At 45.5% G+C, this 144179-nt stretch overlaps 3 protein-coding genes and 1 long non-coding RNA gene across 5 annotated transcripts in view; 2 read left to right on the top strand and 2 right to left on the bottom strand.

The window, feature by feature from the left end:
* The first annotated feature begins 9190 nt into the window (after positions 1-9190).
* LOC307223677 lies at positions 9191-29476 on the top strand. The gene is made up of 3 exons (XR_013842187.1): positions 9191-9408; positions 25210-25505; positions 29010-29476. It is a non-coding gene; the product is annotated as an uncharacterized lncRNA (long non-coding RNA).
* A 22110-nt stretch (positions 29477-51586) lies between these two features.
* Positions 51587-76883, top strand: BEND4 (BEN domain containing 4; the record flags this gene model as incomplete). The annotated part of the gene is given in 10 exon segments (XM_079989761.1): positions 51587-51610; positions 51612-51805; positions 51807-51874; positions 51877-51917; positions 51919-52006; positions 52009-52074; positions 65643-66206; positions 67788-67879; positions 71294-71534; positions 75927-76883. Coding segments are annotated over 10 exon segments (1596 nt in total). The 3' UTR covers positions 76145-76883.
* A 14922-nt stretch (positions 76884-91805) lies between these two features.
* On the bottom strand, positions 91806-126055 carry SLC30A9 (solute carrier family 30 member 9). The gene is made up of 18 exons (XM_079989757.1): positions 125768-126055; positions 121507-121680; positions 115101-115148; positions 114267-114366; positions 112973-113065; positions 111996-112078; positions 110329-110387; positions 109236-109303; positions 108326-108428; positions 105990-106045; positions 104020-104155; positions 103329-103368; positions 102376-102447; positions 101922-102029; positions 99022-99187; positions 98661-98790; positions 97169-97282; positions 91806-95535 (listed from the first exon to the last, which is right to left on the bottom strand). The coding sequence occupies exons 1-18, from the start codon at positions 125883-125885 to the stop codon at positions 95491-95493; spliced, it is 1713 nt and encodes a 570-aa protein (XP_079845883.1). The 5' UTR covers positions 125886-126055; the 3' UTR covers positions 91806-95490.
* A 4406-nt stretch (positions 126056-130461) lies between these two features.
* TMEM33 (transmembrane protein 33) overlaps positions 130462-144179 on the bottom strand; it is a 17322-nt gene continuing 3604 nt past the window's right edge. Inside the window, exons 1-7 of one of the 2 annotated variants that reach the window (XM_079989855.1) lie at positions 143389-143458; positions 142864-142958; positions 141677-141864; positions 139362-139429; positions 138658-138791; positions 136799-136882; positions 130462-135583 (exon numbers count right to left, since the gene is read on the bottom strand). In XM_079989855.1, the coding sequence (XP_079845981.1) occupies positions 135454-135583; positions 136799-136882; positions 138658-138791; positions 139362-139429; positions 141677-141864; positions 142864-142925 (666 nt within the window). In that variant the 5' untranslated portion in view covers positions 142926-142958; positions 143389-143458 and the 3' untranslated portion in view covers positions 130462-135453. Of the gene's footprint in view, positions 135584-136798; positions 136883-138657; positions 138792-139361; positions 139430-141676; positions 141865-142863; positions 142959-143388; positions 143459-144179 lie in introns of those variants that run through there. The other variant, XM_079989854.1, reaches the window with a different exon arrangement.

Raw genomic sequence — 144179 nt, 5'->3', positions numbered from 1 at the left:
CTGGATGAGATCTTCACGTCTCGCAGCTTGAAGAAGTCACACAATATCCTGAGAGATCCCACCCATCCTGCTCACAACCTCTTTGAACTGTTGCCTTCGGGCAGAAGATATAGGACAATGAAAACACGAACCACACGCCTTCTGAATAGTTTCTATCCAAGAGCTCTGATTGCACTAAACAATGATCTCCGGGCCAGTTGTAAGAAATAGCAAGCAGTGAGTAGTAAGGAATGAGATAGGTTTTAGGTTATGCTATGCTTCTAATAGGTTGTGTTATATTCTGGATTATGTATGTTTTAATAGATTATGTTTGAATAGCATGAGAGTGTTGGAGATACGTGCAAATGTGTATGTGAATCCGGTCTTGGGTGTTTGATTTTCGTTGTTGTGTATACTGTGTATATACGGACAATGACAATAAATTTATCTAAATCTAAATCAAATGCAGGGAGGGGGAGGGGGAACTGGACTCCAAAAAGAGAATATGCTTAGGGTAATTATTAATAGCCAGTATCAACACTTAAAATACTCAGTAGATGTCATTACCGTGTGATAAGGAAGCACTTCCTTAATAACAGCCTTCAGTAAAATAAATTATGTGTATAATCAAACCATAGTTAAGCAGTTTGAAATGGCCTTAATTTCGGTGGGATGACTTGGCACATGGAAAGTATCTCCCCCGTCAGAATTAATGGCATTTAGCAATGCTTAACATTGTGTGTTCTGGGCAGCTATGCTGACCTTGGTCTGGGTGGCACTATTCATACTGCCTTCACTCCTGGTTTGGGAGGTAAATAGGGCTTACTTCCAGGAAACTGAGTTGCTCTCCTGTTTACTCTGCACCCAGTGCCCTCCCACAGCTGCATTTGAGAAGCGTTGTCCATACAACATTAGCCACAACCCTTATTTATCCTGCATCCATCCGGTCGCTTCTTAGGAAACACTGTGTTTTACTGCATTTCCCTTGAAAACTAGCTTTGATCAGAACTGAGAAGAAGAATGACCTAGACTAGGTACACAGTAGTGCTTAAAAGGCCACGAGGCCATTTCCTTCCCTCTGTCTTTCCAAGTCGCTTGCTTTGACGTCGCTACGAACTCCAGAGAGGCATTACCTGACTTGTTTCGCTGCACTAAAGTCCTCTTCAGTGAAACTGTCACCTGCACATGTGCAGCAGCTGTCTCAGATGCACATAAATGTGGCTTCTGTTTTCAAATCAGATGGAAACTGGCTGGAGGGAAAACAAGTCAATTAGCAGTATCCGTTGTGGCTAACGCCGTGTGTACTTGCCTTCAAACACCAGTAGTGGGACTACACAGGAGCCAGAGTAAATTGCATACCCTCCAACATATCTCCGATGAAAATAAAAAGGTAAAGGTACCCCTGCCCGTATGGGCCAGTCTTGCCAGACTCTAGGGTTGTGCGCTCATCTCACTCTAGAGGCCGGGAGCCAGCGCTGTCCGCAGACACTTCCGGGTCACGTGGCCAGCGTGACGAAGCTGCTCCGGCGAACCGGCACCAGAGCAGCACATGGAACGCCATTTACCTTCCCGCTAGAAAGCGGTACCTATTTATCTACTTGCACTTAATTGTGCTTTCGAACTGCTAGGTGGGCAGGAGCTGGGACCAGACGACGGGAGCTCACCCTGCCACGGGGATTCGAACCGCCGACCATGCGATCGGCAAGTCCTAGGCGCTGAGGTTTTACCCACAGCGCCACCCGCGTCCCACCCGATGAAAATAGGGACGTCCTATTCCATTTGTGGGTTGTGAAACACAAGAGCAGTCAAGTACAACATTCCTAGAGTGAACATGTTTACACATGGGGAGGAATGTTTGTACAGCCAGCAGGTAAACTTCCTGTTTCCTTCTGGGCTGGGACAGACTTCCTCTGCATGTGACTACAGGTGGGCGTGCTCTCACCTGTGCAGGTAACAACAAAAGCATAGGACTGGCCGCCATCTGTCTCTCTTAGACTACATGCATCGAAGAAGCAACATCTGCTTAGCCAAAGTTGCTGTCTTCCAGCCAAGAGAGGACAGAGGGACTGTCTCCTTATGAGATAGTTTCCAGGTGTATGTTACTTTTCTAAGATAAGTCTGCTTCTGTGATCGAATTGTGAACAGAATGTGAGTAAACTCTTTTTATGCTTTTATAGAAGACTGTGTCGTGTCTTATCTTTTATGAGGGAATAAGGGGGAAATACCAGAACAGTTATTATAGAGGCTTTAGCGAGCCTGAGCAAACACATCCGCTGTGAGTTTAAAAAGGGGGGTGTTACTCTGCTAAATTGTGAACTTGTTAACACAAGTTGGAAAGGCTATAATCAATCAATATATCCTCTCCTGCATCCCTGAACATTCCCACACCATTGTTGTTATTGTTATTGTTATTGTTATTGTTATTGTTATTGTTATTGTTATTGTTATTGTTATTGTTATTGTTATTGTTATTGTTATACCCTGCCCATCTGACTGGGTTGCCCCAGCCACTCAGGGCAGCTTCCAACATATATAAAAACAGAATTAAACATTGAACATTAAAAAAGCTTCCCTACACAGGGCTGCCTTCAGAAGTCTTCTAAAGGTTGTATAGTTACTTATCTCCTGCGATTGGGAGTCGCATAGCTCCGTTACCCTTTCTCCAGTGAAAATAGGGACATCTAAAGTAAAAGCTGGACATTCTGGGATCAAATCAGAAACCGGGACAGCTTCTGTAAAACCAGGACTCTTCCTGGAAAATCGGGGCACTTGGAGAGTTTCAAATGGTAATATAACACAGCCTTAACTGCATTTTAAGTTGGCCATGTACAGTGGTACCTCAGCTTACAGACGCTTCAGGTTACAGACTCCACTAACCCAGAAATAGTACCTCAGGTTAAGAACTTTGCTTCAGGATGAGAACAGAAATCGTGTAGCGGCAGCGGGAGGCCCCATTAGCTAAAGTGGTGCTTCAGGTTAAGAACAGTTTCAGGTTAAGAACTGATCTCCAGAATGAATTAAGTTCTTAACCCGAGATACCACTGTACCGGCCTTTTTTCCCCAGCCAGAGCTCACCAGAACTGAGTTCCGGCACCTCTCAGGTGGGTGCCATTGCCATTCTAAGAGAATGAGTGAGTTCATGGTGAGTTCCGGCACCTCTTTTTGTAGAAAAAGAGCACTGGTCATGTGTACTCAGCCTTAGTTGCACCCCACCATTGCCCAGTTGCTTCATTTTAATCCCCACCTGGATTTCTTAAAGAGCTTTCACTGTAGAAATACCTGGGTGCTGTAGATACCTTACAATCCATGAGGGTATTTTTTTACTGCCCACGTCCTCCTGACTTTCCATTCAAAGCCTTATAGCCTTTTCCATTCAAAGAGAAGTTTAATCACTGCTAGGCAGGGGCTCATTGATTAAAAATGTCACAAGTGATGAGAATGTAAAAGATTGCTTCCACGCTTGATGAATTACACATGCAAGTTCGCATACGCTGCAAAATGAATAAAAAATGAAATGAATTAGAATCTTCTGATGAAATGAACAAGCCCATATTTGCATGCAAAATTTATTAGGTGGAGGAGATGTGCTTCCTTTTAGGAGAAACAGCATGTGCAAATCTTAGAATTTACTAAAACGACCTGCACTTATCGCTCATTAGAGCATACCGTCTGTACTGTTGATGTGTGCAAACAATTCCAACGTGTTTTGAGAAAATGAAACTGCTCTGGCAGCTTCAATGAGATATTAGTACATCTTTTAAATGCGTTGATCTCACCTTTGCAGCATAGCTGGTAAAAAGGATTCTTTGGGGTAATTGAGTTATTAGCTCCTGCTCACAGCTCAAGCATACATATGGGGTTCTGCAAGGATGCACACCAGGTCTAAAAAGTTTCAGGGAAGCATTAGGGTTCTTTCAGATTCTTATGGGGTGGGGAGGGCAATAGCTCAGTCAGCATTAGAACATACGTTTTGTATGGAACACGTTCATACCATGAAATTCCAGAAAGCTGCTGTCCACCGGTGTAAAGGTGTGGTCTGGCTTGGTTTGGCAGTGTTCTAAATTGGCTAGGGCGCACTCTGCACATGCTTTAGAAAAATACCTGCTCTCAACCAATCCCCCATCCTGCCATATGCAACGCTCATGGGGCACCGTGGCTGCCACTTGGGTAGGTCATCAAACTCTTACCCCTTTGTTCCAGCCCATTGGCAGGCAGTGCTAAGGATTATTTCCTTGCCCCGGGGCTGTGGCAACCCATGCTACACCACTGTGCTGTTGCGTATGTGTGTTTGACGGTGTATAATATATGATGAACCCACATGGCTGCCTGAATTTTTGGCCTCTCCCTGGGAGTGTTGCTGTGGACTTTCTTTGGGGCATGGCCAGGGGTGGTGTTCAATGATGAGCTCCTGTCCTTCAAAACCTACTCCTAAACCACTGCCAGGAAGAGCAGGTGGAAGAGAGGAAAATGCTAAGCCCTCCCTCATTCATGCTTCTCTCCCTGAAGCTGCTGCATTTTCTTCTGGTTAAGGTCCAATACTAGAAACGGCAAACAGTAGGAAAAAGAAATGCAGCTGGAGAAAGTGTTCTGTGCTGCACAATAAGTTCCCCCACCCCTGATATTAAAAGTCCCATGTTCTACTGACTGAGCTATGTTGTGTAGGAAACCTGCACGGCTCACTTTCTGCCACTTGCGTCATGCCACGAAAATGTCTACCTTGCCCTAGAATAAAACTGCTTGAACTTGGCTTCAGTGAAACTTAAAAGCTATCTCACTGTTTTTATGTACAGTGGTACCTCGGGTTACAAATGCTTCAGGTTACATACGCTTCAGGTTACAGACTCCGCTAACCCAGAAATAGTACCTCGGGTTAAGAACTTTGCTTCAGGTTGAGAACAGAAATCATGCTCCGGCGGCGCGGTGGCAGCGGGAGGCCCCATTAGCTAAAGTGGTGCTTCAGGTTAAGAACAGATTCAGGTTAAGTACAGACCTCCGGAACGAATTAAGTACTTAACCTGAGGTACCACTGTATTATGGCAGATTTCACCCATTCCGCAAATGGGCCAGCACAGCCACCTGCTTTTTTGACAGGTTTCAAGTGGAATCTAATGGTGCCCTCTAGAGGAACAGAAGTCGTATTGATTTCTTATTGACAATGAGAATAATGGCTATCACTTAATTTCTAATCTGAATTAGGAACATAAATCCTGTTTTGGCTGTTTGCTTTGCAACGAGGAATCCTCCTCTTCGTTCCCCGAAGCGCCTGTTCAAGAGCCAGAATGTTTTGTCTTCAGCGACATACCTGCTGTTTTGAAAACACCTTAGTTTTGAAAATTATCCTGCCCCAGTGATTGCTCTGCATGTTGAACTAGTTGTGCTGGTGAGGACAATGTTTTTAATGTTCTTCACAAACTAAGGCATGAAGTAGAGTTGCCCGCTGGTTCTTGTTGCTTTTACTGCCAAAAGTGCAAAATTACTTTTAACCTTTTTAAATAACAATTAATGTCATGGTCTTTCAAACACAACCATGGTGAGAAAATGCCCAAACCAAACACTCCCAAAGGAAAACATTGTAAGCATTCCCAGTACTTCAATAGGGCTTTTAAGTAAAAAAAAAGTTGGATACTGTTTCCCCAGTGTTGTGCAGTGATTCACATACACCAATAATAGCAGGAGACAGCTGTCTCCTAACGCAAGCATAAAAACATCACATTGCCATCTTCAGTGGGGCTGGAGGCAAAATGCCCCAGAATTAGATAAAGAATGTAGCTGACCAGGGGTGCCAATATTGGGGGGGGGGCAGGTAAGCCATTTAAATGCCAATACCCATCAACATTGGAAGCCCTCAAATATTTTATTTAGGGGGGCCAGGTCACCCCCATCGTTTAGCCCGGACACTGAGATCCAGCGCCAAGGGCCTTCTGGCGGTTCCCTCATTGCGAGAAGTCAGGTTACAGGGAACCAGACAGAGGGCCTTCTCGGTAGTGGCACCCACCCTTCAGATGTGAAGGAAATAAGTAGCTATCTTATCTTTAAAAGACATCTAAAGGCAGCCCTGTTTAGGGAACTTTTTAATATTTAATGCTGTATTGTTTTTAACACTCGATTGGAAGCCGCCCAGAGTGGCTGGGGAAACTCAGCCAGATGGGCGGGGTATAAATAATAAATTGTTGTTGTTGTTGTTGTTGTTGTTGTTGTTGTTGTTGTTGTTACTAAGATTTTGGCTGCTATGTAACTGGCTCTCCGTATCTCATTTCCACAATCCCAACAGATAACTGTTGTTGGCGTCCATCTGTCTCAGGAGACAATGGAAGAGTATGCCTTTGGGGGGATGAAGTCAAACTGTTGGAAGGTTGCAGTGCCTGCTGTGGCTGTTGAGACCGATATGGGAGAGACATGTTTTTCTGCAGCTGGGGCAAATGAAGGTGTCCGGTTGTACTGGTGCATGTGTCCCAGCAGTCGTTCCTCCTCCGGTCAATGCTATGGATGCACATCTGATGGGAAGTCTTGCTTCTACACATGACTCTGGCTAAACCATTTTAACCTGTTCTTAGTGCTTGGTTGACCACATCTACGGATGAATGCTATATATTAACCACTAGTAATAGTTTAAGTCTTGCTATATCAATCACTAGTAATAGTTTAACAGGGAGGTTTTCACGCCTGTCCAATTCTGTGTTCCCTTTCCCAGCCTTTGGTCTATTGATGATTGCTGCCTGTGTGCAACCCTTGTATTGTATTTGTGTTAACCAATCAGCAACAAGCACATATGTTGCAATGCTGTAATATTCAATAAAAGGGACTCCCCGAGACATGCTCGGGAGATGCCTCCCATATGACACTTGTCATTTGTCTGTCGTTTATTTCAACCCAACATCTGGTGACCCCGACTATCTCCTGGCACTGCAGTCATCTACAAGGGATTCTCACAGGGCGAAGTCAATGTTGTCAGCCTTCATGTCCCTTTGCATATATCTTTGTAGCAGAGTTGGTCTGCCAATGGGCCTAGTGCTTGAAGACAGCTCCCCATAACAGCATATCCTTGGGGACCCTGCCATCTTCCATTCTACTGACATGACCGAGCCAGGGCATAGACGTCGCTGAGACAGGAGTGCAAACATGCTAGGATTGTGGGGTTAGGAGAGCACATCTTTGTTCGAAACTCCATCCTCCTATGTGGTACAGTGGTACCTCGGGTTACATACGCTTCAGGTTACAGACTCCACTAACCCAGAAATAGTACCTCAGGTTAAGAACTTTGCTTCAGGATGAGAACAGAAATCGTGCTCTGGCGGCGCGGCAGCAGCAGGAGGCCCCATTAGCTAAAGTGGTGCTTCAGGTTAAGAACAGTTTCAGGTTAAGTACAGACCTCCAGAATGAATTAAGTACTTAACCCGAGGTACCACTGTACCCAAAATCTTCCCTGCAGATAGCTGCCAAAGAAACAAGAGAAAAGCTATCCTAGGGAAAGTGGCCCTCTCTGTCCGACCATTTTGAAAATATAATAGGCATTTGTCTTTTTTTGTTTAATTCATGATATTTGTCCAGAATTCTCCGATGCTTTTGCTAACATCTGCTTATGTATATCAATTTTATTTTCCCGAAAACCAACCACAACTTAATTTTTCTTGGTTATCTTCCTTTTGTCTGTATTTACTTCCTGTGCTCATTGCAATATTTAATTCGCAATCTTCTCTTGTGTGTTTACTTTTCTTTAATAGTTTTATACAGTTTTAAGAATACAGGCCTATGAATAGATGGCAGAAAGCAATGCAGGGAAGGGGAGACAAATCTGCAACTATAATGCAATCTAAATAAATGCTGTATCCTGCCATATGGAACTATATTATTAATAAGCGTGCAAAGGAGACCCAGCCCTTCAAGCAATTAGCATTTGTATTGCATCCAGGAGGTTTACCATTTTTTTAAAAAAATAGATAATTGCTCTTCTGGTTTTAATTCTGCCACGTACTCCAATCCAGACATTGTTAAATACTTGGTATAAACTGCCAATCAAAAAGTTAAAATGTTGCTTGGTTCGTAGGCAGGCAGGTTCCTCTGTAGAAAGTTGCTCATATCAAGGGAGACCAGTGTGAAAATCAGTCACTCACACAGATCATCACTTGGAATAGAAGGATTTAGAAAACAGAATTTGGGACCCCCGGTTTAGTTAGATGGATTCCAGTTCTCTTTTCCCTCACATAAAAAGGAGCTTTATAGCTACAAATGAAGAAAATGCAGAGGGCAGGGGAAGTACCAATCAAAAAAAAAAAAAAAAAAAGGTTGCCTTTATCCATCCATCCCTTCTCCAGTGCTTTCCTGAAAAATCTCTTCAGAACTTCATGAGCTTTAATATGATATGGAACATGATGGACACAGCAGCATATAAAACAAACTGCATAGTATCCCCAGCTAACATTTCATCTATTGCAATCACCTATCCTTAAAATGGGACGTGGGTGGCGCTATGGGTTAAACCACAGAGCCTAGGACTTGCCGATCAGAAGGTCGGTGGTTCGAATCCCCGCGACAGTGTGAGCTCCCATTCCTCGGTCCCTGCTCCTGCCAACCTAGCAGTTCGAAAGCATGTCAAAGTGCAAGTAGATAAATAGGGACCGCTCCGGCGGGAAGGTAAATGGCGTTTCCGTGTGCTGCTCTGGTTCGCCAGAAGCGGCTTAGCCATGCTGGCCACATGACCCGGAAGCTGTATGCCGGCTCCCTCGGCCAATAAAGCGAGATGAGCGCCGCAACCCCAGAGTCGGCCATGACTGGACCTAATGGTCAGGGGTCCCTTTACCTTTACCTTATCCTTAAAATACTCCCCAACTTTCTACTTTCTATTCTGAGTGAAACCCTTCTCTTCTAAACACGTTATTTAACAGAGTTGGCCTTTGTGAGCGTTGACAAAAGGTGCATCCAATAGACAACGCATGGTTTTTAATTTGACTGCAACCTGCCACAGAATATCCCAGCATGCAATGTCCTTGTTCAGTGTTGCTGCCAGTCAGCCATGCCTTCCTCTTCCGGAATACTCCATTCCACAACCACCCCAACTGTCAATCAACATTCCGTGACCATGGAAACATGCTCATTCCTCATTGGAGTATTTGAGGGGAGAAGAGGTTCTCTTCATTCCGCTCGCCCAAGATTTTTGGTACTTCTGCAAATTTAAGATTCCCCTGAGCATGTTGATACGTCCCTCATTGTCCATAGGCAGTCCAATTTTGTCTACGTAGGAATAGGTGCTCAGGGAATGCATCCACTATTTATACATAGCATGATTTTGTCTCTAGGAGAGAAAAAAAGTGTGCTGTATCAACATTCATGTGTCATTCTTTGCAGGAGTGTGGCAAGGTAGTCTGAAGGTTAAAAAGAAAAAAATCTGCAAAAAACCTGATTTTCTAATGAATCCAGAATCTTGGGTGCACAGTGAGTACAGAGTCCATTTGAAAATCAATCTTCAAGAGACCAAAAGGGGGGAAAGGTTTCCTAGCCAAACATTTGTGCTGTTAGAAATGTCTCTTTTTGCAGAAAGCCAGAGTCAGATGTGTAGCTCGATGGCAAGGAGAAGGGGGATATTAGGCGATCTTCTTTCATGTATTTGTATAGGCTGCTTTTCAGAAATCCTGTTTTGATTAAAGCAAATACAGATGACTTGTCATAGAATATACTTTTAATAGAACAAATAAGGAGGTGAGAATCAACAGCATTTACCCACATAAAAATACTCTGTGAATGTTTCCCGTTCCCTGCAAGCATCGCCTATGCATAGAAATTTGATTTGTAATAGAATTGCTTAAATTAAGCCTTGATTTCAAGCAGATAGCATAAGAGGAAAGAGACTAGTCCGAGCTGCTAAAAAAAAAGTGGTGTCTATTTAAATTTTAGCGATCTCACACTGTCTTGGGAGAAATCAAACGATATTGACTTTTTCTCTCTTACATGTTGCACAGAGACTCACTATGCACAGGCATATATTAGCCTCTTCAGGGTTTATTCATGTATGATATGCAGACAGTGTGCCCTGAATAACTGAGACTGTTAGCAGCATGGCTACACTACAGCCTTTTAGCATTTTAACAGTCGTGTCCTCTCCCCGTGAAATCTTCCTATTGTAGTTCTTCTTTGAGGGACGACAGACAGTTCGTAGCACTGTCTGCAAGATTATTTGGGGGAAGCAAAGACACAAAACTGATATGGGTTCATAGCTGAGATATGATCTAGCGATGCTTTCACAAAAACAGGTTTGTGGATAATCAGAGTGCCAATTACTCCCCCCCCCCCATAAGGACCCAACCATATGATATTGTTGCACACCAGCCCAGTCTCCACAGGGGTTCCTGGCATGCTTTGCCCTGGGTTTGTATTTCCTTTTAGAAAAGGAGGCACAGCGGAGACTGTAGTGTCTTTATGATCATAGAATTGTAGAGTCAAGGGTCAACGAGTCCAATGCCCTCCAGTGCAGGAATCTCAGCTAAAGCATGCATGACAGATGGACATCCAACCTCTGCTTAAAAACCTCCAGAGAAGGAGAGTCCGCAACCTACTGAGGGAGACTGTTCCACTGTCGATCAGGTCTTACTTTCTGATGTTTAGTCAGAATCTCCTTTCTTGAAGTCTGAAGCCATCTTCCACATGATAGCCCTTTGGGCATCATTCAGCAGTGCCCAATGGGCCTTTAAAACAAAAAGAAAAAGCAGCTCAGAGGCTCTGTTCAAGTACATACAGTGGTACCTCGGGTTACATACATTTCAGGTTACTGACGCTTCAGGTTACAGACTCTGCTAACCCAGAAATAGTACCTCAGGTTAAGAACTTAGCTTCAGGATGAGAACAGAAATTGCACGGTGGCAGCAGGAGGCCCCATTAGCTAAAGTGGTGCTTCAGGTTAAGAACAGTTTCAGGTTAAGAAAAGACCTCCGGAACGAATTAAGTACTTAACCCGAGGTACCACTGTATTGCCAGTCCAGACAGGATCTGCACCAATTTCCTTCTGAAAATTGTCCCTGCTGCAATTTCTCCCCAAATTTGCTGACCATCAACTGCACCCTCAGGGACAAGAGTCAGGGGGGTGCTCCTCAACAGGAAATTGGTGCAAGACCTCAACCTAGACAAGGAGCATGTTTCTGGATTGGGATCCTGCAGTTGATTTTTCTTAAGAATAAATGGAGCCAGTTAAGACAGTTTTTTAATAAACATCAATCATGCAACATGCAGTTTGCCCCTAAGACATTAAAGAAAAGCCAGAAGATTGTTAAGAAGGGGAAACCACAATCTCCTTGTGGTGGCTTGCTTGTGGTTCCTGGGACATCTGCTCCTGAAATGTCATTAGCCCCATGATTTGGCAAGGCTGTCAAATTCTTCATACTTGGTGTGGGACAGATTTCCCCTCATAAAACTTAGAGCTCTCTGGTCTAACCACTTGGTTCAGAGGTAGCCAACATGTTGCTCTCCAGGTTTGCAGGACCATAACTCCCATGAGCCCGATCTAGCATAGCCAATGAGCAGGGAAGATGGGATTTGTAGTTCAGCAACGACTAAGTTGCCCCTCACTTAGTTCAGCCTCTGGCCTGACCGTTCATGCTTTGTTGTAAGATTACTGTAAACTGCTTTGAGAGGTTACCTACATCTGAATAGTAATATATAAATGTTTGCTTGCTTGGAAAAGGACCACTCCCCTTCCAATAGCTGCTTGTCCATCGGCTGTGGGGCGGACTGCAGGGCCTGCTCCCTTCCAGGGCCTTTTCCAACTGGCCCAGGGGAAGTGGCCCAGGCCCTTATTTGGAACAAACTTTTGGGGAAATGTGGGAAGTGTTCTGCCATTGCTTCTCTGTTCCAGGTGGTTAATGTGCTTTAAAATGTCCTCAAGCAGTCGGTGGCAATTTAAATTTTTATTTCTTTTTTTCCTTTTTCCTTTGTTGGGGGTGGGTGGGTGGGATGGATATTTGGTTGGGGATTAATTTTAGTATAATTGTTCTGTTCCTTTTGTTGTTGTTGTTTTATTGGTTCTGTATAGTTTGTGTTTTGTTTTTAAGGGGCGGGATCAGGGCTCCCTGGGAGTGGGGCCCCAGCCAACATGATGGCTGGGACAAGTTCCACAGGGGGGGGGAAGCACTGGGACATCCGATCTCCGTGATCATGGGCAGGAGGCGGAGTTATGCTAAGACCAGACCATGTCATTACCGAGGAGGCAGGTTTCGTCGTTGTTTGAAGACTATCCCTGCCTCCGGGTCTGGCCTTGACCGGATGGATACTGGAATCAACAGGGGAAACCCACATGACCTGAAGGTGTTGCTGTGTAATGCCAGGTCAATGATGAATACCACTGCCATCCACGACGTGATTGTGGATGGAGGATTTGACCTGGCATGTGTGACAGAGACCTGGTTGGAGGAAGCAGATGGGCCTGTCCTTGCCGCTGCTTGCCCACCAGGTTTCTCTTATGCACAACAACCCAGGTCATGTGGGCGGGGAGAGGGGGTTGCAGTGATTTTTTGGAAGTCACTAGCTTGCACCAGGCGTCCTACTGAGAAGATCCAGTTTTCTGAGTGCATATTCTGGAAGTTGGGCAATAGGGGCCGTACAGGATTCCTTTTGGTATACTGACCTCCCCACTGCACCAAGGATTCCCTGTCCGAGCTGCTTCAGGTCGTGGCAGATTTTCTCCTGGAGACAGCTAGTTTGGTTGTCCTATGTGATTTTAACATCCATGCCAACACGACCTTACAAGGGGCTGCTCAGGACTTCGTGGAAAGCATGGCCTCCATGGGGCTGTCCCTGAATAAGTTTGGCCCAACTCATAGTCATGGACATGCCTTAGACCTGGTGTTCACCTCTAGTGATGTGGGTGATCTGACACTAAGTAAAAGTGAAACAAAAGAAGTGCCATGGTCAAATCACTTCCTGGTGCAACTGGACTTCTCCGCGACCCTTCCCCTCTGCAGGGAGGTGGGGCCAATTCGGATGGTCCGCTCCCGCCACTTAATGGATCCAAATGGTTTCCAAAGAGTGGTAGGGGATGCTTTATCCCATGTTGATGGCCTTTCAGCGGATTCCCTGGTGGCCCGCTGGAATGCGGAGTTAACCAGGGCTATCGACTGCCTGGCTCCGAAGCGGCCTCTCCGATTGCATGGAGCCCAGACAGACCCGTGGTTTTCTTCGGAGCTGAGGGCGATGAAACAATCGCTGAGACGGCTAGAGCGTCGGTGGCAGAAAACTCACTCCGAATCTGACCAGACACAGGTTAGAGCTCAACGTTGAGCCTACCAAGTGGCGATAGCGACGGCGAAGAAGCCTTTCTTCACCGCCTCTATTGCATCTGCAAAAAATAGTAGCAGGAGACTCTTTCAGGTGGTTCGTAATTTAACGGAACCACCTTTACCACCGGGGCCTTGTAAAGACCCTAAGATCTCCTGCAACGATTTTGCAAAGTTTTTTGCAGATAAAGTCGCTCAGATTCAGAAGGAGGTAGACTCCACCGTGGGAGCAGGGCTGGGGTGGGAGAGTACTAGAGCTCTGTCTGGTCAAGTTGCATGGAATCAATTTCAATCCGTTACCCCCGAGGATGTGGACAGGCTGCTTGGACGCGTGAAACCAACCACCTGTCTCCTTGATCCTTGCCCATCCTGGCTAATAAAAGCAAGCTGGGAAGGGCTGGGCGATGGGCTCTGCGGGGTGGTGAATGCTTCCCTCTGTGAGGGAACATTCCCAGATCCGCTCAAAGAGGCGGTCATTAAACCGCTTCTTAAATAACCATCTTTAGACCCGGCCAGTATGGCCACTATCGCCCAGTCTCAAATCTTCCATTCTTGGGCAAGGTGATTGAGCGCGTGGTTGCTGAACAACTCCAGGCATGCCTGGAGGATGCGGACCATTTGGATCCCTTCCAGTCGGGATTCAGGCCTCATCATGGGACTGAAACTGCCTTGGTCGCGCTGGTTGATGATCTCTGGCGAGCTAGGGACAAAGGTGAGAGTTGTTTCCTGGTTCTGCTGGATCTCTCAGCGGCCTTTGATACAATCGACCATAACATTTAGAGGGGCTGGGAGCTGGGGGCACTGTTATACAGTGGTTTTGCTCCTTCCTCCTGGGCCGTGTTCAGAAAGTGGTGGTGGGGATGAGTGTTCAGACCCCTGGGCCCTCACTTGTGGGGTGCCTCAGGGTTCTGTCCTCTCCTCCATGCTTTTTAACATCTATATGAAGCCGCTGGGAGAGATCATCAGGGGGTTTGGACTGGGTGTCCATCAATATGCAGATGATACCCAGCTCTACTTCTCTTTCAAATCAGAACCAGTGATGGCGGTGAAGGTCCTGTGTGGGTGCCTGGAGGCGGTTGGAGGATGGATGGCGGCTAATGGATTGAAGTTGAATCCTGACAAGACAGAAGTACTGTTTTGGGGGGACAGGGGGCGGGCTCATGTGGAGGACTCCCTGGTCCTGAATAGGGTAACTGTGCCCCTGAAGGACCAGGTGTGCAGCCTGGGAGTCATTTTGGACTCACAGCTGTCCATGGAGGCGCAGGTCAATTCTGTATCCAGGGCAGCTGTCTACCAACTCCACCTGGTACGCAGGCTGAGACCCTACCTGCCCGCGGATTGTCTCGCCAGAGTGGTGCATGCTCTAGTTATCTCCCGCTTGGACTACTGCAATGCGCTCTACATGGGGCTACCTTTGAAGGTAACTCGGAAACTACAACTAATCCAGAATGTGGCAGCTAGACTGGTGACATAACACTAGTCTTGAAAGACCTACATTGGCTCCCAGTACGTTTCCGAGTACAATTCAAAGTGCTGGTGTTGACCTTTAAAGCCCTAAACGGCCTCGGCCCAGTATACCTGAAGGAGCGTCTTCACCCCCATCGTTCTGCCCGGACGCAGAGGGCCTTTTCGGTAGTGGCACCCGCCCTGTGGAACGCCATCCCACCAGATATCAAAGAGAAAAACAACTACCAGACTTTTAGAAGACATCTGAAGGCAACCCTGTTTAGGGAAGCTTTTAATGTTTAATAGGTTATTGTATTTTAATATTCTGTTGGAAGCCGTCCAGAGTGGCTGGGGAAACCCAGCCAGATGGGCAGGGTATAAATTAATTATTATTATTATTATTATTATTATTATTATTATTATTATTGTTATTAGGTGAACCCATGGTTCTGACTTGGTATAAGGCACCTTACTATGTTCCTAAATCCAGGGTTTTACAAAATCTAACTGGACCACTGCACACACAAGTGTCAGTTTAATGAACTGGGCCTCCCATTTAATGAGCTTCCAAGTTGGGAGCACCCATGTATCTGCCATGATGCTCCTTTTTCTAAGCCACCATATTTATGCAAATCTCAGTGGCCACAATGGGGGCATCGGTTCCTACCAGCTGTGACCCTGGTGACCTGGAATAATATTGGGGGCAGTAGTGTGGAAGCTACTGGGTACACAAACCAGCCCCAGTTCCAATGTCTAGCAGGCTCTAGGCTGAAATTAGTATGAATGTGTGAATACTTGTCATTTTCCCCCCTTCAAAATTTGACAGCTAGAGATGAGAAGAGGTTATTTTTGCATCACTCTTCCCAACAATGGATGCGGCTGCCTTTTCTCCTCCCGTAATGCAGTGTTTTCTTTGGTGAGAGAGTTGATTTCCAGTCACTCTCTTTCGGCCAAGGTGAATGCTCAGAGATAAGGGTCGCCTGATTCCCCTTTTTTGTGCATAGGGAAAACTCTTGTGCAAGAGTGAGCTGCTGGGGGAAATTCATTCACATCAGGAGAGTAAATCCTGTGGCAATTGGCATGGTAAGTGGTTAAAATGAATATGGACCCATTGCCTGCTAATAGCACGTCAACCTTGTAGATGAAAGTGGCTTAGAAGTACTGTACTGATAAAACGGTCCTTGCACATTTCAAAATATTAGCTACATCCAGCTAAAAAGGGCAGGGAGGAGGGGGTGAGAAACGAAACCCACTGCACCTATCTATTGTGTATGCTAGACTAGATTTGTTCTGATAGATTGGGTTCCCTTTCCATAACTCTTTGCCTGGTTTAATATGCATGACAGAGAGAATGCGTCTCTGCACCAACATTGCAAAGATAACCTTGAAGAGTATAAATGAATGCACGTATTGATGGAGCAATTTGTGTTTTTATTGATTTCTTACTGCGTCTCACTGAATTCTTAGTACGAAGACTAGGCAATGGCGATTTTGCTATCAGGGATGTGCACAATAATATTTTCTTTCACAGGTTTTTAACAGCCTTAGAGAATGTACTTTTTCTATTAAATTAAACCAAAAACCTGACAGACACTCTCTGATATAAAATGCATGATGCCAAATGTGGAAACAGTAAAAATTCATCAGTAGATAGGAACCCAGAGAGCATCAAGTGGCAGCTTTGGAACATACTAAGGACCCTATTCCAATTAAAGATGTATTTCTTTTGCAGGAATTTAGAGTTACTGTCACAAATTTTGGTATGTTTCCCATATCGACAATAATAATAATAATAATTTATTATCTGTACCCCGCCCATCTGGCTGGGTTTCCCCAGCCACTCTGGGCGGCTTCCATGGAAACCAAAAATACACTAAAATATCACACATTAAAAACTTCCCTGAACAGGGCTGCCTTAAGATGTCTTCTGAATGTCAGGTAGTTATTTATCGCTTTGGCATCTGATGGGAGGGTGTTCCAAGGGCGGGCGCCACTACCGAGAAGGCCCTCTGCCTGGTTCCCTGTAGCTTTGCTTCTCGCAATGAGGGAACCACCAGAAGGCCCTCGGCGCTGGACCTCAGCGTCCGGGCAGAACGATGGGGGTGGAGACGCTCCTTCAGGTATACTGGACCAAGGCCTAGTATTGTCAGTGCTGATAGGCCATAGTTTTCCAGGATTTCAGACAGGAAACCTCTCCCAGCCCTAACTGGAAATGACTCTGCATGCAAAGCACAGAGCTGTGGCCCTTCCTATAACAGTATTTCTCAGCTTTGGGTCTCTAGCTGTTGTTGGACAACAGCTCCCAACATCCCTGACCACTGTCCCTGCCAGCTAGGGATAATGGGACTTGGCTGTGTGCCCAACCAAAAGCCAAGTAATAGCCCCATAGATTCCACCCAGTGACAGCTTGATAGCTGCATAGAAAAACCAGATAACTAACATAAACAGCTAAGAGGTTGGGTCTTTAGTGTTAAGACCAATATATGTTATATTGTTTGCTAAGAAAATTATGTGTCTATAGTTATTTCTGTGTGTAATTTGGTATCTGTGTTGTTGTTTTCTTTTTTCTTGTTGTATCAATAAAAAATCATTTTTTAAAAAAAGAATTTCCCAGTAGTCTGGTTTTCTGGGGTTAGATGTTCTCAGCATTTAGTTCGTATGCAGGCAACTCCCCATTTACACAGGGGTTATGTTCCGAGGCGCCGTGCACATCAGTGAAATCGCGTATATTTGAAACATCATTGAAAAAGCCTGCCAACGTCCCGCCTGTGCCCCTTTCCACCCGTTTTTGTGACTTTTTGTGATGTTTTTATGTCACTTCCAGGTCAGCAACGCGCGCATGACATCATAAGCACGCGCCGCCGCGTGAGGGCCAACCAAAGTTCTTGAGCTTTTTTTAGCATTTTACCCCAGGATTTATACTACCACGAGGCCGGATTAAATCAACCAGTGATGAATCAGCGAATAAATGTGGAAAACTGCTGGCTTGGCAAATGAAAAAAAGACAGAAACTCAACACTATCACAAACTTGGAAGTAGAAGGAAAAAATATACAGGATCCAGTGGAGATTAGAAAATGCTTTCAGAGGTATTTTAAACAACTATATACACAGGAAATCCAAAAACAAATGGACATTGATCATTTTTTAAAAATAAATGGATTACAAAAAATCTCTCAAGAAAATAAACTAATGTTGAATTACAAAATAACGGAGCAAGAGATGGAAGGTGCCATTCAGAATATGCAATTGGGTAAATCTCCAGGACATGATGGTTTGACTTCAAGATACTACAGATCATTGAAAGAATTGATAATACAGCCATTAAAGGAAGTGTGTAACAAAATATTGGAAGGGAAAAGGGCACCAGAGTCGTGGAAGGAAGCTTATATTACACTTATACCGAAAACAGAGTCTGAGAAGACACAGCTTAAGAACTACCGCCCCATATCTTTGCTTAATGTGGATTACAAAATTTTTGCAGATATTTTGGCCAAAAGATTAAAAAAGGTACTAGTAGAAGAAATTCATAAAGATCAAGCGGGCTTTCTCCTGGGCAGACATTTGTCTGACAACACAAGGAACATAATTAACATTTTAGAAAAGTTACAAGTGAACATTAACACTAAAGCAGTTTTGATATTTGTGGACGCGGAGAAAGCCTTTGACAATATTTCTTGGAGTTTTATGAAGAAAAACATACAGGGGATGGGGGCCGGTCAAGGGTTCGAAAACGGTATAGGTGCAATTTATTCAGAACAAAAGGCTAAATTAATTGTGAACAACGTAGTGACGGAAGAATTTAAGATAGAGAAAGGAAGACGACAAGGTTGCCCAATCTCTCCATTGCTTTTTATATCGGTCCTGGAGGTGCTCTTAAATATGATTAGAAGGGACCAGACAGTTAAAGGTATACAAGTTGGAGCCAAACAGTACAAACTGAAAGCATTTGCTGATGATTTGGTTTTGACATTACAGGAGCCAGAATCCAGTACCAAAAAAGTATTGGAATTAATTCAAGAATTTGGCCAGGTAGCGGGCTTTAAGTTGAATAAGTTAAAAACTAAGGTTTTAGAGAAAAATCTAACAGTGACTGAGGGAGAGAGATTTCAGAAGGAGACAGGATTAACACTGGTTAAGAAAGTGAAATACCTAGGGGTTAATATGACTGCTAAGAATGTGAACCTATTTAAGGATAACTATGAAAAATGTTGGATGGAAGTGAAAAAGGATTTAGAAATATGGTCAAATTTGAAGTTATCATTGCTAGGCCGAATTGCTGCGATAAAGATGAATGTATTGCCAAGGATGTTGTTTTTGTTTCAAACATTGCAAATTTTGGATAAAATGGAGTGTTTCAAGAAGTGGCAGAGAGATATTTCTAGATTTGTCTGGCAGGGCAAGAAGCCTCAAATAAAATTTAAGATATTAACTGATGTTAAAGAAAGAGGTGGATTTGCCCTGCCGGACTTAAAACTTTATTATGAATCAGCCGCATTTTGCTGGCTGAGAGAATGGATGCTTCTTGAGAACATTGACGTGTTGGATTTAGAGGTTTCAACAATGTTTTTGGGTGGCATGCATATTTGTGGTATGATAAGGTCAAAGCACATAAAGCGTTTAAAAACCATATTGTCAGAAAAGCACTGTTTAATGTTTGGATAAGATATAAGGACTTGCTTGAAAATAAAACCCCAAGGTGGCTGTCACCAATGGAAGCGAAAGCTCAGAAAAAGCTCAATATGGAGGCCAAATGGCCGAAATATTGGGAAATTTTGGAACAAGAGGGAGACAGACTAAAATTGCAGAGTTTTGAAAAGTTAAAAAATAGAGTGCGAGATTGGCTTCATTATTACCAGATAATGGAGGCATATAATTTGGACAAAAAAATTGGCTTCCAGGTGGAAAAATCAAAATTGGAAACAGAACTGCTAGATCCTAAAATTAAGAATTTATCAAGAATGTACAACTTGCTGTTGAAATGGAATACTCAGGATGAAACGGTGAAATCTGTTATGATTAAATGGGCACAAGACGTTGGACATAATATTATGATGGCTGACTGGGAACAGTTATGGACCACAAGTATGAAATTCACGGCATGTAATGCCTTAAGAGAGAATATAATGAAAATGATATACAGGTGGTACATGACACCAGTCAAGCTTGCAAAAATCTATCATCTGCCCGATAATAAATGTTGGAAATGTAAAGAGACTGAAGGTACATTCTTTCACCTTTTGTGGACGTGCCCAAGGATTAAGACCTTCTGGGAGATGATCTATAATGAAATGAAAAAGGTATTTAAATATACCTTTCTGAAGAAACCAGAGGCCTTTCTCCTGGGCATGGTCGGCCAATTGGTGCCAAAGAAGGACAGAACTTTCTTTATGTATGCTACAACAGCAGCAAGAATACTTATTGCAAAGTATTGGAAGACACAAGATTTACCCACCCGGGAAGAATGGCAGATGAGGGTGATGGACTATATGGAACTGGCGGAAATGTCTGGCAGAATCTGAGACCAGGGAGAAGAGTCGGTGGAGGAAGATTGGAAGAAATGTAAAGACTATCTACAGAAACATTGTAAAATTAGTGAATGTTAGAAGGATGTTGGAATGAAGTTATGTGGTTTTAGCAGAAATGTTATAAGGGTTTAGGGGAAAAAAGACTGTTAATTGGTGAAAGGAGGGAAAGTAAAGTTACATTATATTAAGATAAATTACAGAACAAAAAGTGGAAAAGACTATTTACAGAAACACTGTAAAATTAATATCTCTTAGAAGGATGTTGGAACAATATTATATGATTTTAGCAGGAAGGATATAAAGGATTTGGGAATAACTGATTGTTAATTGGTGAAAGGAGGAAAAGTAAAGCTACATTATATTAAGACAATTTACAGGACAAAAATTTTAAAAGAGGGAAAGGATTTGCTGAAATAGATAATAGACCTAGAATACAAAAAAGGGAGGTGTGAAGAGGTCAAGGAAATAAGCTAATGAAAGACTGGTAATGAGGAGATCTGATGCATTTTCTTTTTTGCGTTTTTGTTTTTGCTTAATGGGTTTTATTTCTCTGTGTTTTTTTTCTCTCTTTTTTATATTGTGGTGTGTTGTTTTCTTTTTGTTTAATGTGGTATGCTTATTTTTTCTTTCTGTAATTGTTGAAACTTTAATAAATATTATTTTTAAAAAAATATCAACCAGTGACCAGCAAGCCGGATTAGGCCCCTGAAACGGACTTTGGACATGCCTGATCTAGTAGAAGAGGATACTGAATGACAAGTTTCTTTGTAAGTCAACGCCTTAGCTGGCCAGTTAAGCACCCTCAGCAGCAGCTCAACGGATGAGCTAGGCTACAATAGCTACAAGAACAACAAGCCAAAGGGAGGCTGGAAGCTGGAGATGCAATAACATGTTTGCTCTGTGCTGGACTTTTTGGGCTCCCCTGGAAACCTAAAGGGGAAGCAAGATCTATGAGAGGGTCAGTGTCATGAGCTCCTCCATCCAATGCTCAGGTTGTATATATGTGTAAATAAAGCAATATATCCTAAAAGCACTACGGTCTCTGCTGACCTTCATTCCAAGGAAACCAAACCTGAGGTAAGCACTTGAAACCCATAGAGCAGGCATGGCCAAACTCAGACCTCCAGATGTTTTGGGACTACAATTCCCATCATCCCTGACCACTGGTCCTGTTAGCTAGGGATGATGGGAGTTGTAGTCCCAAAAACATCTGGAGGGCCAAGTTTGGCCCTGCCTGCCGTAGAGTCTCTCACCATGCAGAGATTGAGGTGGCATTTAACAGTATCTACAGTTCTGTCGGGACGGGGGGTGGCGCTGTAGGTTAAACCACAGAGCCTAGGACTTGCCGATCAGAAGGTCAGCGGTTCGAATCCCTGTGAGGGAGTGAGCTCCCGTTGCTCGGTCCCTGCTCCTGCCAACCTAGCAGTTTGAAAGTATGTCAAAGTGCAAGTAGATAAATAGGTACCACTCTGGCGGGAAGATAAACGGCATTTCTGTGCGCTGCTCTGGTTCACCAGAAGTGGCTTAGTCATGCTGGCCACATGACCTGGAAGCTGTATGCTGGCTCCCTCGGCCAATAAAGCGAGATGAGCACCGCAATCCCAGAGTCGGTCACGACTGAACCTAATAGTCAGGGGTCCCTTTACTTTACCTTTACAGTTCTGTCTGAGAAACAACTGGAGCCAATGATTTAATATGTTTCCAGAAGCCCAACCTTATGAATAATGAACTTGTGATCCATGCTGAAAACAGTATTATATTATAGCTAGAGTCACACAGATACTTTGGCCACAAGACATGTTTCACTATCAGGCTGGGAGAGTGATTTGCTTGTTTGTTTCTGTGTACCGACTGCAGAATTTAGAGGTGTTTCATCCCATTTGAGGGTACCTTCATCATGTAACTGGTTTTGTTGTTTTGGGGCATTCAATATGGAAATGGCCTTGTTGCAATTACTATAATGATCTAGCAACCTCTCCCTTGTATTTCGAGTTTTGAGCCAGCAGAGGAACCATAAAGCAATGTGATTAACTCTGATTGTAAAACGCCCTCCACATAACAAAGATATAAATTATTGGCTCTCTTAACAACTGCAAATCACTCTTATCTAGCAGCATTACAATGTATTTGCCTGCAGTTTGACTTTTGTGGGCTATTATCCGCCTGACCTTGTGTGTGCAACACCAGTGCTATGTTCCTTCTTCTAGCGCTCAAAAAACATGCGTTCTTCCATTGCTAGTCGGATCATGAATGCTTTTGCCTGCTAACTGCCTGCTCCTGAGAATCTTGATCAGTTAACAGGTGTTAAAATAAGTTACATGCGCGTAATGGAACAGAGGAAACTACTTTCAGTAACAAGGTTTTTGCTGAAACAGGCCCCATTGCTATAAGGTGGGCCAATATTTTTATACCCATATTACAGATAGAAAACTGAGGTTGTCAAAGGGCACCAACACCCACTTATCCACTTGCCTTCAGCAGGACTTACATTTGAATAGACTTGCATAGGGGTGCACTGCTACCCTATTGGCTGCTAGATTGCATTCCTGCACACACTCACTTGGGAGAAAGTCATATTTAAGGCAATGGGGCTTCCCTCTGAGCTAGCATGTAGAGCAGTGGTGGCCAAACTCAGCCCTCACGATATTTTGGGACTACAATTCCCATCATCCCTGACCACTGGTTCTGTTAGCTAGGGGTGATGGGAGTTGTAATCTCAAAACATCTGGAGTTTGGCCACCACTGATGTAGAGGATTGCCCTGGCAGCTGACATTTTAAACCTTGTTAATGGTCATGACCACAGTAAGACTTGCTCCCAAGTAAACATGAACAGGACTGAGGTGTTGGTTAACCTGTGACAGTGGCAAGTTTCAAAGAAAAGGGACTTTCTCAGTGTCTTAAAGGGCAATCCTTTGCCTGTCTACTCAGAAGTTATAAGCCGACCCAAATATAAGCTGAGGCACCTAATTTTACCACAAAAAACTGGGAAAACTTATTGACTCGTGTATAAGGCGGCTCACCACACCACAAACCTGGTGGTGGCGGCAGTGGCGGAGGAAGAAGAAGCAGCCCGAAAGGACCCTCACTCAAGTATAAGCCGAGGCAGACTTTTTCAGCATTAAAAAGGTGCTGAAAAGGTCAGCTTATACTCGAGTCTACATGGTAAATGCCACTATGTTCTTTGGGACTTACTCCTATGTAAGCGTGCATAGGATTGTAGCTTTAGCCAATATGCTACACCAGGCCTCAATGTAATACAAGAGAAAGTCAAAGTGACGTTGAGGCTGGCACGAGGTATAATATCAAGCATAAAGACCATATTACAGTGGTAAGTAGTGAATCTTGAAACTCTTATTGGCTTTTTATGGCTATCACTTATGTGGTCTGCAGCTTAGAATTATTTTTCTGCTGCACTTTAACAAAGTGATTTGTATGATGAAGGGCTTTTACATCAGTGGAGGAGGAGAAATGGCAGAACTCTTAACTGGGATAGGGTTATATTCAGCTGGAAGCTTACCAGCTGTACTGAGAGTACAGTAGAAATTAAGACCACCTCAGAGCTAAAATTATGTAGTTTATGTTCATGCAAACTTACTCTTGCATACCACCCCAATCTCCAGGTGGTACAAGATTATAGAAATTCTGGACATGCTTACCCAGGGTTTATGATTCCTTTTGGAAATGAGGCACTGCAGGGAGTGTGGTGTCTTTATGATATATCGTTTATTTACACATACAGACAGCCTGAGCCTACAATGGAGGGGTTCACAGCATTAAACACCCCCAAGAGGGTCTTACTTCTCCCATAACCGCAGTCCTGGATCTCAGCAAATATCAGGCATGGCTCTGACTCTCTCCCTTCCCAGCATGCTACTTTTGCATCCAGCTTCTAGCCCACTTAACTCAATTCTGGTCTTTTGTCTTTCTAAATCACAGACCATTGAGGAGGGAAGGCTTACCCATTGGTCCTCTGGCACAAAGCCACTCCTTTTGTTCCCTTAACGACCCATATTTAACAGGCTATTACCAGGCTGACTTGGCTATTCCAGAAATTTAATCTGTGCTGGAACCAGGAATTAGAAGTAGAGCTCAGGCATACAGCCTACCTCCCCCCAAAAACTCACAACACTATGAACAGTACAGTCTGAAGCACATCTGCTCAGAAATAAATCCCAGTGGCTTTAACAGCCAAGCAAGTCTGCCTAGGATTGCAGCCTCATTTAGCGCCCTGTATTCTTCCTGGCGCGGGTGGCACTGTGGGTTAAACCACAGAGCCTAGGACTTGCCAATCAGAAGGTCGCGGTTCAAATCACCCGACGGGGTGAGCTCCCATTGCTCGGTCCCTGCTCCTGCCAACCTAGCAGTTCGAAAGCACGTCAAAGTGCAAGTAGATAAATAGGTACCGCTCCGGCGGGAAGGTAAACGGCGTTTCCGTGCGCTGCTCTGGTTCGCCAGAAGCAGCTTAGTCATGCTGGCCACATGACCCGGAAGCTGTACACCGGCTCCCTCGGCCAATAAAGAGAGATGAGTGCCACAACCCCCGAGTCAGCCACGACTGGACCTAATGGTCAGGGGTCCCTTTACCTTTACATTTATTCTTCCTGGCACTCAGACCGTGTCCCTTAATTCCTTGATTCCCTGGGCTGCATTCTACAGGCAATTGTGCAAGGTACAGGGCTTTTACAAGCATGAGAGAGGAAGCTTACACTAGGTATCCTCATCAGTATGAGTTAAACTTGAAAAGGAAGATTCAGGTAGGTAGCCATGTTGGTCTGATCTGACGCAGTCAAAATATATCAAAAAAATTAAAAAAAAGGTCCAGTAGCACCTTAGAGACCAACTAAGTTTGTTCTTGGTATAAGCTTTCGTGTGCATGCACACTTCTTCTGAAGAACTTAGTTAATCTCTAAGGTTCTACTGGACAATTTTTTTTTATTTTTTGAAAAGGAAGAGTTCACCACTGGTTTTGAAAAACAGCTAAACTAAGTTCTTGTTCCCAGGGGATGGTTGTGCTTCAATTTGCTCCAGCCAGAGAGCTGGCCAGTCTCCATGGGATGGGTGGCTTCTCCTGCCTCCTCTAACAGCCGTCTGTGTTTGTTATTTTCCTTTGGCTTCTTTGGGAACCTGCTACAGAGGACACAAAGCTGTGTGTCCATTGCTTTATTCACCTCAATGGAGGCGAGAGATCAGTACACTAATCTGATCATGAATATCAGAGGATGAACCTCACGGGTGTCGCTGGCAGACTCTCATCAATTTTAGCGGCTGCAAATTGCATCCAGAGGGAATATTTACGGTATGTTATTTAATTATACTTATATCCTTATAATTATACTTATATGTGGAAGAGCAGGGAGCCAGCGTGGTGTAGTGGTTAAGAGCGATGGACTTGTAATCTGGTGAACCGGGTTCACTTCCCCGCTCCTCCACATGCAGCTGCTGGGTGACCTTGGGCCAGTCACACTTCTCTGAAGTCTCTCAGCCCCACTCACCTCACAGAGTGTTTGTTGTGGGGAAGGAAGGGAAAGGAGAATGTTGGCTGCTTTGAGACTCCTTCAGGTAGTGAGAAAGCGGGATATCAAATCCAAACTCTTCTCTTCTTCTTCTTCCTGCCTTTTAGATAATTTTGATACATCCAAGGAAGTTTAGGAATTGAAGTCTGTTGAGGGAGCCACGTTCCCTAGTCTCCCACCCATGCTACAGTTCCAGGATGTCTTGTGGAGAGAGAATAGCTGCTAAACCATGCTTAGTTTGCACATGAGCCCATAGAAACATTCCCTGTCACTTATTGGGTCCATACCAGAAAGAAGCAATATAATATAATAGGTTGTGGTGTGTGCTTGGTTACAGACAGTGTAGGCTGGCTCCTTTGATTGCCCCACCAACCTTAGTTTGCTCTCCGATTAACCCCCCACCTGCTGCTTTCTTACTTATAAGCAGTCAGGGACTGGTTCTGCCTGTCATTGTTTCTGGCTTAATCTACTGTTGGCCTGCCTGGCTTCTGACCTACCAGCAGCAGCCACCATTTGTGTAGCACCCAAAACACTTTCTCCGCTTTGCACACATGCCTAGTGGCCCAAAAAGGTTGGCAACCCTGCACTGGATCCACAGGAAAGGAAATGTGGGTGACAAACAGATGCAGCTTGGACTCTTAACAGGCATAGCTAAAATGTGGCTCCATGAGAGCAACGGGTGGTGTGCCAACAAATTTTCACTCAGAGTAGACAAAATTGAAATGAATGGAGCTAAGTTAGTCATCTTCATTCATTTCAGTGGGTCTTTTCAGAGCAGGACTACCCTGTGTTAGCCTTTCTTCTAACGCATACCATGCCAAACTTCACCCTAGCCAGCATTTTTAAAAAACCCAACATTTCAGAGGCAATGAATGACCCAGTAGATCCATTTTCAAGGACGTTTCCCGACTATCAATTTTCCCCCACCTTGGTATCGCATCAGAAATGCCAAAGAAATAGAATTGCTGATGATCAAGCCAGACAGCAGCAATCAATCTCCATACACTGGTTTGCATAGCATTTTCAGATATTTTCAAACTGAGCCGTCTGGTTTAAATTCTTGGCAAAATCACAATAATAAGAGTACTTAGTGTTTGTATAGCACATTTCAAATGCTGCAAGTGCTTTGCTCACATTATATCTGAGTAATCCTGACAGCAGTCCTGTAAGGTAGGCTACTGTTGTTGCTATCTCTGTTAGGTAACTGGGGGGCAGGAAAGGACAGGAGGAGTCTACAGTGTCGTCAGTTGTGCAGGATGGTCATTTAACAACATGCATGCATGCACTGTTGGGATGCAGCCAAGGGATCGGGGGCAACTGGCAGACCCCCAGCTGGCTCCCACCCACCGGCCGGTGTACCAGGCGATCTGCAGTCCTTGGTGCAGCATCAGCGACTCCAGCTTCCGAAGCTAGAGCACGCTACTCAGCAGAGTAAACACTACGCAACAGAAGTGGCAGGGAGAGGCTGTGATGAGCATATTTACAAGCAGTTTATTCAGCATACATCGGGACAAGAGGTAAACATGTCTTCTCTCCTTCGGGTCCAAGCAAGCAAGCACCCAAATGGGTGGGACGCGGGTGGTGCTGTGGGTTAAGCCACAGACTCGCCGATCAGAAGGTTGGCGGTTCAAATCCCCGCGACGGGGTGAGCTCCCGTTGCTCGGTCCTAGCTTCTGCCAACCTAGCAGTTCAAAAGCACATCAAAGTGCAAGTAGATAAATAGGTACCGCTCCGGCGGGAAGGTAAATGGCGTTTCCATGCGCTGCTCTGGTTCGCCAGAAGCGGCTTAGTCATGCTGGCCACATGACCTGGAAGCTGTACCCTGGCTTCCTCGGCCAATAAAGTGAGATGAGCGCTGCAACCCCAGAGTTGGTCATGACTGGACCTAATGGTCAGGGGTCCCTTTACCTTTTTATACACAAACGGAAGTTCCCAACAAGCTGTGCTGGGGTGTAAACAGGCATGTGACACACAACAGTCGTGCCTGTACTTAAGGTGGAATGGAATATCCTAACATGCACAACCCCTTCCCCAAACCCATGGGGATTGAGGCTAGGCATGAATGCTCCCCTTATGCTGATCATTAATTCTAGAACTGGAGATCAGCACATAGGCATGAGCTCACAACCACAGGGGCTTGGTATTTGGGCTGAAGTGAAGCAACCTGCCACTAAAGGGCAGCGGCAGAAGATATGCCCGCGCTGCCCAGGGCGGGCATGCTCCCAAGGGGTGCGTGGCATGGAGGGTGCCTGTGCTGGACCTGTGGGTTACCCGAGAGATGAGGTCCAAGTCCGGTCCATGGTCAAAGGTGTGACATGGAGGCAGTCCGTAGTAGCTGAAGCTGGGTGCAGGGCACCGAGTTGGGTGTAGTCAGGAATAGGCATGCAAGCAGGGAGCCAGGGCGGGTCAGGAGCTCCGGCAAGAAAGCAACACAGGGTTCAGGCAGGAACTAGCAACCAACAATGTTGCTCCCGCTACTTGGGACTGAGGCTGGCCGGCTTTTATCTGCCCTGAGGCATAAGGCAGCCCCGATCCTCTGGTGACTTGCCTCTCCTGGCCTGGAGGCAAGCACTCCTCCTGTGGGAACTTAGTTCCCTCCGCCTCTCTGCCCTGAGCCTCTGCAGCTCAGGAGAGGCTGGAAGGTTACCGGACCCAGAGGCAACCTCAGCTTCCTCTGACGGGGCTGAGAGTGGAGCACCTGCAGGTAATGGGTCCTCCATCACCTCAGGAGCCAGAGCAGACTCAGCTGATGCCCTCACCTGAGAACCCAGCACAGGTGAGGACCCTTCAGGCTCATGCCCCAGTCCCGGCTCAGCTGGTTATGGAGGCGGGGAAACCTGTGCAGGCTGGGATTCCTCAGGTTCAGCCTCCGAGTCCAAATCCCAGGCCATCACACTGCCCTCCCAGGCGCGGGATAGGCACTTGGGTGCCTGGAGTGGCGTGTGTGCCCTGCAGCCGGGAGCAAGGTGAGCCAACCATGGGGTGGAGAGAGCCACCAATAGTGGACATTCAATGCCCTGCCCACCCGCAACTCCCAAGCCTCCCCCAGGCTGTCAAAACGAAGGGGGAAGGGAGGGAATGCCACCACCAAAGCGCCGCAGCTCCTGCCCCGTACCCAAATGGCTCAGAGTAGGCTTGGGAGTCGCGGGTGGGCGGCGTGCCGAATGTCACCCCACTCAGTGAGGGCACCCAGGGCGGTCCGCCCACCCCACCCTCCTTTCCTATGCCCCTGCTGAAGGGCTGTCTATGGACCTCCAAACCTTTCTGATTCCCTTTTTCCTCCATAGGATTCCTTATGGTGCAAGGTAGACTGCAGGATGCAGTGGAGGGGAAAGAACTCTGGTGTGCAATTGGAGCTCCGCTTCTTCTTCTTCCGCCAGATTCCCTGCAAGAAGATGAAAGGAGAGGGAGAGATGTCTCAGCAGCAAGTTCCTCGCAAAAATACAGTATAAAAAGAGCCTGTGCATTGCGCAATGGCGCGCATGTTGTTTTCGGGGGTGCAGTGGCATTTTGCATCTTGAGACTTTGAGCAAGTGTGAGGCAGAGCTTGCAGGACAGCTGTGCGTTGACACTGTTTGTGTTCCCAGGGATTGCAGTTTTCGTTCTGTTTGTTGGCCTTTCGCATAGCCAAGGCAGAAAAGGGGTGTTGGATAACTTGTCAAAGAAACTCTGAATAAAATATCTCATTTATGGCCACTGAGACACATCAGCTGAACATCACATCATGAGTTATTCATCGTCTTTTGCCAGGCCTGAATACTGTACATCCACACTGAGGTGTGTTTAAGTTTACGCAGTTGTGTGCACTGGCCCTTTGAGGACCACTGTTTCATATCTGAACCAGTACCATATGTCTGGTTTATTTAGAACTGGCCATCTTCCTTAACAACGCTATTCTTTTTACTGATTATCCACAATACATGCATAAATCCCTTAATTAAATCAAGTGAGCGACAGAGAAGATAATGCAATAATGAGTGAACACAATCATAGCCATGAGCCACTCTGTAAGTAAAAATTACTAAAAACAATTAAAACTGTGTCACCTGCATTTTACTTTGTTTTATTTGGGAATGACATTCTGTAGGCTATCATTTCAAAATCCATAGCCATGCATTGTGATATTTGTTTTCATTTTTGTTTTTCCTGTGACTTTACTAAGGCAAATATGAAACACATTTCAAAATAGAGCTATCAACTCATTTTCTACTAATTATAACTGCCAAGTAGTTCAGTAAATGCAACTCACTATTTTTCTTCACACACACACACACACACACATTTGGGTTGAAGCTTTCTGATGTTCGCCAGGTGAATTCCATGCATAATGTAAGACAGGCAATGTTGTTTGCATAATAAGCTATTTTCTACCCCAGAAGCAGAAACATTTTATCACTATAGAGAAAACTCAGATTATGAATACATTTTCCATATATATAAGTTGATTTATGTGAAAATTACCAATAAAAGCAGAGTGTAGCCATCAACAAAATGTTTGCTCCCAGCTTAATGTTCTCTGAAAGTTACAAATAAATATTTACCGCACCCCACTAAATGCAATATTTTTAATAGGATACAGTCTGCAGAGTGGTGCCAAGTGCCCTCCTAGCTCAGGGTGCCTCACACCTGACATGTCTTTCCTGCACAGAAAACCTGCATTTATTTCAATACCAGAACATAGTATGTTTCACACTATGGAGAGAAGTTGCAGTTGGCCATTGCACCAGATGTACAAACCAATGTGCTCATCACGCATGGTGGTCCACATTTGGGCTTCATACATTACAAAATTATAATAATAGTAGGATGGAAGCATCCCATTGTGGCGTTTGCCCTCCTAGGTGGGTCATAAAGAAAGGGTTAAATGAGTGTGAAGTGATTGGCCTGTGGGAACCCAAGGGGAGGAGTTAGAGCTAGAGTTGGAGGTGTTGGAAAGTCAGTTGGGAGTTGGAGAAGGAAGAGGGAGGATAAGTTTGTGGGTTGGTCGAGTTGTGTTGTGAGAGAGTGAGAAAAACTGATAGGAGGAGTCAGATAGACAGTTGGGATAATCAGTTAGCAGTTATTAGGAAAGGTATAGGCCGGTATAGAAACTAAGATTAAGAAACTGACAAGAAAAATTATGTGAAACCATAAACTTGTTACGGCTTATAAAATAAACTTGCGTATTTGATTTAATGTTAACAACTGTCTGGACTCTGTGTGTACCCAAGAGAAACGGGTTGGTGGCAGTGGGAAAGCAATCACAGTGGTGTCACAGGGATCAATAGACCGTCAAACGTCCGGGGACCCTGTGTGATCGCCACAAAAGTGTCAGCAGCGGTGGGATAACAATACCCACCACCACAAAATTGGTATGCGTGTGTTGGGATAACATCTATACGCCGGTGGGATCCAATCAATACCCTGTGGTGGGATATTTAGATTGTTGCTACTATCCATCACAAAAGTGACGGCAGCAGCGGGATCCAAATCAATACGCTTGAGGCGGGATCAGATAGATACGCCTGTGTTGGGGAAAACAATACACCTGGAGGGTGACAGCTATGATCAGGTGACATGATCATCAGGTAGATGAAGGGAACGCAGTGGATGTAGCCTACCTTGATTTCAGCAAGGCATTTGACAAGGTGCCCCATGATATTCTTGTACAGAAGCTGGTAAAATGTGGACTTGACTATGCTACCACTCAGTGGATTTGTAACTGGCTGACTGACCGAACCCAAAGGGTGCTCATCAATGGTTCCTCTTCATCCTGGAGAAGAGTGACTAGTGGGGTGCCACAGGGTTCTGTCTTGGGCCCGGTCTTATTCAACATCTTTATCAACGACTTGGATGATGGACTCAAGGGCATCCTGATCAAATTTGCAGATGACACCAAACTGGGAGGGGTGGCTAACACCCCAGAGGACAGGATCACACTTCAAAACGACCTTGACAGATTAGAGAACTGGGCCAAAACAAACAAGATGAATTTTAACAGGGAGAAATGTAAAGTATTGCACTTGGGCAAAAAAATGAGAGGCACAAATACAAGATGGGTGACACCTGGCTTGAGAGCAGTACATGTGAAAAGGATCTAGGAGTCTTGGTTGACCGCAAACTTGACATGAGCCAACAGTGTGACGCGGCAGCTAAAAAAGCCAATGCAATTCTGGGCTGCATCAATAGGAGTATAGCATCTAGATCAAGGGAAGTAATAGTGCCACTGTATTCTGCTCTGGTCAGACCTCACCTGGACACAGTTCTGGGCACCACAGTTCAAGAAGGACACTGACAAACTGGAACGTGTCCAGAGGAGGGCAACCAAAATGGTCAAAGGCCTGGAAACGATGCCTTATGAGGAACGGCTAAGGGAGCTGGGCATGTTTAGCCTGGAGAAGAGGAGGTTAAAGGGTGATATGATAGCCATGTTCAAATATATAAAAGGATGTCACATAGAGGAGGGAGAAAGGTTGTTTTCTGCTGCTCCAGAGAAGCGGACACGGAGCAATGGTTCCAAATTACAAGAAAGAAGATTCCACCTAAACATTAGGAAGAACTTCCTGACAGTAAGAGCTGTTCGACAGTGGAATTTGCTGCCAAGGAGTGTGGTGGAGTCTCCTTCTTTGGAGGCCTTTAAGCAGAGGCTTGACAACCATATGTCAGGAGTGCTCTGATGGTGTTTCCTGCTTGGCAGGGGGTTGGACTCGATGGCCCTTGTGGTCTCTTCCAACTCTATGATTCTATGATTCTATGATTCTATGATTCTATTATTCTATGAGTCTATGACAGCCAGGAGCCAATCATCTGCCACGGCTTGCTATTAAAGCTCCTGTCCCTCACTTGTCACTGTAGGACGCCACCAGTTTCTCCCTCTGCATCTCCAGACTTTGTGGCTGTCTGCTGCAGGTGCTTGCCATTCCCCAGACCGTAGCTGTCAACTTTTCCCTTGTCTTGCGAGGAATCCTATTCGGAATAAGGGAATTTCCCTTTAAAAAGGAGGAACATTGACAGCTATGCCCCAGACCTGGCTGAGTGCCCCAAAATGGGATTCAGAAGTGATTATGGGTGATTCCCAACTAAGTCATACTCCCTACATTAATGGACTTTTAAGTCCATTGATTGACTAAAGGCTGCAAAATATGCTGAGTAGACCTGCTGAAATTAATGGACAGTGGGTCTGCTCTGAGCACAGCTAAGGCTGAAGGTCACTTGCAGTCTTTATACACTGCTGGGCAAACATGGCTACCAGATCACAGAAGGTTGGTCTATTCTCCACCACAGCTACTATAGCACTGCACTTCCCCCATTTTAAACGTCAAAAGTGGACCCGCTGCTTAAATGCAATGCAGCATTTATGCAGGAAAGGCCAACTCGATGTTATGTGACGGCCATTAATCAATCCTTCCCCTACTCCTAATTAACTTGACTGGCTTTACTGAATGAAGAGCGAATCATAGATCATCTATATATTTATTCGACGTCTTGGCTCTCACGGCTTCTCTTGGAGATTAAGGGAGATCACCACAGGGCAGCTGTTAAGTTGCGACTTATCCTTGCAACAGGAGCGGAGGAAAGTTAAGCTGGCCCTTCCCAGCATTGGCAAAATGGGGGCTTCACTCCGAACGAGTTTATTCAGACAATATTTTCACGAGACACTAGGACATTATTGCATGTGTTTGGTTTTAGCACTTTGCTCTTGGTTTTCACCTTTGACCTCCAGCTGCTGTCCAAATGCTGAAGCTGTACCATTGCCGTTTATGCTGGGAATGGTTACCTCTTCGTAATCTAAGGTTTTCATTATAACTTTGGTTTTAACCATGAAACACGGTTATGATGATGAAGTGCTTGCTTAATTGGTGATTGGTTGAAGGATCCAAGAACTTGGAATGCAGGCCAGGAAGTTGTCTAGAATATGTGTTTTTTATGTATGTCAGGGACTGGCTGGATGAAGGGGGGGAATCTAGCCAGTGAACCCCATTGGGAAGCCTCCTCCTCAATATATACATGATGATTAAAAGTAAAGGGACCCCTGACCATTAGGTCCAGTCGTGGCCGACTCTGGGGTTGCAGCGCTCATCTCGCTTTATTGGCCGAGGGAGCCGGCGTACAGTCATGTGGCCAGCATGACTAAGCCGCTTCTGGCGAACCAGAGCAGCGCACGGAAATGCCATTTACCTTCCCGCCAGAGCGGTACCTATTGATCTACTTGCACTTTGACATGCTTTTGAACTGCTAGGTTGGCAGGAGCAGGGACCGAGCAACGGGAGCTCACCCTGTCGCAGGGATTCGAACCACTGACCTTCTGATCGGCAAGTCCTAGGCTCTGTGGTTTAACCCACATCATGTCCCTTACATGATGATTAGGGCTCTGGAATTTATAAAAATGCCCCAAACCCACTTTTGCTCCCATGTCAGCTAACATCTATGCAAAGTGATGGTGATGATGATGTGATGATGAGTGCTTTTTTTCTGGGGGTACTCGAGGTTTGCAGTGCTGGCACCTTTTTTCTAGAAGAAAAACACTTATAATTATTATGAATTTAATTTATGTATTGCGCTATACCCGCAGGTCTCGGTATATACAGTGGTACCTCGGGTTACATACGCTTCAGGTTACAGACTCCACTAACCCAGAAATAGTGCTTCAGGTTAAGAACTTTGCTTCAGGATGAGAACAGAAATCGTGCTCCGACGGCGCCGCGGCAGCAGCAGGAGGCCCCATTAACTAAAGTGGTGCTTCAGGTTAAAAACAGTTTCAGGTTAAGTACAAACCTCCAGAACGAATTAAGTACTTAACCTGAGGTACCACTGTATCTGCTTACAATGTTCGAAATTCTCCTGTTTGGTAGTTTAGAGTGTGTTTAGCAGCTCCAAGAAAAAAATCACTCTGATATTCCAGTCTATTCTATTTTAAAACAAGGGTAGAATAACCTGTGGCCCTCCAGATGTTTCTAGACTCTAGCACCTATTGTCACAGACCACTGGCCAGGCCTCCTGAGGCAGAGGGGGGCGTGAGAGCCCCACAACATCTGGAGAGGCACAGCTTCCCTATCCCCTTTTGAAAAAGACCATCTTTAAATATATGCCAAGATTAAGTGTGCCTGACTTCCAGGCCTACCATATCATTGCTAGTTACTGGGAGCATACAGTGCAAAGATATGTAATATACTGTGAATGAAATAATGTGAATCAAATGATTTAAACTCCATACATCATGCAAATTGTTCGTTTCTGCATATATTACAGCACAAAGCCTGAATCTATTATCATATATAATACTGACCTGCATGAACGATAACAGGATGTAACCATATTCTATTTGGAGCGTTTGTTTCCTTATCCACGCTATCTACTTCCAGACTGCATTTCTTTAATTTTGCTGTACAAATTCCTGTGATTCCAACCCCACCCCCACCCCCGTTAAACTGCTGAAGCTAGCATTAAAAGATGTTGTCATAAATAACCTCAAAACGGTGAGATTCAGAGTGATCCATCATGTGTCAGAAAGGGATGCATTGCATGTAGCTCCTTCTGAGCTGCTGCCACAGCCACACTTTTGTGGAGAGAGCTGGGTGGTTTTGCCAGTGGGCATTGTAGTATTTTGCACACATGCCAGTTGAAGGGGCAGAGGCAAAAAATGTGGGACGTTTGCATTTTTTTAGAAGTCCAGCAGTCCAAATAATCAGTGGGGAAGGCCTGTAGCTTGATGGCAGAGCATCTGTTTCGCACGCAAAAGGTGCTGTCACTATTAGCTGATTCGTTGGTTAATTAATCAATTTAAAATCATTTGATGGATTAGAAAAGTCTTCCCAATGTATCATTTCATGATTCTTTTAAAAACATAAGTACTCACAAAAGCCAGAGGTTAGATGCCATCCACTAGGGTAGGAATTATTATTATTATTATTATTATTATTATTATTATTATTATTATTGAAAAGCCATCTTCCCACCACCCTTTCTAAGATACAGTAGAGAATTCCATTCCCTAAGTTAGTGTCTGCTGAGTTATATGTTAATAGGAAAAGAGCATGCTTTTCCCTTCAAAATTACTGCTTATTCACGTACAATGTCATGCAGATTTATTCAATTACTGACCTAAAACCAGTCTAATTGATCAGTGAAGGATATACAGTGTTATGTAGGCTAATGTGGAAATATATCCCATTGAACCAAGTACGCATGACAAGGCCCAAGATGCACAGTTTCTTTCCTTGGGTGACACAAAATATTTGGAATGCAAAGTCCGAAACAACCTGTTGTCACTATTTAGTGCCTTGTCTCGTAGCAATTCATGGGTCTGTAAGCTGAGAGAAATCGAAGGCCGATTTTTACATGGTTAAATTTCCAGCATGACTGAATTAAATAATTTAAGTCTATTTTGCATTTAAACATAAAATCAGTAAACAACATCAGGCAAAATCCACAAAGAAGAAGAAGAAGACCCCACCCATTTGGCTGGGTTTCTCCAGCCACTCTGGGTGGCTTACAACATATATAAAAACATAATAAAACATCAAACATTAATTAAGATTTGTATGTAAGCCCCATTGAGATGAATGGAAGCTTCCTATTCATGATGGATTGTGCCCATTAGCCCCTGTGGTTCTGGGGCCCTTCCAAGGCCAAAGCCTGGGTCTTGAATAATCTCGTGAATTGTAAATTAAAATGTAAATCACTTAACAGTTTAAATTTCAGGAACATCAAAACCTCACTTTGCATGCCTTTTCCTTTGCAAAATTTGCCACCAATTCCTTAAGGTCACGTGCTGATGCCCTGGGCATGTTCAGTTGATAATAGTTACCAAGTCAACTACTTTTTTTTTTTTTTGGGTCTCTACTTTGTCTCTAAAAAGTAGAGACATCACCTTGCCAACAAAGGTCCGTATAGTAAAAGCTATGGTTTTCCCAGTAGTGATGTGTGGAAGTGAGAGCTGGACCATCAAGAAGGCTGATCGCCGAAGAATTGATGCTTTTGAATTCTGGTGCTGGAGGAGACTCTTGAGAATCCCATGGACTGCAAGAAGATCAAATCTATCCATTCTGAAGGAAAACAGCCTTGAGTGCTCACTGGAAGGACAGATTGTGAAGCTGAGGCTCCAGTACTTTGGCCACATCATGAGAAGAGAAGACTCCCTGGAAAAGACCCTGATGTTGGGAAAGATGGAGGGCACAAGGAGAAGGGGACGACAGAGGATGAGATGGTTGGATAGTGTTCTCGAAGCTACCAGCATGAGTTTGACCAAACTGCGAGAGGCGGTGGAAGACAGAAGTGCCTGGCATGCTCTGGTCCATGGGGTCACGAAGAATCAGACACAACTAAATGACTAAACAACAACAACACCAAGTCAACTAATCTCTTTTGCAACTTAGTTAAGCACATGATAGTTTGTGCTTTGAGAAACTAGTTTGCCACTTGCCACTGAAAGTGTGAGAAGGATCCTTAGAGCAACAGAAACATTTAGGCACATTATCCAGGAGTTTTTGCTGTCGGTACAAAGAGACCTGACCTTTGTGGCAGCATAGACTTTGGAAGTCTTTGAGATGTTGCTATAAGTTCACAGCACAGATCTTCTGCATCAATATATTTATTTCCATTGTGCATCAATGATTTTTTCCAAATTCCTACAGATACATCTTCAGTAGATTTTTGTTATTGACGATGCTATAGATATCATAAGGATGCAAATAGGGAATTAGATTGTTGTAGCTGCTGAAATCTTTCTTCAGCAGATTGGATGGCCGTGTCTAAGCATAGCAGAAACTTACATTGATTTTCTGCTATGGATCTTGCAGCGCCTCTTCTTAGGCCTCATAGACAAGCTGCCATTTCTTTCTCCTCCCCCCCCAACATCCTGTCTCAAAGGTTTGTGGTATTTCTAGCTCCTTTGCAATCGCAGTAACATCTATCAAAACTTGTCGAAAACCCTCATCACACTTGCAGTTCACAAGGTAATTCTTGGTCACTTGCAATTGGCTTCTAGCTGAATTTAAATCAGAGTTCTTATTTTGTAGTAGCTTGCTTGTAAGATTGACTTCCAAACGGATGTTGTACAAACTGCCAAAGGATGTCACAAGCTTGAACTTACTAATAGCTTCAATATTTCCATATAAACCTTTTAGGCTTGCATCATCGAAGATTTCCATCAAAGCACCATATATACTACCAAGATGATATCTCAATGATTCCAAAGAATAACTGACTAGAATTTGGCTGAGTTTGCATGCCCTAAATTTTTCTGCTTTATAGCACCTGCTAGAGGAGACTCTTGAGAGTCCCATGGACTGCAAGAAGATCAAACCTCTCCATTCTGAAGGAAATCAGCCCTGAGTGCTCACTGGAAGGACAGATTGTGAAGCTGAGGCTCCAGTACTTTGGCCACCTCATGAGAAGAGAAGACTCCCTGGAGAAGACCCTGATGTTGGGAAAGATGGAGGGCACAAGGAGAAGGGGGCGACAGAGGACGAGATGGTTGGATAGTGTTTTCGAGGTTACCAGCATGAGTCTGACCAAGCTGCGGGGGGCAGTGGAGGACAGGAGTGCCTGGCGTTCTCTGGTCCATGGGGTCACGAAGAGTTGGACACGACTAAACGACTAAACAACAACACAAAAGAAGCTGTATAAGCTCATTGTTGGTATCTTTTCCTAAGTAGTGAACCATTGCTTCTTGAACTTTAACTCTGTACAAATGTTCATTTATGATAGGATTTTAAAAAATGGTTAGGTATTGCACAAACTTTTAAAAAAACACTCCTTTGTTAGCACTGTCCAACTCATCGGTTGTACCATGTAATGCCAACAATTGCATGCCAAGAACTCTGACCAAAGTGATAAAGCATTCCAAGATTTGTCACCAATGTTGTTCTTCTTGCCTAATTTTCTGCTGGTTAAGATCATCTATTGGTCCCCCCCCCCTTTAGATAAGCACATTTCAAGTTCTCCCCAGGTCTGATAGTTTTCTCAACGATCAGTATTGCTTTCATGTGAAGACAGAATTGCTCCAATAGTCTTCCAGTCTTTTGAACCTATTTCTTTTTGGGTTTATGCACCTTTTCTGTTTTGCTGAACAACTTTCAGCAAAAAAACAAAAACAAACCGAAAACACCTCCACAACTTTTGAGGATGAATATAGCAACCATTGGCGGCACACTTATTCACCATTTGCTAGTCTCCTCTTGTAGCGCATAGGAGAAAATCTTGTTTTTTGAGTCTTTGGGGAAATAATGCGATACAACCTGTTGTGGTCCATGTTGTATTGCAAATTATCGCTGCAATGGTTAGGCCAATTAGCAGGGTCACTTTAATTCAGAGTGGCAACACTCTCACTTTTCTTGATACCTTCTTTTTCCTCTGGGTTGCTTTCCAGAATTATCTCCAATATGTGAAACTTCCAACTTAGAGTTTATCTCAGTTGTCGTAGCAGCAGCAGCAGCAGCAGCAGCACATTTAACTCCCTCGGTTCTAGTTTCAACAAGAGTATAGCCATAGTCTTGTTCTTTCTGTGTACAAAGACATTTCAGGAAGAACCCCTCTTGCATAGCTTGCTACTCAGCTTTCTCGGCCTTACGTTTGCAGTACTGAGCTCCAGATGGTTGTTGTTTCATCAGCCGTTGCTCGCTAGAAAAATGAAGACATTTTCTAAATAAGATTAAGATGCGACTGTAAGATTTAAAATTAAGTGCATTTTTCCATATGTACATAAAGAAACCATTCTAATGCATGAATTATTTCAAAAACGATAACATTATTCAAAATATAAAGTAGAAGTAAAAGCTAATCTGTATAAAACTGTGCCCTTCTGAGGTCTGTGTCATAGGTGGCTGCCTAGTAGCCTAATGATAGTTCCACTCCACCAATCCCTTTGTGGACTTTGGAGGTCCAGAACTTTGGAGAATCAGAACTTACAGGGTTAAACAGTTCTGTGTGACGTCTCACATTCTGAGGCGTGGTTATGTTCACATACGGGAATCTTTGTGTGTGAGTTCTCTTTCGGTTTAGACTGAGAGACGAAAGGATGTGCGCTCTCTCGCAGGGCTAATTTACAATGTTTTTCTACGCATTAAAGGACTGTTGGAGATAAGAGAGAAGCCTGCATTCAGTCTGATTTATTATCCACACACGGCAACAGTTTTCTCCCACTGCTGAACTCTCCTAGGACTATGCTAAGAGAGCTAAGGGAAGATTTCGATCGGCATGGACGGCCAGTGGCGCAGCAGAAGTGTACTGGGCGCCATTTTTACTCACACTTTGTGGACTTTGGAGGTCTATATAGGGTCAAAGCCATAATTTCTTCATTACAGCCCAGACACAAATGGATTCTTTTTCTTCTTTGGCGATCACTCATAGCCAAGTAAGATTGTCTTCCATAAACACACTTTTAACAGTGAGTCCATAAGTGACTGTGGAGGCCAATTCTGGATCCACACAGTGGGGACATAGGTTTCCAGGCAGGAGTTGATCATGGTGAGGGTTGCTCCCTTTCATCCTGAGTTCAAGTGTCTTCAAAGCCCATGACACCTTTGGTACAGGCTGTTCTCCAATTGGAGCACTCACAGATCAGTGTTTCCCAGTTGTTGGTGTTTATACTACATTTTTTAAGATTTGCCTTGAGGGAGTCTTTAAACCTCTTTTGTTGACCGCCAGCATTACGCTTTCCATTTTAAAGTTTGGAATAGAGTAGTTGCTTTGGAAGACGATCATCAGGCATCTGCACAACATGACCAGTCCAATGAAGTTGATGTTGAAGATCACCACACTGGTGATCTTTGCTTCTTCCAGTACACTGGCATTAATTTGCCTGTCTTCCCAAGTGATGTGTAAAAAAATTTGGAGGCACCATTGATGGAATCTTTCGAGGAGTTGGAGATCTATGTATATTGTCTATCTTGCCCAACATTTGTCAACTCTTACATGGCAAATGCTCTCCAAGGTGTCAGCAGAGGTGGTTTTGGGGCAGTATGACCGGTTCCCTCGCACTGAGCACCGAGTGAAGAGGGCGCTCAGTAAGCACTTGCCTGGCTACAGGAAGAAGGCATGAGGGCTCTGGCAGGGTTCTTGTGCTGGTCCTGAGGGTACCATGCGGCCAGGTCCGAGTCCAGTCCGAGGTTGAGGGTGCGGTATGGAGGCTGTCCGTCAAAGCTGAAGTGGGGTCTAAGGCAGGGAGTCGGGTGAGGTCAGGAATTCTGGCAGAAAAGCAGGACAGGGTGCAGGCAGGAACAGGCTACCAACAATGTTGCTCCCGCAACCTGGGACTGGGCTGGCTGGCTTTTATCTGCCCCGAGGCATAGGGCGGCCCCGATCCTCTGGTGACTCACCTCTCCTGGCCTGGAGGCAAGCACCCCTCCTGCGGGAACTTAGTTCCCTCCACCTCTCTGCCCTGAGCCTCTGCAGCCCAGGAGAGGCTGGAGGGTTACCGGACCCACAGGCCACCTCACCTTCCCCTGATGGGGCTGAGAGTGGAGCACCTGCAGGAAATGGGTCCTCCATCACCTCAGGAGCCAGAGCAGACTCAACTGGTGCCTGCACCTGAGGATCCAGCACAGGCTCAGGCCCCAGCCCCGGCTCAGCAGGTTCTGGAGGCGGGGAATCCTGTGCAGGCTGGGATTCCTCAGGTTCAGCCTCTGAGTCTGAATCCCAGGCCATCACAGTCCTAGAGTCTTCCAACCTCCTTTCCCAAGCCTAGCTGGTGCTTTCCCAGCTTTGGGAAGGAGGTCGTAGGGCTTGGGGACCCTGCCAGAGCCCTCTCACCTCCTTCCCAGTGCGAGGGCTGGTGGGAGAGGTGCCAAATTTTGGACTAGCTCAGGGCACCATAATACCAATGTCTGCCCCTGGTCTCAGGCAGCTGCTACCAGATTCTCTTTAGGTGGAAATGCCAGACATTGAAACTGGGCACTTATGCAGGCAAAGCTTGTGCTCTACTACTGAGCCACGGTCATCTGCTTTAATAATAATAATAATAATAATAATATTTATTCCTACCCTGCCCTCTCCAGCCAAGGCTGGGCTCAGGGCGGCTAACAAGCAATAATAAAAACAAGTTGAATGAATACAACTTTTTTAAAAAATTAAAATACAACATTAAAATATTGAAACATTAAAATATTAAAATGTAGCCTCATCGCAGGAGGAGAAAGGAAAAGAAAAAAGAAAGAGGGGGAGGGAGGGAATCAAATTGGCTCCAAGCCAAAGGCCAGGCGGAACAACTCTGTCTTACAGGCCCTGTGGAAAGAAAGCAGATCCTGCAGGGCCCTGGCCTCATGAGGCAGAGCGTTCCACCAGGCTGGAGCCAGTGTTGAAAAGGCCCTGGCTCTGGTTGAGGCTAATCTAACTTCCTTAGGGCCTGGGACCACTAGGGTGTTGCTATTTATGGACCTTGAGGCTCTCCGTGGGGCATACCGGGATTTATATGTGTTTGGGTGCAGTGCTTACAGAGGCAAGAACTTTATCTGCCTTTTTTGTGATATTTTGACTGGCCAGCAGCTTTATTAAGGAACATTGGAAGCTGCCTTATTCTGAGTCCAACCATGGGACCAATACTGCCTTCAACGACTGGCAGGGGCTCTCTAGGGTTTGGGGAGGAAAATATTTTCCAGCCCTACCTGGAGTTGCCGAGGATTAAACCCAGATACTCTGCAACTGAGCTATGGCCCTTTCCCGAATGGACCCAATTGAAGCCTCTTCACCCCAAGCTTTCAGAAAGGGCAGGCGCTCCAGAGTCTTTGCCACCCATGAATCCCTTGCCTTCCCTCTGTTCTACCCAAAACACCACACAGTGGTACATTAGAACAGTGTCAAATTTATTTAATTTTTGCCCTTACTGTCCAAGTCTGCAGCGTCTGCCCTGGTGCCTGGCATGAACTGCCCTCAGCCACCACTTTGTTTCATTTAGCCGAGTCAGGCTCCCCAGATCCCAAGCTGCATTTTATTTGCTGTATTTCGATACAATGAGCTTTCCCATATGTTCACAATTGGATCCCTTAAAATATTCATCTCCCGCCCCCCCCCCGCCCCCACATCTGGTGTCAGAGCCATTACTTCTTCCCTGCATACCCTTTTGACTATTTTTAAATAATTCATTCATCCATTCGTTGGTTCTCAGGGGAGCACGCTCCTCTTTTCCTCAGACAACATGATCTTTACAAACACACAGTCTCGCCTTCTCCTTCCATTATTCTCCTCTGCTTTTGTTTACTCCGTCCAAGTATTCAATTTGCTACAGTTTCAGGAAGAAGAAGAGAGAAAAACAACGAAAAAACACACTCATACATTTAAGCCCAGATTGAGTTACATTAATTTACCAGTATGTGATGGCTTCTTGTCAACTGAGAACCCCACTGGAATTAAAAATATCCCCCAAATAAAGGTTACATTAATCAAAGCCAAAGAGGTTTATGTGGCAAAGAACTAATAGAACTACCCCCAAATGCTGGCCTTAACACCCTGAGCATGAGCCAGGATTCTGGCTCCGACCAAGATGACAAGGGAGCACCAGAGATATGCAAGACCGGACAGAGCACCAGAGGCAGAGGTGCTGGATTAAAATGCCAGACCCCATCGTGACAGTCTGAACATGAGCCTATCCATGCTTTCTGCCATGAATGCCAGAATTGGGGTCTGCAGAGTCAGAAACAAAAGAGAATGTGTCTCAAGGTTGCGCTTATTCAGAGGTTAAACTGAAAAACAACCTACAGAGATCTCTGTTAGGTAGTTCTCCCATATACATTAACTGATTTCCAAAGTCAACAACCTCTTAGGGCCAGCTCTACAATTAGGCAGTGTGAAGCGGCTGCCTCAGGCAACAGATTTGGAGTACAGTCGTACCTTGGTTTTCGAACAGCTTAGTTCTTGAACATTTTGGCTCACAAACGCCGCAAACCTGGAAGTGACTGTTCTGGTTTGCAAGCTGTTTTGGGAAGCCGAACTCCAACAGGGCTTCTGATTGGCTGCAGGAGCTTCCTGCAGCCAATCAGAAGCTGCACTTTGGTTTCCTAACATTTTGGAAGTCAAATGGACTTCCGGAATGGATTCCGTTCGACTTCCAAGGTACGACCGTATAACAAAAGGATATCAAATGGTTAATTGCTTAATTTGTCAATTAATTAATCAATGTCAATCCACTGGATGATATTCCGGAAGAACGTTGCTTCAGGAGAGTGAGGAAAATTCTCAGGGATGGTTCACATCCTGGCCGGCACTTTCTTGATCTCCTGCCCTCGGGCAGAAGATATAGAAGCATGATTAGTCACACCAACAGAGTAAAGAACAGCTTCTATCCATGGGCTGTTAGGCTGCTGAATGAAAAGATAACAACAGGGCAACTGACTTTCGGGTTTGGTGGGTGTGCGTCAGTAAACAAGGGGAATTAAGACTAAGAGAGCTGAGTGAGGGGTGCTCGTGTAATCTCACCGTATACAAGTTGTAGAAGTGACAATAAAGTATTTCAATTTCAATCAATTAATTTGACACTGCTGCTGCTGCTGCTGTTGTTGCTGTTGTATTTTTACTCCAAAGGAGAGGCACTTGTGGAATTTTCTCTCTCAGGTACCAGAATAACTTGACTAACCTTGGTTTTTCGTTTGTTTGCACCTTGACTTAGATATGGGGAGGAAAACTTCTGAGAAACCCCCTGCTCCACACCGTCAATGTAGCCTAGAGGTAATCAACAGAGGAGGGAAGTGTTACTGGGCTGCTGGTCAGAGGAGTGCTTTTTTAAGTCATTCCACACTTCAGAAAAGGTCAGGAGGCTGTGAGAGGGTGATTTGGCCCTGGCAGAATAAAGTTTATCTTCCATTTCAGACCTTGTCTGGCGAAGCCGCTCACTTGGACCTCTCCAAGATTCTGCAGCTGCCCTTCCTGGTTGCCTTGTCATGTCCTGTGGGCTTCTGGTCCAGGAGAGGACAGATAGGCCCTTTTTTTCTTCTTGCTTGGAGGGATGCACTGCATCCAACCGGTCTATGACAATTCTCTACATCAGTGCTGGAGATTGAACCTGCATGCAGAGCAGGTGCTCTACCACTAAGCTATGGCCATTTCTCCTTGAAGCTACAGTTTCCGGACTGTCTTCCAGGGCAGCCCCACCAAGAGCAGATTGCAGCAATCAAGCCAGGAACAACTTGGACATATATAACAATGGCAAGACCCCAATTCTTGCATAGGATGCGATTAGTATGACTAACGCTTAACTCCATTCCCCATCTCTTTTCTCCCAGAATGTGCTGGCAAACAACGCAACTGGGCAGAAGGTAGCAATCCCAAATGGAAACCTGTATAAAATATTGAAAGGGGGATAATGCTTAGTTCAGGTGCATAACCCTCTGGGCTTCACAGTTACCTGATTGATCCAATCTCCAGTGTTGCCTCATAGCTTAGAATCGCCAATGAGGTTAAAAACAGAAGCAAACACTGAATAATCTGTAACCACAGGGGATTTGGGGGGGGGGGGAATAGAATTGCTGCATCAATCTCATTTCCTTGTTAGGCTCATTATCATAATTGAAGGCCTATGGTTTGGAATGCCGCTCTTTGATACCATTTTATGTCTATCAAGAGCTGCTGAAATCGTGGATTCTGCAGTTCATTTTCTTTTTGATCCTCCTGACTATTTTTGTTTTGTGATTAATAAACAGGAGCAACTGGGCTAGGCTTCAATTAGCTAGCGAAAGTTAAATGCTTCAGGAAGGGAAAGCCAGCTAGTCTGCTCAAAATCCATCTAGATTACAAACTAGGATGGGGGGTTGGAAGCAGTTGCCGACTGCAGCGTCCATCACACTTGCTAAATGCAGCCTGTAACAGTGACGTATTGGGGGTGGTGGGGGGCAAATCGTATTTGCCCTCTGTACTCCATCAGCAGTTAAGGATGGCATAAAATGAGAGAGAGGTTTACCCACTGCTACGAAGGTAGAGATAAATGGCTTTTGTTCTTTGAGTACTTGCTTTGTTCTTTGAATACTGCACCTCCAGACAACGACACATTTCATGATTGATAGCCCATGTCTAGACTGGGTCTTTTTCGATCTACTACAAACATGTACTACTTCATAATATTTCCTAGAAAGATGAAAGCATATAAAGAAACGTGGCTGACTTTCTAGGTCCCTTTTTAAAAATAAAAATCTATTATTCTGTTGTTTTATTTCATTTAATAACAGGAAACAGTTAAGATTCCACTCGTATTTAAAAACCTTGAATCCATAGGATGTAAGGGTAGGTGTGAGGTCATTTGTTTCTGCTATTTATTTATTTAAGATTTTATTGGTTTTTTACAGTTTTATATTCAATCAAATAACACAATATAACATTTGTCATATAAAAGAAAAAGACACACACACACACACACCGTGACTTCTCTCAACTTCCCCTTCTAGTTCTTTAAATATTTACTACTTCTGCTTAATTATTATCTTATTTTTATAATCTTACACTTTAATACTCTTATTTTCTTATCAGTATTATACCAAATTTTCCTTAATGATTACATCTTACAGTCCATTTCATTCTATGTTGTCCTTACTTACTTACTTACTTACTTACTTTGATCTTATTTTCTTACTTGTGTTTAATCAAACCCTGCTAGTGAGTCCATATCTTTACAGTTTTTCTGTAAATACAACATAAAAGGTTCCCAGTCTTTTTTTAAATTTTTCATTATCATTGTCTCTGATTATTTCCATCAGTTTCACCATTTCTGCATATTCCATAAGCTTTACTTGCTATTCTTCTTCCATTGGTATCTTGTCTTCCTTCCATTTTGGGACTAATAGAATCCAAGCCGCCGTTGTAGAATACATAAACAACTTCTTCCGCTCTTTTGGTAGTTCCTGTCCTATTATACCCCACAGAAAAGCTTCTGGTTTTTTAACAAAGGTTATTTTAAACACCTTCTTCAGTTCATTATATATCATTTCCCAATAACTTTTAATTACTTTACAATTCCACCGCATGTGTTAAAACGTACCTTCTTTCTCTTTACACTTCCAGCACTTATTAGCACCTGTTCTATACATTTTTGCCAGGAATTAAATACCATCGGTACATGATTTCCATATAATTCTCTTTCAAAGTTGTACATGCAGTGAATTTCCATAATTTTTCCCAGTCTATTTATGGCTGTTTCTTACATCATAAGATGTAAATCCTGCCCCCAATTCTCCTAAAATCGTTTAGCTCTCCCGGCTTCTGAATCAAATGAAGTTGCAGGAGATGTTTATTACACAGTTAGTTTCCCTGTGAGTAGAGTATTAGGATAGGGTGCTTTTGTAAGCTGAGCATTGGGGGTGGGGTGGGGACAGAAAAAGACTCAGTCAGTCATTGCTAAGTCACTTCCAGGTTACCTTTTTATTAATGAGTCATACATATTTGTTTGCACAAAGTTTGCAGGTATGTTAGAACACTCAACTGATTTGTTGGCAGGGACGCTGATTCGAGGAAGTTGTTATCCCACTCTTTCCAGAGCATTCCACATCGCTTTCCCTATTGCAAAAAGTTATTATTTAAAGGGATAGCAGGGTTATGGTGCAACTTTTTAATTGTGCATCTTGAATTTGCTAGTATGTGATTGACTTCCACCTTTAAAACCGTGACAATCTAGATGTTCACTTGCTTTGCAAAAAGCCACATCAGTTCCCCTCAAAGCAAACAGCATGTCTTTGGTACACCAAGGCTTATTCTTGCAATCCATTGCTGGGCTTCTAAGTCCCTTCCCTTCCCATCCCCTTCTTTCTATAGTCCTACTGCCAAACTATTTCACTCCAGCGTCCATCCAAACAAGTGTGGTGTGCCTAGAAAATGGTAGCTACTGGCCAGCAAAACCCCTGAATGGTCATATAAGCAAGTATCATCTAGCTGTCAAGGTTCACTGAAGCATCTGTAGCTATAGGCTAAAAGAAAAACAAACAAAAAAAGCCTAGAAGGAAAGGTTGTCATCTCACTTGTCAGCTGTAACAATATAGCACTTAAGGCATGCACATTCTTCAGTGTTTTCCACACCAACAGGTTTGCTGGTCATTTGGACACTGGTTCCCTGTGAGTGCCCGCTGGGATTTTTCTGCCCATGTGGCACCATCCCTGGCTCCTTCGCTGGCAAGGCCCTGGTTTACAGTGCTGTAGAGACTGAACTTGCTGGGAAACGGTGGTTGAAATGTAAGTGCCTTTACTTTACTGTTGAGCATTGTCACTGAACCCTTATTGCCTTGCCATGCAGTGTTGAATGGCCAGGAATTCATTACCCCTCCCCCCAAAAAAACACATATTTTGTTTCTCTGTGTGTAACAAGGATAGTTGAATAAATGGGGTTAGGGTTGCAGCCTTAAGCACCTCCTTCGCTTTCCCTAGAAGTCAGTGGAACTAAAATTAGCTGGGTCCTACCTAAATGAGCCAACCTAGCAGTTCAAAAGCACATCAAAGTGCAAGTAGATAAATAGGTACCGCTCCGGCGGGAAGGTAAACGGCATTTCCGTGCACTGCTCTGGTTCGCCAGAAGCAACTTAGTCATGCTGGCCACATGACCTGGAAGCTGTACACCGGCTCCCTCGGCCAATAAAGTGAGATGAGCGCCACAACTCCAGAGTCGGCCACAACTGGACCTAATGGTCAGGGGTCCCTTTAAAGGTAAAGGTAAAGGTACCCCTGCCCGTACGGGCCAGTCTTGACAGACTCTGGGGTTGTGCGCCCATCTCACTCAAGAGGCCGGGGGCCAGCACTGTCCGGAGACACTTCCGGGTCACGTGGCCAGCGTGACATCGCTGCTCTGGCCAGAGCCAGAGCCAGAGCCAGAGCCAGAGCCAGAGCCGCACACGGAAACGCCGTTTACCTTCCCACCAGTAAGTGGTCCCTATTTATCTACTTGCACCCGGGGGTGCTTTCGAACTGCTAGGTTGGCAGGCGCTGGGACCGAGCAGCGGGAGCGCACCCCGCCGCGGGGATTCGAACCGCCGACCTTTCGATCGGCAAGCCCTAGGCGCTGAGGCTTTTACCCACAGCGCCACCCGCGTCCCCCAGGGGTCCCTTTACCTTTACCTAAATGAGCAGAATCAATTCTTCCATAAGATATAGAGGAATCGGAATTAGATGAACCCAAGAGAAGGGCCACTGCTCAGGATAGAATCAATTGTTCCAATAGATCCAATCATAGAATTGGAAGGTACCAACCTCCTGCAATGCCAGAATCTCAACATGAGGTTCCCCCATCCAATTTGAAACCACACCAGTCCCTGCTCAGTTTTGCAAATGTGCTAGCACTGCTGCACCACTAGAATTAGCTGAACTAAGAGAAGGTCCACAGCTCAGTATTAGAGCATCCCCATTGCATGCAGAATGCCCAGGCATCTCCAAGTGGGGCTGGAATAGATCCCTCCCCTCTGAAAGCTTAGACAGCCTCCACTAACAATAGTGAGCCAGACAGACCAGCTGTCTGGCTCCATGTGAGGCCACTTTCTACATTCCTATGAGATGCCACCACAGAAGCAGGTTAGCAAACTCCACGGGGCAACACCTGGAATAACACAAGGAGTCGGGCAGCCTGTGCTTTGACTTTCAGAAGCCAAGGGGCTAATTATGAACCTGATAAATGAAAGCAGTGAAATAAAGGCGGGGGGATGTTGGAGTGTGTAAGTGCAGAGCATAGGAGCCAACTCCTAGGGGGCAATGGGTCTCTTCGGGCCCCCTAATAAAATATTTAAAGGGGCCATCACCCACCCCCAGTTGATGACCATTGCCATTCAAATGGTGTGTGTGCACTGTGACATGTGATTGATTATACGAGGCAGGGCTTCCCTGGCCCCCCCCCAATATTTTATTCAAGTTGGCACCCCCCGTGCAGAGACAGAAAATGATAATGCAGACCATGTACATGAGACTGCGTGGCTGAAAATCGGGAGAGTCAGCATTTTGGTCTGGCTCCTTTTCTTCCCTGGGCCATCTCTCCCCAGGGTGGAGCTGCTATGTTGTTGTTCAGTCATGTCCGACTCTTCGTGACCCCATGGACCAGAGCACGCCAGGCACTCCTGTCTTCCACTGCCTCCCGCAGTTTGGTCAAACTCATGCTGGTAGCTTCGAGAACACTGTCCAACCATCTCATCCTCTGTCGTCCCCTTCTCCCTGTGCCCTCCATCTTTCCCAACATCAGGGTCTTTTCCAGGGAGTCTTCTCTTCTCATGAGGTGGCCAAAGTATTGGAACCTCAGCTTCAGGATCTGTCCTTCCAGTGAGCACTCAGGGCTGATTTCCTTCAGAATGGATCGGTTTGATCTTCTTGCAGTCCATGGGACTCTCAAGAGTCTCCTCCAGCACCATAATTCAAAAGCATCCATTCTTCGGCGATCAGCCTTCTTGATGGTCCAGCTCTCACTTCCATACATCACTACTGGGAAAACTATACGGACCTTTGTTGGCAGGGTGATGTCTCTGCTTTTTAAGATGCTGTCTAGGTTTGTCACTGTCACTGCCTTGCCTTGGAGAAGGGGCTTGAATAACTCAGAGAAGCTATGAGCTATGCCTTACAGGGCCACCCAAGATGGACAAGTCATAATGGAGAGTTTTGACCAAAGGTGATCCACCTGGAGCAGGAACCCAAGTCACTCCAGTATCCCTGCCAAGAAAACTCCCTGGACAAAGACAACAGGCATATAAAGAGATCTCCGTTATTCTTCAGCAAACAAATCCGGAGAGCCGATGCTTCTTCTTTTCGGGTCTTGGGAGTTCGGCCTGATCCGGGCGGGGGGTCCAGGCAGCCACGTGTCCCGCCCAGTCGAAAGAGTTTCGGAAGAAAGAAAAGACCAAATCCAGACCCGCCTCGCCTGGCCAGGCCAAGGAAGGCGAGCGCGCTTTCTTCTCTCCCTCCTCCTGCTCCTTTTGTGCAAATCACGTCGAGCGAGGTGATTAATCTCTCGGATTCCTGGAAATCTGACATGCTTGAGTTACAGCCCCGCCGCCTCTCCGATTTCGCCAGGAAGCGGCTCGGGCAGAATGAGAAACAAAATGTCCGCCGCGCGCTCGGCGGCCCTGGCGGTTCCCTTGGACCCCGCGAATACTTTTATCTCTCGGCGGCCTCCATCCCCATCGCTAACACGGGAGGCGAGGGCGCGAAATCGAGGCGGGAGAGCGGGGGGGGGGGAGGGGAGGAGAGATGAGAGAGACGCGGTGAATGGCAAGTAGGTCGTCGGAAAGATCCCCGCGTGATCCGGTCCCGTGAGGGGAAACCAGACCCGTGTACACCCTCCACACCACCGAAACACGCGTTCATAAGGGGCGGCAGCTGGAGGAGTCAAACTTCCTTTCCCGCCATGAAGTTGCGCGCGAGTGGAGCCTCTTCAGGATTCCTCTGCGCGCTTAAACTCAGCCCGCCCCTCCCCCTCCCCCCCCCCCGCCCGCGCGCGACATCTCTGAGGAAACGTGCCTGCCTGGAGGGAGCGCGGGAAAGTTCCCGCGCCGCGCCAGCCCAGGCGCGCTTTGACGCGGGAGTCCCGCGGAGTTGCCCCAGGAGGCGCCGGCGGCGCGGCGGCGCCCTGACTCCAGAGGGAACGGAGCGGGTCGTCGTGGCCCGCCCGACGAGCGCCCCCGCGGGCTTCTTGGGCAAAGCGGCCGCCGCCGCCGCCGCCGCCTGAGGCGCAGCCAGCAGCGCCGCGCGCCGCGCTCCCTGAGGCGCTCCCGCCTCCCCACCCCGGGCCGTTCCCATTAGCGGGCGGGGCGGGGGTGGGGGCTCCCTCGCTTGCTCCTCGCCGCCCTTCTCCCTCCAGGCATTGGCGAGGCCGCCTGTCAATCAGCCGCCAACTCCCCCCCCCCCGCCCGCCCGCCCGCGTCTCCCCCAGCGCCGCACGACGGGGCTCCGGAGCGCGGCGGCAGACGGGGCTCTGGAGAGCGCGAGCGGGCGAGCGAGCGGAGCGCTGCCGATGGAGGAGGCGATGCAGGCGGTGGGCGGAGGAGGGCCCCAGCGTGGCCAAGATCTACAAGCAGCAGCGCAGCCCTTACAGCGCCCTCAAGACCTTCCCCAGCAGCCGGAGACCGGCGATGAGCAAGCGCTACGAGAGACCCACCATGGTGGAGATCCCTCAGGTCAGGGCGGGCGTCGGGCAGCAGCAGCAGCAGCAGCAGCACTTCAGCCGCTGCCCGCGTCGGCTCGTCGTCGTCGTCGTCCGTCAGCGAGCACCAGCTGCCTTACCAGGCGCACGGCTCCTACCCCGCGCCCGAGCCTCGCAGGGCCACCCGCCCCGGACGCCGGCTCCCGCAGCTGGGACACCAGGCAGCGGTTCCTGCCGCCGCCGCCGCTTCGTCGTCGTCCTCGTCGGTCAGGTACGGCCACGGCCACCAGGGGCAGCAAGCAGCAGCAGCAGCAACAGCAGCAGCAACGAGGGAAGCGGCAGCCTGGAGCTCAGCGCAGGTACCAACTTTGGCCGAGGGGGCTGGCCAGGGTCGTTGGCGTGTGGTGCCTCTTCTGGCATACTTCTCGGGGAGGGAAGTTCAGCTTCCTCTCTCTAACACACACACACACACACACACACGCACACACGCCCAAGCTTATTCTGAAGGGCGCTGTGGCAAAGTAGCAAGGGTGCCTCTGGGCATGTGCAGAGCACACGACAATCCGTTTTGTAGCGGGAGGAGCGCGTTTGCAGTGCTCAGAGTGATCGCTAGGCATCAATTTTAACGACCAGGGGTGCCAACTTGAAGGAAATAATCAATCACATGATGCGCATAATCAATCACATGATGCGGTGCAGGCACACCATTTGAATATCAATGCCCATCAACTCAGAAGGGAGTCTGGCCCCCTCAAATATTTTATTGGGGGTGTTGAAGCGACCTTGGCCCCTAGGCATTGACTCCTGCCTTGCAACAGTATAGGCTGGTCCAAGGGTCCCTGTACAGTACTGCAGATCAAAGAGGGAATTGAGAATGAGAGGGAATAATTCATTGTTCAGGTGAGATGGGAACTGGAAGTCCCCTAGCTAATGCTCTTGGCAACTGCCCTACACCAGTCCTTATGAGGAACTGGTGCCATTGGTTCCACACCAAGGAGGTCACCTCTGCGTTTAGGCGTCTTGTCGCTGCTGGGTTGCATATTGATGGACATCCCTTGCAAACGGACTTGCAAAGCGTTAGGCAAGCTATGATCCATCTTGGCTGTTGGGCTTTGAGTTGCTTGTCCTGCTATTAAAAACTGGAGGGTTCTTTGGATATAGCTGCATCCCCTCAGTTGGAGAGGGGAAAGTGATTATAATTTGACAGAAGGTGCGTGAAAGAGATATCAGTGAAGCTGAAGGTTCAAAACTGTGGTTGGTGATAAGTCTGAGTATCCCACAATGGGTGGATTCTTAAAATATTAGAGGAAGGTCTTCCTCTCCCTTCCCAGCTTCATTCAAACCTACAACCCATCAGAAGCTTTTCACATTTGCTCAGCCTCAAAACTGGTTTAAAATTTCCAGTGCCGGAAGGCAAACATCGATAATATATAGCAGAATGAAAAAAGAGTCTCTGCCCATGCACAAAGCACCTTAAGCCTGCTGATGAATAACCACAGCCAGCATCCTACCCACCCTCTCCAAGGATTTGCATAAAGGGTTTCACAAGCCAGAGAGTCTAGATTCTCTTCCTTTAGAAATGAATAAATTGGGAAAAGCTAGGAAGTAGCCTCTGGGGACTACCTGTTGGCCAGTCTTCTGTTGGGAGGGAGTGCGCAAAACACCTACAGATTGTGGGGTGCTTTAGATCCTAATTGTGGGGAACATTTCCTTGTGTTGGGATCTGCATCTGGATCGAATCTGCTGTGTTCAGTATCACCATTTTTCCTCTTGTCGCACAGCTGCTAGCCCAGAGGGAAGAAGGGCATGGAGGGGGACTGTAGCAGCCGGACTTAATCTAGAGGTGAGAAAACTCAGGCCAAAGGGTCAAAATGCAGTCCCTCCATGCCTCTCTGTCTATCCCACAGGACTCTCTCCATGCCACACCTTCTCTTCCCAAAGCCATGCCCCTCACAGACCCTGCTTTGCCATCTTCTCTGGCCGAAATGCCTCCTGAACTCTGACAGTGCCTTTTGCTCACCTGTGTGATGAAGGATAGAAAGGGTGTGTGAATGTGTGTTGAAACTAGCCCACTTGTTGCTCCACCTGTTTTCCCCCCTGGGCATGTGGCCTTAGGAAGGTTGCTGCCCAGGATGGCCACCAGCAGACATTTTTCAGGAGTGAGAGATTAAAAACACTCAAGGTGAGCAGCAGATTTGTTGTTGTTTAGTCATTTAGTCGTGTCCGACTCTTCGTGACCCCATGGACCAGAGCAGGCAGGCACTCCTGTCTTCCACTGCCTCCCGCAGTTTGGTCAAACTCATCTTAGTAGCTTCGAAAACACTGTCCAACCATCTCGTCCTCTGTCGTCCCCTTCTCCTTGTGCCCTCCATCTTTCCAACATCCAGGGAGTCTTCTCTTCTCATGAGGTGGCCAAAGTATTGGAGCCTCAGCTTCAGGATCTCTCCTTCCTCAGGGATGATTTCCTTAGGTTTGATAGGTTTGATCTGCAGCAGATAGTTTCTCACAAAAAAAAAAAAAAATTGAGAGTACTGTGTGCACATTTTGTCTCCTACCTAAAATATTACAAATGCTAGAAACTTTTTTACTTTTTTTAATGGAACCTGGGACCTGGGGGGTTATGGTTTACCAGTGGAAGGTAGGGACAGTGGGTGCCTATATTCCCCAAAAGGGAGTGTGCCCCCTCATTCTCTATCCCTGGTCTCCTCGGAGCAGTCCTTGCTGCCGTCCACAATACTCCCTTCCATGATTACTAATTGGCTGAGCAGGATTCTGGACCGTTTTCACTGAGCTTGGAAAAGGCTTTCTCGACCGTGTGCCCAAACCCAACTATTTGTCAGATAAGTGTACCAAATCTTTGCAAAACAAGTGGATGTAAGAATTTGTGGCTTGGGGGCACTCTGTGTTAGAAGTGGACTAGGTGGCCACTACAGGCCCCCATCTGCACTATGCATGTAAAGCAGCACCAGAGCACTTTAAACAGTCATGGCTTCTGGGAACTGTAGTTTGTTACAGGTGCTGAGGGTTCTTAGGACACCCCCTATTGCCCTCACAGAGCCACTATTCTCAGAGTTCCCTGGGGAAAGGGATTGATAGTTAAGCCACTGTAACAGTTGTAGAGGGTCTCCTAACAACTCCTAACAGCACCCTTGTCAAACTACGGTTCCCAGGATTCTTTGGAGGAAGCCATGGCTGTTTAAAGTGGTATAATACTGCCTTAAACATATAATATGCAAGCTGGGACTCCGATTCCCCTCCAAAAACCAGCTTGGAAAGGAGGCAGGAGAAGAAGAAGGAAGCCAGAAGTCCTCAGCTGATGCCTGCTCATCTCTGCTAGTTCCCATGCAAAGCAGTCTGGGCAGTAGCAAGAAAAGTCTCTCTGTTGGCTGTGACTTCCTCTTTCGGTGTCCCCCTGTGCACCCCCCCCAAACCATTTGCACCTACCTCTAGGTGTCTTGGACCTTCTCCACATCCCCAAGAGGACCCGCCCACATTTCAGAAGCACTGCCATAGAGAGCCAACCAGGGAAAAGCTGAAGAACTGGGCTTTTTTTCCATTCAAGTTTATCTTGCTTCCTCTACCAGGATCTACTCTGATACCTGGGAGTCGCCTCCCCACTCATTCTGATACGTATCAGGTCTGGTCTTGTGGAATCTTGCAATTACAGCATCCAGGTGTCCAGGGTCTCCTTCAGGTTTTTCCCAAGAAGGACAACCTACTCTTGAAGTCGCCTCTTCCACTGTTAAATAGCTCTCCCGTAGGAAGTTTCTGCTCATGTTCAGCCAGATTCTGCTTCCCTGCAGTCTGAACCCACCTCAGGAGTGACAGATTATGTCTGCTCCTTCAAGATATTTAAAAAGCATCTATCCTGTGTCTGCCTTAATCTTCTCTTTTCCAGGCTAAACATGCTCATCCGTTTACCAAAAGTACAAACACAAGCTTGCTTGCATATCTTGTTTTGGACCTTATTTAACAAAATTAACTCCCCGGGTGCACATTCAACCTTCAGGTGAGTAATAAGGATAGAACTGAAAGTATGGATGTAAAAAAAAAAAAAAAGGTCAAAGGGTTCAAGGTGTGGGAGGAGCTGGCAAAAGGAGAAACTAAGCTGTGCTCTTGTAAATGATTATAATAATAGATCTTAAACGGTTCTTGGGAAATAGGATGAGCTTAGCCTGAATCCTTGGAGAGACGCTACCAACAGGAATAGTCATAGAATCAGAAAATTGTAGAGTTGGAAGCCATTCCCAGTGTCATCTAATCCAACCCCTTGCATTTCAAAATCTCAACATGGCCTAAGTTTACAGTACAGGCTCATACGATAGGCTTCTTATATTACTTTTGTCTCCATCATGCACATATGACTTCTGCCCCCAAGGGGACTTTTTCTTCATTTTGTTATAACTGTTGTAGATACTCTTGCTAGATAAACATTTTTTTAAAAAACAAACCTAATACACCCTCTGAACAAAGTTTTTCATGCCCTGCCCTAAACCTTTCTGTAGAAAATGGGTTAGCATTTGGTAGAAATTTCTTATTGCCGCTGCTTTGTGATCAAGATTATTGCTTTTTGTGACCCGATCTTTTGGATGAGAGCAGCGCACTGCTTCTCCAATGAGGTGAGAAAAAACACAGGACACAAATGACCATTGGAGTGACAGCTCACTCTTCTGTGACTTGCTTTCTGTAAAATGTACAGACTCTAGATACAGCCCATTAGCACAAAACAGACTGTTTAAAAAATCCCCCCAATAGATGTGTGCATGTAGATTTTGATTTTTTAAAAATATATATAATACATATATCTAGAAATAAATTTATTGAGCCTTGGCATGGGGGTGTTAACTGAGAGGTAGATCAAAATATTTTCTCTCTCTCAAGGTATAACCTACTAAGATGTTAAATGCATCTCTCCCTCTCTCTATCCCTCTCTCTGTTCTCCTTTCCTACAGATGGCTTGGTGTTAGAGCTCACGTAGTTCTTGATATGCAGCCTAAATTTGGCACCAGGAAATGGGAAATTGCATCTTTAAGCAGACTACAATCAAAAATGAATTACAATAAATCCTATATAATTGCATAGGTCATTCTCTTTAATGAGATTTTATTAACCTGACTGTCAAGCTTTTGAGTCAGGCAGATATTTTATCTTCTTCAACTGATAAAAGTGTCAGCTATAAACCACCGTATAAATATTCATAAATCTACACATCTGTGGCAGCCTATCAGCATCATTCTTTTGGACATTAAAAGCATTCTAATTACTTTCTGTCTAGCAGAGCTGAAAGGCTGACTGTTATAGTATGTGCTTGGCAGGCATGATTGCTTTTGTTTGCCATCACAAATAACAGCACCCCCGTTTTATATACTGAGGGTCCAGAAAATAGTCAGGGTTTGACTGAGCAGGCTGAATACTGGGAGGCAACCATCTGGTTTTGATAGCAGTGGGCATCTCAACTCATCTGTTCATTTGACACAGCCTTTGCTTATTTATTTATATAGGAGAATGCAGTGGGGGTGGGGGTGGGGTGGATGAAAGCCTGGTTTGGTCGCTTTGATAGCTGCTTGCCTTTTTTCCAGCAAATGCAATGTTTTTCATTTGTGTTTTTTTAAAGGCTGCTTCCTTCAAATTCATTGCAACCATCAGATGCCCCTCCCTTAGTGTGCAAGCTGTATCTGCTTTGAGCGGCCTCCTTTGCTTGCCCCTGGGGAGTTTGTGTGAAGGAACTAGCCATTATGGTGGGGCTAATAATATGGAGGAGTTTTTCACTGCCTGACTGGAAGGGAGGTTGACAATGAGCACCCCTGTGATTTGCCTGCCCATGTGCATGCACAAATTGCCCTGTGATATGAGACTGCTCTGCAAGGGGGACCATCCTCTCACTCTGCTACACAGATGTACCCAAAACCCTTTCCCATCCAACCCCCGCTTGAAAACTTCCAAGGAAGGAGAGGCCACCAGCACTCATGAGAGTCTGTTCCGCTGCCAAACAACTCTTACCGTCCGAAGTGATGTGCTTCATGTGAGTGCAGCATGTGTGTGTCGTGAAGAACGCCCAAGATTGCTCAGGGTGTTCTACACATGGTAGGACCAAGACATGCAATTCAAAGAGCTGTGTCACATCACATCATCACATTCCAGAGATCTGTGTGTAACCCATTCTGTTGCTTACAGTCCTATCAATTTCTTCTCTTGTTCTCGCAGGGAGTATCTACACCACAGATATAAACTGGTGTAATAGCCGTTCTTTCCCAACAGAATCACAGTTCAAGGGTGATTGGCAAGTGTTCTTAGCACTTTCATCATGCTACAGTTCCCAATAATTTTTGCAAAAAGCTGCAAACATTTTCAAACTGTTCTGAAGTTCATATAGCTCATTGCTTTCTTCAGTTCCTGCAGATCCCATGAAGATCTCTTTGATTTGCAGAGTGGAATAAGTAAATGATTAAAAATGTGATTATTCTTTCTGCCCTGCCAATAAAGCTTTCTGAATATCCGCATTCACTGTCACATCTTCTGTGTAGATCCCCCATGTACATTAAATAAACAGGTCTGCTAAACTTGTAAATTATTTCTATTCTGCTTTTCATGTCCTCGAGGGAGTTCAGATTGACTGGGTCGAAAGGAGGGATCAGAATATTGTTTCATTATCAAAACACCAGTGCTGTCTTTGCAGAATTGGAATGCCCTTCAGAAGGCATTTAACTGTCTGGTAAATATGATTGGATACAGAATGTCATTGCATTATTAGTCTAAGAGAATGGAAGGTACGCTTAGGTAAGAGATATGCAGAGCTGCTGTGGAAAGTAGCAGCAAAACAGCAGCACACCAGCTGAATGTTGAAGCTGCTGTTATGATTTTTCACTTTTGTACAACTGCTGTTAAAAATTTTCAGTGTGTGTGTGTGTGTGTGTGTGTGTGGGTGTGTCTGAAGGACACAGATGTTTCCAGCATTGCAGGATTGTTTTTCAAGGAAGAATGACTTGTATACAAAACGAGGCTTGTTAACAATGCAAACATTTTAGTCACTTCAGGCAGAGAGTTACCTAATTATATAAAACCATTGCTGGCACCAGAAAATCAACCCACAGGGAGAGTAGTTACGCAGACCAAAGAATAGGGAGAGCTTGGTTTTGGAGCTGAAGAAGGGATACCTTGTGATTTTTTCAGGTGAAGGATTAGCATGCGTTTCAGAAGTTGCTCTCCCCTACCTTCCTTGTACGCAGGGGGAGAGGCAGAGATTGCCCCTTCTGTCATTCCCACTTTTATCCTATCTCCAGCACCTCCAGAACACCCCATGTCACTGTAATGTTTGGACAGGGTCTGCCTGCACAAAATCCAATGCACGCAAGGCCAAATCACAAGGCAGATTCAAAAATATTTTTGAAGGGAGGAGGTAAGAGAACTGATGGCACAATTTGAACTTGTGCATGTTAGTTTTTAGGGTGTGTGCAGCCTGTTCAAGCATTCCACAGAGCTGTTGCGCAAAATATGGCTTGATGTTACAGGCCTGTCTTAACCAAATGACACTAAGCCACCCCATCACCCAGTGATTTTTATTCCCAGCTTGTTCGTCTTGCATTATAGCTGGGTTGTATGTTTTACTTTATATACTGTTTGCTGTACTATTTGTTTCCTGTCTTTCCAGTGGCCGATGGCCAAAAGCTCGTATGAGATGCTGAGTCAGTTTCAAAAGTGGCCCCTATAGGCGTAGATCCGCCCTCCTGATAAGGGCCTTGCTGCTGCTTACCTAGAAGTGGGCAGGGCAGGGAGGGCAGTGGCAAAGGTACTTGTTTCATATGCCGAAGATCCCAGCTTCAATCCCTGGAATCTCCCAACGAGAGACTGCCACATGAAATTCTAGAGGGGTATTGCTAGAAGTGTACAACTCATGAGCTAGATGAACCCAATGCAGCTTCTTGAAAGACAGTCCCTGTGACTGTAGTCATCTCATGTTTCCTTTTGTGGAGTGCCAGGTTGGATTGGGACCAGGAGATTGGGGTTCTAGTTGGAATCCCCCTACCTGTTTGCAATATGGTAGCAATGGGAACTTTCCTCTCACTGCAAATTGCAAGCATGCAGGGTAACTCCAGTTGAGACACTGGATTAAAGCCTTTCTCTCTCCGTGGTCCGGATCTGGCTTGATCTCTCCTACCCGGCCTCTTTCTGGCTATTTGTTAAACCACAAAAATGGCAAGCCACAAATATCGCCTCTGCCTCAACCCTAAGTTAGTACTGTTACCATACCAGAATGTTCATTGGGCACATTGTTGTATCACACCATCTGTCTTTTATGACAGCTGCTTCTGCAGTTGCCTAGTTAACAGGGCTGTAGTGGCATCTGAGGCCAGATCCACAACTTTGCCGCCAACTAACGCCATGTAAAATAAGCATGTACAGTGGTACCTCTGGTTACATACACTTCAGGTTACAGACGCTTCAGGTTACAGACTCCGCTAACCAGAAATATTCCCTCAGGTTAAGAACTTTGCTTCAGGATGAGAACAGAAATCGCGCGGCAGCAGGAGGCCCCATTAGCTAAAGTGGTGCTTCAGGTTAAGAACAGTTTCAGATTAAGGACGGACCTCCAGAATGAATTAAGTTCTTAACCCGAGGTACCACTGTATGTTGAAAAAGCTAAGAGTAGCTGCACTTCTCCCTGTTGCTAGTTAGCCAGGTGTAAAGTCTGCATGTTAAGAGCATAAAAAGATCAGACCAAAACCCCATCTAGTCCAACATCTTGTTCTCACAGCGGCAACCAGATGCCTATAGAAAGCCCACAACCACACTCTTCCCCCTTGTTATTCCTAGCAGCTGGTACACAGAGGCATACTGCTTCCAGTACTTCAGAACTCTTAGGTCAAATAAGAGGGAGGGAGAATGATTTCCCCTTTTCCTCCTTACCCTTCTGCTGAACTCACACATACCTTCATGCTTTGTCATTGGGGTTGAGATACTTCATCAGCTGGGGTCCCCTCTTGCTCAGCACTTCTTCTGAAGCAACATATGGAGGGGAATACATACACATTCTCTGCTGTAAGCTCTGTGCGTTGTCTCCATATCTTGAGCACTGTACTACATGAGAAACTCACAAGTTCACCATTTGCACATGACCCCTGAGGCTCAAAAGGAGGGTGTGGGAATCTCCAGCTTGCTTTACCTTCACATGCAAAGCCACCTTGAGCTTATTTGTTTCATGACATCAGTAAGAGACTATTTTCATGAGGTGTTGAGTTGAGCTGTAGGACTTCAGACCACGATTGGTGCACTGTTCTGATTCAAAAAGATTATCTTGCCTCTTTGAAAGTCCCCCGAGGTTTAAAAACAAAATGCCACTTCCCTGCATGTGGAAGGCTAGTGAGTTGGGTGAAAGGGTTTTAGCCTTGCTGGATGTATTAACTTTCCATGTGCAAGTAGTTTTTCTTTGATTTGTTGAAGTTTGCAGTTCAAGAAAGAATGTGCCTTTTTCTGCACGTTTTGAGCAGGGTTGCAAAATGCCTCTTCAGTAAGTGAAAGGCTAACTCTCACACCTTCTGCTCTGTAGGTTTCTCCTACGTGAACATTCAGTCTTCAGTTTTAGTTTTGGCAAGATAATCCTTTTGAATCAGAACAGTGCACCCAAGCACGTAAATAAACACCATGCCTCTTTATGTTCTTTTTGTGAACTTTTACACCCACACAGTTGTTAATAGCACTGGATTTGGAACTGTTATCCAGCATCCAGTTGAGGCTAAGATCTGAGGGGTTTTGGTATGTAAAATGTTGCTGAAACCACCCAAGACTGTTTTAAGTTCCGCCTTGTTTCCTTCATTGTACCAGCTGGTGCCATTCCTACAGTAGGACAAAAAGGTTCTACAGCACAAGCTCTAATTTTGTTTGGGTACCTGCAGTTTTCAGAAAAGATGCACCAGCACATGATTTAAGAGTCTTGCTATAAACAATTGTTCCTAAGAATATGACACTTAGGGAAACGTTCTGGGTTTCTTTGGTCAACTTTCTTCAAATAAAATCTCTTACTAGCCCTCTTACAAAAGAAAACATGCAGCTATTCTACTTGGTTGCTTCATAAGAAATAAACATGCATTGTCTGGCTAATGAATGTAAATATATCAAGCTGCATATAAATATATATGTGTGTGTGCGCGCATGCTTGCTCTTTTACCGTGACTTATGACCATTAGGTCCATCTACCACTGCAAAATGTATAGCTAGAGATGCACATGAGTTTTAAGATTTGCAACAATTGGAGCTGGGGCAGCCAACATGGTTACTTCCAGATGTTTCTGGATCTCACCTCCCATCATCCCCAATCATTTACCATGACGAGGAGCTGGTGAGAGTTGGGTTCTTCCAGATGCCCTGTTTATTGCACATCCACCCTGGTGACTCTGCAGAAAGGTTTTACAGCATTGCTTATTTCATGAGCATTTATTCTGATTCGTTTGTCTGGAGGTTAGATGGTCTTTTGTCAAAACAAGTGCTACCAACACTGTTCAGTGTGTTTCCCCATCATTTCCTTATCATGGAAAGCCTGATCTTACGGGGAAACATGTTGTTTGTGCAGGACCTCCAGTCAACCATAATGGCGCAGCTTGAATTTGCCAAAATGTGACTGAATACCAGCTGAAAATAGGAATAGGCTGGAAACACCCTTGGAGCCCAACAGTGTCTAGAGAGTGCCATGTTGGTCATCCCTGGTTGAAGCTATTGGTTGGAACATACGCAACATAGTCTGATACTATAAATGGCATTGTTTTTTCAATATGTAAAAAATAAAAGAGACTCAGGACAGCTACAGCTTCCTTACTCATTTAGTGTTATATCTACCCGGAAAGCTGTCTGTGGACAAAAGCCAGCTCCCTCAGCTCCGCACTTCATAGTTGCCTTTGACTGGACTTAACCTTCCAGGGGTCATTTACCTTTACCTTTTACCATATCTACAAATTTATCTTTTCCTGATTTTAAAATGTGATAAGTCATTTACATTTAAATTTGCGGCTTCAAAAGTAGATCATGCCTACAATCTAGGGGAAATCATAATATTTAACGCAGCATATATAATGTAATTTGAAGTCTCCATTCACATGTTTCTTCTTCTTCTGTGGATGGAGGAGGTGCAGGGGAGATACAAAAGGCAGAGAACTTCTGAGAACTTGGGATCATCCTGATTAAAATGCGCACAGTAAATACAGCTTCAGGTCTAGAATCTGATTATAGGATTAAAACGGATGAAAAACTGCTGTGTATTTGAATTACAAAGTTCCAATCAATATCTTCCTTTGATATTTTTCAAAAGAGAAATGGAGTGAGTGAATAATGAGGGAAGGCAACCTTATATTGAGGCTGATACTGATATTTACATTTTCATTATTCTTTTATCATCTGATCATGATGTTAGCAGGAGTCTCTCGTTAGTTTTTTGTTTCCTGTTTTCTCATTCTCTAGAGCTGTGTGACTCCTGTGGAAGCTTCCTTCCACCAAATGTGTCCAGGATGGGTGCAGAGTTGTCTGTTGTCAGGTGGGCTTTGGTTTAGGGTTGGCACTGAGGGAAAGCAGGTTTCTTCTGCCTTTCACAACGGTGTGGCAGGCAGGAATTCAACAGGCTGAGCTTGGAAAGTTTCATTAGTTCACATTCTGTCCGTCAGACATTTTAGTATGTGTTAAACCACTGATTTTATTTTTTGGCCCTCCACACCACCTGCAAAAAAGGGACACACATTTGCATATGACACAGAGCAAAATGTGAATGTTATGCAAATCTGTGTCCTCTGGTGAGTGGGTTGGAGGGCCTAAGCCACATAGAGTGTACTGGACTCTTCAAATCTGTTGGCACCCCTGGACATATTCCAGAGTCTAAAATGACAGCATGCTGGGTGGTGGCCTTAGAGCTTTAGAATCCATCAGGGCTAGAATAAAGAATAGAGTTTCTGCAGTTCCTGGGAGCTCTCCATGGTCCTGCAGTGTCTTAAGTCTGGATGGGTACCTAGGCCAAAGCAGACATTGCATTCACATGGGGTGGGGTTGGTTATGAAGGAAAGGCAGCCTGGAGGAATGACTGGTTGTAAGGGGGACAAACTAGCCATTAGCCATATTGTTCACCCCACAGGTGTATGTCTCCCTATGGAAGGGAGTTTTCATCAGATGTCTGTAGACTAGACTTATGCGGATGTGTGAGATCTACAAAGTTCTGCATCCGAGTGCAAGACTGACAACACTTACCTCCATTTGTTCAATAAAATGGAATTGAAAGTGGCATTTTTGCAGTTGGGTATCCTCCACCTTTGGTCCCCTGATCCCTCTGAACAAGTGCTGGTGCGAGCCAAAATGGACCATCACTTCACTGATTGTCAGCAAGGGGATCAGGGCATGCATGAAATGTGTTGAATGTTCATGCAGGACTACCACTTGGGTAGCAAAGGGGACAGTTCCCTCTCTCATATTCTTCTGTCTACCGCATCTGTGTCCTGTCCTTTTTCTTCATATAGGGTGTGCATAACCTTATTTTGCTTGTGATCGTTGCGGCAAACAAGTTAATGAGGTTGAGTCACAGGGAGTCACAAGGCCACCTGTTGAGCTTCATGGCCAAAGCAGGGATTTGAACCCAAGTCTTCCCACCCCAAAGCCATCATGTTGTGCAACACATCACTGGCTCTCTGGAATGCTCTTTAGATACTTTCCCCCAGCCAAGTGAGAACTATTTATCCAAAAGAACTATGTGATCAGCCCTATTTGTGTGGCTGACTTATTTAAGAGTCTTCTCTGCCACACAGGACCTTGTCATGGAGGAGCAGCTTCCGCATGGGCTGAGATAATGTCTTTAAAGTTCCATTATTCCTCTACAACATGCTGATGATGCTATACACCAGTCATCTGGATGTTCTGCACACACATGTCCCTTCCCTACTGAAAGTTAAGATCCTCCTGCACCAAAGCATTGCAGATGGCATGTGTCCCCCCTTTCCCACCCCATAAGAGACCTGCTTGGCTTTTTCCCACCTTTAGAAAGCAGGCTTCAGACCTCTCCTCATCAAGTATTTGGGGAGTGAGGGATGCCAAGAACACATCCATGCATATAAAAGGCAGGTATAACTGAAAGGGGCCACAAATATCTAAAATGCTTCAAATTAAGGGCCAGTTTCCTGGTTAGAGAAAAATGTGTTTGTTTAGCACCTGAAAGTAGACAGTGATGGTGCCAAGCATAGCTCCCTGGGGAGAGCACTCCATAAGTGGGGAGGCACCACTGAAAAGGCCTGTTCTCTGTTGCCATCATCTGCACCTCCTTCAGAAGGGGCACAAATAGGAGGACCATGGGTGCCAAATGCAGGGCCTGGGTTGGTTCATGTGCAGAGAGGCAGTGATGATGATGATGATGATGATGATGATGATGATGATGCAGGACCTTGGTGAATTTAATGTGTTTGTGTGATGTTGTCTTGCTGTTTTCATCCATAATGTATTCTGGATTTTTGCTGAAATCTACTTCCTCATTCGGGACGCAGAAGGCACTGTGGGTTAAACCACAGAGCCTAGGACTTGCCGATCAGAAGGTCAGCAGTTCGAATCCCTGCAAATGGGGTGAGCTCCCATTGCTCTGTCCCAGCTCCTGCCAACCTAGCAGTTCGAAAGCACGTCAAAGTGCAAGTAGATAAATAGGTACCGCTCCGGCGGGGAGGTAAACGGCGTTTCCGTGTGCTGCTCTGGTTCGCCAGAAGCAGCTTAGTCATGCTGGCCACATGACCCGGAAGCTGTACGCTGGCTCCCTCGGCCAATAAAGCGAGATGAGCGCCACAACCCCAGAGTTGGCCACGACTGGACATAATGGTCAGGGGTCCCTTTATCTTTACCTTTACTTCCTCATTCTATCCAGCTAGCCAACTAGACTGTCTCTACTTTGGGTTTCTGTGATTTGTCTCCTCTTTTGTTTCAGAGAGCCGTATGATTCTGGATGCCTTTGCCCAGCAGTGCAGCCGGGTTCTTAGTCTTTTAAACTGTGGTGGGAAACTTCTGGACAACAGCCGCACTCAGTCTTTGGTTTCCTGTGTTAAGCAGGAGAGCCTGAGCTTTAGTGAAAGACCAGAGCAGTGCCAGATTGGGAAAATGGTCCATAGCCACGTGTCAGACAACTTGGACCTAGAGCTGCAGTACATGCACAAGAAGCAGCAAACCTCTGCTTTTCTGAGAGTCTTTACTGATTCCCTTCAAAACTATTTGCTTTCTGGAAGCTTTCCATCTCAGAATGCTTCCTCCTTGAGTGATTTTGGCCATTTGGCCGACGTGGATCCACTTTCAACCTCTCCAGTGCACACGTTGGGTGGATGGACATCCCCAGCAACCTCCGAGTCCCATGGCCACCCGTCCTCTTCCACGCTTCCAGAGGAGGAGGAGGAGGAGGAGGAAGGCTACTGTCCTCGTTGCCAAGAGCTGGAGCAGGAGGTAATTTCATTGCAACAAGAAAATGAGGAACTTCGACGGAAGCTGGAGAGCATTCCAGGTAATCCTAACCGAACCATTTGACACATCTAGTGCTGTAGATACATAAGGTGCAAGGCCCAATGACTAGCATCTATAAATCCTGTTAACATCAGTTTGTGCTGTTTGGTTTAAGGGTCAAGGCCACCATGGATGTTTGATGTACCAGAATTCAGAGGCATAGTTCCAAATAAACACGTTTCGTGTCAGGATATTGTTACTTGTCACTTTGCAGTAGTGTAACCAACATAAAGTGTTCCGTCCTTAAAACGTCATCCTTCATGATTAAATAAATGGGTTAGCATACTATCAGTACTATTGTTCAACAGAAAGGTTAGCTAGGAATATCTATTTTTTCCAAGTCCAGAGGGCTGTTCCTTCCTTCTCAGATTGGATGGCAGGGCCTCTTTGAGTGTAGCACCCACCCTTAGCTAGTTTCCTTTAGCCTCCTACAAATTCCAGTGAGACAGGTGTAAGTATACTCCAGCACATTTCTTTGGTGTAACCTGTGTCCTCAGATGACTTAATATAGACCAAGGGTGGTGGTGTCAGACTCCCAACTCCCATCATCCCTGGTTGCATTGGCCATCCCAATATAGACGATGTTCAGATAACTCTTATCCTTTAGAATCAGCATCTCAAGGCCCCTGTTTAATGAGAAAAGGCATCAGTGGCCAGGTAGCATTTTGTAGCCTGCTGCCCTCTCTCACTCTCCCACCGTTGTTCTAGAAGACCCTTGCCTGAAGCCCTGGAGAACCAACCAGTGCAGCCAATACTGAGCTAGTCTAAGCAATGGACTGACCTGCTAAATTTGACGTGCAGTGATGTAACTCTATCCACCATTCACATTTTCCCCCTGCTTCTCCCTACTCCTGCCTCAAACTTCGTCTTACATTCTTAGAGTTCCTACTGGTTTATTCATTGTCCATTCCTTTTCTTGCTCGCAGTGTTTGGGTACTCCTGCTGGCAGCTGGCATGAACAGCCTGCCCTGAACTGCTCACTCAGTCCTATTTGGCATGGGCTTTCCTCACCCACCTGTACTTAGTGACTTGCCCATCTATGAAATTGCACGTAGCTTGAAGGTGTAACTGCTCTGCCCACATCCACCCCAAATGATGGAAATTAAGAGGCATGCTTCATGCTGGAGATCTAGGGGCTGCTGTGAGAAGTGGGAGAGGTGGCCTTGTGATTGACACATGGGCGAGCCCATCAAAATCAAGCACGGTATGGCTGGCTCCAAGCCAACTTCCCCATGCTTGATCCACATTTCCTGCCACCACATCTCTGACTCTTTCTTTTTAAGGGTCTCTGTATTCTCTTCTCCCTTCTCGCCCTTCCTGTATTTTACATTTCTGTCCAATGTTTACCCCACCTTTCTTCCAAGGGAGGCATTTCTTTAGTCTTGCAACAATCCCGGGAGGAGTTCGTGAGGGCTGTCCTGTTGAGGGTTTCTTCACACATCACAAAGGAGCAAACCTCAGGAAGGAAGAGTAAACAAAACTGTTCTGGGGGTTTTCTGAAATGGTGTTTGACTCGCTGATATGTTTGCCTTTTTAATAATAAGCAGCAGATGTACACTCACTTCCCCTGTTTTTCCTACAGTGCCCTGCCAGACTGTTTTAGATTACTTGAAGGCTGTTCTTCAGCATCACAATCAGCTTATGATTCCTCAGCCAGCAGAGCAGCCAGCAGAGGTACTGTACAGGGGTGATAAGAAGTGCCTGGAGCCTGGCTACTTCAGTGGGCAAGTGTGCACAGGGAAATAATGCAGTGCTGGATGAATATGCCTTTTACTTTAAAAAAAAAGTGTAACAGCAAAACTCTCGTTTATCTTCTGCAGTGCATTACTACATTTACAAGACACTGAGAACCATTCACTCTCAGCCTAGGTACATTGATAATACACACCCTGGTGCAAGATTTGCTGTTTACATGTCCTTCCCCCACCAGGCCTATAATAATAATAATAATAATAATAATAATAATAATAATAATAACAACAACAACAACAACAACAACAACAACAATAATAATTTAATAACAACAACAACAACAACAATAATAATTTAATTTATTTATACCCTGTCCATCTGGCTGGGTTTCCCAACAGAATTAAAAGCACAATAAAACATCAGACATTATAAACTTTAACACGAATGATAACATCTCTTTGTGGACATTATTGTATAATAGGCCCCAACTGATGTTAAAGGTTATACATACAGTAGACAAGCGTTAGAAACTTGAGACTTACTCCCTGTTACAGTGGAACCTCAGTTTTTGAACGTAGTCCATTCCGGAAGACAGTTCAACTTCCAAAACAATAGAAAACCGAGAATCAAAGGGCTGGCTGCAAAGCCAATGGGGAAAAAATGAAAAAGGCGCCTCGGAAGCCATTCACTCCTGGGTTTTCGGCATTCGGCTTCCAAAATGTTTGGCAACTGAGATGTTTGGAAACCGAAGTTGGACTGTACCTGTAAAACGTACATGCCCAGTCCATATGTGAACTGCAAGTTTGATGTGACCATTTCAGCTGTCATCTGGACTTCTCTCCACATAGGATTAGCTGATGATGTGCTTCTGCCATTGGCTGAATTCATCATTTGAGATGGTCCTACAGAAATGAGCCCTTTTCACTGCAGCTATGGGAGACATCTAGCATGTTAGCACTAGCTAAACATCTTCCATTGTTGTGTTGTGGTGAACAATTGCAGCCTTTGGTCCATGCCCTCTCTACAGGCTAATTTAACAGTGATTCCCTCTTTGTAGGGAATTGTAATTAGGTGAGGCTAAGCAAACACTTAGCATCTAACCAAACTTTAGTTCACATGATTTTTTAGAGGAAGCTGTGACAGTTGCCAAAATATATAAGCACTGTAAATTGACAGAGTAGGTGAGGCCTCTCTGAAGCGGGACGCAAGGCACATAACTGAACATTGCCTTTTTTCACATATTTCCACATAACGTTGTGTTAGAAGGTTTCTTCATTTTGTCTTGTAAGTCTCTGTCTGGCTCTATAGATAGATAGCATCATATGCTGGTACAGAGGTTAAAACGTGCTTTGTTCAGTTGGTTAACTACATCACATGAATTTCTGCCAAAACACAGCATACTTTTCACAAAGGGTTATTGTGTCCAGAAACACACCACTTACAGAAATCAGTGCCATTAAGTCTAGAGTGCTGTGCAGCAAGTTGTAATTAGATCACTGTGCGCACACTCAACAATAATTGAGGGGTGGGAATGTTAAAAGAGGGAGATATTTGAGTAGCGCCATTTGTAATTAGGTCAACTTTAATATCCTCTCCGAGAAAAAAATGCGGTGAGATCTGAACACCCCTCCCCCAAAAGCCATATGGACATAGGGTTTTACGTTACACGTTGAGGCTTAAATGTCCACAGGCGAAGTGACCTAAATCTTGTGCTGGCCAGGAGGGCAATTTGCTGCATACTCTTTACATGAAAAAGTTAAGCAAACATCAATGTTTCACACACTTTCCCCTTCCCAAATCGTGAAATATAAAGCGACAATTCTAGACATCTTGCTTACCTGGGAGCAAGTCCCATTCAACTCTGTGGGTCTTGCTACCAATCAAGCATCCTTAGCATCAGACTACATGTTTGCCACAGGAGATGGTATTGGTATACACTTTGCAAATATATAGGTTGAGCAGGTTTGTATGGAAATGTAGGAAGAAATGCGCAGGTGATACGAGATCCACAGTAACATAATCTTAGTGCCTCCAACTCCAATGCCTAAAGCCCAACTATTCATCACTTGCTTTGTACAGGAAACAAAACACCCGATAAGACTCGAAATGCCACCCAATTCAGCTCCCTTGAGATGAGTGAAACTTTGTTCCAGGTGCTTGGAATATCCTGTTCTCCTTTCAGTGTCCCTCACCCACAGTTAGACCCACACCAGAGCTTCAGGAGATAACTATTTCTCCACAGCCGCATGGCCCACTTGCAGTTAGGCGTTACCCTGAATCATTAGTGTGTGTCAGGATTTACCTTGTTGTGTTTAAGAAAGGGAGGCCAAGGTCCAGGGCAGTTCATGGGGGCCCAGCACCCCCTGGTTTTGTATATTCGCTTCCTACATGGAACCTTCTCTGCTTTGACTTGTCTGCTGAGGAACTAGTTAGTGTCCAGCATGGAACCTTAACCTGCTGCTGAGGATTCTGGGCTGCGTTCTGAGTTACACAGGCTGTTTGAGCCAGGCCTGGTGGACCTCACTGTTGCTTCTCTTCAACCATTCCCTAAGAGTGTGTCCAGTAACATATTCATAGCACATCCTTGTAACTGTGGGTTGCAGGAAAAGATTTGGCGGTTGAGTGCAAGCCATTGTACCGATCATCTCATGGAGGAACCCCACCTGAAGCTTCCACAGAAAGCCAGATGTTTCTATCAGGGTGAATGCCTGCTTATGGGCTTCCTTAGCTGGGCATTCTAAGCAAACGGCAACCAAGAGATTTTGTGGGGCAAATTGTCCACCCCACAAAGCTGCCATCTGCCTTTACGTAGAATTCATTAATAGTCATGCAGCTCTGGGAACTGAAGGTTTGCAACTTTTGTTTATTCGCTTTAGAGTTTCCCCTGCAACTTAACCGCTGTCACGTTCTAAGGGTGTTAAACAAAAGGTAATACGTTAATTATGTAAATGGAATTATTATAAAAAGTAGCGTCTGAAGTAGCTATCCATCAGCTGCCATTGAAAGGCCTGTTTGATCACACTCTTCAAAAGACATTTTTGCACATTCTAATAGATGAAGAAAGAAAATTATATTTAAATAGCTTTCCCAATCACTGGATCTTGACACTTTTTAACCTACCTGTGAAAGTATATTATAAATAGCTTCTTTCCTCTCAAGGTGTTCATTATACCTCACTGGTTCTTGTTATAGAAAATGCAAATGATTTCTTATTTTTTTTAATGCTCATTCTCAGTATGAGCAAGTCCTTGTTCCCGTCAGCCTATGTTTTCACTGTCAGCATTTCACAGCTGCCTAATTTCTGTTTTATTTTATTTGGCAACTGACTTCATCTTCTCTGCCTGTTAGCCTGCTGAAAAACCAGGAAACTGTTCTGATCTCTCTCTATTTTTTTAGGGGAGCAAACAGTTGCTTAACAACTATCCCGTCTACATCACTAGCAAACAGTGGGACGAGGCAGTGAACTCCTCAAAGAAAGATGGGCGGAGGCTCCTTCGATACCTCATCCGATTTGTCTTCACCACCGATGAGCTTAAGTACTCGTGCGGCCTTGGGAAAAGGAAAAGGTCAGTGCAGTCAGGAGACACTGGTCCTGAAAGACGCCCTCTGGATCCAGTAAAAGTAACATGTCTCAGAGGTACTACATCTTCTCACTCGGTGTCCACCATACGCAATCTCCATTTCACCGCATTGGCTTTGGGCTTTTAGGCAAGAAGGCTTAGCTTCCTGTTCTCTTATGTGGCCTGGTGCCTCCCAAACTCTTTGGACAACAACTGCACCAGCCCCAGCCAGGATACCTGTTTTGGTTGGAATGATTGGAGTTGTAGTCCAAAACCCCTGGGGAGCACCAGGTTGGAGATGTTTGGTCTAGAAGGAACAGGGAGCTTCCTGTAAACATGGGATTCATGGGGCTTAGGTTCCGCCATCAATCGATGGGAGATGGGTTGACTGATCACTTACCTGTCTAGTCAGTTTATCCAGCAGTTTTCAGACTGTGCTCTGGGGAACTCGAGGGTTCTTCACTAAGACAATTAGCACGGGTTGGGAAGTGTCTCTGGAAGACTGCCTCCTCCTCACCCTCACCACCACCACCCATTTTCCCCTGCAGTGAACAGATGTGAGGATGTTTTAAAGGATGCGCTCTCAGTTGTTGCTAGGTGACAATGAGGTCCCAACTGGCCTCATGTGAACAGAGCATGTGCCCTAGACAAGAATATGCCCCAAAATTTACTGTAGGCTGCTAAAGGGTTCATAAATATAGAAAGTTTGAGCAGCATTGAGAAGCATTCCTCCCCCTCCCCCGCCGCCAAAACCTCAAAAGAGATCCTCTTTTGGAGATAATTAGCATTTCCTTCACTAATTTACTATGTAATAAGCCCAAACAGCTGCTCATTAGATGGCAAGGCCATCTTTAATATTTTCTTTTTCATTCTCCAACATCGTAGGAAAAGCCAAAATTAAAACAGCCACCATAGCAAAAAGGGTGTTCTTACCCAAGCCCCTCTCATAAAAACACAATCCAATTGCTTATAATTGACCCTGCCTATTCAAATCAACTAAAACTTTAATCAGACTTTAAATTAAACTTGATTATAAAATAGATTCAGGTTGATTAATCTACACATCTAAATGTAATTACTTGGATTCACTGTTTGAAAAAAAATCAGGTGGCTTTTCTTGTCCCGATTAATCCTTGATTGAATGAAATGTGGTTCTTCGTTGAAATCAATACACTGTCTTCAGAAAAAGAGATAGAATTGTTTCCGAAGTCCATTTTTAATGAGATATGGAAGCCATCCTTAATGGAATGGAATGGAACAGACGATATCCAGGTCTTATGGCCACAGTCTAGCCGTGGCTGCATACAACTCACTGTACACAACAACTATCACAGTCCAGTTGCAAAACCAGGGAGAGATGGATGACGCCCTTGCAGAGGTTTCTCTGCAGCAACTGCTCATGTGTCAATGTGCTTCCACCCATAGATCTCTCTTGACAGGTCAGGACGTACTGTATTTACTCGAGTCTAATGTGCCATCGAATCTAATGCGCACCTCAATATTCAGAACCTTGAAACAACAACAAAAAAGTATTTGCTGGCGGATGTAACGTGCTTCCTCTGCAAGGATCTTGCATGTCTTCTCGCTAGCTTTTAAACTGCTCCATTGAGGCCTGCAGCTGCTCACCCCTCAGTGGAGAGGTGGGACAGAGCCTGCACCTCACTGCCGGCTAGCACGAGCTCGCAGTGAGGTACGTATTTACTTGAGTCTAATGCTTGAGTCTAATTACTTGAGTCTAGGGACACGGGTGGTGCTGTGGGTTAAACCACAGAGCCTAGGACTTGCCGATCAGAAGGTCAGCGGTTTGAATCCCTGCTACGGGGTGAGCTCCCGTTGCTCGGTCCCTGCTCCTGCCAACCTAGCAGTTCAAAAGCACACCAGTGCAAGTAAATAAATAGGTACTGCTCCGGTGGGAAGGTAAATGGTGTTTCCATGCGCTGCTCTGGTTCGCCAGAAGCGGCTTAGTCATGCTGGCCACATGACCTGGAAGCTGTACGCCGGCTCCCTCGGCCAATAAAGCGAGATGAGCGCCGCAACCCCAGAGTGGGTCACGACTGGATCTAATGGTCAGGGGTCCCTTTACCTTTACCTAATGCGCCATTGAATCTAATGCACACCCAATTTTTCGCAGCTTAATTTGGCAAAAAAAAGACGCGCATTAGACTCAAGTAAATACGGTAATGGGTTTTATTACCTTTGCAGAGCAATGGTGAGATTATTTCAGTGTTATTTTTGTGTCACGCTATAGCCATGTGAAGCAGATCATTTCAGAAGGGAGAAAATTCTTTCTCTTCCACCTCCCCTTTATGACATCTAAATGTAGAGGCACCGGAATGGAACTTTTCAAATGCCAAACACACTGGCTCCAGTCGAGCGCTAAGGACTAGTGGCTTTTGCAGGCCTGCTATTAGCACTAGGCATTTGACTGGCAAGGTATCCCTTGCAGGGCTGACACCTTGTGCACCCTTCCTCAGGTGACTGCTGTCACCTTGGTTGCCTGACAGACACACTTGCTGCAGCTGTCAAGCTCCTGCTTGCTTGAGAGCTGGCTTGCCCTGAAGCAGCACTGTTAACAGCTCAGGAAGATTAGCACCTGCTGAGCTGTATGGGTTATTGCAGCAGAATCGTCCCTCAGAGGCTTGAGGAGCAGCAGATGTGAGTGCAGTGGCAGCTTGGGCTCCGAATGGGATGCACTTTAAAAGATGCATCCATCTGCTTCAGTGGGGCCCGGTTTGTGATGCAGATGTGGATCGGCACTTGCACTGGCTGCACACAGGCATGGGAGTGTGCTTCTGCATGCTGGTAACCATCCCTTGCTGGATCGAGACCGTCCTTAAATGTCAGCAGTGGGGTGCTCAATTGCACACTAAATAAAAATAAAAAATGCAGGTGGCAAGCCTTTTTGCACGTAAATTGCATATATACCTCACCAGTCAAGGCATGCAGGCATTAAGTGGGAGAATTAGGCAAAACATAACTTAGAGTTTCGAACACATCTCTGTTGGTTTGGTGGCTACCCAGCATTTGACACTACTGAAAGGAGCTTCCACACAGTCGCTGATAGTAGACTTGGTATGGCTTCTGCATGCAATCCCGCCCCCCTTTTTACAACATCTGCACAACATCATCTTCATCAAGATGACACCCCATATTCTCCACCCCACCCTCTGTCCCATTTAATCTGGATTTACTCTTTCTGCCAGTTTTATTTTTACTTCTCAGATTTTCCCAGGAAACAATAATCCACATTAAATGGGAAGGTGATGTGGGACAGCATTTTGCTGAGGGCATTGCATGGACACTGGGCAAATCTCGCTTGGCATGAACCCCAAAGTAGGGTGCTGTGTGGAAGCACCCAACATTTGAAGTGGATGTCTACTGGCATCATGCCTATTGCTTCGAATGGCTTGCTGAGGCTTTTTTATTATGTTGGAGGAGGTTTAATTTTAATGGGGCCCAAGCTGTTAGCCATAGATTATATTTCTAGAACACGAAATAATCCTACAAGGGAGAGGGAGAAAGCCACCTTTTCCTAAGCCCTGCCAGTTTGTGCAGGCAGAGTAGAAGGCTGCGTCTCTGTGTGGCTCCCCCCCCCCCTTTTACAGCTCTTGCTAATTTCATTCTTTATAACTCAATTTCTGGACAACATATTATTTAAAAAACATCTTGAAGCATTTCACAGTAGGAGTCGCTCAAAATTTTGAAAACTTCATTAAACTGCAGCCGCGTATATACAATGGCTATGAGTAACAGCTGAAAAAAAAGGAGCATAAAATTAAAATGGCAAAGAAAGCACTCTGTCTTGGGAGTCCTGCATAACTCCATCCCACATGCCCTATCAACTGCAAAACAAGGATCGCAGAATTGTGGAGTTGGAAAGGGACCACAAGGGCCCAACCCCCTGCATTGCAGAAATCTTCTGCCCAACATTGTTCAGAATAGCTTGACTTAGTGAATAAGTTGTGCAAAATAAGAAAAGTCGTGCCAGTGTGTTCTCCCTGTGTTAATTTTACAGAATCGAAATGTCCACTTTTCCGTGCAGTTTTTAATTTATTTAGTATGAAATCAGCACTGTCCCGGTCAGTAGACGGTTTGTTTCCAATGCAGATGTTTTCTACCCCTTTTTCCTGTGTTCCTGCTGCTGTTCCTTAACATCCCACGCATCCCATCACTCCTTTCCCTCCCAAACACCTCAACTGCTAACCCAGAAATGCTTTTGGAAACCCACACTGTGCAGCCGTCCAGTACAAACTGTGTTAATTCTCACGGTGTGTTGAAGCCCCTGATGGGAGCTGGAGAAAGGACTACATGCTGCGGGAGTTAAAGCTATGGGGTTGGCTCTCTTAGCATTGGCTCCGAGAATATATACCTGGCGTATGAATGCGATGCCACCGCATGCCCCTGCCCAGCTTGCGAGAGAGCTAATGGTGCCAGTGGGCCGCTGTTGCTAACTCCACATTTTCCTGCAGAATTCATTAGGATGCACTGCACGTCCAACCCTGATTGGTGGATGCCTTCTGAGGAACAGATAAACAAGGTGTTCAGTGATGCCGTGGGACATGCACGGCAAGGTCGTGCGGTGGGGACGTTCCTCCATAACGGCAACTCGTATTACGAAGGGATTGAGCAACATAGTTCGCAAGACGACCTCTTCAACAGGGGCATCCACGATGGATCTGGAGACTGATGGCAAAGGAGAGGAAACACACACACACACACACACACACGTGTATTGGGGCAGTGAAAGAGACTGTGTGTTTGATGTGCTGTTTGACGTGACTTAAGAACGCAAAGCATGTTCAGTCTTGTTTCATCCAAGGCCTTCCTGTGAAATCCCATAGTGTCTAAGCCCAGACTTCTCAAACACAATATAAGGACGCAAACCTACTTCTGAGTGGGTGGGGAGCAGAATTCTCCTCCACACAAAATAATAATAATAACCCCGCCACACAAACCTTTAAAGTTGGCACATCAGGAAACAGGCCAGGCTAGGAAGCGTCTGCCTTACATGTTAGTTATTTTATGTGAAGGATTTCCTCTCCTGTATTTTCCGTATTCGAGTCTCCACCTGCCATCTTAACGCACAAAACTCAGGTGCGGTTTTATCTTCCCACCTCACGTGTGGCAATAAAAACCAGTCTCACAGCTCTATATATCTTCACAGTGGTCAAATGCAGTCGCACCCCCCACTGACACACAACTTTACACTTCTGAGTTCATGTGCAATTTTAGGGATTAGGAACGTGTAGTGACATTTCATTAAATCTGGAAGGCATCTAAATCAGGGAGAGTTTTGACAGGTTGCATTTTATTTTGGAAGTTTCCCTACCTTTTGCGGGTGGGGGGGGGCAGGGGCGGGAATGTCACCTAAAGATGCTGGAACTAGTCTATACTGCTAATAGATTAATAAATATTCCAAGAGATAACTTGTTACTTTTCAAGCTTTCTCTGTCGCTTTAAATGTTTTCTGTATAGCCTTGCTTTTGCTTGTGCCACAGTTTTGCGTACAATCACTAATTCAGGAATACACTCCTGCTCTCTGTCAAGTGTGCAGTGGCCCTTACATCCCTAGGTGGCATAATGTTAACATTTTGTATTTTAAGCTGAATAATAATAATAATAATAATAATAATAATAATAATAATAATAATAAGGCCCTGGCTCTAGTTGAGGCCAGCCTAACCTCTCTGTGGCCTGGGATCTTCAAGATGTTTTTATTTGCAGACCGTAAGTTCCTCTGTGGGACATACCAGGAGAGGCGGTCCCGTAGGTACGAGGGTCCTAGGCCGTATAGGGCTTTAAAGGTTAAAACCAGCACCTTAAACCTGATCCTGTACTCCACCGGGAGCCAGTGCAGCTGGTATAGTAGAAGTGAAGAAGTGTCACAGACTCAGTCCCACAGGCCAAGACCAAACAAGTCTCTCTATGAGTGTCCTGCACTCTGGGAGTCCCCTGCTTATTCACCTCAGCCATTTGCTTGTCAGTGGAAGGGCCCGAGGTGCGAAAGAGCAGCTGTCCCCGTCCCCCCCAAAAAAACCCCAAAGAGCTAAGACCCTCATGGTGGTGACTTGAAACAGTTCAGAGCTGCTCTGTGTGAAATAAAAGCATAGTCTAAAAATACGTCAGATCTTGCAATATCAAGTTTGGGAGCTGCTGCATGGGAGTCTTAAAAAAATAATCTGTAAATGTATAACACTTCTAGAAATAGCTTATTTTCGTTATTATTTTGGGGTTTTGCTGTTTCAAGTTCTTCCTCGGAAGTGTATTTGCCTCACAAGGCGCTCAGCAGGAGAAGAAACAACTCCTTTGTAGGTAAGGTTTACCCCACCACCCTCGATTTGTGTCAAATATCTCTCCCTCTTCTTGCAGCCCCCCTTGCCACATGACAACCCACACCATTCCAGAGGGTCTCCGAACCCTCATAGAATCATAGTGTTGGAAGGGACCCTGAGAATTATCTAGTCCAATCTCCTGCACTGCAGGAATCTCGACTAAAGCATCCATGGCTGATGGCCATCCAACCTCTGCTTTAAAACCTTCAGGGAAGAATAATCCAGAACCTCCCGAGGGAGTCCGTTCCACTGTCAGAAAGTTATTCTTGGTGTTGAATCAGAATCTCCCTTCTTGTAAATCGATGCCGTTGGTTTGGGTCCTGGTAGGCTTGGGCAATCAGCGCCAGCTGGGCCTGTTCCCAATGGCAGGGAATAAATTGAGGCCTGACTTGGAGGTCATTCCTTATGCCTGCCTTTGCTGGATTGCTGCAGGGTTACGGGGTCTTGGCATGCGAAAGCTAAGCGCTTTTAAACCACATGGGTGTCAAGTACAGTGGTACCTCGGGTTAAGTACTTAATTCGTTCCGGAGGTCCATTCTTAACCTGAAACTGTTCTTAACCTGAAGCACCACTTTAGCTAATCGGGCCTCCTGCTGCTGCTGTGTCGCCGGAGCACAATTTCTGTTCTCATCCTGAAGCAAAGTTCTTAACCTGAAGCACTATTTCTGGGTTAGCGGAGTCTGTAACCTGAAGCGTATGTAACCTGAGGTACCACAGTACACACTCGGCTGTCTTCCACTGGAACCTGTAGGGCTTTAAAAACTGAGCTTAGCTTTAGTTGGCTCACATCCTTCGTTTATATATTTTATTTGGCTTTGATGCCATCTCTGCCTATTAACATACAATCAACATTTCAGTGCTGTCCGTTTCCGAGACAAATCTGTTGCAAATCAGCAGGACGCCAGGTGGCCTGATGAGAAGAGAAACACTCCCATCCTTCAAAAATCACGGCATTTCTGTCCTATTTGTATAGTGTTGTACGTAACACATCCGCTGCCAGAATGCTAACATAGTGCAGGCCTTGGTGTATGTTTCCTGTGGTGACACTTGCTGATCTTTTTGGTGGAAAAAAGAAGTCAGATGGAATGCATGAGTCCACGTTTGTCTACAGTATAATCTCATGATAGTGTATTTTTGTAATAAGCAGTGTGAAATCCAATATTTGTGTATGAATCCAAGTAAAAGTGTTTTGTTCGAATTATGCACACCAGATTCACATAACAGACCTCACTGAAGCAATACCATTTGGGGTTTGCTAAGGCAACGGGTAAGCCTGGCTATTTTAATGGGAAGGGTAATCTACAGATTTCTACTTGGGCCCCACTCATGCATTGTCACATAGAAGTTGCTTCCCTGTAGCCTAGCTGGGGGTGGGAGAGGAATTGTCTTGAGCTGCATTTTGCTGCCAGATTTGAGTTCCCCAAACTTCCTGACAGCTGGGAATGCAACCTATCCATTAGATTATGCACTTCTCTGAATTTTGTGTTGCAGCTTTGGTCCCAAAAGTACAAAAATATGCATCTTCAACAACGACGAAAAGAGAGGATACAAAATGCATATTTTAGGAGGAAATACATTTAAAGGGTTGTGGTGCAATGAAAAAGAAACATGTACATTTGATGGAAACAGTGCATGCGATTTACATGCAGCTATTTTTTTGTGCCGTCTTTGCAATATCCATAAAAATGGAAGGGAGCAGACCTTGGCCTAGTGTCAGTGTAACCGACACAAAACTGACATAGGTTGATCATCCATCCATCCATCCCTAGCCTCATAGTAACATCTATAATGAGGAACCATTTGGGTCAAGTCAGAGAGATGGTTACATCTCACAACAGGGTTTTCACTCCATGAGGGCAAGTAATCTATATGATCCATGTGAATACTCTCAACAGACATTACTTTTGTGGGCAAGGCTAGAGCAGCTGCTACATCATGCTGGCAACACAGTAAGATCGAAAGGATCCTTTAAGTGTTACTTTAGCAATGTGTGCTCCTGCCACAAAGCTCCAGTAATGTCAGCAGAACTAGGCCACGTAAATGGAGTCAAAGATGCAGCTCCTATCCATCCCTTCTTGGGAACTGGGGCCATGGCGTGGTGTTGGCAGGTTGTCACCAAATAAGCCCATGCCATTCCAGCCTCCACACCATTGAGGCATGGCAGAAAGGCACCCTTCATTTGGACAGTAACCATGCACTGCCGCTTCCAGCATTGCAGAAAATTGTATCGATAAAACCTATCGCCTGCTTCCCAAAGACTCATCGCAGCAATGCTAGCCATTGTTTTGCTCTCCGTTCAAAATCTTTTGAAGGCAGAATGCCTACAATATTTAAATTGGCAGTATAAGCAGGTGTTTAATCCATCTGAAGGATTCTGTCGTGAAAGTTTGAAAATTCAGTGCAAGTGATAGACCTCAGTAGGAGAGCAGTTTCAAAAGCTTTACTGTCGGAATTGGCCATGAAATCTACTCCTCTCTCATTTAAGGTGCTCCACCCTTTAAACAGTTTGTCTGAACATTGACACTTCTTTAGCTGTCTTAGCTGTGCTCTTTTTAACATTAGTGTAAACATGCACACACTCAAGACATGGGGAAATACTCTTTTGGAGCTCATCTTGTACAAAACCACTCTTGCCTCCTTATTCTAACCACAGAATATATTCTCATTCACTGTTAAGGCCTTGCACTGAGAACACAATCCCGATGCCTCAGAGCCCGGAAATAGTACAGTGGTACCTTGGGTTAAGTACTTAATTCGTTCCGGAGGTCTGTTCTTAACCTGAATCTGTTCTTAACCTGAAGCACCACTTTAGCTAATGGGGCCTCCCGCTGCCGCCGCGCCGCCGGAGAACAATTTCTGTTCTCATCCTGAAGCAAAGTTCTTAACCCGAGGGAATCTTTCTGGGTTAGCGGAGTCTGTAACCTGAAGCGTATGTAACCTGAGGTACCACTGTAATAGGATAACTATGGAGCCGATCATTTGCTGTCACCAGTGACGTAGCATGAGTTGCCAGTGCCCAGGGCACCACTTGCCAATAGGCTGGAAAGAAGGGCAAAAGCTTGACGACCTACCCTAGCGGCAACCCCATGAGCATTAAGCACGGCGGGACAGGGGATTGGTTGGGAGCAGGTATGGTGCTGTGGGTAAAACCTCAGTGCCTAGGACTTGCCGATCGCATGGTCGGCGGTTCGAATCCCCGCCGCAGGGTGCGCTCCCGTCGTTTGGTCCCAGCGCCTGCCAACCTAGCAGTTCGAAAGCACCCCCGGGTGCAAGTAGATAAATAGGGACCGCTTACCAGCGGGAAGGTAAACGGCGTTCCGTGTGCTGCACTGGCTCGCCAGATGCAGCTTGTCACGCTGGCCACGTGACCCGGATGTGTCTGCGGACAGCGCTGGCTCCCGGCCTCTAGAGTGAGATGAGCATACAACCCTAGAGTCTGGCAAGACTGGCCCGTACGGGCAGGGGTACCTTTACATTTTATCTTTCTAAAGCCTTTGCAGAGGATGCCCTAGCAACTGGCCCTTGCCCAAATCCTCTCCTCAGTCATATGTGCATTTGCAATATGGAGGAAACCATGGAAGTTCCCCACCTACATACTTGGCAGTCAGAACAGCTTACGGTGTTGAGCTGCTGTTTTCCCCCCGTTCTGCAGCAATATTACCTCAGTTAAACCACATTTAGCCTTCTGTTTTATGGCACCGCATCTGGTTTGGGCTTCCTCACTAGAATAGGGATAGCCAGCATATCGTGGAATACAACTCCCATCAGCCTCAGTCAGTAGCTAGGGATGAGGTGAGTTGTAGTCCTCAACAGAGCAAGATGGCTGCCTCTGCTCTAGGACCTCTTCGATTATCAACAGACTTTTAAAAAATAATAATATAAAAAACCTCAAATTACTTCCACCCACAACTGCCACCTTTCTTCCCAGTACATTTGACTGATTGCCCAACCCTTTCATGGCAGCCTCTACTGTACATACAAGCGACAGCAATTCCTGGGTTCGAATGCCATAGCAATTCCAATGGCCTCTGGGGAAATATGTCATTTGCCTTATTCTTTCTGAATCTTCCTCCCATTTCTGTAGCAGCTTTTGAAGCTTGTGTATCACTTCTGCACGGACCCCAGTGCCGACATGCCTTTGCTCTATTTTCTATGACAAAATATTTGTGGCCATACTGTGACGAAGAACTCATTACTCCTAATATTCCTCTCGTTCTCGTGTCGTCGATTCTATTAACAATTTGTCCTGTGTCAAGTAAATGAGACCTAGGGATAGACAAATTCCTGATGCTGTACAAAGTGAATAGTGTAATATAGGCTAGTATGTTTTGGTGAGGATTTCTATAGGATGTGTGAATTGTTTTCTATGTGACATCAGGCTACACCTTTCTTTTAAGGAAGTAAGTGCATAAAAGTTTAGACAACTTTTTAAAAACAGTGAATATTTTTTGATTATAAAGAGACATTTGTTACTAGAGTTTACTATTTCAAGTGTTAACTCTTATTTAAATATTGGGTTTTTATTACTACATGCCTCCATTTGTTCTGTTGCATAAGAGTGCACAATAATAAAAATAAAAATAAAAACAGCCTCTGCCTTGTGTTCGGTGTGCAGAATGTTTATCAAGCATTCCATAAATGGGGAGACACCGCGGAAATGGACCGTTCTTGTGCTGCCACCTTCCGGATCTCACTTGGAGGAGCCACACAAAGGAAAGCCTCAGATGATGAACACAGGATTTGGGTCAGTTTGCATGGGGAAAGGCAGTGCTTGAAGTATTGCAGTCCTGAATCGGCGTAATAGGCCAAAAGGAGCACTCTGAATTGGGCCCGGAAACTAATTCGCAGCCAGTGCAGTTGGGGCAGGATTGGTGCAATGTCCTCAAACCATCTTGCCCCAACCTGGTCTTCAAATTCTGCACTAGCTGAGGTTTTTGAACCATCTTCATCAGAGGCAATCCAGAGTTGTCCAATTCACTTGAAAGTGCAGTGGTGCCCCGCAAGACGAACGCCTCGCAAGATGGAAAACCCGCTAGACGAAAGGGTTTTCCGTTTTGGAGGCGCTTCGCAAAACGAATTTCCCTATGGGTTTGCTTCGCAAGACGAAAATGTCTTGCGAGTTCCTGCGGGGTTTTTTCCCTCTCCCCCCCCCTTTTCCTAAGCCCTAAGCCGCTTATCAGCTGATCCGCTAAAAGCCGCTAAACCGCTAACAGCGCTAATCCGCTAAGCTGTCAATGGGCTTGCTTCGCAAGACGAAAAAACCGCTATACGAAGAGCCTCGCGGAACGGATTAATTTCGTCTTGCGAGGCAGCACTGTGGTGCCAAACACCTGCAAATCGCCCCCTGCAAGGTTTGGCGGTGCAAAAATCTAATCTAGAAGTTACCAGAACATAGACAAGAGAAGTTAGGCTATCCCTGTCCAGTTGGGCCACCAGCCAAAGCCGATGAAAGGCACTCCAGGCCACTGTGGTCAACTGAGACTCAAGGGACAGCAAAGATTCCAGAAGGACCCCCAAGCTATGAACCTGCTCCTTCAGAGGAAGTGTAACCCCATCAAGAGCAGGCGACATCCCACCCATCTGGTCTAGGGAACCACCCACTAACAGTGCCTCAGTCTAATCTGAGCTTCAGTTTGTTGATTCTCATCCTATCAATTACCAAGGCAAGACTACTGGGAGTAAACACAAGAACACAGTCTAAAAGTGTTTTTTAAAGGTACAGACCCCACCATCTCCTTATAGGAGTGTCTGCATATGGCCTAAGTACCACATACAAATTTTGCTATTCAGTTCAATATATAATTTAAGGGGATTCCCTCAGTAAGCAAGTTTTTGCAGAAAGAGGGAGGTATCTGAGCTCAGGTGGGCTCAGGCTATTCACTGAAGCCCAAACAGAGGCTGCCACAACATGAGCAAATCAGTTGTCAGAAATGCTATTTCATTACTCAAGCATGAGTTACGCATGTGCATTGGACTCTGACTAAACCCATCGCAAAGTGGGGTGCTTCTGAGATATCTAGGACTTGGCAAAGGTCAAGTGGGATCCCTCCAAGGTGACACAGGTCAAAATGGGGAACCCCGAGTTGTTCATAGCACAGTGGCAATCCAGACATAGGAAGAAAATGGTGCCGAAAAGGATCTGCTGGAAGCAAAAGCAAGCTTAATATAATGCCATTTGAAAGATACCAGGGAGGGACAGGTCAAGAGAGTGATCCAAGGGGAATTATTTGATTCAGAAAGTTAATCCCTTAGTTGTTCCCAGGTCTGCATAAAGTGTGTACATGCTAATTTTTATCTGTATAGGTGCAAATCTAGGTTTCCCCCAAATTCAGCTCAGAAAGACTGTGCAATGCTGTCTAAACTCACTGCCACAAGTACGGCACAATTACATTCAATGCAACCCCTTGGAAAGTGAACGGGACTTCTGTAAACGCAGGTGTCAAGCACATCAGACTTGCGGTCGATTTTACAACATTAAAAATATATCTGCAGATTCACCATTTTATTCCATGTCTTCAGTACACCAGATGAAGCTTGTTTGGCTAAAAAACATAAATACTGTCAGGGGTTCAGGGAGAGAGGCGCAGAGGAGGGAGGAGACCGAGAGTGAGGGAGAAGGATTCCAGCCTGACGAGGAAGAGGACGACAATGACCCGAGATGGTCCATGAGTCCGTCCAGTGAATCGGAGGATTCCCAAAAGGGAGCCCCCCTGGTCAAGCCAAGGGGAGCCCAAGGGGGAAGCAGTCAGGAGCAGGGAAACGTAGGGGGAACCGCCAGTGGGAGTTGGAGATCGAGACCTGCTTCTCCACCGGAACGGAGTGAAGAGGGTGGAGTTACCAGTGTGTCGGGAGGAACAGAACAAGGAGCAGAGGGGGGAAGGAGATCGGGGCAAGACGTCCTGCCGGAAGGGGCGGAAAGCAGTACCGGGAGCAGTGTGGCTGTTGAAAGGAAGGTCAGGAGCAACGTACGCGCGCCAAGTTCAAATGTGGAGGCGCGCGGAAGTGGGGAGAGCTCTGGGGAGGAGCCTGGTGCTAAAGCACGAAGGAGGGGGCAGCAGGCAGGAGAAGACTCAGCCTCTGGGGAGTCCCGGAAAGAGGGAACACAGGGGGGCAGGAAGACCCTGCGGAAAAGGAAGGAGAGGAAAAGGTGGAGCAGCACAAGCCTCTTAAATTGGTGCAGGGGAGGGACGGACTCAGAGGGGACTTCTAACATCTAAGGGTAACAGATGTGGAGCCACGGAGTTTGGATGTAATGACGACAATGATCTTCAATAAAACCTTTTGTATATAACTTGGACTGGACTTTGGTCTCTTGTGAGCTGGGACCCAGGGTGGCTCTGACAGTAAGTCCCCTCCAAAGAACGCAAAAATTTTTTTTGCAAAGCTCACGAACGGTGACAGCCATGAGTGCGGAGGAGCAGTTGACAGCTCTGCGAACTACAGTTTCCGAACTCACTGCTGCAGTCCTTGCGTCTCAGAAGAAGCATGACGAAATGGAGAAGCGCTGCCAGGACCTGCAAACCAGGTGGGAACGTGCAAGCAGGGAAGGGTTCCCAGGGTCCAGATCAGAAGGGATTGGACTTGGACGGAGGGGGGGCAGCCTAGTCACCCACTTCGATGGGAACCTGAAGCACTACCCCAGTTTCAGAGCAGACGTTTTGTATGCATTGCACTTGCTTCGTCATGACTTTAAAGATGAGGAGGAGAAAGTGGGGTTTATTGTTTCTCACTTGCATGGGCCGGCCAGAGACTGGTTGCGCAATTTGTGGCGTGAAGATGGCCCTGCCCGCCGCGATGCAGATGAATTCATTAAAGCAATGGATGCCTGCTTCCAGTCAACTGTAGATGTGGATCTTGCACGCAGGGAAATTTTTGGATTGCGGCAAGGCAAAGCCACTGTGCGTCAGTACCATTCCAGATTTTTTGCTTTACTGACTGCGCTAAGCTGGGAGAAGGATTGTGCACCTGTGAGGGATTTGTTCTGGGAGGGGCTCAGCGGTCCCATTAAGGATGAACTTGCCAGGGGGGACAGACCCCAGACCCTGGAGGAGCTTGTGCAGAGGGCTTTGGCGATTGGGATAAGGCACGAGGGACGTCCTTGGCACACTGAGGAAGAACGTCAGGTGCGTCCACCAACGAGGACGTCTTCTTTCATCCCCAGGGAGTTCAGTCAGTCACATCCTTCGCCACTGGGAAGGCAGGGGGAGGAGCCCATGGAACTTGGTGGTGCTAAGGCTCAAGCAACAGCCAGAGCCCCAGCTTCCGGTGCAGTAAAGGCACAGCCTCCTAGAGGGACCAGGAAGTGTTACATTTGCGACAGTGCACAGCACATGGCGAAAGAGTGTCCCCAGAGGCTGCAGAAACACACTGCAGCTTTAGCAACTGTTGCAGCAGAAATGATGCAAGCAGAGCAACCTCAGGGAAACGACAGTGCCTGGCTGGAAGCAGAGCTGCTGGGGCTCAGCCAGGCGAATCTGTAGAGCAGTCCCCAGCGCTTTTGCAACGCACAGACCCTTTACCACCCAAGCCAGCGGTGCAGCTCACTGCAACACTTCAGTTGCCGAATGGAACCACCCTGGAAGTCCCCATCACGATTGATTCTGGGAGCAACGCAGATTTTGTGGGGACGCACTTTGTCAAGCAGCATCGCATAGCGCTTCTGCCAGCGACAACACCTCTGAACGTAGTCACGGTGGATGGCAGGAAATTGCTAGGAGGACAAGTTGTGCAACAGACGCCTCCCATGGTGATGAGGATTGGAAATCATCGAGAAGTCATCAGCTTCAATGTCACCCGCCTTTCAGACACGCCTATAGTATTAGGCATGAGTTGGCTGGAGAGACACAGTCCTGCTGTAGCGTGGTACCAACGGCAGATCACCTTTTGCTCATCGTACTGTGCTCAACATTGCATCCAGTCCAGCCAGGAGGAGGGAGCTGAGCAGCAGTTGCAACTTGGCATGGTGCAGGCAGTACCCCGCAAGTACGAGGGGTTCCTGGAGGTTTTCTGCGAGAAGGAAGCTGACCAGTTGCCGCCCCACAGGCCTTATGATTGTGCCATCGACCTGGTGCCAGGGGCGCAGTTGCCGACTGCAAAGCTGTATTCCATGTCTGAGGACGAGATGCAAGAACTCAGGGAGTTCATAGAGCACAATTTGAAGCGCGGATTCATCCGAGAATCGAAAGCGGTGGGGGGCAGTCCTGTTTTCTTTGTAAAGAAAAAGGACACGCCCCAAAAAAGACTCATTGTGGACTATCGATTCATAAACAGTAAGACCAAACCCAAGGCCTTCCCCATGCCCAAGATAGATGATCTCCTGGCAACCGTAAGGAAGGGGAAGATCTTCACCAAATTGGATCTGCGTGGAGCGTATAACCTCATACGCATCCGGGAGGGCGATGAGTGGAAGACGGCCATGTTCACGCCTCTGGGCACGTACGAATACAGAGTGATGCCATTTGGTCTCCAAAATGGATCTCACGTCTTTCAAGCATTTATGCATCACGTGCTGGCGGGACTTCTATACAAGAAATGCGTGTGTTTCCTCGACGACATCCTGATCTTTTCGGAAACGGAGGAGGCCCATGAGAAGGACGTAAAGGAAGTCCTGCAGAGACTACGGGAGAACAAGCTCTACGCCAAGTTAGAGAAGTGCCAGTTTGATGTGACGGACGTGGATTTCCTAGGCTACAAGCTGTCCGACAAGGGGCTGGCCATGGACAGCGCCAAGGTCCGCGCGGTGTTGGACTGGAAGAGCCCTCGCAATCGGAAGGAAGTCCAAAGATTCATCGGCTTCGCCAACTTCTACCGCAAATTCATCAGAGGTTTTGCAAAGGAGACGGCAGCGATCACGGACACTCTCAGTTCCAAGAAAAAGAGGTTCGTGTGGACGGAACAGGCGGAGCGCTCTTTTCAGAAGCTTAAAAGCCTTTTCGCCTCCGAGGAGCAGCTGCTGCACGTGAATCCAGGCAAGCCCATACGAGTAGAGACCGACGCGTCAGACAGAGCGGTTGGAGCCGTACTCCTGCAAGAAGATCCACATGGAAACTGGAGACCCGGTGCCTTTTACTCCAGAAAGCTCAGCAAAGCGGAGCAAAACTACACCATATGGGACAGGGAGCTGTTAGCCATTCACGCAGCGTTCAAAGCGTGGCGACATTTCCTCATTGGAGCCAAGCACACAGTGCAGGTCCGCACGGATCACAAGAATTTAGAGTATTGGCGCACGGCGAAACTCCAGAGCCAAAGACACATGCGCTGGGCAGAGTTCTTCGCGGATTTCGACTTCAGGATAGAGTACGTCCCAGGGGACTCCAACGTTATAGCCGATGCGCTCTCCAGGAAACCGCAATATCTTGAGGAAGCGGCGCCAATAGCAGCCAGGCACATTTTTGCACCGCAGGCGTGGGCGTGCGCTGCCATCGCTGTCGACCTGGACGCAGTGCGACGCGCGTTGCAGGTAGATCAGTTTGCACAATCCAAAATAGAGGAGCTGCGTAGGGGTTCGCTGAGAGACGATGAGTTCCAGTTACGCGACGGACTGTTAACTCACAAGGGTGCCCTCTACGTGCCGAGCGACGAGCTCCGAGCAAAGGTTCTGCAGCAGTTGCACGACGCTCCCAGTGCGGGCCATTTCGGCAGGGAGAAGACAATAGAACTGGTGGCCAGGGACTTTTGGTGGCCCCAGATGCGAGGAGAAGTAGCGGAGTACGTCGCCAGATGTGACACTTGTCAGAGGTCCAAGCCAGTACACCAGAAGCCGGCGGGCTTGCTGGAACCACTGGAAACACCACAGCAACCGTGGGAGAGGGTGGCGCTGGACTTCGTCACTGACCTGCCCAGTTCCAGAGGCAAGACGGCGGTACTGGTGGTGGTGGACTTGTTCACCAAGATGGCGCACTTCATTCCCTGCGCGAAGGTGGCGACGGCGGAACAGACCGCCAAGCTCTTCATCGACCACGTGTTCCGGGCGCATGGGCTGCCGCGGGCCATCCTGTCCGACAGGGGGCGCCAGTTTATTTCCAATTTTTGGCAGAAGCTCCTAGGTATCCTGCGCGTCAAGATCAACCTAGCGTCGGCAAGACATCCACAAACCAACGGCCAGGCCGAGAGGGTCAACGCGATCATGCAGCAGTACCTGAGATGTTATGCAAATCAGCGACCCACAGCTTGGGTGGACTACCTACCGATGGCGGAGTTTGCCTACAACAACACGAAGCATGCGTCGACGGGGGTGACGCCGTTCTTCGCGAACAATGGACGTCATCCCAGGACCTTCCCGGGGTTCGTAGCACCAAGAGAGGGGGAGCCGCAAGAGGCCGACCAGTTCGCTGCAGAACTACAAGAGGTGCACGAGGAGCTGCGGAGACATTTGGAGCTAGCCAAACAAGCATATAAGGTGCAGGCAGACAAAGGCAGAAGAGTGGGAGAGGACATCCAGGTGGGGGACTGGGTGTGGTTAGCGGCCCAGGCGATGCCAACCAAGTCGTTGGCCAAGAAGAAGCTAGGGCACAGGCAGCTAGGACCATACCAGGTGGAGGCTAAGATCAACCCCGTGGCTTTTCGACTGGCCCTCCCCGAAGGTTCCAGAGTCCACCCGGTTTTTCATAGGTCGGTGCTCACTCCCTACAAGGCCCCGCACAGGTTTCAGGAGTCTGAAACAGTACCGCAGCCACGCACAGAGTCACCTAGGAGGGAGGGATCGCCTAGGGTCGAACCACTCAACGAGGTCACAGAGATCCTGGACTCGAGATGGGGGGAAGAGGGAATAGAATACTTTCTAGTCAGAGAGGGTGCACCAGTCAGTGCCAGTGGGTGGGTGCCGGACTACGCTTTAGACGAACCTCTTTTAAAGGACGAGTTCCATGCCCTTTTCCCACATAGACCCATGCCAGCCGAGTACTTCGATGACTGGCTCTTTACCCCCACATGTTCAGGCAGCACTTTCCACGGCTTTTCTTCAGCCGAGGAAAGAACGCCGAACTCAAACTCGCCCAGGGGATCGTGTTCGGGGGTGGACACAGAGCCCTCTTATTGGTGGGATGAGCAACCAGAGGAAGCCTGGCGCAAGAAATGGCTGAAGGGGCCTTGGCCGGCAGCACCAGACGAAGTAGCAATGGAAGAGGGAACTGCGAACATTTTGGGTGAAGAACCCGAATTCGAACACACGTACACCGAGCTGCCAGCAGAGGTCATGGACGTAGCCGAACTGTATCCTGCATCTACCTCCGAGGAGCTGCAGTTCCCACAACCCGCACCCGATGGGGGGGAGGGGGGAAGGGGGGGCTTCGAGGGGGGGATGGATGTCAGGGGTTCAGGGAGAGAGGCGCAGAGGAGGGAGGAGACCGAGAGTGAGGGAGAAGGATTCCAGCCTGACGAGGAAGAGGACGACAATGACCCGAGATGGTCCATGAGTCCGTCCAGTGAATCGGAGGATTCCCAAAAGGGAGCCCCCCTGGTCAAGCCAAGGGGAGCCCAAGGGGGAAGCAGTCAGGAGCAGGGAAACGTAGGGGGAACCGCCAGTGGGAGTTGGAGATCGAGACCTGCTTCTCCACCGGAACGGAGTGAAGAGGGTGGAGTTACCAGTGTGTCGGGAGGAACAGAACAAGGAGCAGAGGGGGGAAGGAGATCGGGGCAAGACGTCCTGCCGGAAGGGGCGGAAAGCAGTACCGGGAGCAGTGTGGCTGTTGAAAGGAAGGTCAGGAGCAACGTACGCGCGCCAAGTTCAAATGTGGAGGCGCGCGGAAGTGGGGAGAGCTCTGGGGAGGAGCCTGGTGCTAAAGCACGAAGGAGGGGGCAGCAGGCAGGAGAAGACTCAGCCTCTGGGGAGTCCCGGAAAGAGGGAACACAGGGGGGCAGGAAGACCCTGCGGAAAAGGAAGGAGAGGAAAAGGTGGAGCAGCACAAGCCTCTTAAATTGGTGCAGGGGAGGGACGGACTCAGAGGGGACTTCTAACATCTAAGGGTAACAGATGTGGAGCCACGGAGTTTGGATGTAATGACGACAATGATCTTCAATAAAACCTTTTGTATATAACTTGGACTGGACTTTGGTCTCTTGTGAGCTGGGACCCAGGGTGGCTCTGACAAATACATATCCTGAAATTTGGTCTGGCTGCCATGATTGGTACACAGATGGGAGAAAAAGAAAAATCAAGGTGTGTCTTCATAAAATACTTTGCATAGAAACCACATTGAATGCATTCATGAAAGCAAACCAAAAATGTGTGATGAAGTGGATTAGAGTCCATGAAATGGTAAGCCATTATAATAATGTGTTTTAAAGTGCCACAGGACTCTCTGTTGTTGTTTTCAAACCAAAAGCACAAAAACTTGTCAATCTGGTTACTATACTAACTACAATACCGCACGAAAACCGGCGTGAACGGTTTTCATAGACGGTTCGGAAATATCTTGTTAAAATATTATACCCAGGAAAGAGAAATTACGCTGTGACGTGCAGTATCAAAAAATTCAGGTATCATCCATCCAAAATCTCTAGAACTGCTCACAAGGTGTCATTCAAAAACTCATGGCATTGAGCCAGTATTTATGCTGTTTAGCTGCAGTTGCTCATGGCCTTCAGGATTCCAAATCTCAGGTTCCGCCATTGCCCCACTTGACATTCAGCTGCCTAACCCAAGGCTCTTCAGGCTTCTATAACAGAGATGCAGAATGTGTGGTTCTCCAGATGTTGTTGGATTACAGCTCCCTTCACCCCTTGCTATTGGCCACCCGGCAGGGGATAGTGCGTGTTGGCGTTCCGCGACATCTAGAGAACCACAGGTTAGCCTTGCTTGCTCTACAACATCAGAACTATCCATGGCATCAATAAAAAGGTAGGCAAAAAGGATCACAACAGCGCAAAGAGCTAAGACCACAAAGCAGAAGACAAACATACGAGTACCAAATACAACCCCAGTTCTGCATACAGTCTATAAAAAAATATTCTGTAGATCTGGTCTTGGGCCAGTGCTCATTGTGCATTATAAAGAACGACAACTCAAGAGAATCCCAAATAAACATTATTTCCATTATTATGCCAGTAGACAATTAATTCCATGAAAAGTGGATTGCCAGTATCATGACTGCTCAGCATTTGCCAAAAAAAATAATATATATGTGCAAACTTCTATTTCACAGTGGTTTGGACAAGAGACGCATGACCATCAGAAGATTACTGTTCACAAATATCAGAGGGTTCCCCCCCCCTTATTGTTTGTTTCATTCAGATGTCAGTACTACATCAACCATCTCTTCCACGGTGAGGCATGTGCAGATACCTAAATGCAGTTGTGTGCAACTTTTTACTGCAAGCAAGGATTTGTGGAGTGGAATCTTTACCCAACAGATTAGAAGAGGGATAGAATGAGCAGGGACACTTCTACCCAAGCAGACTCTCTTCTTCCCAAGGCAGGTTGAGATGTTGAGACAAGAGAGGAGCATTTATTCCATAATCCCAATAAGAGTCAAGAGTGGTCCTCATTTCAACAGCCATTCAGCCCACTCTAGTCTTGGCCTATGCAAGGAGGACACTCTAGCTCAGGGGTTTCCCAAACTTGGGTCTCCAGCTGGTTTTGGACTACAACTCCCATCAACCCTATCTAGCAGGACCAGTGGTCAGGGATAATGGGAACCGTAGTCCAAAAACAGTTGCAGACCCAAATTTGGGAAACACTGCTCTGCTTCCCAATCCTATCCCCTCCCAGGCACTTTTTACACCCTTGCTCAGGCACATCACTAAGAACGACCTGCCCCACTTGGAGAACCACTGAAGAGGCAACCTTTACAGATCAGAACATGCTGTGCTGGCTGGGGCCAATGCAGTTCAAAACATCTAGAGGGCACCAGATTCACAAGCGCAGGAGACCACTCACCAGCAGGAGATCAAAGGCCACTACTGATGAGATCAAAGTGCACTACAAATGAGAATTCGCTGCCTATTAAAGTTTATACAGATATTTACACCTTACCTTTAAACAGAGCACTAAGTTACATTTTCAACAAATGCATTTGTAACTGTATTATTAATCTAGTATGAAGTCTAAAGCCAGCCTTGCAAATAAGTCTGCAAAGGGTAGAAGCCCAGACAATTCATCCTGGTCTGCCTCCATTTACTTGGAAACTTGGAACCCAAAACAAACAACTTATTTTAAGTTTCCCTGCCCATTTGCCTAGAGGAGATTCCTACTTGCCATGTGTAACCAAGTGAGTGACCATTTGCAAACCCACCCGAAGCACACTTTGCAAGGAAACAAAGCTCCCCTTGAAATTAATGTCCCTATACTTCTCTTGATCCATAAGATGCTCTCAGCAGACAGAACCATTCAATAGATGTGCATACGTAACTCAAAGTTACATCTCTATTTGTTTTGATGTGCATACCTCTTTAACCTTTGCATCTACCAGAAGTGTGTGCAGAGAAGCTCCCTGTATGCTGGAAGAAGTGCAAATGATTGAAAAACAGGTTGCCCATAATATAGTTTGGGGGTGAGGAGGACCCTCAGCTGCAATTAAGCGTTTACTAAGAAATTGCCCTTGAGAAATCAAGATTTTAAAAAACCAAAGAGCGCCTTTACTTCTAAATTTATGTAATAAAGTTATCATTACGTACTAATTACAATATGTACATTTCTGAAACCTAAAATCCAAAACAGTACCATAAAAATGCATGCTTTTGTTAATTTTCATGTTGTCAAGAGACATGCTAGTTCAAAGTTACATTTACTTTTGTTATTGGCCTTTATTGGCATAAGTTATGTTTACTTTAAAAAGCGACATTTTAAATTTAGAAAGTAAGCCAATGCTGATCCATTTTAGTCTCCAGAACAGTTGTTTTAAAAAAAATTATTATCCATATATCTTGCTTTGCACAGCAGGTTTATGTATCGTTGTTACACGGCACTATCAAGGCCACTGAATCTGGGGATTCAGCCTTCGGCCCAAAGTCATTCCAATAAGCAACTCCTATTTTTTAAAAGTACCTCCCTTACAATGCAATTTTACCACTGAAGTTTCGCTTACTGAGAGCTGGCTGGCACATGTGTGCACATCACGTTTGCAGACATCAAATGGTGACACATTTCTATAAAAGTCATCAGAGATCCAGGATTAAAAACAGATAAAATTGCATGACATTACCTAGCAACAAAGTCAGCTTACACACCAAGTGCTGAGTGATGCATATATGCCTGTGTGAACCAGCCCCAAACTTGCATGATTCATGTTCAGTTTTAGCCTCTGCTAATGATACAGGTTACAGTCCTCTTATACCACTTACCTTCAGAATACATTTCCTCTGACTTTTACAAAATTCGTCCAAGTTAAATAGTGCCAGGATTGTCACCCAGCCTCAAGAGCTTGCAACCTGGATTCCCACTTCTTCCTGGCTCCCACCGCAAACAATATTCAAAGCCCCAGTACTGAACTTTCTACGTTTAAGTGAACTGTCACTGTTTTATTCCCCACAGACGAGGTTTCATGTTATAATAAACCATAGCTTGCCATTCAGAGCTACATAAGCAGTGCAAGTTAGAAATAAATATTCTGGCTGGAATCCAAATGGTTGTTTCCAATTCTGCTTCGTGCTGTTTTAGAGGGATTTTGGACTGTGTCTTCTTCAAAAAGCAGATGCATTAAATTATTGTGGAGCTGTTTTTTTTATTTATAAACTACCCTCTGTTTTGAAAACAGTTTTCTGTTTAAGAAACACAAGTCTAAAGTCATCTTAGGTGTATGGAATTGGTTGCACAGTTATTTGGATGAGGGAGCCTCTTTATAAATAGCCTCAGTGCATTTTAGAGCATGCTAAATGTTCCACACCAAATGGATGATAAAACAATACTACCCTAAGATTCTGAATAGAAGGTGAGGCCACCCCACAATTGCCTCCCCCACCCCACCCCACCCCCATCATTCCAAGTGATACCTACAACTTTCATCTAGGGGATTAGGCTGAACTATTAGGGAGACGCAACACAGCAGTGGCTAAAAAACAATGCCATTTCCCCCGATTCCACGGGTGGAATATTTGAAGGCTTTGCTGGGAGCAGCTATTAGACCACAACGCTAATGTAAGGAAGGAGCCATATGACAAGTTTCTATTTACTCATATACTCTCTGCACGCTTGCTCTAGAACGAATGGGATCGCTCAAGTGGGTCTGATCAAATGGTCAAGAACCATCAAAACACTACAAGGAGGAAGGTTACCAGCTCATGATACTGGGGGGGAAAGGACAGAATTCTCATTACGTTCATAACATGAAAAGTCAGAGAAGGCTACAGAATTGGAACACAGCCATTTGACTCAAGGAGGGAGGAAGCCTTTAAAATTGGGCACGGAACTCTAATATATGCTTAAGAATAGCAGCTGCATCAGAGCTAATGTGCAAATGAGATACAAAACCTTGGTCTAGGGCAGCAAATATATAGTGTGCATTTTCAGAAACTGACATTTCAATAACTTATTTAAATTAAAAGTTTCTAGTCCCAAATATTCCTCCCCGTTACGCTTTCACGGGGCAACCAGCTGTCCTGGAAAACCAGTTCAAAGGAAGCCGTTCACTCTGGGAGGAAAACCAGCACTGAGAGAATCGGAAAGCTGAAATGTGATGACATCTTTTGAGATCCCGGCAGTTTCGGATGCTGCTCCGTTCCTCAGTTTGGCCGATCCAGAAGACTTTAAAAGCTGTTTCCGTGAAGACTACAATATTTCCAAATCCACGTGGCGCACCTCAGGATTCAATTTCTGAAACGAAAACCACAATGCTTTTAAACAAGCACGTGGGAAGAATGTCGACACCACACAATGGATCAAATCTTGGATTTGAGTTGAGGCAAGGACCCGAGTTCAGAGCTCTGCTCAGAGGCTCTCTTAGCAGCCTGGAGTTATTCCCCTCCTCAGGCTGAGTGAGGAGAGGATAAAAAGGGAGAATCCCATGTACATGGTCCCGAGCTCCCTGGAAGAAGCATGTGATCAGTACTGAACACATGCAAAATAAATCATTCGGATTTAACATTTTATTATTCCATCCTGTCTCTGAGGAGCTCAAGGTGCTTTCCATGGTCTTCTCAGACACTCACGTTACCATGAAAAACTCCCTGCGAGGTGAAGAGATAACAACTGACCAGAGGCCACATAACACGTTCCACAACTGAGCAGGGACCTGAATCCAGGCCTCTCCCTTCCAAATTCAACACTCCACTCACTGCTCCACTTTTGCCCCTGTGGACTTGATGATAACGTTTCTGGGCAAGTAGAATCATAGAAGAGTTGGAAGGGAATCTAAACTAAAGCATCCATGACCGTGAACAACAAATTCTTGATGTAGGCATCCTCAGCTACTTCTTCTGAAGTGCTCCCTTCCATCGCAGTGGGGCTTCTTCAGGAGGCTGCTCCCAAAACAAGGTGGCCAGAGAAGCCAAGAGGTCAGTCATGGGGAAGCTCCAGCCTCTGGGCCTCTCTCATTCTGGACCTTGGGGCTCTCCCCAGGCCACACACCATCCCTGTACTCTCTGCACTTTGTGCCTGGCTGGAAGGTGTCCCTGAACTTTGATCATGCATCTTTATTTCCCTGGCTTTTGGAGGTAGGGCAACTACTGTATTTATCGCTCCATAATACACACTTTTTTCATCTTAAAATCTAAGGGGAAATGTCTATGCGTCTTATGGAGCGAATGTGTGGTCCCTTGGGCTTGGGGGGGGGGTTAACCCGGGCTTCCCCCGCCAGCCCCCACAAGCTCCTGAGCAGCTCTGGGGTAGCCCGCAAAGGCTCCGCAGGGCAGCGGGGAGCCTTCACGCGGCTATCCCTGGCTTTTGCGGGAGGTGGGGGAAGGGACAGAGTGAGGCTCTCTCACTTCCCCCACCTCGCGCAAAAACCCCAAAGAGCCGCGCTCCCTTTAAAGAGCTGCATGGAGTATGTGTGTGGCTCTTGGGGGCTTTTCCCTCCATGGGGAAAAGCCCGCAAGCGCCGCACACATGCTCCACGCGGCTCATGAAAGGGAGCGCTGAGCAGAGCCTGGGATGCATACAGGCCCTGCTCAGCGCTCCCTTTAAATAATTCCCCCCCTCCTTGAATTCCCCCCCCCCAAAAAAAGTAGGTGCGCTTTATGGTCAGGTGCACCTTATGGAGCAAAAAATACGGTAGCACTGATGTGCGGGCCCCAGAATGTTGTCCATAAGGGAATGTTAGCCCCTGGACAGAAACAGGGTTCCCATCTCTGCTCTGGGTCTTTGTTTACAACGTTTTAAGCACCCGTGAACCTGAAATGGGCATATTCGCCTAACGGAGCCTCAATTACAGAAGGAGAGCATTTCCCGCCGAGGCCGGTTCGGCAAAGAAGCACATCTCCTTCTCCCTTTTCACCAGCCAAACTCTTACCTTCAGCTCCTTCTCAAGCCGGTCGACTTCTGCCCCTAGCATGTCAATTATATTTTCGCCATGTTTCAGCATGAAATTCTCTAATTCTTCAGGAGTCGTCACCTGCTGGATTTCCTGCCGTGAAGTTAAGCAAGCAAGCTTTAAAAAGTGGCAAGGGGGAAATAACAAATATGCTTTCCAGCTTGTAAACGCAAAGACTTTTTCACGTAACGGGTAATGCCATGCCTCAAAAAATGGGAGCAATGAACCTATTTTCACTAACTGCTTAAACTCAAGTGTTGGCACAGAACTGGACTGTCAGCTGGCAGTGGTATCTATTAACTGGCTATATTCATGCTGTGTGTATTCCAAGTTTGTGAGCAGGTGCAGAAAATCCACAGAGCTAAGGACCCTTGAGACTCTCAGGCTTTTATTTATTTTTTTTAAAGCAGGTTTCTAATGCATACAGGTGCAAGGTTAAGCTTCAAAGTCTACAGGCAACGCCTGGTGAAATCTCCAAAGCCAGAATTTTATTTGAACTTTTGGTAGGGAGATGATAAAGCATGGGCAACTTGCTGTCCTTCTCCAAAAATGCAGAAACATGCTTACAACCACTAAGGAGAGGAACACGAACTTGCTTAAACTGCACTACTCACTCAGGCTGCAGAATCCCCAGTGCAGAATATGAATTAGCTTAGCACAGCTTTCTGTTTAACTAGATGTTACAAGTAGACCCCATTATTATACACCGTTTACAATATCCTTCATTTTTAAGAACACACTTATTAGAAGTTAATAAGGCTTCCTTTTAAAAACACACAAACAAACAAAGGATAAGTTTTATGGTAATGAAAACCAAACCATGTTAAAAACTGAATTATCAGAGCAGAACTAAATACAAAGGACACGATCCAGGCAAAAGTTAGCCTTTTACATTCCATATGTTTTAACTTTCCTAGAGCTGAATGTCTGTGAACATTCTAAGGCATCACATCAGCTCAGCCAAAAAATAATCCCCTTCTTATTAATGTAGGATTAAACAATTCCCCATTTATGTTGTTGTGAGCTGTGAAGTAAAGCTACATTGTAAATAATTCCCTGTTGTGTTTACAGTGGAACCTCAGTTGTCAAACATCTGTTGACAAACATTTCGGCTTTTGAATGCCAAAAACCCATAACTGCTTCAGTTTTCAAACGATTTTAGGAAGCCGAACATGCCACGTGGCTTCCATTTTGAGTTTCCCTATTTGTACTAAGGCTTCCACTTTCAGTTTTCGAATATTTTGGAAGTCAAATGGTCTTCTGGAACAGATTACATTCGAAAACAGAGGTTCCACTGTACTTGTCAAAAGTGTTCTACGCCAGCTTGAAAACCCACAAGGCAGATTTGTATACAGCCTATAAACTTTAGAGGAATTGTGTATAAATAAAAAGTACATATACCACTGATTTGGGTTTTTTTAAGTGCACTTAAGAAAAACAACTGAAAACAACCACGCGTATTTTTGCATACTTGTAGCAGCTGTTCAATGTCTTGTTTCTCCAGGTAAGACCGAGTAACAACCCGTCCATCAAAGTCGACTTCTGCTTTGAATCTCACTTTACTCATTCCCATATCTGTGGCTTTAACATCATGAATGGCTCTGAGATAAATATTTTGTAGGATGTGGTGGGACAAAGCAAAAACAGTTAGGTGTTTCGAACTGCCCAAGAAAACGGCCACATGACCCCAAACTGACTTTCTTCCCATAAAAATAAATAAATTCCAAAGTTAACTTGAAAGAAGAACTCATTCTTCCACCCATTACATGCTCTGCCTTTATTGTTGATGGTTTTCGCCATCCCACAGGTCCTTCCCCAGCCAACTCTCTTACCTTACAGCAGGATCACTTTCCAGTAACTCTGTAAGTTTCTGTAGCTGGTCAGATTGGATGGATCTTCCCAGCAGAGCTTCAGTGTTGGTGTATATAAGGAAGGCTGATACAACTCCCAGCAGTGTCCCCACACCAAGGGACCCAAGACTGTCATAGTATGGGTTGCCTGAAAGGATACACACAGACACAAATTCATTTCTCAAAAGGGATTGCTGCTGTGTGCCTTCTCCATTTCTCTCGGTGGAGAGGATCACTTAGGGATGAATCTAGCCACGCTATGCTGCGCTCACACTTTTCGCTACGTAACCTGATGTCGTGGATTGGTTGCATAGCTGTCAAATGCCCCTTATTTGGTGGGAAAGTCCCTTATCCTAGCGCTGTGTCCCGCTGCTGTCCCTTATTGATGATGTCCCTTAAATTTCCCGGGTTTCAAAGGAAGCAGCTCCTCTCCCTCCCTCCCTGCTGGCCAGGGAAGAGGGAGGCTCCAACTGTGTTGCTTGGCTGCGTTGCTCACCCAATAAGGAGCCTAAGAACGACTGGGGGGTGGAGCTTGCATGCCTTGTGCCGATCAAATCGGCCGCGTTGCCTGGGGACTCGCCTTTGTTCAGTGCTTCCCAGCTGAGAGGAAATGGTGGTTTTCCTTGCTGCATCCCCTTTGCCGGGTTGCTGCGCTGTGGGAACCACCGCTTGAGGCTTCATTTGGCTGCTGGCTGGGCTTTCTGCTTTGGCCCGGAGGGGCTCAGAAGTTGAACATACCTATGCTTGGAAAATCCCTTATTTTGGCTGCTGATCCCTTATTTTTGAGGCTGCTGGTTCCTTATTTTCAAATCTATAAGCTGACAGCTATGATTGGTTGGGTGCAGAGGAATGATGGGAAGAACCAGCTGGGGAAACACCAAGGCAAGAAGGCTCAGAGCACAGCTGTCAACTTTCCCCTTTTCTTGCGAGGAATCCTATTCGGAATAAGGGAATTTCCCTTAAAAAATGGGAAACGTTGACAGCTATGGTTCAGAGCCCGGGGACTGGTGGCAGGAGAACGATGAGTGGGCAGAGGGAAAAGACTTGGGAGGGAAGAGGTGTTGGAAGCTGAAGAGGCAACAGGGCTTAGTGAGCTGGGAGAGTATGTGGCAGAGAGGAGCCCAGAACCAGAGGCAGAAGCTGAAGCAGAGGAGGAGGGAGGCCAAGAGGCAGAGATGAGTCAGGCGGGTGAAGACTCACAGGTGTCTGCAACAAGCTCCCCTCCCCGCTTATCTCCCAGGAATGGGTGGAGGAGAGGTTGGCTTCATACAGGCACAGTCTCCAATTGCTTGGGGGAAACCCTGGAGAGGAGGGAACTTAGAGGGCTGTGCGGAGGTGGGGACTTTCACTCTCAGCAACTGATCCTACTTGCCCAGTAGGGGCAAGACCGAATGGGGATGAGATTCTGTGGTCATTAGACCTGACACTCCAACAAGTCTGTGCAGACTGCATTCTTGCTAAAAAAAAAAACTTTAACTCCAACTTGCACAGCGTGATTTACTGCCGGCTTGCTCCCAACGCCACGTAATGGATGGGACAAGAGCGATGAACCTAAGTTACAGTATTACGCAATTCACACATCTAAAAGTCATCACTAACCAGAAGGGTGAGGAGGGAGTTAAGGTAGGTAGGAGCAGAAATGGCCAGTTAAGATCTCCATTTAATTAAAATTGCTCTAACCTGCTCTTGGGGAGAAAAAGTTATATGAACTTTTGACTACTGTAATTCGCTCTACGCGGGGCTGCCCTTGAAGCTGTCCCAGAAACTCCAGCGGGTGCAGAATTCTGCAGCGAGGATCCTCACAGGGTCTCTGCCATGGGAGCATATTCACCCAGTGCTTTTCCAGCTGCACTGGCTCCCGGTGGAGTACAGGGTCATATTTAAGGTGCTGGTTTTGACCTTTAAAGCCCTTCACGGCCTGGGACCCTCGTACCTACGGGACCACCTCTCTTGGTATGCCCCACGGAGAGCCTCAAGGTCCATAAATAGCAACACCCTAGTGGTCCCGGGCCCTAAGGAAGTTAGATTAGCTTCAACCAGAACCAGGGCCTTTTCAACACTGGCTCTGGCCTGGTGGAACGCTCTGTCTCATGAGACCAGGGCCCTGCAGGATCTGATTTCTTTCCTCTGGCCTGTAAGACAGAGTTGTTCCGCCTGGCCTTTGGCTTGGAATCAACTTGATCCCCCTCCCCTCTTTCCATTTTCCTTTCTCCTTCTGTGTTGGAACTCCTATTTGGGGACTTCCTTGGCTTTTTTTTTGGCCCATGTAAGACCAGCCTGGATAGTTGGCCTTGGTGAAGATTTGACGTTTTCATCCCCAAAAAGTTTCTATTGAAATGAGGCTGCATTTTAATGTTGTATTTTAATCTTGTTTTTACGTTGTATTTTAATCCATTGTTTTATACCTGGCGTTAGCCGCCCTGGGGCTGGAGAGGGTGGGGTATAAATAAAATTTATTATTATTATTAATCATGATCAATAATCATGCTTAAAAAACACACACAGCCAAGATAGCCCCTGCCCGCAGACTTACAGTCTAAAAGTCATGACGATAAAGGAAAAATGCATGAGAATGGAAAAGCAAAACTAGCATGCTGTCAGAACATTGCACAAGATCAGTGGGGTTCTAGACTAGCCTTGACCCCCAACGTGCAATTTTTCTATGTGCAAGGGTTTTTACAGAAGCAGGATTCAAATCTCCAACCTGCAGCACTCCAGTCCAAGAAAGTTTTGTCTACTTATCCTCAGTTTGTTTTAAGCACTTGATTATTACTGGGGGGGTTTTGTCAATTGCCTTAGAAGAAGATTAGCTTCTTCTAACTTGCCCTGCTTGCAAGTTAGAAGAAAATTCTGCCAGGACTCCAACTCATAGAAAGGCTTACCTGTAAGAGACGTCAGACCCATACAAGTAGCAGCTAATGTCACGCCCAGAACTGCTGCGGTATCTTCTAACAACACAACATTTGTGCTGGGATCACGAGCCTGCATGACTGAAGATTGAACACGGGTGCAATAGTGAGGTGCTGACACAGCCACACAAGAGTTAAACAAATGAAAACGTGCCAAAGCTTTCAATAAAGTGCTGGCTGCAAAGTAGAGTTACATGTTGATAATGTTTTAAAATATGATTCTACGGACATCTCAGAGTTCAATAGTTATTATTTCCTTGGTAGCAACAAATTTCCGGAAGCACTAATGAACGATAAGGCTTTTCTGCCCATTTATGAAAAATACAGGAGACATTAAGCTGTACAAATTCAAAATAAGTAAAAACGAAACCAGAACAGCTTCTTGCTATGTTTTACAAAATGAGTAAATTCATCTCGTGTTACATACCATATTGGTAGAAGGATACATCTCTGGCCCGAGCGCTCCTTCGAATTTCATTTATAGCTACAAGAAGAGTAGCTGGAATAAAAGCGGTGAAATAATTGTTGCAGTAAGAGAAAGAACACAAGGGAAACATTTCAAGTCCTGATGAAAAGAGAATGATACCGGGTAAAACAGCAAAGAAAATACAATATAAGAAATAAAAGAAGCAATAGAAACACGAGTAAAAAATCGTACAGCATACAGTGTACTGTAATTGCTACAACAGGCAAATAATAATAATTAAGTGGTCCACTATCAGCAAACTTTCAAATGAGGAGGGGGGAGTTGGGGAACCACTGCTCTAGACTAAGTGAGTTAAGATATCCAGTTCAGATTGGCTTAACTGCCTGCAACTAAGGTTCTATATCCAATTCTTGCCTGTGACTTGAAGACTGACTTGAGATGAGCCTAAGAATTTGGGGGAAACCACCCTTCTTTATTCCTCTGAATTGCAGATTTCCATGCCAATATCAGAGACTTGCTTTTTTCATCTGGTCTCTTTCAAAAGATGTTTGCTGTGCAATCCGAGAAGCCCATCAACAAAAATCCCCTCTCACAGCACCAGTTGTGCATTTCTTTGCATCAGCTTCTTTAACTTAAGTGATTTGATCAACATACCTAGATGCCAAATCACAAGTTTTATTTATAGATTAAAAAAACGCCCTCCGTGTCAGAAGTTAGGTGGGTGAGGCAAGCAGGAGTTTCATCCCCTAGGGGACACACACACACACACACACACACACACACACACAGCACTTTAGATTTGCATGCTAAAGAGTTAAACTATAATAGCTTGAAATGTTATATGCTTAATTTTGTATGCTCACTTAGGAGCAAGTTCAAGCCTTAAAAAAACTATTAATGCATCAGCAAAGTAATGGCAAAGTAATAATGCATTTTCCCACTGGAATACATACCTCCTTCAGACACCAGTGATCCTGCTAAAATACAATAAGCCTAGAAGTAATAGGGGAGAATGTAGTTATACAGTAGAATGCCTTGGGGAAAAACAGTAGTTTGGTTTTTTTCAGGAATAAAAAACAACTTCCTATATTGTGAGACAAGACGGAAGCAGGGGAGCCAAAATATTAAAACTGTGGTAATCTCAAGAAGCACTCTAGTCTCCTGACTCATAGGCTAAGGGCCAGGACTGTGTTTTGCCAAACTGGTCAGACTATTACAAGGGTGATGCTCTGTAGCAGTAGTGACTTCCTAGTTCTGAAGCAGACGTAACTCAGGCATACCATAATATGCAACACTATTGACATATTGCATCCAAAATCAAAATTTTATCGCATCGAAAAAAAGGAGACCTAGCATTGAGACGTGGTCTCTGTCTTTACAGCCTGAAAACATGCCCTACTTCTTACAATACTCACTTAAAGACCAAGATGGATTACTTTTTCTGCAGCCCAAACGCTGCCAGCTTACCCATTCCCCTGCCTTCCCCCCCCCCCAAAAGTAAAAGAAGTTATCAAACACAGCAAGGCGAGCCCCGCAAAAACTACCCACTGTCTGTGTCCAACGCTGCTGTTCTGCTAGCACAGCGGGCTAACAATACTAAACTTCATTAAGCATTGCAATTTTCAAAAGATGGTGACAACTCACCCAAAGAAGAGATTCTATGGGCTGAGGATTCATCAAACCTATGATGCCGTGATACCATGAGAGCCCTGCGCCCATCATGAAAATGCCAACGCCACTGATCAGGGATGCAATGTAGCGCATGTTTGTGAAGCCATATCTGGGTGGAGATTTGGGAGCAGGAGGAGAGAGAAAGAGAGAGCATGCAATATTTGTGTACAAAATTCCTTTGTATGGAGTCAGACCGTTGGTCCAAGTCTGGACTGTCTATATACTGACAAGCAGCCAGCTCTCTAGGGCATGGGTAGGCAAACTAAGGCCCAGGGGCCGGATCTAGCCCAATCGCCTTCTAAATCCAGCCTGCGGACGGTCCGGGAATCAGTGTGTTTTTACATGAGTAGAATGTGCCCTTTTATTTAAAATGCACCATTCCACCAACGCACCCAAAACCACTATCTCCGTGATGCCATTCTCAGTAATCTTGGCTGCATCACAGTCGCTGTGGGAGGAGGCTAAAGAGTGTGTCTGTGCAAGAAAGGGGGAGGGTGAGTTCATGTGTACATGCGCAGAGGAGGAAGGTGTGTGCCTGTGTGCGCATTTCTGTGTTAAAGAGTGTGTGTAAATAGATATCCGATGGACTCCAGCGGAGGACTTGCCCACTGCTGGATCTGGCATGCCCTTTGGCATGGGACCCCCTGATCACCTGCTGTCATATATCAGCCTTGAAAGCAATGTGGCTGTCTGTCCCTGTCTTACAAGAAAAAGCAGAAACCTGATGTCTCCCCATGTTTTGGAGCCCGCTGGGTAGCTAAAAATCGTATTGGCTCTCATGTATTTTGAGAGTGTTTAAAAAAACAAAAACAAAACCCTACTTAAGTGTGGTGTGGGGGATTCCCTGGTCCTGAATGGGGTAACTGTGCCCCTGAAGGACCAGGTGCGCAGCCTGGGAGTCATTTTGGACTCACAGCTGTCCATGGAGGCGCAGGTTAATTCTGTGTCCAGGGCGGCTGTCTACCAGCTCCACCTGGTACGCAGGTTAAGATCCTACCTGCCTGCAAACTGTCTCGCCAGAGTGGTGCACGCTCTAGTTATCTCTCGCTTGGACTACTGCAATGCGCTCTACGTGGGGCTACCTTTGAAGGTCACCCGGAAACTGCAATTAATCCAGAATTAGAATTAATCCAGAATTAATCCACCAGCTAGACTGGTGACTGGGAGTGGCCGCCGGGACCACATAACACCAGTCCTGAGAGAGTACATTTCCAAGCACAATTCAAAGTGTTAGTGCTGACCTTTTAAAGCCCTAAATGGCCTCGGTCCAGTATACCTGAAGGACCGTTTCCACCCTCATCATTCAGCCCGGACACTGAGATCCAGTGCTGAGGGCCTTCTAGTAGTTCCCTCATTGCGAGAAGTGAGGTTACAGGGAACCAGGCAGAGGGCCTTCTCGGTAGTGGCGCCCACCCTGTGGAACGCCCTCCATTCAGATGTGAAGGAAATAAGCAGCTATCCTATCTTTAAAAGACATCTGAAGGCAGCCCTGTTTAGGGAAGTTTTTAATATTTAATGCTGTATTGTTTTAACACTTGATTGGGAGCCACCCAGAGTGGCTAAGGAAACTCAGCCAGATGGGCGGGGTATAAATAATAAATTATAATTATTATACAAAAGCTAACACAACCTAAATAGAAAACCTCAAAGACTGTAGTCCATCATTGAAACACAATACTTTAGAACTTGTCATTTGCCACAAATCGCTTTCCAGTATTGGCAGTTGCCAAAGAGAGGAGCACATGGCAAAACTGACCTTACATGTGAAAAGCCCAAACTACCAGCTGTTTTCACCAGACCTGGAACCTGAACGTGTGCAGCGATACGTCGCAATGTTAAGTTATAAACATTGAAAAGGTGTCCAATTTGGGCTTCGAAAGACATTCTAAACTACTTTAGAAGTTAGGGACTTTTAAAACTAAAAAGGAAAAAAAATAACATACGGATGACTGGGATCTGGCGTCCTCACCGACTGACTGATTCCCAATGCTAGTAAAGCCTGGATATGAAAAGAAAGCAGAATTGAACAATTTTGAAATCATCAAAAGCTTTTGAAGATATTAAACAGAGAATGCCACTCTATACACCGAAAGGGCAAATATGACTGTGATGATCGGGCACCAAGATGTCAAGAAATTCAGTCAAGAGTGGAAAAAGTTTATAGAATATCTTAAAGACCACTGTATATAATTAAATACATTAGCAGGACTGTTGTGACACTTATAATGTAATATGAGTAAAGGTAAAAAAGGAGATTACTATTAATAATAATGAAAAATTGGAAACCGGGGGGGGGGGGGAGTCCAAGGGATCTGAGTAATCCCAGAAATGTAGAAATTGAAAAGGACATTGTCTTTAAAAAATGAAAAATAAAATATTTTAAAAAGAGAGAGAGAAAATGCCACTCTAGTAATTCAGATTTACTGCAGACAAAAATAATACCAATTTTAATGTTTGGGGAAGAAATCAGGAAATTTTAGTTGAAACAGAACAGGTTTTTGACCTGCCAAAAACCCACCAGGAAAACGCTCATAGGAAGTATTTCAGATCTTCATTGTGAATCATTGTGGGTTCAAGGCATCGAGGAACAACATTGGTGGCACGCTACTTTGTCACTACATAAAGAAGACATCCATCTCATTCAGAAGAGCAGACACAGGTGGCCTGCACCACACGCTTGCCAGAGGCCCCACACAGCCCACCAGATGCTTCAACAAACCTCATTTCTACCTGCGCTCAAGGCAGAACATTTCAGCAAAAGCAAAAAACTCAGCCTGCATGTGCAACGCCATAGAAATGTCTCTCCACTACACATGCTCTTTAAAACAGCAATCCATCACACCAGCAATTGGGACGTGAAGGGGCTTTGCCCAAGCGTATTTTGCTCCCTGCAGCTTAGCAGACAGTGCCAGCACCAGTCACTGTTGGAAAGCTGGGCGGCTCACTAGAATACATCTGCTGATGCCAAATGAACTGGCCTTATAATTTTACAGCCTAAGGAGGCTATTCTTTTTTAAAAGAAAGCACAATGTTTCAAACAAAAAATGTTAAGCCACACTGGCGGGTGTGCAAACGTCTCAGTTCCAGTAAATAGCAGATTAGCTGTGAAAGAAAGTGTGCTTGAAATCCTGAAGGAAGCTGTTCATAGCTCCGCAAAAAAGTTTCAACCTCGGCCAGGCTGCTGCCATCCCAAACACCTCACTACTTCACGGGCCAAACCCATATAGAGAATTAAACCAAAACGTTGTGAAGACAAACTCGAATTCTCAATTGTTTGAAAGAATGACATTGCAGCCTTAAAGCTTTAGGTGTTGGGGTTGTTTTTCATTATTTAAAACTGTAGGGATGTTCTTATCTAAATTTGCAAGCCAACCCGCCTTGACTAACATATTTGAAAAGGCAAGGCAGTAATTTGTGTTTTCCCTGCTATCTTCAGTTACCCTTTCCTATTTGTTCTAGCCCTATTTAGGGCATAAGGGAGTGACAGGAGGAGTCGTGTTCTTGGCCCCGCCCCCAATGTCTCATCTTTTTCTTTCAGCAACCAATATATATATATAAAATTGCACCTTAGAGACCAACTAAGTTTGTTCTTGGTATAAGCTTTCGTGTGCAGGAACCACATGTTGAATGCAGTTGTGGGAGAAGAATGAAATGGTTTTAGAATAAAATACAGTGGTACCTCAGGTTACATACACTTCAGGTTACAGACTCTGCTAACTCAGAAATAGTACCTCGGGTTAAGAACTTTGCTTCAGGATGAGAACAGAAATCGTGCTCTGGTGGTGCGGCGGCAGCGGGAGGCTCCATTAGCTAAAGTGGTGCTTCAGGTTAAGAACAGTTTCAGGTTAAGAACGGACCTCCGGAACGAATTAAGTACTTAACCCGAGGTACCACTGTAGTTGCACTGCCCTTTTTTTTACTAATATTCATTGTAAACACTCTGTTTTGCCATACACCTTGGAAGATATTTCTGTTTTGAAAAGTGGCCTGGACACAAAATTATATTAAATACTTGACAAAGCAAGCGTAGTCGCTGCATATAGACCTCCGTTCGTAGCAGGGAATACAAAATACTGCGAAACAGAGACAAAAACGCAATGGACAGGCTCCAGCAACCCATGGCCCGTTTGCACTTCCTGGCAAGTCTCCCGGCCACTTTATAAATACACATTTCCGCTTCACACTTCGCTGCGCTTATAGTGGGAAGCGCAGCCGATGAACAAAAGGGTCAACATATAAGTCTGACACAGAAACGGCCAACGAAATAGAGAATACTCACTTGATTGCAAGTGTCTGCTAAAGAATGGATGGCTTCAGAGAACATGCTTGCAGAACCCGTGTAAACCCAAGCCAGGAGCTTGAAAAAGAAATTCAAGCCATTTCTGGGGATAGAGAAGGGGGTGGAAATCCTTATTGATAAAGTGTTGACAGTTTTCTAAGCACCATACTAAGATTAAAATGCTACGATAGCTGCCTTTATCTTATGAGAAAGAAGGGAATGAATAAACAGTCCAAATTACCAGGCTATCGGGGTTAGTTTGGGGTGGGGGGAGCCAATACAGGGAACAGTACATCAGAACTGGATGTAGGGGACTGGGAGCATGTTGTAAGATCCCTCTCCCTTTCATGTTTTGCTTTTGTCGTGGTGTAGCACTATGTCTGCATTGGCATTAACCACAAATGGTATTTACAAGATTTCCCCATCATCAAGCTTAGAATAGCTAGTTATGGGCCTGAGGGTGGGAGTGTGTGTGTGTGTGTGTGTGTGTGTGTGTGTGTGAGAGAGAGAGAGAGAGAGAGAGAGAGAGAGAGAGAGAGAGAGGCAGACAGACACCAATGCTAAACCCTGGAAAGATCCAATCTGTGTGGGAGAGGGAAGGATGAAGGGCACATCTACAGCACACATCCCTGATGTCCAAGTGGAAAGTTACAGCCAGAATGGATCACGGCAACTTTGCAGTCATGAAGTAGAAACTGACTGGAGACCACAAATTTTAAAATGTACATCTAAGCTGGGCATACTACTAGCAAATATGCTAACTGAGCTCTCCTTATAAAAGTGAAATTCTGCTTTCCAGGATATGACTGCACAACCCACGACTGAAGCAAAAAAAACCCCCACCAATTAACCTTAATCTGCACGCCGGAACCTACAAATATGTACGCCTAAAAATAAAATAAAAACTTACATGCAAATAGCAACCATGACAACTTTTCCTGGTCCACTCAGAAACATAGTTGATGTGCTGGAACGTGGCTAAATTAAACATAAGTACACCGTTTAAAATTCATTGATTACATTATGGAAAACCATATATGCAGAATGCTAAGTTCTGTATAATAGCTAGTCCTACAAGATATAAATCAGGTTAAATAAAGTTTAAGTAAGTTTATGTGTGAGTTGCAATTAATTATGAATATTCAATTAAGTCTCAATGTATCCCCAACTGAATTTATTTTATATCCCACCCACGCTTTATTTACAGATTCCCTTTAGTTTTAGATGAATCACAGAATCATAGAGCTGGAAGGGACCCAAGGGTCATCTAGTCTAACCCCCTGCAATACAGAAATCTCTTGCCCAATGTGGAACTCGAACCCACAACCTTGAGATTAAAAGTCTCATGCTCATGAAGGAACACAGCATTTTAGAAAGGACATTCCTTCCTGTGAAGAGAAAGAAAGGAGGAATGCTTTTTCTAAGGAGGTGCCTGTCACCTCAGTTTTTTGGAAGTACTTGTGTTTTGTAAAATAAACCTGGTGCCTAATCACAGCTCAAAGGCACATTGCAGTGAGGCAAAAGCACTCAAGAAAGGGGTGGAGCAAGACTTCATGACCAGAAGGTTGGCGGTTTGAATCCCCGTGACGGGGTGAGCTCCCGTTGCTGGGTCCCTGCTCCTGCCAACCTAGCAGTTCGAAAGCACATCAAAGTGCAAGTAGATAAATAGGTACCGCTCTGGCGGGAAGGTAAACGGCGTTTCCGTGCGCTGCTTTGGTTCGCCAGAAGCGGCTTAGTCATGCTGGCCACATGACCCGGAAGCTGTACGCCGGCTCCCTCTCCCAATAAAGCGAGATGAGTGCCACAACCCCAGAGTCGGCCACGACTGGACCTAATGGTCAGGGGTCCTTTTACCTTTACCTTCACCTTCATCCTAAACCAACTTATCCCTGCTCGCCAGGCTATTGTGTGTTTTTCTGTACTCCTGCAAAATCACAAGATGCACAAAACTGCAGCTTCTGCCTATAAAGGAACAGCAAAGATGGAAAGTATTATTCACCCACCTTAGTTTCTCCTAGGAAATCTTTGTATTCCTTCAACAACCTCTGGTTTCTAAACAAATCTGAAAAGATACATAATTATGAAGCAGGCAGTATGAGCGGAGAGAGAAGCAGAATATAGACCCTTTTTTTCCTGACACATTACACAAAACTATGCAGCGTCCCAAGGCATCTGCATCAGGGCAAGCCACACTCCTCAGCTCACCTCTTCCTCTGCAACCTGTATGGCCCCAATAATTTCTGCAGAGTTTTGCACTATGTTCTATAAACCCTGGCTTGTTATGTACAAAATAGGCACCATGGCTTTTTCAGTTACCGTATTTTTCGCCCTATATGAAGGGGAAATGTGTGTGCGTCCTATGGGGCGAATGCAGGGGGGAGGCAGGCGGGAAAAGCCCCCAAGAGCCGCACACAAGCTCCGTGCGGCTCTTGCGGGCTTTTCCCCAGGAGGAAGAAGGGACTGACTGGCCGCATCAGTCCCTTCTCCCACCTCGTAGAAAAGCCCGCAGAAGCCGCGTGCTCTTTAAAGGGGCTGCGCGGCTTCTACTGGCTTTTCTAGGAGGAGGGGGAATCCCCCCACCTCCCGCAGAAGCCACGTAGCCCTTTTAAAGAGCGCGCGGCTTCTGCGGGAGGTGGTCGGACTGCGCCCGCCTGTCCTCCTTCAGCCACGCGCCTGTCCTGCGAAGCTGGAGGAGGAACAGAAGGGTCTTCCTCTGCATCCCGAAGCCTGGGGCGAGCTGAGCTCAGCGCGCCCCAGGCTTCGAGCTTCGTGCAGCTCTCCGCAAGCCGTGGGAGCCCGGCGCGACTTAGCGCTGGGCTCCCATGGCTTGCGGAGAGCTGCCTGTTCTGGGGGCTGGGGTCGGGGGAAGCTCGGGCTTCCCCTGACCCAGCCCCGCGCCTGGGGGGGGGAAATAAATTTTCCCCCCTTTATTTCCCCCCCAAAAAACTAGGTGCGCCCTATGGGCCAGTGCGCCCTATGGGGCGAAAAATACGGTAATTTGTTTTTGTGACTGTGTGGAACCCAGTTCAGCTACTGATTGATTGACTGTGTGACTGTAGAAATGGATAAAAGCCCCCCATCCAAACAATGACTATCATCAGTGCAGGTAAGAAAAAAAATTAATTAATTTTAATTTTAGCCTCTACAATACTGTCCTATTTGCTTTATAGTACAGTACATTGATTACTGCTTTCATTTTGTGGATCAATGGTCTCGATAGATAGTAAAATTCATGTTAAATTGCTGTTTTAGGGGTTGTTTTTAAAAGTCTGGAATGGATTAATCCGTTTTGCATTACTTTCTGTGGGAAAGTGCACCTTGGTTTTGGAACCCTTTGGTTTTGGAACGGATTAAATTTGAGAACCAAGGTACCCCTGTACATGAGGTACGGCATGGAGACTGGCTGCTGGGCTCTGTCAAATGTACACTTGGGGGGGGGGAATGCATTGCAAAACTTTCCACAAATAGTTCACAGCCAAACTGAAACCTGAACTGAAAAATAAAAATGTTCAAGACTTTGTCCACCCCCATTATTCGTGATAACGACAACACACAACTAACTTCAAGCCCAGAGGTGACATTACAGAACGTGCATTGATCAAATATACTGTATAGGAGTCAGAACTGTTTCACTTTTTCTTTTCTTTTTTTGGTAGCATTCCACACTTACTCTCTCTGTATTCTATTTCTGCTTCTTTACGCCTTTTTCTTTCGCGTGCAAGAGCTTCTGGGCTCCCCCAAACTTCTAAAGACCTGTACCAGGAGGAAGGAGAGAAGGAAGAGAGAAAGTGACAGGAAGTGAAGAAAAAACTTCATTTAACTTGCATGACGACAACGACGATAATAAGTTGTTGTTGTTGTTCTTATATTTATACCCCGCCCATCTGGCTGGGTTTTCTCCAGTCACTCTGGGTAGATTCCAGCACATATAAAAGATCCTTTATGAAATAATACACTTTGTTTTCTATTGCTTTTGACCCCAACCTGTAGTTTGGAACTGCAACTATCATCAACTCCAGCCAGTAAACCAGACCAAACCATCTGCCCCAAGTCAGGGAAGGGAGCTTTTGACTATGGAAAAAAACGAAACAGCAAAGAATTTGCATTTTCTGCCTCTTGAAATTTTAAACACAGGTTGGTGTGGAAGTATGACACCATCCCAAGCTGAACTGAAGAGAGAGGCTTTGCTGATTCTGAAAGTTCTTGGTGAAATTAGTTTTCTCACAGTAATATGGCATGAGGTCCTACTCATCTAAGCCCAGGTACCCCTAGCAACACAGAGAATTGCAAAGGCACTACCACCAACTGTAATATATATCTATATGGGAAAATGTTAGACGTTAAATACAGTCATACCATGGAAGTCGAACGGAATCCGTTCTGGAAGCCCATTTGACTCCCAAAACGTTTGGAAACCAAAGCGCAGCTTCCGATTGGCTGCAGGAAGCTCTTGCAGCCAATCAGAAGCCCCGGAAGCCCCGTCTGATGTTCAAGTTCCAAAAGAACGTTCGCAAACCAGAACACTCACTTCCGGGTTTGTGGCGTTCGGGAGCCAAAACATCCAAATACTAAGGCGTTCGGTCCAAGGTACGACTGTATATAATTTGGATAGCCAAACCCAGGAAATGTTGTCAGACTCGCCCTTACTTTGCCTCCACGTCCGTCCTCAAAAACACAGTGAAAGTCTCTGTGTCGTCATGGGGGCTTCGCCGCCTGATTTTCCTGAGCTGGTCTAGGTCACTGTTGGGAAAACAGAAACAGTTTTGCGGAGAGGAAGGCAGTATTACCACCAGGCATTAATCTACTTACTGAAAAGTAAAGCGATCGTCACAATATGCGATTTCTCGCTCACTAACAGCAAGCGGCAATTTTACAACCTCCCCTTGTTCCAACGTGCGGCTTGCTCTCGTATTAAAAGTCAGAAAGAGATACAGACCAATTCTTTTCATTCCCCGTACCAACCTGCCAGCTGCCTACAATCTGGCGAAGAGGCTCTTCTCTGCTTTGGCTGAGGCTGGGTTGACAGGGAAGAGAGAAAAGGCGTTCTCTGTAGCCACATGGCCAGTGGTCAGGGATGATGTGGGTTGTATTCCAGCAAAATCTGGAGGGCTACAGATTCCACAGCCCTGCTATCGAGTAGTGCTGTTCACATGTTGCTCACATTCAGGGCACAGCCCTATCCAAGAGAAGCAATGCGGTGTAGTAGATAGTGTTGGACCCTGAGAGATCAGGGTTCGAATCTGCACTAAATCATGACACTCCCTGGATTATCTGAAGACAGCCTTACCTGTCTCACAGGGTTGTTGTGAAAATAAAATGGAGGTGGTGGAAGAGCCATGTTGAGCTCAGGGGATGGAAGCTGGGACATAAATGTAATTTTTGAAAATATGGTGGCGGAGCAGGGCCACACTTTTCCTCCCTGCCACTAAGTCTTTTTTTCTGCAACAAGTGAAATTCAAAAGTGAGCACCTACTCCTGTGTAGGGGCTCAATGCAATGAGTCACTGTGCTACCAGGTAGCCCGGAAACCATGCACACAACAGAAATACAGACACGGAACGCTAAACCATGGTTTGCTCAAACCGTGGTGAATTCTTCATTCTAGTTAGCACAAGCCATTGTCTGGCATGACAGCTGAACTGAGCCTCTCTCCTAGAACGTCTACATAATATGGAACTGCGCTCACAGTATCCATTAACCGTGAAGTCCTTAGGTGGTGCCAACTTTATTATGAAGCTGACCACTCTCAACCCCAGTGAAAAGTATATGGTAACCAAGAGAACAGAGCTGTCCCCCAAACCCAAAATGTTACCCATAACTTCTGGTATCATGATCCTCCTCACATTCCACTGGCTACTTCATATCCCACCGGTTAGCTATGACACACTGCAGCAGTTCTTACAGAATTTCAGTCCAATTTTTAAAGAAAGAAATGATCATACCTGGACTTAAGGCAGAACTCATTTATTGCTCTGACGCCAGTGATGAAGTTATTCTTCATGTATTTTGGTCCATATTCTCTCTTTTTAAGTACAGCTTTCACTTTAAGAGGGAGGAAAAGGGCGAGACTCAGTTACGAGCGCCACCAAAGGACCTCTCTACCGCGGAGAAGCCAGTATGCATGAAAATATACAGGCGTTCACCTATTCATCTCACCTCAATTGAAATCTGGTAACGGACACCCAGCATGACAAAATCATTGCAGAAACAAGCAAATGGTAAGCTCAAGAAGTGAATAGCAAGCAGGATACATACACATAGTAACTGGAGATGTGGGAATTATAGATAATTACCCATTAAAGCAGCGGATTATAGTGCGAACATTAAATCATTTATAAAACAGACTTATTTGAGAATATTTCACTCTATGAATGCACTACATGATCTGATCACGCAGAGTAAAACAATGGGAGGCATTCCATGCTAGGTTAATGGACATGATTAACTTAGGTTTACTGATTTCAATGGGCCTACTCTGTTTAGAAAGGAAGTATTTTGGAACAAGAAGGTCCCCACAGCAATGTCTCAAGGGCACTGCTCTTCCTCACTGCCCAATGGCCTTGCAGCTCTGGCTTCTCCCGCCTCCATCGCCTGCTCAGCCAGTCACACTTCTCAGAGTAATACTTAGTTGACTACAACCCAATGACTCTAGATGCTGGCATGAGAGCGGTTGATCCAAACAGGTGTCTGTCTTCAGCAACTGCTCCACGGAGGCTGCAGCAACCTCTATACACACACACACACACCCCAGTGCAAAGCTATGTCATAATAATTACCTTTCACTTGAATCGGAGTTTGCGGCAAAGGTGGCATTTGACTGCTAGCTGTTAAAAAACAACAATTAATTATTGTTAGTCGGAGTAAATCCTACTTACTGCTTTCCAAGACAAAGACAGAAAGCCATGGGGTGGGGGGGGGTACATATTTGAAATTGCCATTGTTGCTTAAAGGGGAAAAAATAATACATGTGTTAGCCCACTGCTTAAATTTGGCCTTTTGTGACATTTGATTTTTATTTTTTAAAAAATATTTTTTATTGAATTATTTTATGTTACAAAAAACAATACAACCTTCAGATGTCTTCTAAAAGTCTGATAGTTGTTGTTCTCTTTGACATCTGGTGGGAGGGCATTCCACAGGGAGGGCACCACTACCGAGAAGGCCCTCTGCCTGGTTACCTGTAACTTGGCTTCTCACAGTGAGGGAACCGCCAGAAGGCCCTTGGTGCTGGACCTCAGTGTAGAACGATGGGGGTGGAGACGCTCCTTCAGATATACTGGACTGAGGCCGTTTAGGACTTTAAAGGTCAGCACCAACACTTTGAATTGTGCTCGGAAACGTACTGGGAGCCAATGTAGGTCTTTATAATTTAGGTGTTATAAATCCAAGCACATTTAAGCTAAAGATTTTATTTAGAAACATTTACATCCTGCCTTCCCTACAAGGCGTTCAAAGCAGTTCGCATGGTTTCCCCCACCTCCATTTAATCTCACAACAGCCCTGTGAGGTGGGTGAGGCTGAGAGATAGCCATAGGTCAGGGGTCTGCAACCTTTAAGACAAAAAGAGCCACTTGGACCCGTTTCTGAAGAAAAAAAACTGGGAGCCGCAAAACCATTGCGACATTTAAAACAAATATAACACTGCATATATTGTTTCTTACCTTAATGTCCGATCTGACAGCGGGTGGGAAGGTGACGTCGGAACGGTGCGTGACTAACGCACGCACCGCCCCCATGCAACGTCACAGCCAGTACAGCGCCCGCCACAGTGGGGAGTGTCGGGGCGCACAATGCGCTCCTCCCCTCGCTAGTATCCGCCCCGGAGCTGCGGCAAAGGTGTAAAAGAGCCACATGCGGCTCTGGAGCCGCGGGTTGCAGACTCCTGCCATAGGTGTTCCCCACTAGGAACAGAATCTGCCTTGCCTGCAGTTGGTGCCATGCACATCTCTGTCTTAATTAAGTATATCAACGGAATTAAGTTCTTATGACTTCAATAACAACAGCCAATATACTGAAGCTTTATTCTCTGGTGTTTGGATGCTCGCCAGACATCCGCTACCAGTAAAAGAGAAGCTAATTTTACTGAAACTGAAGACATTAGGATTAGCCTTCCGAACCTGACAACGCTACAAAGGGAGCTGTGTTTTTATTAAGAGAAGGCTTGGCAAGTGGCTTGAATTATTCAAAAGTTAAGTATTATTAAAGCACTCTTGGTCTATGCAACTTTGGGTTTTTTTTAAAGAATCAAAAAATTAGTTCTTCCTGCCTTAATTTACAAAAAAGGGGGGGGGCAGGGATAAAGTAAATTGCTTCCTTAGGAGAAGGAAACTCTGGATAATGGCTTTCCATTTATAATGTATACAGAGAAGGCCTAATGAATACACAGCAGCAACTTCTTTTTTGATACACTTAAAAACAGACTCCAGCAAAAGCTGTTTCAAAGTTACGCCTGTCTGCCCCCTTCCTCCTTATCTTCAGAGCCCTGGGCTGGCAGGCTGTATTTATACTGATATACCTTGGCAAGGTCACAGTTTCTCCAAGGTTTGCCGAAAGTCGCTGCCTGTAGCAATGATTCCTCCTTTCCTTTCCCCTCCCGTCGCCCGTTGTAAAATGGACACACGGTGACATTATTTAATAGAAAGGTTAAGTCATAAACTTTGATCAGGGGAAAATAATCACATCTCAAATGTCAAGATTTACTACTGGAGATTCAGGCAGCGTTATGTGCCCTTTAAAATATATATATATACTGGGTAACAGTGGCCAGGAAGCCTGACGAAAACGCGGTGCTTGGAATTAAGCAGAAACTGACCTATTCCCTGTTCTGTGGGTCAAGATGATACTGTTTAAAGCCTTGAGCAAATTATTCTGTAGAATATGGATATACTATTGCGGGGGCTGGGAGGACAAGCCATAGTTCAGTGGTATTATTATTATTATTAAATTTATGAATCATGCTTCCTACAATGCCTCTCAAATGACTTCACAATACAATAAATATATATAAAATAAATGCATATATAATAGCAATTTCAACGACAAACCCGCTGACATGCCGTGGGCCACCTGAATGAAGCTTGTGGCCGACAGATCAGAGTTTGGGGAGCTCTGATCTAAAACACACTCAGCTCTTCCTTGAAGTTACACACTGAAGGGGAAAGTTGGGAATCATGGGGAAGTTGGGATTCATGCCCAAGACTCCTGATCTTCTCCTCTCCTTGAGGAATTCTGAAAAGCTTTAGAGCAGGGATGGGGGAACTGGGGCCAGGGAGAGGCTGCTGGACTCCAACTCCCATCAACCCTCAGATGGCGTGGGAACTGGGGCTGATGAGAACTGGGAGTCCAACAGCTGGAGCTGGGCAAAATATTAGCATATTTCCTGAAACTGGTATGGGGTTCAGATCGCGATACCAGTTTCAGACAATGCATCACGCCAGCTTGAATTGCCTGCAGATGGCAAAGGTGCAGGCAAGCAGACGGAGCCTGAGAAGTTTCTGGGTGAGGATCTTATTGGGCTCCATCTACTTGCCCGCCTGCACCTTTGAGGAAGCCCTGTCCCCCTCAGCTCATGCAAGCTGGAGAGATATGGGGGCCTGCTCAGCTGAGGGGCAGGAGGGTGTCCCACCCTCCAGCCGAGCTCTTTAACAAAGCCCCAATGCCTCTCTGGCTCATGTGAGCCAGAGAGGCGTTGTGGCTTGGACTGAGCGATGTATCTGGGCTGCTGCTTCTTCGTCTAAGGAGGCGAGGAAAAACCAGCCAAGATACATTCTAGACATCATGCTAAATCAGCATATTGCAGTATTCATCCGACTTTTAGAAGACACCTGAAGGCAGCCCTGTTTAGGGAAGTTTTTAATGCTTGATGTTTTATCATGTTTTTACTATTCTGGTGGGAGCCGCCCAGAGTGGCTGGGGAAACCCAGCCAGATGGGCGGGTATAATAATAATCATCATCATCAACATCTGTTGATATAACACAATGTTGAAAACCAGATATTGCTCAGCTCTACCAACAAAATCAGGGGCCATAGGTTGTCAATTCCTGCTTCAGATCTGTCTTTTATTTATGCTTGTTTATTTCTCTTCTGTTTCTAAGTCACTTTGAGTCATTTTTATGAGAAGCAACTACAGTGTACCTCGGGTTACAGACACCTCAGGTTACAGACTCCACTAACCCGGAAGTAGTACAGTGGTGCCTCGCAAGACGAAATTAATTCGTTCCGCGAGTTTCTTCGTCTTGCGGATTTTTTGTCTTGCGAAGCACGGATGCACCCTGGTACTGTATTATGAACATTATTACAGTACTCCTTTTATAATGGGATAGCGGGCAAAGCACAAAGCGGGTCGCTCCCCAGCAGGAGGAGTTTCCCCAGCCTGGAAAATCTGTTGCCGGGAAGAGGCAAAGACACCCCCTCCCACCTCCCCTCGAAAACAGCCCCCCTTCCTCTGTCGCCAAGCCTTGCCGCGTCTTCGCTCCGCCAAACCGCGTCCCACATCAAAGCCCCAGCGCGCTCCTCTCCCTCTCTCTCCACGAGGTGCCAAAGGACGTTTGAGCCCAGGAACCGAGGGCGGATGCACGAAGCGCCCGGCGCGGGCTCTCCCTTGCTCTCCCCATTACCTTGCGCCACGCCGCCAGGCTCCCCACAGTCTTGGCAGCTGCTCCCGGCTTCTTCCCACCCCCGCAATGGCGCCTTCGCGGCGGCCCAAGCGCAGTGGATGCCTCCTCCTCCTCCTCCTTGGTCCCCCTCCTCCTGCCTTCGCGCAGTTAGGGCAAAATGGAGCGGCCACGTGGGGAGGGGGAGAGAGAGAGAGAGAGAGAGAGAGGCAGAGGCGGCGCAGAGACCCAGCCAGATCCGCTGGATCCCAGCCCACCTGCCTCCTCTGTGCCCTCTCCAGAAGAGGATCCCTCTGCGTCGTTCTGCTAGATCCCGCTTCTGTTGCGCCCAAGTCCGTTATTTGTTCTTTGGCTCCTTCTGCAGTCTTTCTTTCGTGCGCTTTTACGCACACACTCTGTCTCCGGAGTCTGTCTGTCTCTCTCTCTCTCTCTCTCTCTCTCTCTCTCTCTCGTATCAGGTTACTCTGCTCGGAACTCAGGGCTAATTGTCATGCTCGCGATCGCGCTTGGAAGAGATTTGCTCCCGCTTTTTTCTTGCCTTGCGTTCATTCGTGGAGCGAGACGCTCTCCTTCCCCAAGGCTGAAACTGGAAAAGGTAGGTCGCTCCCTCGCTCTCTCCCTGCCAGCCCAGTTCCCGCTTCAAACTTGGTACAGTATTACAGTAACGGTTTTAAGAAAAAGGAAACAAACTCGCAAGACGTTTTGTCTTGCGAAGCAAGCCCATAAGGAAATTCGTCTTGCGAAGCAACTCAAAAAACGAAAAACTCTTTCGTCTTGCGAGTTTTTCGTCTTCCAAGGCATTCGTCTTGCGAGGTACCACTGTACCTCAGGTTAAGAACTTTGCCTCAGGATGAAAACAGAAATCGTGCAGCGGCAGCATGGCAACAGCGGGAGGCCCCATTAGCTAAAGTGGTACCTTAGGTTAAGAACAGTTTCAGGTTAAGAATGGACCTCCAGAACAAATTAAGTTCTTAACCAGAGGTACCACTGTAATAGATACTACTACAAATAGAAATGCATGTTTCGGTAGACTGCATCTCAACTAGTATTTTATTTGTGTTTGTGTCCATCGAATGTACATAAAGAAGGGCCTCAGATGACGATTTTAGGGTCCAGGTCAGTTCATGCTGAAGAATCTTGGCACACTGCAGAGGATTCTGGGACATGTTCTAAAGCGGCCTTCTCCAACTTGGTATCCTCTAGGTCTTTTGGATTATAGCTGTCCTGGCTAGGACAGAGGAGAAGGGTAGCCCAACAATTGTTGCTGGACCTTGGAAACAGAGTAAAGCCAGGATGTTGCAGTCCAACAACTTCTGGGGACTCAAGCTTGAAGAACACTGCTCCAGAGGGTGCACCCAATTTATGTGGGAATTGGGCAAGAGCTCCTTATGGAAGCCATTTCCTTAATCTGCCATTTTACCTTCATAAACAGCTGCCTTGCAAGAACTAATTTAAACCAGGGCCAGAAAAAACTGAAACCAACAGGCTTTAATTCCAAGCAAGCACATTTAGAATCTGAACATTTAGAATAATGGGGGATTCTGGAACGCCCATTTCAAGCCAATCGACAACATAACAATACTTAAGCAACAGCTTTAGAAGCTTTTGTTCTCACTTGGCAATCATCTTCACATCAAGCTGTGGTTCAGCAACAGACCATGGCTTAAATGCCTCGTGGAATCATTTGAATTAATCGCACACATACAGCAGATGTGCGAGGTTATTACAAACTGTCTCTACAGTCATTAGGTTATTTTGATCTGGTTTTTTTAAGACACTCGGAAATATAACCAGAAATATTGCCACTGCATGCACAAATTAATTAGAGGTACACAGAGAAGGGGGAGGGAAATGCTTTGGAACACTCTGGTAATTCAGACAGGACGTCAACTCACCCCAAACTTCTTTGGAACAACCACTCTCCAAGATTTACTTCAGTAAGGCCTAGTAAGCAGGCTGCTTTGAAGCAAGATTCATCCCTCGCAAATTTACCCCCTGCCCACACCCCCAATTAAAATCTACAAACCATTAAAATACCGTATTTTTTGCTCTATAAGACTCGCTTTTCCTTCCTAAAAAGTAAGGGGAAATGTGTGTGCGTCTTATGGAGCAAATGCAGGCTGTGCAGCTATCCCAGAAACAAGAACAGCAAGAGGGATTGCTGCTTTCACTGCGCAGTGATCCCTCTTGATGTTCTGGCTTCTGAGATTCAGAATCCCCCCCCTTGTTTTCCTCCTCCAAAAACTAGGTGCATCTTGTGGTCTGGTGCGTCTTATAGAGCGAAAAATACGGTAGCTCTAGTCAGTGGCGTAGCGTGGGGGGTGCTGGGGGGGCGGCCGCACCGGGCGCAACGTCTGGGGGTTAGGGTTAGGGGGCGCAAATCCATGGGTTAGGGGGCGCAAATTATTTGCCTTGCCCCGGGTGCTGACAACCCACGCTACGCCACTGGCTCTAGTACACTATCCCGCAGGAGAATTAAAGGTTGCAACCAAAGCAAGCTCAGGGCTGAAAGCTGGCAACTCTGCTAATTTCTGCAAGAAGAAATGTTAAGACACGGTGGTGCCTACCTGTTGCTGTTTTCTGTGCACTGCCTTCAGCAGCTGAGGAGCTTGCATCTTGTGCCCCACTGTGGTCCTTCTGACCATCGGAGGTATAAACTCTTACTTGGCTTGAATGAACCGGCAGACGACTCCCTGGCAGCACAGGCAAGAGGCTGCCAAATTTAAGGGGCACTTGCCACCCTGAAGGAAATGGGAAAGAAAACAGCTTGGGTACTTTGAGATGGCAACAACAGCAGCAACAAAAAGCACCAGGGAAAAAGCACAGAGAACAGCCAGATAATGGTTTGCAAACTGTTCAGGACACATAACTCAAATACCTTAAGACTGGCATTCAACTAAGTTTTAGAACATCCACTGAACTTAATGGACGTGACTCATTCAGGTCCACTATTTTCAATAAGTCTACTCTGAGTAAGACTCAGCTGAACACCAACCATACAACATAAAATTCCATACAACACAGATTACGTTATTATAATCTTACTAAGAGGCTGCTTTGAGATTAGCTGCTGCCACAGTAAGCCCTGCTGGAAGGAATTATAGGTTTGTAAATAGCCACTTGACAAGTAAGATGTACCTATAGACAAACAGGATCAGATGTTTTTAATTAGCTGAAATAAGGTTGGTCCTTTTATCTTCCAGACCGCTGAGGAGCCCCCAATGCTTAGCATTGGTATGAGTTGCCCAGGCAGGCTAGTATAAATTGATGTGCACTAACTAATAATGTCTTTGGATTTCCTTGCAAGGCTGGGGTATTGTCATGAACTTAAGGGGAATATAGCAACATGAGGTTAATTGGGATGCTGGATTTGACTCAAAGCAACTGGACTGCCTGCGCAAAATTTTGATTACCGGTATATATATGGTGGTTTATATGTTGATCTTTTCTGTGAACTGCCCTGAGACCTCCAGGTATAGGGTGGAATATAAATTCTAACAACAACAACAACAACAACAACAACAACAACAACAACAACAACAACAGGGAAGCTCATGAAGGACCAGAAAGCAATTATACACATGACACAATGTAAGCCATAGGATGTGGCCCAAAAATAGGGTAAAGGGAAACATTAGCAACTACAGTAGTATAAGTATTGGGCTGTTCAGGAAAGCAAGCTAACTGAGATGCAACAGAGAAAGCAGTATTATACCAAGTCAGAGCAGTGGTCCAACTAGCTCAATATCATCTAGTCTAGACTGACTGGCATTGGCTAGATTTCAGGCAGGGGTCTGTCTCAGCCCAACCTGGAGATGCTGGGGATAATAATAATGATGATAATTTTATTATTTATACCCCGCCCACCCAGGACCTCCTGCATGCAAAGCAGATGCTATAACTGGGCTACGGCCTTCACCAAATATAACATTAAATTTTTAAACTCAGCTACATTTAGAGGGCACTGGGTCACAGGTCTCAGAAATAACAAAGCAAGGCCATTTACTCAGATGCAAAGGGCAAAATGCAAGACACCTGAGGCATCCACATGCAAAAGCCCCTAATAGGGAGGACTGGCCAATGCGTCAGGAGGAATAGCTAGGGGGCTGCTCCCCGGCATCAGCTGCCCGAGGTGAATGCCTCACTCACCCCAATAATGGGGACAGCCCTGTCTATGTGGGGCTGCCACCCGCCCAGACTTCTAAATTGGGATTATAAACTGCTGTCGAAACTCAACCTCAGGGATAAGTAGCTACCACCTCTAAACGCACACACACATTTACCTATTTCTTTATATTAGAATTTGTATTCTTTTCACCTTCTGGTGCTTACATACCTATCATGGTAGCTAGCAATAATTTTAGGCAACCATAACGCACAGTTATTGTTTGTTTGTTTTGTTTTTAAAGAAAAGCAAAAGTACTGAACAAAAATGTATGCATCCAATAAAACAAACACTATAGATGGAACACAGAGAAGGGCCTCTCTGTCAGACCGTAGGGTACAGGCAGGCTGGCATGCAAGACAGCAGTCCCTAAAGTTTCCCAAGCCACTCAGAGCTTTAAAACATCATCGCCAATGCTTTTAATTGTGCCCCAAAACAAACAGGTAGAATAAACAGATTGCTTGTGTACTGTGTACTGCATATGAACCTTAATGTACCACTGGGCAAGTTACTATAGTTATTTATTCTTCTTGTATTTACATGAAAACCAATAAAAATATTTTCACCAAAGAAAAAGATATCAGGGTTCTAGCTTGCTAACAAGCCATGCTCACTGTCTGCTACCCTTTTACTCTCAAGGGCACATATGTAGCTGCAGTTACTCAATGGGGTTAAATAGGTCCATACTGAGAGGGACTTCCACATCAATTATAGGTTGCACTAGTGAATTTTGGGGCTTGACAGACCTGCTGAATCTGAACTCAAATTGAACCCGCTGGAAAAATGTAAAGTGACATGCCATGATGGGTGCAGAGCAATCTCAAGCGGCTAAGGGTAGGGTAGCAACAGTGGATCAGACTAGCGAAACAGATGTAACAGATGTAGGGAAACAGAAACACTGATTTATTGCAGCCTTGGGTTAAGTATTTAATTTGTTCTGGAGGTCCGTACTTAACCTGAAACTGTTCTTAACCTGAAGCACCACTTTAGCTAATGGGGCCTCCTGTTGCCGCCACGCCGCCGGAGCACGATTTCTGTTCTCATCCTGAAGCAAAGTTCTTAACTAGAGGTACTATTTCTGGGTTAGCGGAGTCTGTAACCTGAAGCATATGTAACCTGAAGCGTATGTAACCCGAGGTACCACTGTAGTATAATGCGGGTGGCGCTGTGGGTTAAACCACAGAGCCTAGGGCTTGCCGATCAGAAGGTCAGTGGTTCGAATCCCCGCAACGGGGTGAGCTCCCATTTCTCAGTCCCTGCTCCTGTCAACCTAGCAGTTTGAAAGCACGTTGAATTGCAAGTAGATAAATAGGTACTGCTCCGGCGGGAAGGTAAACGGCGTTTCCGTGCGCTGTTCTGGTTCGCCAGAAGCAGCTTAGTCATGCTGGCCACATGACCCAGAAGCTGTACGCCGCCAGCTCCCTCGGGCAATAAAGCAAAATGAGCGCCGCAACCCCAGAGTCGGCCACGACTGGACCTAATGGTCAGGGGTCCCCTTTACCCCTTTAATAGTATAACAGCCTTACATACAAAAGTCGGCCCCCCACATTCCTTCACACTCTCGCATGTTCAAGAAAGTGGATCCAGGATGCAGCTGCACAGATGAAGAAGCAGGACTAGGCAGGCAGGAGCAGAATGCACCCACTATGGCTGGAGTGACCAAGCAGGAGGTGAATGTTCAGCTCCCTACAATCATAGAAGGGACCCCTGAGGGTCATCTACACCAACCCCCTGCAATGCAAGGGGTTCACCACTTCACTACCCTATGTGAATGTAAAAGGCTGCTATCCACCAGTGGAAAGCACTGCACATAGGGAGAAGCACCGTGTCACAGTCCTCTGTGCCTCCAGCCCAAACACTGGATGGCCTGGTCCTTTGGTGACAGCGACCCCAAAAGTCCACCCTCTGCCTCTGCCCACCCCACCTTGTGCACCTTGTTAGTGAGTGACAATGATGCTATATCCCCCTCACACAAAAAATACATTTAAACCACTTCATATAACTTAAGCTCAGTAATCATCACAACGACTCTGCATTGTAGGCCTGCACTGCTCACAGCATTAACAGATTCAGGACTGGCAGTGCTGATAACAACAACATGCCACCATTGCAGCCTGTTAAATGCTGAGGGTGGCCAACAAGCCCCTGGGCCATAGCTGTCAACGTTTCCCTTTTTTAAGGGAAATTCCCTTATTCCGAATAGGATTCCTTGCAAGAAAAGGGAAAAGTTGACAGCTGTGCCCAGGACATGAGCAGCTGATGTAGGTTCTTTCTCTCTCCACACACACACCAGGGGTCTGGACTAGATGACCCTGGGAGTCAGTTCCAATTCTATGTGGCACCTCAAACAGACTTTTTAAAGCCGGCTATCGCAGCCCTAGAGCAGCAGCCTCTTCATCCCAGGGTCGTGGGTTCGAGTCCTACGTTGGGCAAAAATTCCTGCGCTGAAGGGGGTTGGGCTAGATGACCCTCGAGGTCCATTCCAATTCTATGTGGCATCTCAAACAGACTTTTAAAAAACGGCTATCGCGGCTCTGGAGCAGCAGCCTCTTCATCCCAGGGTCGTGGGTTCGAGTCCCGCGTTGGGCAGAAGAACCTGCGTTTTAAAGGGGACTGGAATGGATGACCCTCGGGGTCCCTCGCAACCCTTCGAGCCCACTCACCGCGGCAGCCTGCCCGGGCGAGCGCTCCCCCCGCCTGGCCTCGGCCCCTCCGCCGCAGCAGCTGGAGCTGGTAGAAGCAGCCCCAGCCCCTCCGCTGGGCGGCCAGGGCCGGCAGCATCCTCCGCGGGGTCCTCCTCCTCCGGGAGCAGCGAGAGGCGCGAGGCGACAGGGAAAGAGCGGCCGCGCCGAGCTCCTCATTCACGCGCCCGGCCCCCGCCGGACACCGGCTCCGGAGCCGACTCCATCGGCCCAGACTCTGAGCGGCAGGATCCGGATGCGGAACAGGGCCGCTCTGTAGCCTCGTCGCGCCCCTCTATGGTCCATCCTACGCCGACGGGCACCAGGACGCATGCGCTACGGGATAAAGAGGAGAAGCGGAAGGAGGGGAAATCGAAAGATCCACCGCGCACGCGCGACCTCCACGTGGGGACAAGCGGGCAGGAGGAGGGAGGGAGTCCCTGCCTTGCGCTGCAGTGAACGTGGGAACGTGTTCGGGACGGTGTGGAACAGGGCTGCCCGTTCTTCCTCCTCTATTAGCTGTATGTTTTGAATAGATTGTGTGTGTGTTTATTTCATGAAATTTATACACCGCTTGATTGTATATAAAAAAGAGGCTTACGGTACATAAAGCAGTAAATCAAGAAAAAATTATAACCCTACTTTAAAAAAGAAAAGTTAAAATACAGTGGTACCTCGGGTTACGAACTTTGAATCTGAACTCAAATTGAACCCGTTGGGAAAATGTAAAGTGACATGCCATGATGGGTGCAGAGCAATCTCAAGCAGCTGAGGGTAGGGTAGCAACAGTGGATCAGACTAGCGAAACAGATGTAACAGATGTAGGGAAACAGAAACACTGATTTATTGCAGCCTAATACAGTGGTACCTTGGGTTAAGTATTTAATTTGTTCTGGAGGTCCGTTCTTAACCTGAAACTGTTCTTAACCTGAAGCACCACTTTAGCTAATGGGGCCTCCCGCTGCTGCCACGCCGCCAGAACACGATTTCTTTTCTTATCCTGAAGCAAAGTTCTTAACCCGAGGTAATATTTCTGGGTTAGCAGAGTCTGTAACCTGAAGCGTCTGTAACCTGAGGTACCACTGTACTAAGAAAGCTTCAAATCACTTCCACACACACACACACACACACACACACATATATATATTACTGGGGTGTTTGAGGTTTTAGCATTGGGATGCGGGTGGCGCTGTGGGTTAAACCACAGAGCCTAGGACTTGCTGATCAGAAGGTCGGCGGTCGAATCCCCGCAACAGGGTGAGCTCCTGTTGCTCGGTCCCTGCTACTGCCCACCTAGCAATTTGAAAGCACAAAGTGCAAGTAGATAAATAGGTACTGCTCCGGCGGGAGGGTAAACAGCATTTCCATGCGCTGCTCTGGTTCGCCAGAAGCAGCTTAGTCATGCTGGCCACATGACCCGGAAGCTGTATGCCGGCTCCCTCAGCCAAGAAAGCGAGATGAGCGCCACAGCCCCAGAGTCGGCCACGACTGGACCTAATGGTCAGGGGTCCCTTTATCTTTACCTTGAGGTGTTAGCAGAGGGGTAGTACCTATGCAGAGGGAGACATCATGTTCCTTCTAGGGTAATTTCTGCACCTTTGGTCCCCACCCTGCACTCTGCTCTTACCTGTGGCTCCTAGAAGCTGTCAGTATGCAACTGCAGCCACCACCCCACCAGGAATGGCCAGGAAAAGTAGGTGAGGGTAGCTTATGGGTCTCAAACCCTCTGTAAGTTAGCGACTTCCCCTGCATGCGAATACAGGTTCCGGCAGATAGAGCAGACAAGACCAATGGTCTGCACATGTATTGGAGGGAATAAGAGGCAGCTGGGGCTTGTCAACCTGAGGAGAAGGAAACCTCTGACCCTAAACATTTTGAAAAATGTTTTATTATGTTTTTACATATGTTGGAAGCTGCCCAGAGTGGCTGAGGCAATGCAGTAAGATGTGTGGGATATAAATAGTAAAATTATCATTATGGAATAGGACGTCCTTATTTTCATCGGAGAAATGTTGGAGGGTATGTAGGACACATGATACTGCTTTCACATTGTGGTTATAAAGGGTAAGTATTTTAAGAGGAGGTATCAGCAGGTTTGATAATAATATTTTGTTTGGTTTTTTTTATAATAATTGTAAAGGTATCAGCAGGTTTGGGGGAGCCCCAAGGTTTACAGAAGTGCACGCCTGCGCGCGCGCACACACACACAAATATGGATGGAGAAAAATCCCTAAAATGGGAGTCCAGGCAAAACAACTCAATAAACATGCTCAATGGGAATGTACTACTGACTGCCAAACCAGGAGGAGCGTGGAAAACTAGGGGAATGGGATGGAGTGGAGTAGCTGAAATCCTGAACAGCTGCAGGATTGTTCTGTTCCTACTTGAAATAACATGAATACCTGCAGTGCTATAAACCAGCCATTGTGATTCTGATAATTTCTTAACTAGCCTATTCAAAATATAATAGGGTCACTGTGGCATTTTGCGAAATGCCTTAATAAATTCAGACTGGGTGCACCTAAGTTGCTCCTTATGAAGTTTCACTTCCTGTTTCCCATGGGATACCAAATTCCTATTCAGAAAGGGGCAGGTGGGAGAAAAGTGCTCATCCATGCCCTCCAAACTCGGCCGTTTTTCTCTTAGTTGGGATTATGGACGATAGTAGTTAGAAGGGACCCCAAGAGCCATCTAGTCCAACCACTTGCAATGCAGGAATCTCAACACGCGTTGGTCTCCCATCCAATCGGAAACCATACTAGACCCTGCTTAGCTTTGCGAATGTGTTAGCAGTTTTATTTCTGCACCACTAGGGAGAAAAACAATTGAGGAGGCACAGTTGGGGGGCAAGGAGAGACGGAGGAATGCACAGGCAAATGAAAGGTTAAGCGCCTCTGTCCTTCCCACTCCTAATATATTTCACATAATTCACCTTCTCACTGAATAGGGATTCTCTGGCAACCCAGTTCTTATGCCATGGTCTGCCACCATTGGATCCAAGTGTGCCACACACCCTACTCTGTGAAAATGCTTCAGGGCTGTTTCGTAACTTCATTATTTCAAAGTGCTGTCCACGGACAGGTAATCCTCAATAATGTTACCGATTTGAAAGGAGAAAAATGGTCCTTTGCAATATGACTAGGAAAAGCAGAGATACATGTGATAATGTACCACCAGAGGGCAGTGTTTGGGAGGAGAATAGAATGATTAAAATAAGTTTTCTCAAAACATGCAGCCCCTAGTCTAAATGAAGCGTTGCTTAGAATTGCAGGTAGGGTAGCCATTTAGGTATTGCCAAAAAAGGAGGAGATGCAACGTCAAAACAGCAGGGCAAAAGAAGGCACAGATTTGCAAAAAGGAGGAGGAGGTGTGAGTATGGATGCAAATTTAGAAACAATCAGCTATGATTTAAATAGAAATACATTTCACTATAATAGGGAAGATTGTGACCTGGACAGCAGACTGAGCTGTCCAGGTCTTTAAGACACACATATTTCTCTGTTTCGGTCTCCATCTTGGTCTCTGTCGGACTTGGACTGAGCAGCCCTTCAAAAGAAAAGTCCTCTTACAGCACTCCAATTAGAGCACTGTCCGGGGGGGGGGGGATATCACCCCCACCAGGTTTCTGAGAAGGCATAACCTAAAACAAGCTTGTTCCTTGGCTCAATTGTCACCAAATGCAGGTGGCATTTCAGCAGAGGCAGACTTCCATCCAAGGTAGATCAGGTTCACACAGGTAGTTAAATGCAGCAATGCTGCAACATCAGATCACATAAGGGGCCTAACTATGCCCTTTCTTCAAATACCGTACTTTTTGCTCTATAAGACTCACTTTTTCTCTCCTAAAAAGGAGAAATGTGTGTGCGTCTTATGGAGCAAATGCAGGCTGCGCAGCTATCCCAGAAGCCAGAAGAGCAAGAGGGATCGCTGCTTTTGCTGCGCAGCCATCCCTCTTGCTGTTCTGGCGTCTGGGATTCAGAATATTTTTTTTCTTGTTTTCCTCCTCCAAAAACTAGGTGCGTCTTATGGTCTGGTGCATCTTATAGAGCGAAAAATACGGTATATAGAATATTTGCCCAGGTGTAAACAAAACTGAGCAGACACAGAGTTCCTTTCCCCACCACCACTTCCACTTGTATTGTAATTCAGGTGCAGGCCTAAGTCATCACACCTTTTCGGCAATTAAGCACAACTCCCAGCTGCTTGAAAGCATTCTAGCAGCACCATCCAAGAATGTTTGTTAATATTTAGAGTGCTTAGCAGCATTCTCCTGCTGCCACTAAACCTTAGGTAATGGGAAATGCAGAGGCAGCTTGCTTGGAGGAGAATGTGCCAAAGCTCATTGAATTGTGTCCAGAATGTAGTAAGAAAGAAGGCAATTCAGGATACGTGTATCAATGTATATCAGTGCACTTACATCAGCTGTGAATCTAGTATTATGCCCTTATCCTGATTCACTGTCCTTTTACTTCCTACTTCTACAAGACTGTTCCAAAAAATCATCACAATGATTCCTGTGTCTTGCATCATCCAAGCAGCAAAGGGAAACCAAGCTCTAATAACAGATGCTCCTTTGCAATCTAAACTGGTGTGACTATGACTGCTTACAATTTGGGGGTGAGGAGCGTATGGGGGAACACAATTTGATTTTGACAACATCAATAAAACCAGAGATGTGACAACATAGGAGGGTGCAATTTAATTTGCGTTGAAATAAATATTAGGCATACAAAGCGTCGTGAATGAAAGAGGGTCACAATAAATTACGAGCGGAGACATTTTGCACAATCATTCCAGAAAGCCCTTGGTATTTCCAATTTCAGACCATCGAATTTATCATTTTTGCTGATTTAAGCAGAACTCCAAATAAATATGGATCTCAGCGCTTACTTTCACAGGTACTGGCATGGATAATTTACGGTTGTGATCCAATTTGTAAATCAGCAGGGGCCACTAAATTGCAGCATAAAAAAGAAAGAGCGAATGAGGTCCTTTTTCCTTTGTGTCAGCAGGCTGTGATGATTATGTTTATTAGATTTCCTTGAAAGGGTTTCACATTTTCTCAAATATGCAGGAGAACTATTTCCCCTCTGAGGCCGGCATTAGCATTTTGTGCCTCAGTCCTCGAAGACAGGGAAAGTGATGAATTTTTCAATTGGTTTTTTGAAATGTATGCTCAGCCCCTGCCAGCCAGGGTACAGCAGCAACCTGCCACCTAAAAATGGTGGTTACCAAGGAAGGAGCAGGTCTTCTGCATGGAAATACACGGAATGTACTATGTGAACAGACCAGTATAACTTGATTCAGCTAAGGGCTGTGCGCGTCTATTCTTAGGTGGGCCAAATCTGACATATGGGGCTGGGCAGGAAGCTAAAATCCTTCTAAAACAGCTGCTTGAACTGGATTCAATACCAGTGCAGCCCCTTTCCCTGCCCAATAGCTGACAAAGGACTTTTTTAGCACCCATCTGTTTCCTGCATCAGCTAAGGCCCCACATGCACAGGCCTAGATGATGCTCTGCACATGTTCCCTTGGATCTGGTCCGTAGTATAAACAGGGTCACCCATTTTGCAGTGCTGGCAGGTCAGACCCCCCATAACCAATACCAGAGTTATGAAAAACAGCCAACAAGTTCGAGTTACTTGAGAAATTATGCAAATATACTTCATTTGCATATGTTTCAGAGGACCTCACATGTGTTGTTTGGGATGCAAATTTCTACTTTTAGCGGAGTGTATACACAGCTCTGGGCACAGGGTAAGAAGGAAGGTTTTTCATTCTCCAAAGGCCTTTGACTAAGATTCAATTACCGCAAAAAAACTTCTAGGAGCCCAGGGGAGGGGCTATAGAAGATTAGCTCTGCCCCTCAACTGCTGCCCCCCTGCTGCTCAGTACACCTCTTTGAAACTGGAGGGGACTTTTAGAAGCTGTTTGTAACAGACCTGCAAGACCCTTGGCTGGAACCTAAACAGATCTTTGCACCCCAACTTTTATATAGAAGGCTATAAAATTTAGAAACTAATGGAATTGAGTTAGCTGTAAATCCTGATGTTTAAAATCATATTCAGGAACCAGTTGTCTTGATTAAGTAATCGTTCTGGGAGGGGTATAATCCTGAGAGCTCTGAAAAACAGTCTTCCAAGAGATCCAAAGATAGATAGATAGATAGATAGATAGATAGATAAGATATAGATAGATGATAGATAGATAGATAGATAGATAGATAGATAGATAGATAGATAGATAGATATAGATAGATAGATAGCTGATAGATAGCAGATAGATAGATAGACAGACAGACAGACAGACAGACAGATAGATAGATATGCCATACAAACTCTGACTTTGCAAGCGTGATTTCTGAGCATTGTGGGTGAGGACTGTATGCAGCAGCCCATCGGCAAAGCTATGTTTATTGAGATTCATAAGAATGCAGATGTACATTCCTGAGTGACCAGTTATGTGTGTCTTGTTGCCTGCAGTTGCAGCTGGATTGGGGTGAGGACTCTGTTGTGTTTCTTTTCCTCTAATGGAATTATACTCCAAGCCTCGGGATTCAACATACAACTACAAATAACGTTAAAATAGGTTCAGACATTTCATTCCAGGCTACCACCACAACAGTCACTTTATTGCTGTAGAAATTTTTATAAAATCCTCAAAGCAAGAGAGCCTAGATGAAAAAACTCATGAAGCATTCCTGCACACTAGTGTGCGCCTTCCCTATAAGTAGATGTTTATGAGCCAAAAAGCTAAAAGGAGTGCAATCAACCAGCCGTACCAGCCATTTTTAAAGCTGCATTTGTCCATACCTGGAAGTTTAGCAAGCAATGCACAGGGTGGGCTATCGACAAGCTAAGGAATGAGTTCAATCTAAATGACATTCACATTTAATCAAAAAGAAATAAGGTAGTTACAAGGAAACATAGTTTTAAAAACAGCGGCAACGTTCCAAATTATTTAAATGTATCATTCAGTTCATGCAGTTGTTAAGACACTAAATCATGAAGTGGCTCAGAAGAATCAATGAGTAAGTATAGTGCCTGGGCAAATTCCTCAATTCTAAAATGCAGGCACTCAATGGGAAAAAAATAATTTAATCTTCATAAATAGCAACAAGCTGACAGCGCAGTGCCTTCCATTTAAGGAGAAGATGCACACACACAAACACACAAGTTTACATATCTCCCCAGCGCAAGTTCTCCATCAGATATCATAGAAGACTATGCCTGTAACATACATACTTCCTGGCCCTTTTTAGGATGCCTTTTAGATCTTACTATCCCTGGCTCAAGGAGGGCTGAACACATTCAAGAGTAAGCCCGGAACACTTAGTGGGAATTTATCACAAGGAAAAACCCAGACTGGGTTGCGCGTTTAAGACATGTGTTCGCTAAACCATCAGCTATCATTATGCAAAACCTCTCCCGAGTATTTCTCAGGAACAGGTTGTATTCTGAGTGGTCCAAGTAATATTACGTGATTCGGACCAAGTATACACAAACAGCTCGGCTGGGAAATATCACACAACTGAATACTCCTGCATAGTTAGGAACTGGGAGAGTGGGGGCAGGAGAGCAATGAAAAACAGCAACCTGCCCAACCCCCAACCTCAAGTCCAGGAAGAATTTTAATAAACACCAAGGTGTTTGGCTAGACACAGATGCCTAAACTGATTGCCCTCCGCCCCCCCCCAAACCCCAACTTTTTCTGCCTCCCCAAAACACACCCACACTAATATTTTTTTCTGGGGGGGGGTGACATACCCAAAATGAAAACAAAACAAAAAAAAAGTAGTCACAGAACTGGGGTGATCAGAAAGGCTTAAATTTCTCTGCCCAGATTCTTGGTGGATATGAAGATAACCCTTCCCCAGTTACCATTTCAGAAGCAGAGAGGGGCTAACAGCCTTTTCTCAGAAGATCTGAAAGGATCAACTGAAAAGAGATGGGTTATGTACCTGTGCATACGAATGTGTGCAGCCCCAGGTGGGTTGACTACAGGAATGTAACCCTCAGACCAAAATTTTTAAAAAGTTGGTCAGCTCTGCTTCAAGAAGAAAGCAAGTTATGCACGTGTGAAGCAACTCAGTTTAAAATGCTCTTCAGTCCTCAGGACATTCAATAACCGGCTTATCATGGGAATCAAAACTCTTAGGTTGCTGAATCTGTTAAGTGAACCAGTTTGTGCAGTTTTTTTTTCCTTCTTGGTATGTTGAAATAGCAAAGGACCAGACTTCCAATTACCTCTGCTTTGTAAGACAACAGCCCCACTTCTACTGAAATAAGGCTACAATTACTGGAAGAGCACTTCTTCTCCAGGGAAGAAGTACTGCAATATTATTTTATTCCTGTAGTGGGAAACTTGTGACCCTCCAGGTCTTAGACTAGTAATCCCATCATCCCTGACCCCTGGCCATGCTGGCTGAGGAAGATGTGAGTTGGAGAGCAACATCATCTGGAGGGCCAGAGTTTCCACAGCTCTGCTTTATAAAATAGTTCCTCTAGTTTGAGCAGGATGGGCAGAATACTTCCCTGTACAGGCACAGCACCCACAGAGACAGAAGTCCTATAAGGTCGCAACAGAGCTGTGTTTCCACAATCACATCCTCTCAGTCTCCTGACCATGTGTACATGAGAAAGGGCTGGGACAGGAGACACATGCCCACGCCACATTATGGTCTGACACATCTGCAGTTGTGCCCATGCATATAAACTGAAGGTGGACGAAGAGAGAAGATCCATGCTCACAACTTGGAAGGCAGGCCTATGTCATGATGTAATTTACAGCTACTGTCATGTTTAGCATTGCACCACGAGTATGCAATGGTGTTTGGAACTAGCCTAACTGCATGAACTTTAAAAATTACCTCACAAGGGCAACACTTCCAATGTATATTGAAAATTAATGTAACATCCATCTTTATTATTCAGACTTTTCAAAGACTGGCATTTTAAGAAGCCTGCTTTTCGGAAGACAGGAAAAAATAGGGCATTCAGATGATCTAGAGAAATATTTACTTTACAAAGAAATAAAGTGCTTAGGGAAGGGTGGAGAGCTTTCCATTTCAAAAGCATTAAATAAATCAGAACAATGAAATTTGATGCTTTGTTCTACTGTTCACATTTGAAGTAGGTGCCAATTGATTTGTATTGACCACAATGATTTACTCAATTCACTAAACTTGTCTCATTTACTGAATGGAAGGAATACTGACTCAAATGTACCGCATGGGTAGAGATTTCAATAGGTACCCCTAAGAGGCTACTAGTTATGTTGCAGCCACAGCTTGCAGCTTGTTAGACACAATCCAGCTAGTATTGCCTGGACATTATTATTATTTTTTGAATAAGTATTTTCATTCAGTATCGAAGAGGGCATACATGACAGCACAAAAGCCATATTGTACAATGCAGGGTTGTCGCCACTGTTTTGCATTGGAAAGTATTCTGTCTAAGATGGCAAGCGTTCATCTTCCACAAAGCACGGAAACATCTCGAAAAACAAGACTTTTTAAACATATAGGATACAATTCACAGAACAGGCTCTTGGAAGAAAACATGTTTCCATACAACCTTGACTGAGATCCAGAATTTATAAATCACCAGCAGAAATACCAGCTGCTTAGAAAGTTCATCAGACAAACATACGCATGTTTCCAGTGTTGACTATGCAACTGTTGGTGCCAGTCTGCTTATAAAAGAAATGCTGCTGACACAGAGCCTTCGTACAAACGCTGGACAGGACGGTTTCATGATGACATGCTCAACGACAATCCGAAGTTCCGTGAAGAGGGTTCTGAAAATAACAGACACTTTTTACAGAAATATCTTTGCAACAGTAGCTCCTACATCTCACTCAAACCTAAACCTTCATCAAAATCAATAATAACAAGGAGAAGAACAACAACAACAACAACAATAATAAGAGGCTACTAGTTATGTTACAGCCACAGCTTGCAGCTTGTTAGACACAATCCAGCTAGTATTGCCTGGACATTATTATTATTATTTTTTGAATAAGTATTTTCATTCAGTATCGAAGAGCCACTCTGGGCGGCTTCCAAGAAGAGATTAAAAATACATTAAAACACCAGTCATTAAAAACTTCCCTAAACAGGGCTGCCTTCATTATCATAGCCATATTACCATAGCCAGAGAGATTCTGAGGCTTGCAGAAGTACAGAAACATTTAAACACACAACATTACGGGACGAAACCAGTCCCATACCAGAGAGGACATTGTGTAATTTGATTACCAATGTTTCTAAAATTAAGACAACTAACGGGCAACAGAGGACATCCCTGTTTTGTTCTATGACTAAACATTTGGGGGGGGGGGCAATCTGAATTATTTATTCTAATTGTGGCCTGCTATCTATATCTATATCTGCCTTCGAAAGCTTTTACAATTTTTTTGGCCAAAATCACATTTCTTAACTATTTCCATTAGATAATTTGGTTCTGGACAATCAAATAGTTTTAAAATATCAAGTGAGAGGCTTGTTAAAGGTTATGATTTTTTCTCATGAAATAAAAATGTTCAATAATTTCCTTATTGGATCAGTAACTCTTCACCCTGGAACAAACTCAGATTGGTCTGTCTGTATACAGCTGCCAACAAATGTTTTTAATCTATTGACCAGATTGGCCGTAAAGATTTTATAATCTAGATTTAATAAAGAGATTGCTTGGTATGATATTGGTGGAGTCCTTGTGAGGTTTGAGAATAACTATGATTCTTGAATGCTTCCAAGTTGCAGGAAGTAGGTTACCGGCTAAAATATCATTGTATAGCCTGGCCATTTGTGGAAGTGTTTGTTCCTTAAATGTTTTATAAAACAATGCTGAGAATCCATCAGAGCCAGGTGATTTTCCCATCTTCATGTTTTAAATTACTTCCTTTAACTCCTCTTTTTAGTCCATGATATGGCAACACCAAGGAGCCAACTGTTTAAGCACTGTATTTACAGACAACAGCAACGACAACTTTAAATCGTAATTGGTTTCTTACCGGCAATATGGATTTCGGCGGGAGGAATAACGGAGTGTAAGAAATCTGTAGTAAATAAATGGCTGCAGCAAGCTTCCCTGCCCACTGAAAAGAACAGAAGAAAAAAGGTGGGGTGGTGGAGGGGTAGATTTATTTAAAAGGAAACAGTGTAGGATTTGAGGTAAGGCACCACCTTATGTTTTTCTTCACACAAAGTAACTGCTTTGACCTGCAAAAGACCCTTACAACTAAATAAATGTTTTCACACAGTATTTGACATGCACACACTGCGACGGATGAGTCACAACAGCCGCAGATCATTAAATAAAATGCGTCAAGATGGCTGAAACATTAAAACCTTATAAAGGAACTAGTGTTGCCCCCTCCTGCCATGAAATCATGTAACTTTAATGTGTGTTTACTCAGAAGCAAGCCCACTGTGTTCAGTAGACCTTTCTCTCGGACAAGCATGCACTGGAAGGAGCTGCCTTATGGCAGAATTCTGTGCATATTTACTTAGAAATAAATTCCACTGAATTCAATGGGACCTGGAAGTTTGCAGTGGCACCCCGTCTGTGGAATGCTCTCCCCAGGGAAGTTTGCGTGGCACCTTCATTATACACCTTTAGGTGCCTTTGGTTGATTGACATCCTTTGCCCTTTTAAAATGTGTTTTTTTTTGGGGGGGTATTGCTTTTATTTTACTTTATTGTTTTATATATTTTGTGGTTTTATATTTTGATTTTGTTCTGTGAACGTCCCTGAGACCTCTGGGTATAGGGAGGTATATAAATTCAATAAATACCATATTTTTCGCTCTATAAGACGCACCTAGTTTTAGAGGAGGGAAACAAGAAAAAAAATATTCTGCATCTGCGCAGCGCCTCTCCAGCAAAGCGGGAGGAGAAACGGAAGGGGCTCCGTTTCCCCTCCCGCTGTGTGACAGGGGCTCTGCGCAGCTTTCCCTCTTTGCGCAACGCCTCTCCAGCGAAGCGAAGTCAGAACAGCAAGAGGGATCGCTGCTTTCGCTGTGCAACGATTCCTCTTGCTGTTCTGGCTTCAGCGATCGCTGCGCAGCCTGCATTCGCTCCATAAGATGCACACACATTTCCCCTTACTTTTTAGGAGGGAAAAAGTGTGTCTTATAGACCGAAAAATACGGTAAATAAGAAATTATAATAAATTACTGGTATATTCCATTCTTCCACCAGTGGTCTGCAAGGTAGCTTAGATACAAAGGATGGTATTTAAATAAATAACTGTGCAAGGGGAATGAGTTTCGCTTGCACAACAGGACTTCACCCCTCTCCTCCCCCTGTGCATACCCTGTTCCACCCCCAAATCTGCTCTAGAGGGTTGGGGGGACTCCAGAACAGAATTAGGGGGTGCACGGTGGGAGGAGAGGGGCAGAACATTCTGTTGTACAAAGAGAAATTATTTCACTGATAGAACATTTTCCTTAATACTACTTTGAATACAACCCTAAATTAAACCACACTACTACAAAATAACGGGCACTTAAAATGCAATATTGTCTTTTTGGCATCTGAATCAGAGCTTTCTTCATGCACATGAAAGTAAAATTTCTCCAAAAGAACAAGAACAGACTATGCTGATCTTTGCCTTAAGGATCAAGAAACCATCCTTACATTAGTCAGCAAGCAAACCCTGTGCATCGTAAAAATAGGGTTCTTAGTGCAGCACAGCCACAGGGTCAGGAGATGGTGAGAAAATCACAACCCGACCTTAGTTTTCAGACTGCAAGGATGGTCCCTTATAGGGACATTGCAATGATAAACAATAAACAGTCTGATTCTGTATTCCCAAGCAGTTATAGAACACCATCAGAATAAAAATAAAGGTTAATGTTTCATCTCATACCTGAAAAGCATAAACACAGTAGCCGGCATCAAGAAGATCTCATTGCAAGCTATAAATTTCAGGATGTTTTGCTGATTAGCATTTAACTTGTCCAAGAGATTTCTTAGGAAAAGAAGACTATTTGAACCTCGTGCCTTGAAAGAAGGGAGTAAAAAAGCAATGTCAGGAAACTTTGTGCTATATATACAAATTCAAACTTTGGGAATACTTTCAGCTATGCTATAATTATTTTATAAACCTTGAAAGGCAGTCTAAATATAATAAGCAGGAAAACTGAAGAATTTTGCAAACCTTGCTACAATGTTTATTATGCAGGAAACGGTCAACCTAATATTCAGTTTCAGTTCCCCACTGCCACCATTTAACCCAAACAACCCTGCGCAGGAGGTTAGACTGAATAATGATCAAGGTCACCCAGCGAGGATCACAGATACATAGGGATTTGAACCCAAGTCTCCTCAGTCCTCACCAAACATTCTGGCTCTCCACGTGTATCCTTTTCTTTCCTACCTGCTAACCCTTTGATAGAAGCAGCAGCACTGGATGAGCTACAGCTGTCCCTTCAAACTGTGGCAGAAAATAGCCAGATCCCTGTTTTCAGTTTACCCCTTAAAAAATCCACATCTCATCTGAATCCTGCCCTCCTTACAAAGAGCAGTGTGGCATGTAAGGGGCACAAGATCATACACTAACAACATACTTACATCAAGAACCTTCTTTGTGTAGGTGGCAGCGTGAAGCAAAGAAAACAACAGAACTGGGAAAATACTCACTGAAGTGAAAGTTAAGGAGAATTACAACCTCACGCATGTTATTTCACACTATAGTTTGAATATTCAAATACATCGTCCACTTGTGTCGGCATGCAAGCCTGCGATCTCTTGCTTTAAATTCAGATTCTTTTGTATGAGAAAACGTTTGGACCTTAAGATTCAGGTGATTAAAGTTAGGCAGCTTTATTAAACACTTAATAACACAGAACACAGTCCTAATCATGGAATGGAATTTGAAAATGATGGTTAGCAGTATGCACTTGTAGAAGTATAGGCATCCAGCAGTTTGTGTGTACTTAACTTATGTAGGGCCAGAGTTTAAATCAGTAGATCAATGATTTAGAATGAAATCCTATACAGGTCTTCTCAGAAGCAGGTATAGGATTGCAACCTTATTAAATAAATTGATGGGGCTAAGAAATATGAGCTCACTTGTTTATTTTGATTCAGATACATTGCATCATAAATGTGGTGCTTCTGTCTAGGGGGAGACTAGAGGTGATGAGGCCTTAATTTGTGTGACTGCCCTATACATATATAAAGCAGGAAGTGAAGTGGTAATTTCATGAACAAAAAGCACACATAAGGCGGGGGGGGGAGAGATAGAGTTCAGCTCCCCTCTCCCCTGAGCTTTACCTCCTTGTAGTTGATTACTCCAGTCAGTGGCGGAGGAAGCAGCTCAGGCGCCTGGGGTGGCGTGCCCAGGGGAGAGGCAAGCCACTCATTGGGGTGGGGCGAGGGCAGGGCGCACCGTGGGGCCTCTGGAGTCTGCCTGCCTCCTCCCACTCAGCCGCCCTACAGCTGGGCGGAGGGGAGGTAGCGGGCAGACTGTTTGGGCAGCGAGGAGCCTGTGCGTGCCCGAGCCACCGCGTCTCTCCCAGGACAGACACATGGCTTGGGCGTGCTGCAGGCCCCGTGGTGAGTGCCACCTGTCCTTTTGTCACCCTCCTCAGTGGTGACACCCAGGGTGGCCCGCACCCACTGTACCCCCCTCCCTCCGCCTCTGACTCCAGTCCAGTGGTTCTCTAACCTTTTTCTGTGGGCCACACTTTCCAGTTCTCTAACCTTTTTCTGTGGGCCACACTTTCCAGCCCAGTGGTTCTCTAACCTTTTTCTGTGGGCCACACTTTCAGAATAAAATTTTGTTCCCCCCACACCAACATTTTTATTTATAAGAAGTACATTGGAAAACAATGTGGGGCTACCTTTGAAGGTGACCCGGAAACTACAACTAATCCAGAATGCGGCAGCTAGACTGGTGAGTGGGGGCGGCCGCCGAGACCACATAACACCTGCCTTGAAATACCTACACTGGCTCCCAGTACGTTTCCGAGCACAATTCAAAGTGTTGGTAATTTCCTTTAAAGCCCTAAATGGCCTTGGCCCAGTATACCTGAAGGAGCGTATCCATCTCCATCGTTCTGCCTGGACACTGAGGTCCAGTACCGAGGGCTTTCTGGCGGTTCCCTCGCTGCGAGAAGCCAAGTTACAGGGAACCAGGCAGAGGGCCTTCTCGGTAGTGGCACCCACCCTGTGGAACGCCCTCCCACCAGATGTCAAAGAGAAAAATAACTACGAAACTTTTAGAAGACATCTGAAGGCAGCCCTGTTTAGGGAAGCTTTTAATGTTTAATAGGTATTTTAGTGTTTTGCTGGAAGCTGCCCAGAGTGGCTGGGGAAACCCAGCCAGATGGGCGGGGTATAAATAATGAATTATTATTATTATTAAAAGAAAGAACTCCTAGCTGTGCTTGATTTATAGCAAAGAACACAACTACTTAATATTATGATCATGGGACATCCCGAAAGCATAAAACAATGCAGCTACACAAGAAGATGAATCTGGCCGGTCATCACCCTGTAGGCTTTGTGGCTGAGCAAAGGTATGAGCTGGAGTAATCCCTGATATAAGTCTAGAAGAAGAAGAGGAGTTTGGATTTGATATCCCGCTTTATCACTACCCGAAGGAGTCTCAAAGCGGCTAACATTCTCCTTTCCCTTCCTCCCCCCCACAACAAACACACTGTGAGGTGAGTGGGGCTGAGAGACTTCACAGAAGTGTGACTGGCCCAAGGTCACCCAGCAGCTGCATGTGGAGGAGCGGAGACGCGAACCCGGTTCCCCAGATTACGAATCTACCGCTCTTAACCACTACACCACACTGGCTCTCTAGCACTCTACGACGGCAAAAGCACAATCAAACTATCGCAGAATTGGAAGTATTACAAGACTTGTAGAAAGGATACTTGTAACAGGGTAGGAATTGACAAAGATGAGGGAATACAAAAGGTAGTGGCAGCTGTCCTCCAGCAGGGCTTGAGCCAGGAATGCCCTGCTTAGCTGAAAATGTGGTAGCCTTTGGTGAAGTCGAAGGGCGCTGGTGAGAGCATTTGCCAGCAAGGCACGTTGATAAAAGCTAGCTGCTTCATGCAACCTTGAGAATTATCAAAGGAGAGGTTACCATACAAACCAAGTTGCGGCTTCAAGTCTTCCTCCCAAGAGAATTGCATCATCATTTCAGTCTCTGAAGCCCGCCCTGCTAAGCTCTGCCAAGATGTCACTGTTACTCAGTCTGAGCAGCATTCCTGGTGCTTGGCACTGAACTCTACAGGTGTGCCAAGTTTGGGAGAGTGGGGGGAGGGGGAAAATGTCATTTAAAAGTATTTTCAATGCAGTCATCTATTTGACGTTTCTTTGGAGAGAAAAATGGCAGATAAACAATAATGTAATAACCGGAATCTAGTTAAATGACAATATCAAAACCTAAACAATAAATGACACTCACTTGAGCTGAAGGTGTATAATGTACAGATTACTGAACGGGTGTAAAGTTGGTTCTTAAACAGAACCAAATATCAAGCACTAATATTTGCAAAATATTGGTCAAAGTCTAACCAAAGTCAGTGATATAGGTTTCCTGGATGTTTTCCTATGCAAATTTAGGCTAATTTGCATTGGAAATCTTTCAGTCAGCATTTAAACATTTTCTGATGGCCTAGAGAGTGATCTAGTTTAGCATTCAGTAAGCAAAGCTACAAACTTTGAAACTGCTAAGCTTACCCAATACTGTAGTTGAAATGGGCATCCTTTTGTTGTCACTAATGAACTTAACGAAAGTTAAAACTCCCACATAAAAATAAAGAACTGGAAAATCTTCTGCCCCATATCACTGACTGGTATTTCACATCTATACACTACACTGATTTCCAATGGACAGCTAAGAATATAGATTGATATCTCATATTAAAATGGATGGGAAGTAACAAAAGCTTAACTTTAGCTGGATTAGAACAACTGTATATGCATATAAAATGTGATACAGAGCTTTTAAGCATAATGTATGTTTTCTGTTTCATTCTGTCGCTAACAAAAGCAGTGTCCTTTCTAAGGATATCAGGGGCACTACTGCTTTAAAGAACATTATTATACATACCCTAGAAGAGGCAGGACAAATAAAGCCGAACAGTAAACTGTGAATATACGGGAAAGCCACATTGCTGTATCCAATTTATTAGCAATCAGAAATTGCTGTAAAGAAAGGAAAAGTAGTTAGTGAACAAATATTTATTTATTGTTTTTATTTATTAAATTTCTATCACATCCACCCTCCCAAAGCAGCCCACTGTTTTACCCACTGTCAAAGAACAAATACCCACCAAACTGACCAGATCCAGAACCAACATAGATAACAGACAATACAAAGAATGCAAAACTTTGGCTTTTTCATAAATGCAAGTGCAAATAACAGATAAAAAAGCAATCTCCACACAGTGGCTCTTAAATTTGGAAGACATAATTATGAGACTTCTAAAGACCTATGTTTCGTGATTGTATTTTTGTAACTGTAAATTTTAAAAACTGTTTTTAATGTCACAGTTTAAACTGTTGTAACCCACCCAGGGATCATAGGGTGAAGGTCAGGCACTAAATTAAAATAACAATAATTAAGAGGGTTTACTTTGAATATCTGCTCTTTGAGAACCACGAGGATAACTCAGCTGCTCTCTGCTAGCACCCATGGCAGATAGTGGCTAGGAAGCAGTTCTGGTGAACTTCACCACCTTCTGGAATGGAACAGGACATCCCAAAACCAATCCCTAATCAGTCTAGGTTCCAAGGAAGCCCAGTATAGCCCTCCATTGCTCACAGAATGAAGATATCTACTTTGCCTCATGGCTAGGACAGGTGGTGACTAACTGAACTAGCAATCCCTCCCATCTCTGAGCAGTCAGGGCAACAGCAGTGGCTGCAGTCACCTATAAGAACTCTCAGGGCATTTTTAGTAGTGCAGGCATTTACCATATAAAATGCCCTGGGAGCAGTTCTCTGTAGAAAATGATGAAGTCACCGCCATACTGTGAGACATTCATTAAAAATAAAAAAAAACAAAGAAAGTTTCTTCTGTTAAACTGCTAGCAGATAAAACTTTTAGGCTATATGTTTATGGAAGATAAGGAAGCTATCAGAACTCAGTGTTTCGTGTTTTCCCCAGAAGTCCATCTAGCATCAGGTATGATTCCTATCTAAAGGTCCAATTCAAAAATTTCCTACAAGAGGATAGAAGTAGCTATGACACAGCCTGCTAATAGTTTCACCAATGCAATACAGTGGTACCTCGGGTTACATACGCTTCAGGTTACAGCCTCCGCTAACCCAGAAATAGTACCTCGGGTTAAGAACTTTGCTTCAGGATGAGAACAGAAATCGTGCTCTGGCGGCATGGCAGAGGGGGAGGCCCCATTAGCTAAA

The sequence above is a fragment of the Podarcis cretensis genome (genome assembly GCF_951804945.1).
Source record: "Podarcis cretensis genome assembly, chromosome: 9".
Classification (NCBI taxonomy): Eukaryota; Metazoa; Chordata; class Lepidosauria; order Squamata; family Lacertidae; genus Podarcis; species Podarcis cretensis.
The sequence above is the reverse complement of the archived record's forward strand: the minus strand, read 5'-3'. Positions and strand labels throughout refer to the sequence as shown.

Bases quoted from the DNA above. Each gene is read 5' to 3' on its own strand.
- SLC30A9 (XM_079989757.1), bottom strand. From the start codon at position 125,885: ATGCTGCCGGCCCTGGCCGCCCAGCGGAGGGGCTGGGGCTGCTTCTAC. The intron at 115,149-121,506 runs GTAGGCACCACC...GTTTTTTAACAG, and splicing joins TGCACAGAAAACAGCAACAG to CTAGCAGTCAAATGCCACCT. The intron at 97,283-98,660 runs GTATGCAAAAAT...ACTTCACGGCAG, and splicing joins ACATTGAACAGCTGCTACAA to GAAATCCAGCAGGTGACGAC.